Source organism: Plectropomus leopardus, chromosome 5 (assembly GCF_008729295.1).
Source record: "Plectropomus leopardus isolate mb chromosome 5, YSFRI_Pleo_2.0, whole genome shotgun sequence".
NCBI lineage: Eukaryota > Metazoa > Chordata > Actinopteri > Perciformes > Serranidae > Plectropomus > Plectropomus leopardus.
The window spans coordinates 10,007,478-10,150,841 of record NC_056467.1 but is presented as its reverse complement, the minus strand read 5'-3'; the positions used below and the strand labels follow the sequence as shown (position 1 = coordinate 10,150,841).

General features: G+C 39.3%; 12 protein-coding genes across 15 annotated transcripts in view; 2 read left to right on the top strand and 10 right to left on the bottom strand.

Annotated features, from left to right (window-relative positions):
• The window catches only part of sacs (sacsin molecular chaperone), a 28,157-nt gene extending 17,747 nt beyond the window's left edge, over positions 1-10,410 (top strand). Inside the window, exon 11 of the mRNA XM_042486348.1 lies at positions 1-10,410. This exon is cut by the window's left edge and continues 2,513 nt beyond it. Coding sequence (XP_042342282.1) covers positions 1-9,039 — 9,039 coding nt within the window. The 3' untranslated portion in view covers positions 9,040-10,410.
• Positions 10,411-11,605: 1,195 nt separating this feature from the next.
• sgcg (sarcoglycan, gamma) lies at positions 11,606-27,408 on the bottom strand. 3 transcript variants are annotated; one of them, XM_042486869.1, is made up of 8 exons: positions 27,213-27,408; positions 21,738-21,935; positions 20,324-20,428; positions 18,247-18,334; positions 16,767-16,886; positions 14,467-14,539; positions 14,108-14,231; positions 11,606-13,124 (listed from the first exon to the last, which is right to left on the bottom strand). In XM_042486869.1, the coding sequence occupies exons 2-8, from the start codon at positions 21,930-21,932 to the stop codon at positions 12,957-12,959; spliced, it is 873 nt and encodes a 290-aa protein (XP_042342803.1). In that variant the 5' UTR covers positions 21,933-21,935; positions 27,213-27,408; the 3' UTR covers positions 11,606-12,956. The 3 variants fall into 3 exon arrangements, with proteins under 3 accessions (XP_042342803.1, XP_042342804.1, XP_042342802.1); XM_042486870.1 differs by having other exon boundaries at positions 21,738-21,932; XM_042486868.1 differs by having other exon boundaries at positions 21,738-21,939; positions 27,213-27,407.
• A 5,676-nt stretch (positions 27,409-33,084) lies between these two features.
• rps25 (ribosomal protein S25) lies at positions 33,085-35,806 on the bottom strand. Its single transcript, XM_042486694.1, has 5 exons — positions 35,724-35,806; positions 35,028-35,117; positions 34,722-34,905; positions 33,235-33,333; positions 33,085-33,148 (listed from the first exon to the last, which is right to left on the bottom strand). The coding sequence occupies exons 1-4, from the start codon at positions 35,724-35,726 to the stop codon at positions 33,239-33,241; spliced, it is 372 nt and encodes a 123-aa protein (XP_042342628.1). The 5' UTR covers positions 35,727-35,806; the 3' UTR covers positions 33,085-33,148; positions 33,235-33,238.
• Positions 35,807-36,022: 216 nt separating this feature from the next.
• trappc4 (trafficking protein particle complex subunit 4) lies at positions 36,023-38,580 on the top strand. The gene is made up of 5 exons (XM_042487311.1): positions 36,023-36,233; positions 36,923-37,097; positions 37,757-37,860; positions 38,069-38,195; positions 38,320-38,580. The coding sequence occupies exons 1-5, from the start codon at positions 36,059-36,061 to the stop codon at positions 38,396-38,398; spliced, it is 660 nt and encodes a 219-aa protein (XP_042343245.1). The 5' UTR covers positions 36,023-36,058; the 3' UTR covers positions 38,399-38,580.
• An 86-nt stretch (positions 38,581-38,666) lies between these two features.
• On the bottom strand, positions 38,667-44,743 carry slc37a4a (solute carrier family 37 member 4a). The gene is made up of 9 exons (XM_042487310.1): positions 44,560-44,743; positions 43,757-44,412; positions 43,218-43,450; positions 41,430-41,670; positions 40,938-41,096; positions 40,753-40,838; positions 39,802-39,915; positions 39,560-39,698; positions 38,667-39,342 (listed from the first exon to the last, which is right to left on the bottom strand). The coding sequence occupies exons 2-9, from the start codon at positions 43,902-43,904 to the stop codon at positions 39,176-39,178; spliced, it is 1,287 nt and encodes a 428-aa protein (XP_042343244.1). The 5' UTR covers positions 43,905-44,412; positions 44,560-44,743; the 3' UTR covers positions 38,667-39,175.
• A 3,404-nt stretch (positions 44,744-48,147) lies between these two features.
• On the bottom strand, positions 48,148-74,641 carry LOC121942889 (clathrin heavy chain 1-like). Its single transcript, XM_042486184.1, has 32 exons — positions 74,266-74,641; positions 72,034-72,241; positions 68,191-68,459; positions 66,563-66,724; positions 66,274-66,387; positions 65,857-66,030; positions 64,069-64,266; positions 63,464-63,664; positions 62,318-62,470; positions 61,991-62,113; positions 61,460-61,597; positions 61,106-61,270; positions 60,794-60,974; positions 60,501-60,664; positions 60,221-60,346; positions 59,583-59,725; positions 59,235-59,469; positions 58,882-59,004; positions 58,443-58,588; positions 58,173-58,356; positions 57,801-57,993; positions 57,491-57,648; positions 57,210-57,374; positions 56,927-57,034; positions 56,015-56,182; positions 55,603-55,752; positions 55,307-55,438; positions 55,069-55,179; positions 54,166-54,336; positions 53,766-53,987; positions 48,625-48,700; positions 48,148-48,500 (listed from the first exon to the last, which is right to left on the bottom strand). Exons 1-32 carry the CDS (start codon positions 74,305-74,307, stop codon positions 48,370-48,372), a joined length of 5,034 nt encoding a protein of 1,677 aa, XP_042342118.1. The 5' UTR covers positions 74,308-74,641; the 3' UTR covers positions 48,148-48,369.
• A 1,224-nt stretch (positions 74,642-75,865) lies between these two features.
• On the bottom strand, positions 75,866-105,644 carry vaspb (vasodilator stimulated phosphoprotein b). 2 transcript variants are annotated; one of them, XM_042486677.1, is made up of 15 exons: positions 105,363-105,644; positions 105,185-105,269; positions 87,260-87,431; positions 84,677-84,857; positions 83,859-83,925; positions 82,320-82,432; positions 80,062-80,351; positions 79,675-79,796; positions 79,423-79,474; positions 79,240-79,267; positions 79,083-79,122; positions 78,793-78,849; positions 78,147-78,219; positions 77,432-77,489; positions 75,866-77,324 (listed from the first exon to the last, which is right to left on the bottom strand). In XM_042486677.1, the coding sequence occupies exons 2-15, from the start codon at positions 105,187-105,189 to the stop codon at positions 77,290-77,292; spliced, it is 1,293 nt and encodes a 430-aa protein (XP_042342611.1). In that variant the 5' UTR covers positions 105,190-105,269; positions 105,363-105,644; the 3' UTR covers positions 75,866-77,289. The 2 variants fall into 2 exon arrangements, with proteins under 2 accessions (XP_042342611.1, XP_042342612.1); XM_042486678.1 differs by lacking the exon at positions 78,793-78,849 and having other exon boundaries at positions 105,185-105,644.
• A 9,746-nt stretch (positions 105,645-115,390) lies between these two features.
• snrpd2 (small nuclear ribonucleoprotein D2 polypeptide) lies at positions 115,391-119,886 on the bottom strand. The gene is made up of 3 exons (XM_042486840.1): positions 119,782-119,886; positions 117,441-117,620; positions 115,391-115,851 (listed from the first exon to the last, which is right to left on the bottom strand). Coding segments are annotated over exons 1-3 (357 nt in total). The 5' UTR covers positions 119,784-119,886; the 3' UTR covers positions 115,391-115,676.
• A 4,347-nt stretch (positions 119,887-124,233) lies between these two features.
• Positions 124,234-125,436, bottom strand: foxg1c (forkhead box G1c). Its single transcript, XM_042486072.1, has one exon. It carries the CDS (start codon positions 125,434-125,436, stop codon positions 124,234-124,236), a length of 1,203 nt encoding a protein of 400 aa, XP_042342006.1.
• Positions 125,437-129,227: 3,791 nt separating this feature from the next.
• On the bottom strand, positions 129,228-130,735 carry pglyrp5 (peptidoglycan recognition protein 5). The gene is given in 5 exon segments (XM_042486918.1): positions 129,228-129,557; positions 129,763-129,881; positions 130,038-130,187; positions 130,189-130,231; positions 130,369-130,735. Coding segments are annotated over 5 exon segments (498 nt in total). The 5' UTR covers positions 130,382-130,735; the 3' UTR covers positions 129,228-129,384.
• Positions 130,736-130,825: 90 nt separating this feature from the next.
• Positions 130,826-135,836, bottom strand: polr2i (RNA polymerase II subunit I). Its single transcript, XM_042486920.1, has 6 exons — positions 135,162-135,836; positions 134,944-134,998; positions 133,578-133,651; positions 132,564-132,638; positions 132,245-132,296; positions 130,826-131,122 (listed from the first exon to the last, which is right to left on the bottom strand). The coding sequence occupies exons 1-6, from the start codon at positions 135,221-135,223 to the stop codon at positions 131,060-131,062; spliced, it is 381 nt and encodes a 126-aa protein (XP_042342854.1). The 5' UTR covers positions 135,224-135,836; the 3' UTR covers positions 130,826-131,059.
• Positions 135,837-135,939: 103 nt separating this feature from the next.
• On the bottom strand, positions 135,940-137,467 carry LOC121943393 (complement C1q and tumor necrosis factor-related protein 9B-like). Its single transcript, XM_042486919.1, has 3 exons — positions 137,435-137,467; positions 137,247-137,319; positions 135,940-136,408 (listed from the first exon to the last, which is right to left on the bottom strand). Exons 2-3 carry the CDS (start codon positions 137,287-137,289, stop codon positions 136,014-136,016), a joined length of 438 nt encoding a protein of 145 aa, XP_042342853.1. The 5' UTR covers positions 137,290-137,319; positions 137,435-137,467; the 3' UTR covers positions 135,940-136,013.
• Positions 137,468-143,364: the final 5,897 nt, after the last annotated feature.

The window sequence follows — 143,364 nt, the reverse complement described above, 5'->3', positions numbered from 1 at the left end:
ACTGATATCCCCATCATAATGAGCAGAGAGTTCATGATCATGTTTGATCCAAACATCAATCACATCAGCAAACATATCAGAGACAAATCTAATCCAGGGATCAAAATCAACTGGAGCAAACAACAGAAAAGGCTGAGAAAATTTCCCAACCAGTTCAAACCTTTTATCAATGTCTTCAACTGCCAGCTTCCTCTAGCTCAGGACTCACCATACAAGTACAACGGTACATTGTTCAGACTCCCATTCAGAACAGAGCAGGAAGCCTCAGTCAGTGAAATCAGTAGTCTGTACTACAACACTACTGACATATATTCCCTGGTTGATGAGTTCAGCATATGTGGCCATAGGTTCATTCTGTTTACTCAGCATGTTGGAAGTATGGTCTTAAAGTACTTGAAATATGAAGAACCAAATCCAGCAGCAGCACAAGATGTCGTCACCATCAACAAAAGTGTGTGGTCATCCAAATCCTCCTACGGACCTCTGAGTATCCTAAAATCTGCAGCAAAGGTTATGAAGAAAGTAGCAAGCACCAACAGGGTACCTGCTGATGTTCCCAAGTCTGGCTGCATCATACGTGTTTTGGTGGAGGAGTTTCATAACGTGTTCAAACGCATTGTCGATCTCCATTCGCCACTCTTCAGAGGTTCAGAGGAAGATCCTAACCAATACTTTGAGATGGCTGCTAAAGGTGTCCAGACAAGACGACTCACAGATGAAATGCCCCCGAAGGCAGTCGAGGTCACTAACTGGCTCATTTGCTCATGCATGGATGTAACTGAGGCACTCAAGTTTTCCCTCAGTGATAGTGGAAAAAGACTTGGACTGGTGCCTTGTGGAGGAGTTGCTGTCCTGCTCTCAGAAGAAGAGAATCGTAAATGGACAGTAAAGACAAATATCACACCAATTGGTGAGGTGTTTTGTTACTTACCACTCAGAATCAAAACAGGCCTACCAGTCCACATTAATGGCTGCTTTGCAGTGACTTCCAACCGCAAAGAGATCTGGAAGACAGACACCAAAGGACAATGGAATTCTGTGTTCATGAGACATGTCATTGTCCAGGCCTATTTAGCAGCACTCATAATGCTTCGCTCAATGGCTGAAAGTGGAGAACTGCTAGACTACAGCTATTATGCAGCATGGCCAGATCCAAGTCAGGTGCACGATGACTTCACACTTGTCAGCCAGGGCGTCTACCAAGAAATAGCCAAAGGAGGAGACAGTGAACATTCAAAGTTTTTCTCAGATGGAAAAACCTGGGTGTCAATCAAATACGTCAGATTCCTTGATGATGCCTTACTCTGTAGGCCAGACATTGGTTCTGCTGCTTTCAAAATCTTCTTGAAATATCTCAAGAAGAGCGGCTCACAAAACCTCTGCGCTGTTGAGCTACCTGATTGGGTGAAGGAGGGATTTGATGATGCTGGATGTAAAGGAAAGTTGATGGAAAACACACTCACAGAGAAGCAGTTCTTTTCAGAGGTCTTTTTTCCTCACATCCAGGAAATTGAAAAAGAGCTGCGAGATCCACTGATGCATTATGTCTTGAATGAGAAACTTGAAGATTTTGCATCAATCCTCAGGATTACTCCTTGTGTCCCATGTTCTGGTCCAAATAAGGAACTGGTTTTACCTTCCAGACTCATTCACCCAGAGGGAAGAGTTGCCAAACTCTACAACACTGACGATGGACGATTTCCTGAAGGGACTTCTAAAGACTACCTAAACCCTGTGTGTTTAGTGAAGCTAGTGCAGTTAGGCATGGTCAAAGATGATCTGTCATGGGAGGACCTGATTGAACGTGCTCAATCTGTTATTGATCTAAATGAAAATGATCACACAGCTGCATGCTTTCGTAGTAGTATACTACTCAGTCTCATTGATGAGAAACTGAAGATGAGTGATCCGGGAGCAGCTGAGCTCTTAGAAAAGCTACATGACACCAAGTTCCTTCCATTCCTGACAAGACCTGCAGGCTTCTCACTGCCATGGCATGGGAACAACTTTTCTCCATCAACAATGTTCTCTGCCAGAGAACTCTTCACAACTGAACATCAGGAAACAGTGTGTCTGATGAAGCCAATCCTGAATGAAAATTCTCCATCTTTCAAAGGCTGTGGTGCAATGTCATTGGCTGTGAAAGAATGCCTTGGTCTAATAAGGAAGCCCTCAGTTGAACTTGTTATCAGTCAGCTCAAGAAACTGTCTCAATCATTTGATGGTGTCACACTGTATCAGGAAAACATAACAAATGCATGTTACAAGTTTCTTCATGAGGAAATGCTACAGGATGAAAATGCAAAAGAAAAAATAACTGAGGAACTGAAAGAGTTCAACTCCATCCTGGTGGAGAACACTTATGTCAACCCCTCCAAAGTTGCATTCTACCTGAATTTTGATGCAGCTCCACATCTTTATCAGCTCCCTAACAAATACAGAAACAGCTGCCGTGAGCTCTTTGAAAATGTTGGGGCACAGCCCAGCTTCACAGTTGAGGATTTCTCGACAGTTCTTGAAACTGTTAAAGAAGAATGTGGGAGAAGGGTACTCACAGAGGAGAACTTCCAGTTGTGTCGCAGAATTATTAGTGAGGGAATATGGAGCTTGATAAGAGACAAAAACCAAGAATATTGCCAAGCAAATTATGGTGGGATTCTGTTGCCTGACTCCAATCTGACATTGCAGCCATCAAAATCACTATGCTACAATGACTGCCCTTGGATCAAAGTCAGAGACTCTACGGTGAAATACTGTCACGGTGATATTCCAAGAGAGGTTGCTGTGAAATTAGGAGCAGTTCCAAAACGTCACAAAGCCTTGGAGAGATATGCCTCAAATGTCTGCTTCAGTCCACTTGGGAGTGAGTTTGGGCAGAAAGAAAAACTCACAAGCAGAATTAAAAGCATTCTCAATGCTTATCCATCAGAAAAAGAAATGCTAAAAGAGCTGCTTCAAAATGCAGACGATGCCAAAGCCACTGAAATTTACTTTGTTTTTGATCCAAGGACACATCCTTCAGACAGAATATTTGATGATAAATGGATCCCAATGCAAGGCCCTGCCCTCTGTGTATATAACAACCAGCCCTTCACAGAAGATGATGTCAGAGGTATACAAAACCTTGGAAGAGGAACAAAAGAGGCAAATCCAGGCAAAACTGGTCAATATGGTATAGGATTTAACTCTGTCTATCACATCACCGACTGCCCATCCTTCATCTCAAACAATGACATTCTGTGCATCTTTGATCCACATGCACAGTTTGCACCTGGGGCTACATCCGTTAGTCCTGGAAGAATGTTTAGAGACTTGGACTCTGACTTCAGATCTCAGTTTTCAGATGTTCTAAGTCTTTACTTGGGAGTCCATTTTAAGTTAGAACGCAGCACAATGTTCAGATTCCCCATCCGCTCTAAGGAGATGGCAAAGACATCAGAGATCAGTTCTGTCCCTGCATCAGACAGAATGGTACAAAACCTTCTGGATAAGCTAAAAACAGACGGTGCAGAGCTTCTAATGTTCCTCAACCACATGGAGAAAATATCAATCTGTGAAATTGATAATGCATCTGGAGACCTCAAGGTGCTCTATTCTGTGACAGCCAAAATAACAGATGGTGATCGGTTAAAACGCAAACAGTTTCATGCCTCTGTTATTGATAGTGTGACCAAAAAGAAGCAGCTAACTGCTATCCCAGTCCAACAGATAACCTACACAATGGACATAGAGGACAATGATGGAAATTTGACCACATGGATGATCTGCAACCGATCTGGCTTCCCTAACATTGAAAATGTTTCAAAAAGTGTGATCTCAGCTCACAAAAATGAGGACATAACTCTATTTCCACGTGGAGGGGTAGCTGCATGTGTAAGCCACAACTACAAAAAACCCCACAGAGCCTTCTGCTTTCTGCCCCTTTCACTGGAGACTGGATTACCTTTTCACGTCAATGGGCATTTTGCCCTAGACTCTGCTAGAAGAAACCTATGGAGAGATGACAATGGAGTGGGGGTAAGGAGTGACTGGAATAACAATTTGATGACATCACTGATCGCACCTGCCTGTGTGGAACTGCTGATTCAGCTTAAGCGTCGATACTTCCCAGGTCCTGATCCCACCATGACTGTACTACAAGGAACGCCGCTTCATGTTGTTAAAGATACAATACGGAAATATCTGTTCTTCTTCCCAGTCAACAGACTTGATATACAGCCAGACTGGTACTGCCTGGTTAAAGCAGTGTACAACAGTATCCATGCTGATGCGAAGCGTCTGCTGCCTGTAGTCAGAGCAGCTCACATGGACAACTCTGACATGCACTCTGTCATTTACATTTCATGGGTGAACACATCCACTGCAAACAAAGGCAGAGCCTTTTTTGATAATCTGCTGCAAGATGAACTTCAGCACTTGAAAAACACAGAGTACAACATCACTTCAAGGAAGTCTGTGGCTGAAAATGTGTACAGGCTGAAAACTTTGCTTCTGGATATTGGTTTCAACCTGGTTCACAACTGCGATGAGACAGCAAATCTCTACTTCTGTTTGGAAGATGCAGGGATACCAGTCAGTTATGTGACACCAGAGGATGTCCGCAACTTTCTTCAAACTTTCTCATCACCTGACACATGTTGTCATGTCGGAAAACTCCCCTGCCGTCTCCAGCAGTCAAACTACAAGTTAGTTCATAACTTGAAGCTTCTAGTCGACTACTGCTTCAAAGATATAGAAGCAGATGAAGTCACAATTGAGGGTTTGCCTCTGTTGATAACAATGGACACTATGCTTCAGGTGTTTGACTCCAAGAGACCAAAGTTCCTGACAACACATCATGAACTAATCTCACCAAGAAAAGAAATGTTCATGAATACATTGTATATCAGGTACAGCAACATCCTTTTGAAGGCAGGTGCTGCAAAGATCTTTGACATCAGCTGCTTTGGTGACCTACTGGGGTCTGTTCTTCCAAGGGAGTATCGAACAAGGACCCCTGTTAAGTGGAGAGACACCTTTGCAAGTGAATCTTGGCTGAAGAATGTGTGGAACTTCATCAGTGAGAATATTGCTGTTAAGGAGGATCAGACAGACATCAAACCCAGTTTTGATACAGTGCTTGACATTCTGAAAGACTGGGCTTTGCTACCTGGAATTAAATTCATGGCAAGAGAAAAGATAGTTGTCCCTGAGCATGATGTGCTCATACCTCTGAGTTTGATGAACATAGCCATATTTCCACATGGCCAAAACGACAAAGTCTTTCATACCCTAATGAAAGCAGGGTGCATTCAGCTTGCAGTAAACAAAATCTGTGTCAAAGAGAGTCCCATCATGCCTTTCCTAGCACAACACACAGCAAACATTGAAAATCCATCAAGTGTTCTGAAAGCTGTAGAGTACATGATCCAGACATCTGCATTCAAAGCAGCAAACCTTACTGACAAGGACTTTGAGGCTCTTCTGTTGTATTTCAACTGCAACCTAGCTAACCTTACACAACAAGATGCACAGAGCCTAAAACTCCTCCCATGTTTTAAGTCAGTTAGTGGGAAATACATCAGCATTGCAAACTATGGGACAAACTATGTCCTCGCAAAAAGCATTCCTACTGCGGACATAGAGAAATGGGCCCACACAGCCTCTTTTGCTTTTCTTGCTGACAATCCCCAGCTGAAAGAACTGTACACCTTCCTTGGCTGCATGCCAATTGATGACCTAGAGATCTACCTTCAGCACCTCCTGCCAAAGTTTGAGAGTTTTTCCTATGATGCCAAAGTTGAACACATTGTCTACATGAAGGAGAGACTTTTGTCAATGGAAGAATCATTTGAGATAAAGGATCAGCTCTATGAGAAATTAGAAGGACTGTTATTCATCTATGACTACTCAAACAGACTCAGGCCAACCAAGTTTTTCTATGATGAGACAGTGAAGGTATTTGAGGTTATGCTACCTGCAAAGTCATTCATACCAAGTGACTTTTTTAAGAAAGTTGAGCAAGTGTCAAAACCCAAAAATGGGACATTGTCACTCACCTCATGGATAACCTTTCTGAGAAATATTGGTCTCAAGCACGAAATTTCCCAGCAGCAAGTTCTTCAGTTTGCAAAAGAGGTCAGCATTAAATCCCAAACAGAGAGCTGGGCCAAAGAAAAGGTGCAAACCATTGTTGATGTCCTCTTGAACCACATTTTCAAAGAGAGGACAGACCTATTCCAGGGTACTTTTCTCAAAGAGCTCTCAATGATACCATTCCTGTGTCCCGAGAGAGCTCCCAAAGAACTCATCAAGCTTCATTCACAGTACCAAGAGATGAGTGGCACACTTCCTCTGATTCGCTTCAGTGGGTCTCAGGTAAATCCAAAATTCAAGCAAACAGATATCATTCACTTGCTTTGGACATCTTGCCCAATTCTACCTGAGAAAGCTACACCATCAAGCATAAAAGACCAGGAGGGGAACACACTCACTGGACAGGAACAACTTGACCAAGTATTGAACATGTTGGGTGTTAACTTGGACCCACCATTGGAGAAAGTCATAGGCAACTGCAAAAACATCTGCAACATATCCAGTCCAGATGACGAAATGGTGAAAACAAGAAACAAAGTTTTAAGGTCCACCTACGAGTTTCTCAATGCAGACAAAAGGGATTTCCGTTACCAGCTTCGTGGAGTGGCTTTTGTCATGGTTGAAGATGGCTGGAAATTGCTGAAACCTGAAGAGGTTGTCATTAATTTGGACAATGAATCTGACTTTAAACCCTACTTGTACAAATTGCCTCTTGAACTTGGTACCTTTCATCAACTGTTCAAACTTCTTGGTACAGAAGATGTTGTGTCAACCAAACAGTATGTTGAAGTGCTGTGGCGAATTTACAGAAGTTCAGAGGGCAAGCAGCTTGACCCAAATGAAATGAGAACTGTGAAAAGAGTCATTTCAGGATTGTTCAAGTCCCTTCATAATGATCCAGTGGAAATTCGCAAAGATCTTGAGAGTCTCAGAGATTTGATATTTTATATGCCAAGTCATGATGGTAGATTAGCAAAATCCAATAGCTTGGTGTTTGATGATGCTCCACACTACAAGAGCAGAATTCAGGGTAATGTTGGAGTTCAGATGCTTGTGGACATGAGCCAGTGCTATCTGGGCAAAGATCATGCCTTCCACACAAAGCTGATCATGCTACTTCCACAGAAACTAAGGCCTAGACTGTTGAGTGGCATTCTTGAAGAGCAGCTTGATGAGGATTCCCCAAGAATGTGCCAATTTGGAGCTCTTTGCTCACTTCAAGGTCGCCTTCAGCTGTTGCTATCATCAGAGCAGTTCATCACAGGACTGATCAGAATAATGAAACATGAGAACGACAACGCATACCTTGTGAATGAGGAAAAAGCCATACGTCTCTGCAAAGCACTTTGTGAAGGACTGAAAGTTTCTTGTTTTGAGAAACTCCAGACAACATTAAGAGTAAAAGGATGTAGCCCCATTCCACACAGCCGCAGTGAAACTCTTGCCTTCCTAAAAAGATATGGGACAGCTGTGATTCACCTCTACATCCAGCATTCAGACAGTAAAGACATCAATTTTCTATTAGCACTGGCAATGACATTGAAGTCTGCTACAGACAATTTGATTTCAGACACATCCTATCTGATTGCCATGCTGGGCTGCAATGACATCTACAGAATCACAGAAAAGCTGGACAACCTTGGGGTTAAGTATGACTCAACAGAGCCTTCAAAACTTGAGCTACCCCTTCCTGGAACCCCCATACCTGCTGAGATACATCACACACTCCTAATGGACCCCATGAATGTATTTTACCCAGGAGAGTATGTGGGTTACCTTGTAGACTCTGAGGGTGGAGACATATACGGGTCCTATCAGCCTACCTATACATATGCTATCATTGTTCAAGAGGTAGAAAGAGAAGAGGAAGAAAACACAAGTTTCCTTGGAAAATGCTTCCAGATTGACATTGGTTATAGTGAGTACAAAATAGTCAGTTCCCTCGATTTGTACAAATTCTCAAGACAAGATGAAAGTGCCCATGCGCGGGACACCAGTACCCCGTCAACCCCTACCAGCCCAAACAGTCGATCCTCTGGTCCTCGATTGAGCCCTCCTGTTTTCACTGGTAAGGAAAACCTCAGACCACCCCCTCTAAAACAGTCTCCAAAAAAGATCAAACTTCATGCATTGCCGGAGATCCTGAAAGAAGTCACCTTAGTAGTTGAACAAGCTTGGAAGCTTTCTGAGACAGAGAGAAAGAAGATAATCCGCCGATTGTATCTTAAGTGGCATCCAGACAAAAATGCAGAAAATCTGGACATTGCCACAGAAGTCTTCAAGCACTTACAGAATGAAATCAACAGGATGGAGAAACAGACTTTGGCTGATCAACAAAATACAGACAGAGCTTCCAGGAGATCCTTCTCCACATCATCATCTCGTTTCCAGTCAGACAAGTTCTCATTTCAAAGGTTTTATTCATCATGGAACCAAGAAGCAACAAGCCACAAGTCAGAAAGGCAACAGTTCAGGGAAAATTTTACAAGCTATGCAGGTTCATCACATTCTCACCGTTTCTTTGTGCCCCCTACTTTCAAGACAGTTGGAAACCCTGTGGAAGCCCGCAGATGGTTGAGGCAAGCAAGAGCAAACTACTCTGCTGCTCGCAATGATCTCCATAAAAATGCCAATGAGTGGGTTTGTTTCAAATGTTACCTGGCCACAAAGCTTGCACTCATAGCTGCTGACTATGCAGTCAGAGGAAAGTCAGACAAAGATGTGAAACCAACTGCTCTGGCTCAAAAAGTGGAGGAGTACAACTCCCAGTTAACAGGCCTTTCAAATGATGTTCAGATCCTGGAAGGATATGGTGTGGACAGCCTGAGAACTCGCTATCCTGATCTCCTGCCGTTTCCACAGATTCCCAATGACAGATTCACATCTGAGGTGGCAATGAGAGTGATGGAATGTACTGCACGGATTATTATTAAGCTTGAAACCTTTGTGCAGCAAAAAATATAATACTGTTGTTAAAATTGACAATGAATCTAAAGTATGCATAGATCCTCTAGAGTATGGAGGAAACCCATGGCTGTGTGCAATACAGATCATGTGTATCACTTTTAATAAAACTGAAGTATCCAGCTGGCAGCTTATGGTACATATGCAGTTTCTACCTGTGATGGTGGTGAATAAATATACGGCTCCCATAACCTTGTAGGCTGTCTCAACATAAATTTGCTGTAATATGTGAAAAAACACACAAAAAAACTGCATATGCTGTACATATATATGCCTAAGCAATATGTTTTGTTTACCAAAGTCCCCACATTGACTATATTTGCTCTGAGTTAGATTTTAAAAAAATGCTGCTTTTTTTACTTTATCTTTTATAAAAAAAAAAATAAAAATAAATCTATATTTTCTTGCTACAGAAAACCAGTTGACTGTACCGAAAGGATGCGCTTATATCAGAAAAAATAGATAAACTCTATGTCAAATACTGCAAATACTGTCATGCAAATCAAGGAAATAACAATCATGTTTGTAAATTTTCTTTTTTGTATTTTTATGGTTGATTTCATATAATTTCTGTGAACGTTGTACATTTTCTGTAACAAAGCCAGTCACTTGTTTATGGACAAAGCACTTTTTTTAAAATTCTTCATGTACTTGCACTGTAGAGTGTTTGTGTCACCCCAGCAATGTGGGAGAATCCAACTGTGAATGGAACACTCTTTCATACTTAAAATGCTTTTTTTCCATTGGGGATATTTGTTGTTCTGTTACAGCTATGTCAGATGTTTTCTGTGCTCTATACAGTAACATTTGGTGACTGTCATTATCTGTTGAAATGAACCATGTGTACTTCAGGGCCCTACAGCAAGTCTGCTTTGATAACTGTAGTTCCGGATAGGGCAGTTATGACTGTGGCTCAGCTTTTGCTTAAACAAGTCATCAAAAAGTTGTTTCTTTTTACAGTGATGGCCATTTGAGAATACTCAGTAGGACAGAAATAAATAGCCATATATATGCTTTTATTTGGGCACAACCCTTAACAAGTTAACTTTTGCCAGCATGAAACCATGTTCATACGTTTTTAGTAATTTTAACTTTTCTGGTGTAAGGAACATAGAACAGCACCAAACTGTGGTGCTTATGTGTTTTTACTTTAATTTGAAGGACTGTACTCACACTGACCACATATTGTAAATGTCATTTTCAAACATAATTTAAAATGTGCTTCTTGGTATCTCTTGTCTTATTACACCTCAAGCTTGAGGTGACTCAGTCAAGGGTGTCCTCTGGAATAAAACTTGGAGAACCTTGTGTATCATACATGTTGATGTACACTGTGCCATAGAAAGGCCTAATAAATTCCCCTTAAATAAACTGTGCAAGTTGTTTGTTCGTAGGATTATAAAGGCACACCTTGAAAACAATACTAGTCTACGATTTAAACAATTTTGGCACTTTAAAGTGGTTATGTGTTTGTTTAGTATCCCTTTTTAAATACAGGGTTCCCACTGTCATGAAAATCATGGAATGGTGATGTCATTTTACAATACTACTTTTTAGGCCTGGAAAGGTCATGGAAATAGTAACAATCATTGGAAGTTTTGGAAAAGTCATGGAATTTTGTGTGTGTGTGTGAAGTTATTTATTACAGTAGTCTTCCATGGATAACCTTCCATATAATGTAACAAACATAACCAACTATTAGAGATTGTAAAAGGTTGCTGTTTGGTTTTCATACAATAATTTACATTTAAAGCAAAGTATACCATATTGTTCTGTTTATGTTATACTTGAATGATCATTAAATTTGTTCATGGATCCTTAATTTTTTATTTTTAAGATTGCAAGTTTCGCAATTTTGCCCAAGAAAATGTGTTGGGAACAGGTTAAAATGTAATTTTATATGTTTTAAGATTGCAAGAAAAACAGCATATTTTTCTCACAAATGGAGATATGGGATATCAGTTATAATGGGATAACCATGGGATTATCACAGCTGGCAGGAGTGGCTCTAATGGGTTTCTTTTTTAAGATTAAGGTGTTTGTTTTTAGAGCTACATTTACATGTCAAAAAACCTCACTTTCTGAAACAACATTTTTCTCTCATTTGAACAATCTCAGGCAAATATTGTATTTGAAAAATTAAAATTTGAGTCAGATGTGATGGCGAAACCATCGAAACAAAGACTAAAAATCTGTGCTGCAACAAAAAGCATGTGGAGACCTACTGAATATGAGCAGACAATTTGCTCTCTTGGCTTGCTGGTGGGAGTCCATCAGGTTTGTGCTGATGCTCAGACCGTCTGTTTTGTGCATCCTGGTGGTGCTGCAGCGCTTTTCCACTAGAGTGCATCAGAGAGCCAATAAACATAGTTAGGAAATATTAAACCTGTTCACATTAAATCTAAATGCAGCAGAACACAAGGAACAGTTGACATTAAAAAATGGTGTAATACGTTAAACAACTGCCAGTCTATTGGTGCCATTTTGTTAATAAGATCTGATTAGAAGACCTGAGACTAGTCTTCAGAAAAACAAATATCTGAGAATGAATAGCTTTGACACATCATAGAAGAATAGCACAAAGTTTATTCAACATACAAAATTAATAAATACACATTGCACACCTTATCAAAATATGCCACAACATATGTGAGAACTGCAAATGATCTATTTCAACTAATACTGGCAATGATAACATAACACCATCTTTAAAACAGTCTTGTGGATAAGTTTATGTTAAATTCAAATATACAAAATATTGCCCTTTTTGACAGAGAACTGAGAATTTTAATTTTAGAAATGCAAATGTTGGTTATGACCTGTCATACATATTGTGTAAAAAAAAAAAAAAAAAAGGCATATATGACTCAAAGCAAAACTAAAACAATCTCATTATTTTTTCCACGCAAAACTACATTACTGTTACGAGAACTGTTTTGTTTTTGATTCCATGTTGCAGTGGTCAAATGTAATGCTTTGTTATTTATAAACCCTTGGCTGTAAATGAGGTTACTAAACAAACACAGGCCAGCGTACTGCCAAGAAAAACTTGTCTTGTATAACTAATGTATAACTGCATGCTTATGCAAAGCTTAAAAATAACACAGGCCAAACATACATAATCTTATAAATGGGAAAAAAGCAACACATTATCACAATTGTGATACCACACTAGTAACACTTTATGGTACAATAACCACATTGTATTTTCATCTCAAACCTATAAAACAGCTGAAACAAAATGAGAAACAAGTCTGCTGCCTAGTGTTGTATCTGAATTTGAGTTTTAAGTAGAGATAAAATCCAGCTCTAAATCTCTGACTTGACTATGATGACAAAATATTATTCAGCATTTTCCACTTTTCTTCCCAGATTAAATAAAAACATGCTTAACACCAAGAGAAAAAAAACTACACACCAAGGGCTTGGAGGCATACGTAAACCAAAATAAATATTTTTAATAACATTCTGTCTGCATTTAAAAGATTTTTTGAGAATTCCAAGCCCTTGATATGTGTCAGTTCATTTATTGCACCACATATATTGCATAGGATGTAAGCTGTTACCAGCTCCTCATTGCCCAGCCATGACACTGTGTACTTAAAAAAAATCTCCACAAAGCTCTTATACAGATAAATTTAAAACTGTGTGCCAAATTGTTTCAGCTGAATGGTTAGAAGGTCATAAATGCAACTAAAAGGATGCATTTCATGACATCTCCAACATGTACGCCAGCAGGCAGTTGTATTTTTACAGGCCTTGATGTGCAAGTGGGATCTTAGCTCTGAGATCATCATAGACCCACTGTGGTATAAAGATAAAAAAAACTCAGGCCAGATATAAACAGTTGTGCTTGTTGCCTCCCAGAAGACACATCCACTGAGAGATGGAAAATCGATTACCTTGTCAAAGTCTTTCTAGCACTCCTGATTCTCACTGCAAGTGGAGGTGACCCCCGCCTTGGACAGGAAGAGCTTACCGCTGGGACAGACGCAGACCTCGTAGAGACCCTGAGCATTTCCAGAAACCCCTCCTTCGCTCAGGGGCAGGCTCGGCATGCGTACAGTCTCAGCATCCAGCACCAGCTGTACAGCAGACAGCGTGGAGAGCAAGGACGACACAAGGAGAACAGAGTTGCACTAAATCAGCAAGAAAATATCACTCTGCTTAATTCTTTGCACTTTAAAGCGAGTGCACATGCACACATAATGACAGTACGCTTTGAGGTAGAGGGATGTCCAGTGAGTGCCTAACCAATGCACTGATGCATAAGGAAGATATAATAAAGAGAATGTGACACAAAGTCCACATTCCTGTGGCAGAAAACCAGAGAATGTGAGCTTTCAAATAGCGTTTAGTATCACCCAGGACAAGTTCAGTGCAGATCAACACTTAGTTATCTCCCCCACAGCAAGAAAAGAGATAGTGTGATAAACCCTGCAAGTATGTTGTCATTTAAATGTGCTACTTTCCTGAGAATGCATTAACAAAGGTCAAAATAGTGTCTGACATACAAATGCTTTAATGTGGCAGTTAGCTGCACCACAACAATTTATCCAGCCCTGACTTAGCCACAACCAATCACCAAAGCTCACTCTAAATAATAACATGGAAACTGCAAACCACTACACAACAGACCTCCAAAGCCCAAATAAATGTTTTGTAAGTTAATGACCTCATTACAGTTACAGACAAGGATCTCAAGGCTGTTTTTGGCTTTATAAATTACTCCTCATGTTTAACTCTGCTAGAAGTCAATACAGCACAGTACAGTATGATGTGTAAACGTAGAACTAAAGCAGAACTGGTCTAATGAGCTCTCTCAGGGCAATCTGTAGAGTATTTTGGACAAACAACTCCAACAAATGGAAAAAGCAAACTGTCAAACTGCTCTTGAGTGAGGCTCCCCTGGATGAAAAGCTCCCAGGTGCGACTGTGAGAGATTATAGAAGCGTGAAGCAGCATGTTGTTGCAAAAGCATACTGTATATTCCCTTAATCAAAAGAAAAAAAACAGACCTGAAGTTGTTGTGTAAGAGACTTCAGGAAGTGAATATTGTTTATCTTACCAGTCCTATGCTAGAATGCAGAATAACATCCATGTTGGAAGCAGCTTCAATGTTGCCAGCCAGCGCTTTGAGATGAACTCCTTTTGGCGCATCCATACTGAGTGAGCGAGTGGGTGACTCCAACCTAGAGCAAAACAGCTCATCATAATAATCACAGCTTCCATCCACATTAAAGAGATAAAAAAAATTGGATGCTCTTAGTTTTATTCGACATAGTTTGCACATCAGTGATGACAGGGCAATGCTGAGGAAGGTAAATCTACAGACTGAAGCGTGACCTATTCTTCAGTGGATGTCATGCATTATTTCTTTTGTAATATCACGTAGTACAACCCAAACAAGATGGTTGAATTGCTCACCTCAGGTCTTTCAAAAGTTCAGATCTCAGCAACGGCACCTCCACTGAGTGCTGGAACAGCGCTCCTTCAGGACCTGATGGAAAGACACACATGTCCAGAGGCTGAATCGAGATGTGTTACAAAATCTAGCGCACTGTGAGGGTCTGATGCACACATGCAGACTGATCCTATAATAGTGTGTGTACATTGTTTACACACTGACATACACGGTTTCGGGGATTACCAAGTCATCACTTTTCTGAAATCTTGCAGTCAAACAGACTGAAACCAGGGCTAAAAATAAGACTACACTCTACTTAAAATGACCATCTAATGAGCAATTAGACATCTACAGCATTCAAGCACATTTCAGTTTTTATCCAGCAAGTCTCCAGTGATGCTGGTCTATTCTGATCTGACCAACTATTACAAAAAATGTTAAGTTTGGTAGATATTCGTGGGCCCCAGAAGATGAATATCAACTTTGATGATCCCCAAGCTGCAACCTCCGGGGCTGAAAAATGAAGCCAGAATCTGTGGTCCATCAAATGGCTATTTTAGGCTGGCTCCAGAATTTTGCAGTCGAAATAAACATGTCTACTATTATTTTGTCTCTATAGATAATTTCAGCATCCATGCTGGCTGTACAGGGATGATTTCTTTTTAAATGTATTTATTTTAATATAGCTCTTCCATAAGGGCAGGGCTGCTTGAGAGACAGGCTGTCTGCAAGATCTGAGTCAGCCACACCCTCCTGTCCAAATATGGTCTCTTCTGGCTCCAAAAAAACAATATGGCAACAGCAGAAATGCAGAGGCCTTAAGACAGCAGTCCACAAACAACAGACTGTATGCCACAAACCAGTGGGTGATGTCATGGTAGCCATGTCCATTATTTATACCGTCTATGGTCTGTTGACCTGAACAACTATTACATAAATTACTATCATGTTTTTTAGATATTCATGGTTCCCAGAAGATGAATATCACACAATATCATCATCAGATACTTTCACTTCTACAGCCACAAGCAAGCAACATTTTGGCTTTTAGTGAAATGACTAGTGTTGAATAGGCATATTTTGTGTTTTGTGCTAATTAGCAAATATATAGCATGCAAAACTAGGATAGTAAACATTGTAAGCACAACAGCATACTTGATTTACATCAGTATTTAACATCGTCATTGTGAGCATTTATATGCTGACATTTATGGGGTGCCAACTGTAAAGTTGTGCACTCTGAAACAGCAACATTTCTTCACATCTAGCCCTAAAACATAATTAAAAATGTGTGAATTTTTCAAAGTCACTTTTAAACACATTTAGGGCAATATTTGCAAACTTTATAAGATTCATTCTTTCATGAAAAAAATGTTAAAGACAATGTCACTGTCAAATAAAAATGTTTAAACTGTAAATGGTAAATGTAAGTGTTTAATGTAAAATGTTACTTCTAAAATTTAAATGTTAAATCTAAATATTAAATGTTATATCTAAATGTTAAATGTTATATCTAAATGTTAAATCAAATGTTATATTTTGCACAACTTTACAATCAGCCCCTCATAGATATTAGCATTTAGCTCAAAGCAGCGCTGTGTATATGAGCACTCAGAGCTGCAAGCATGACTGAAGGGTCCGGATCATGTTTTAACCGCGCAGCGTTTCAATTTGTGAAGCTTGTTTTTAAAAAGTGAGTTGTCTGCTCTCTGTGGATCAAAGTGACCTCGGGCATAATGAGGCTATCAGCTGACACTCCCTTCAACATTAATCAGCTATCACAGTGTGTGGGCAGTGACCCACAACACAATCAATACACAGACTGGACACAGAGAGACAGTAAAGTGAAGCAGGACAGAAAAGAGAATGGAGGATGGCTCAGTCTGAAAGCCAGCAAGACTGTTTTCTTCAGTGCTTTGTTGTGTAAATGACATATTGTGCGGTGCTGAGGTGTGATAAGCTTTTGTTAGTTCAAAATGTACATGAAAAAACGTTTGATTAGAATCTAATGTGATGGATCTCACCTACATGGCATTAATGCACGCTGCGCTTTAGATAACTGAGCTCCTGGCATTTTTTTCACTTTAGAGATATCCATGCACTCAGCTCTATGACATGAATGATTATGAAAATGACTGCATCCGTCTTTGTCCTTGGTTGCTAGATTGTTGCACAGATATCTGCCATCAAACCAAATTGCTCCTGTCGAGTTCACATCTGTTGTCAATATTATCGGTTTTCCAAATCTGGAAAAAAAAAAAATTTGCCAAGAGGTGTGCAACATTTCCATGGAAACAGCAGGTGGCAGCCGTCGGTATACCTGTGATCCGTAGTTTGTCTGGTCCAATCACAGCCTGGTCACCATCTGCAGTGAACAGCATGTTGTCATTGTGGGAGTTAATGAGCAGATTCGGAGTGTGTCCCTGAGCCTCTTTTGGGCCTGTAACAACAAAGCAACAGCAAGAATATCTGAAGGGGTTTGGCAATATTACATGGAAATAAAAGAATCAAAATCAAATCTTTCTTCTGCGGTTATAATTTTCAAATCGGCAGTGCTTTAAGACTAATCACGGTTCCTACAGTTTAAGGCAAGCGAGAATCAAGACTTTTTAAGATGTTTTTAATGACACTGAATTGAATATAACGACCAATTTTGTAACTAAGATTGAAGGGAAAAAAAACATGAAATGACAAAAAAACTCAGGGTTAGGGACAATTTTACCCAAATGTTTTTTTTTAACATGTTAGAATAAAAAGTCAGAAAATCTACTTTAAATGTTGAAAAAAAACACATTTGTTCTTCTAACCTGATCTCTGACATTAATGAAAGGGTCATTCAGTAAATTATTTAAAAATAGATATTGCCAATTATTTTGAGATATTACAATACAACATCTGAAAAAAAAGTCATAATAGCATACTTGCATATCTTAGCATTTTTAAGACTTTCTAAAGATTGATTTAAAATATTTTAATGCAAATTAAGGCTGTATTTTTAGATTAATTAATTTAACATCTTTTTAAGGATCCATGGGGAACCCTGATTATGAGGCACGTCTACCCTTTGCCTTCTGAAAATCTCAACCTCGTCACAGGAAGTGGCAAAAAATACCCCATTTTGAAAAGAAATTAAAAGAAAATGTGTTAATTCACAAGGTAAATCAGCAAATCAATAGTGCTCAAACTAACAGGTGATGTATTTGAGGTCACTTGACTTCACCCCTCACTACACTGACAGCCCTGTGAGAGGAAAATCTAAAGCAAGTAGATCAGTCATTGAGATATTTAACCCACGTCATCACCTACAACTGTGAAGCGGCATGTAATCTTCTCTAACAAGCATTTTACTTTTATTCGCGGAGGGCCAAGAGGGTGCAGGCTAGGGTTTTTACGGCTTAATGATCAAGGACACATAACGGCGCTGCAGAACACAGCAATTAGCCGGGTCATTTGTTGGCCTTTTAATTATGACAAAACACCCCAATGCAGCCATTGGTGAGCCATAAAAGACGCACAAATATGATCCTCCACATGCCTCGGGCCCTCTGTGTAATATAGAACGACCCAGAAGCAGTGGTAGAGAGAGGAATGTTGCATTTAATGGATTTTAAATGGAAAGCGAAGAGAGTATAAATGGAAAGATAGCTTCTTGTCTCTGGTAATGTTAGACGAGAAATCGCTGCAGGACAAGTGCATGAATGACTTTACTCTTGCCCTCATACATCAGTGGGATACTTTGTTATGCATGAGTGCTCTATCTGTCTCTTTGTGTGTACATGTGTCCCCTTTTGGGCCCTTACCCACAGATAACCTCCCTTTGACATCACCGCTTTCATTGCGGGCATTAAGGGAAACATTTTCCGATGAGTGCACTAGAAGTGAAGAGTCCTGTGAACAAAAAAAAAAAGAAAAGGCAATTTCACCATGCTTTGTATACAGAACTGATACACATTTGCAACAAGAAATAAGAAAATGAAACCCAGTTATATTATTTTAAAGAATATTTTTAGAGTTTCCCAGTCTAATTACAATTAATTTTGCTTAGTTTGTGACCAAATGCCTTCAAAACTGACATTCACAGCAACCTCAGCTATACTTTTTTTGTCCTATTAGCTATTGTGAGCATGCCAGCAAGTTAAACTACGACGGCGAACATAGTAAATATTAAAGCCTACCTCCTCAACATCAGCATGTTAGTATTGTCCTCGTGAGCATGTTTGCATGCTGACGTTAGCAGAACCATAACAATCAAGATTTGGGTTGGAATGAAAATTACATTATTTTTAATGTCAAACAATAAATTAGAATTACGGTGTTAACATTAACATTTTGACATTGGGTTTTATTTTCCATACCTTCCTGGCTGGCCAACAACATTGTTCTGACACTATTTTTTGGTTGAATTTAGATTGTGACATCGGACAACCAACTTTCAATGTCAGGACAACATCTCATGCCAAAGTCAATTTTACATAGAATACTGATGACAGCTGATGTTATTTGGTTGGTTTTAAAATGTGTTGTTAAAAATCCAACATCTTCTCAACGTCTCATGCCAACATCATCTTGACACAGAAAAACAACATTTAGTCATAAGGTTTTTAAAAACACAACCATTCATCTGCAAAATGTCTAAATATTCATGTCCATACAACGTGAAATTCTAATGTTTTTCGATATTTAAAATATCGTCAACCTTATTTTCGTTCCAACCAAAATAATCATCTGTCTGAAGTAATAGTCCAACTTCTGTCTGAGATCATATTGATGTTCGACGACAGCTGAGTTTGCAACTATGTGTTTTTATTCAACGTCAAGATGATGTTGGCATGAGAAGTTTGGTAGACGGTGGATTTTAGTCACTTAACAACACAACGGAAAACCTAAAAATATAAACATCATCCATCATCAATGTCGTATGTCAAATTGATGTTGGCGTTAGACATCCTGACGTAGAATATTAGACACCCAGCATCACAACTTAAATGCACACAAATATTAACATCTAATAATATTGGTGGCCAATTGAGAAGAAAGTGGCACAAATCTTTTGCACAAATATTGGCAGAAGATATGACACCAGGCGATGGACTGAAACATGACAGAAACACTCAGAAAAAGTAGACTTCTGTATGAGACAGCCTTTGAAATACATCAAAACCGTTCCTCTGCAGCTGTAAGGAAGCCCCGTTAGCAAAAATGATCTGAGAAACGAACTTTCATGTGGAAGGTGAGGTGGTGAATCACTAAATCCTGAATCTTATTAGAAGTCCATAGATTACATTAGAGAAAGTGTCCGTCCATAAATGAGGGATACATTGCCTTTTTAATTAGCCCCATAAAGAAGAAAGAATGCTAAAAAATTGCTGCTATGAGCAAGAAAAGCCATAACATGTAAACAACTGCAGCAAAGTGTTCCCATCTGCTGCTAGCAGGCGGGCCATAAACTACTTTCCACCACAAAATATCCCTGAGGTTAATGGAGAGCTTGCAGCACTACCACGTGCGCTGTGCGGGACTGCCAAATCCACTTTGTTCTGACACATCTCCCCAAAAAAGTATAGTGAGAAATATGCAGTTCACTCACTACAGCTGGATAAAAACTGCTGGAAAGTCTGCAAGGAATTAGATTTAGATGATGACAGGATGTGTCGTCTTTACAGATCCAACTCACAATCAAGTGAAGTTTTGTAAACAGTGAGATGCAATGACGGCCCTGCTGTCGGGCCACTTAACTGAGCAAAAAGAAGTTTGAGAATTATTTTGGATGGAGATAGAAAAGGGAGGAGAGCCAGATGAGGAGTAAAAGAGGGATAGCAGAGTGAAGGGGAATGTAGGAAGAAGAGCAAGAAACGTGTGTGTTCTTGATTATCTTACTTCTCTGGAGTGGATCTCCTGAGCGTATATGGGGAAAAGAAACTCTGACTCCCCCTCATCCAGCTTGACCCCATCTGAGTTTACTTGTAGGAGTCCCATTCCTTCCTATAAACAAAACCAACACACATGCATTCAGGTAAAGATGCAAAAAGGTAGGTTTAGCCAAGGAAAAAGTGAAAGAAGGAAAGGTCATTATGTCAGTGACAGCATTGGGGCAAATCACTCTCAAACCCATCATAACTTTGTTGTGTCAACTTTGACACAGATCTTTCTGCCAGATTAAAAAACACACATTGCCTGATGTTCACTGACATTTTTATCTAATTATGCACGTTCATTTTCCTGGTTATTGGTAATGGTTTTGGCAAAATTGCCACAATAAAGATATGATGATTGATATTGATATGAAGATCGCCGCACTGACTCCTGGAGCGCTGTCACTGACTCACCTTTGGGTTTTGCAGGCAAGTCACAATCTGCAAGCAAAACTGAATAATTAACTGTATTTAATCAAATGAACACCTTTATATTATGGCTGTCAGCGTAACCCATTAGTTGTGATGCAATTACGGCCTGTACATTACGCATTGTTTTTTGTTTTTTTTGTATCGGGCTGAGTTTTAAAGCTTGCTTGATGATGTATCATATGAAACTAGAGGAGCTAAGGAATCCAGTGATAGCATGTCGTGGAAGGGGGCTAAATAATGCTCCAAAGTTAGGTTAAATTTTGGCGATGGAAAAAAGATTGTCTTGACTAAGAATTGCTTACCGTGTCAGTATGGACTATATAACTATTTTGTAATGCAAAATAATGAATTGAAAACATTTAATTTTGCGTTTTATAAAAATGTATTGTTTGACAGCCTTACTTTATATGCAAGGTAAAAATTCAAAATATAGCAGGTTTGGAATTTAAATCTTAATCCAGGCACTTCATATAGGTTTCCATGTGTATAACACACCCAGCAATGTTCCCTGAAGGAAGAAACCAACCAATTGATTAAGCTGTGCAGGCACGTCACAACAATGTGTGTGTGTGTGTGTGTGTGTGTGTGAGAGAGAGAGAGAGAGAGAGAGTGTGTGTGGGCTTGTTGTGTCCCTTTTTCTGCTTCTGCATAAATCCACCGTTGCCATCTGGACTTGGGACAGAAAGCTGACAAGACTCCATGAAATGAGAAACACAAACTATCCTGTTTAGACAGCCAAGTATCCTTAATGATAGATAATATTTCTGCTTCTGCTGCTAATAATAATAAGCAGGATCACTGGGTCAGTGAGTTGGAACTTAAAAATAGGAAGTGACACCAATAAAGTATACTACAGATGTAAAGAAAAGCAAGAAAAAGGGAAGAAAAGAAATTGGTGAAAATTATTCCAGCTGAAAACACAGACTGCTAAGGCTAGTCATGCGTACCGGGTTGAACCACATCACCCTGAGGATCCAGATGGTGAGGGCGAAGTTGACCACCAGGATGACTATGAGCAGCAGGACAAACAGGTAGAGGCAGCGCTTCCTCCAGCCATAGATGCCGATCTTGTAGACGTGGTCGGGCACCTGCCTGGGCGAGCTGCTGCCCTGGGTGGTGGTGACATACTGCTCCCGCACCATCTGCTGGCTGGGCACAGTGCACCATGGAAGGTACATGGGCAACAGACACAGATGTTAAACACATGAAGACATATTGCTCTTTCATGCTGGTCAGTGAGATTGGACATGACATGATATGACATGAGTTAGTGTAGTTTGTCAGGGGTCAGAAAAAACAGGCTTTTGGTGGCAGGTGCTTTTCTCAAATTCATTTTCCAGTATGTAGTGACTGTGAGCGTGCTGCAACTACAAATGTTGTAACATCATTTTGACATCATCTTGGTTTATGCAGGATGTCCTGTGCTGCACAAGTGATAGTTTTCCCTGACCAGCCAGTGGTCTGCAGTGTTTTAACTCCGCTTTCTAATATTAGTGTTTAGGAGCTTGACTTAGGTGATACCAGCGACCATCCACAACGTTTGCCAATGAAATGACGTCTCATGCAATTTGAGGCCATTTCTTACCATACAGTATAAATGCATCACATCACCAGCTAGTTGCCAAGTATGTTTGTCTGCCGTTTGGTGCTGAGCAGGTAGTGTACAGATTGTTTTTGGAGCGTGCGTTTGGAGAAATATTGAATACAATACTGCGGTATAAAAGATGGTTAGCAACAGATCTTTTCTGTGGGTTTGGTGGATTTCTGCTCCCTGAATCATGTTATGAGGTTGATTTCCAATAAAATTTGAATCTATCATGTTCAGTTTAAGCCTTTACAGTTAATTGTATATGTCCAAGCTGCAGAATTGTGCCTCTTTACAATGCCTTGTTCACACAGTCCACAGTCTTTCATTCATGAGCCCAGAGCCTGTTCACAGACACAGTGGATATTTGGCTCATTGCGCCAGTGGAAAACTTGACGGAATTTCCAGTAGTTTTTCAAAAAGTCAAAAGCCAAAGGAAAATGCCACTTAGTAAAGAGCAGAGGCGGTACTTTCTGGCTCCACAGCAGAAGGCTATCACTAACAAAAACCAAGGAGATTAATGTCAGCATTAACCACAGCAAGTCTTATAAGTTATGGCAAAAAAACAGCAGTTTTCTGTATTCAGCTCGTGTGAGGGCAAGCGGAGCTCCAACTGCAGAACTGCAGAACCTGCAAACGAGCCCCCCAGTCAGCACATTTGGACCATCTGACAATGTGACAACAGGGAACCTCTGGGACAGATTTCACAACCACACGGAAAGTGTGTGTTTGGGCACATGGAGCCAAGAACCACGCAGCCTCACAGGGCTGCAGAGAGGGGAGCGGTGTCACTCTCTGTTGAATAATCTGCATTAATAACACACACAGGCTGCAGAAAAAAAGCTGATTTCACTGAGGACAAGGCCTGAAGAAAATGCTGTCGGCTAGAGATTATTATGAGTCAATAAAACACCAGAACAGGCAGAAATAAAGACAGACTGCAGCTTTCTCCAAGCAACAAAACACTCCAAATCTTCATCAATAGTTTAGAGCCGACACATCTAAACTTTATGGAAAAAGTTATCAGAACAAAGACATATTTACGTTGTCTCAGCAGTGTTTTCTGAACCTGAGAGGCTCAGACTCCAGTAGTCAGGCTGATTTACATATGGGACAGATGTTGCGTCTTACTGCCACAATAAAGATGTTTTCCATCATGTTAAAGGAGCTGCTTTTCAAACCAAGAGGTAATTCTTCTTTGACATTGACAGATGTTCAGCCTGGCACATCATCATGCTGTGACTCCCATGTGATACAAGCAGACAGACTCTGCAAACCGTCCCATTCTGTACGAACAAACCCAATAAGCTGTGTTTCTATAAATAATGAAGTAAATATCATCCCGCCTTCACAGCAAGGGGCAATGAATAAAAGCAAAAGTGCTCGCCATTGGGGTCTGAACTCACTGAGGTCCAGGAAATGTTAGAGAGCCGATAATAAAGGCCTATAGTCTCCATGGCTAGTTTCATGCTGTTTGCAGTAAACACAGGGAGGAGACGTGTTGGCATAAAAGGCAGAGTGTATTTCTATGACCGAACCCGCCTCTCCACAGGACCTGTCACATGGCCTGCGAGCCCAGCTGTGATGAATAGCCCTTATTTCACAACTAAACAAATGAATCGTGTCTGAAAAGAGGAAAAAAATGACTTTGAGCATTGCCACAGGGGAGAGGATATCAAAGGTTGATAAGTGTTAAGTTATGTGAAATGCTCATTTTCCCTGCATCTCACCTTGTTTTTATTTTTTAAATCTTACTTGTGAGAATGAGTCATGATGACAAATTGAATCTCAGCAATGCAGCAGAGAAACAGAAACTTACAGTGAGGGTGTGTGCCACAAACATGACATGGAGTGCTGCACGAATGAGTCAAAAAACCTGGCAATCTGTTAGCATTTCAGCACCTCTGGTTCCCTCAGCTCAAAGTCAATGGGTTTTTGGTTAGAATCCTTAAATAAGGTCAGTGGTTCACACAGGCTTAAGAGATTTTCATACATTTCAAATACTAAATTGGCAGCTGCTAACAAGTGGCTAAATGACACTACAGAATGTCGTCATGCCGAACACAGCTTTATAGCCTCGTAGTGGTGGTGGCACAACTGTAGCGTAGTACGTTTTAGCCTAACAATAGCCTTTTACTTCCGGCGATTGCATTTAGGTTTCAGAAATCCTGAAAGTGGTGCTCATTTGTGAAGATTGTCTTGCTGAGCAAAATGTCATGTGTATGCATACAATGTAAATGTGTAAGTATCATAAATGTTGTTTACCACGGAGCTTATTTTGTACAATAATCCAAGATCCAATGGAAAAATGCCATAGGCTTTTTGACGAGGGAACCAGGGCGACGTTAGCTTCTGAGCTGGCCTACAGAAAAAAATCATCCCCGGGGCACTCTGTGGGTTTTTAAAGCCTCCGCACTGGCAATAGCTGTGGCCGGAGGCAAAGGCCTATTATTTCAGGTTGTCTGTCCGTCAAGAGGGGTCAAAAGAGGAGAAGTCACGGTCCCAGTGATGTCACACCACTAAGGTACAACACAGTGAAACCTGGTCTGCAGTCATTGAAGGACTCAATAGCTGGCGCACTATCATAGGACGAAAAAGTCTGTCATAAAAAGCAATAAACATACTTTCTCTATGCAAACACTCTATTGTATATCGGCCACCATCATTTTGAGTGTACCTAAAAGTTTTCTCAGGCCGAGTTCACCCAAAAAGCACTGCAGCGGACACCGTCCCTTCATATCTAGCACCGTCTGCTGTGTGACCCTTCAACATTGCAGCTCCAGTTACATTGCACGTGTCATTCACTTGGACTCTAGAATGAACTAATTAGATTTTAGTGGTCCGAGGTCAAGGTCAGTGTGACCATTCGAGTTTGAATGTGTTTTTGTTAGATGCTTTAAATAAGGTCTCTAGTCAACACACACTTAAGAGACTTTGGTTCTAAAATATAAAATACGTCAGTAAATACCCCCCTCCTGAATTCTGAAGTTTTTCTGTGTCTTAAAAAAGACAAACAAGTGGCTGAATGAGACTACAGGACATCGCTTTACAGCCTCGTTTTGGAAGCGAGGTTAAGTCATGCGACTGTAGTGTAGTTCGCTTATAGTTTAACGCAAGCTTTTTACTTCTGACGATTACATTTAGGCTTCAAAAATGATAAAAATGGTGTTCATTGGTAAAAAATTATCTAGCTAAACAAAACATGTAAGTATCATAAATGTTTGTCACAGAACTTATTTTCTGCAATAATCCAAAAAACCCATAGGCTACCCGATGAGGAAACACAGGCGACGCTAACTTCCATGTCAGCCTACAGAAAAACATCGTCCCCGCAGCACACCATTGCTCAGCCACTTTAACGAACGTGGAATCATTTGGGGTTTATTTTTTGATGTTTTTTCCAGGACGTACTCTCAAAAGAGGACTAAGATTAATCAGTGTCTGTAAAATTGACTGATTCCAATATCCCCTGAACTATACCTATTAACAGCCACAGATCATTTGCGTGTTGATCAGCTCACTCTGGGTAAATGAGCGGTGGGGGTGGAAGCACTCTGGATTTGTTCATTATGTTGTTAATGGATTTGATCTAACCCAGTCTAATTACTTTAAATGAAGGCATTAAGAGGCCTCTGTACTTCAGCAGCAGTGGGAGGAGGAGGCAGCTTTGAGGCTGGACCTTAAAGAGGCGTCTTCCAGCTCCAGTGTGTGTTACCACCAGCCCTTCAGCCACAGACTGCTCCTTCCATAGCAACCCAAATAAACACGCCCCGAACAGCCTCGCTGCTCATGTGCCAAGAATGCTTAATATACGGGGCTTCATGATCAGAAATACAGTCTGACCTTGGACAGAAAATAGTTTTTGTCAGGTCCATGCCTTTTTAGGCTCCTGGTGATAGAAAAGTGGTTGTTTTGATTGAGATTCTCATTCTAAAACTTTAAAACTAATATGGATCCTACACCACAAGAGAGACTATAGTCAAGTTTCAAAGGCACTGTACTGCACTCTAACACAGTCCCCTGCTCCCACAGATGAAGAGTACAGGTTCAGCACTGGTACGAGGGCAATTTATAAAGGGGCACCTTCTCAATTAACCTTAAACAAGTGATGCTCCTCATCCCGGCTCCGTCTCTGACCTCTGGTTGAGAGCAAGGGCCAGGCCGGACAGGCTAACTGCTTGCCTAAAACCCACAGGGATCCAGCTGTAATTGAGAATCCAGGCTTCCCTCTGAGCTGAGGCTTGACCTGACCGAACGCCAAAAGTTTCAGCGAGTCAGGAAAGCTCAAATTGTATAGCTGGAGGACGTTCGCAAAAGGAATACTCAGAGGAGGCTGCCGTGTGGACGGATCGAAAGCTGAGCACGGGGCTGAAGTTTCTGTCTGTGTCTAGTGAGTAGCCGGCGTCATGTCTCCACTCTGCTGTTAACTTCTAAAAATAGGACATGACATTGTGAACTAAATTTAAAAAAGCACAGGACACACACACACAAAGACCGTAGGTATAACTAATGGAATGAAAAGACGCTGGAGTATTGCTCAAACACAAAACATTACAGAGGTGCGCTTTCAGTGAAGTTATTTTTGTATTCCAATACTGCTGGCCATGTATGGTCAAACTGCAGACAGCTGGCAACCCAAAACACTTTTTACAGACCCCAAACTACTTCTGCAAGACTACAAAGTATTAACAGCACAACATGAGACACAAAAGACAAAACATTCAAAAGAAATTGTCCAGTAGGTCAAAGGTTGTCATTATAAAAACATCCTCAAGAGGAGTAATGAAAGAAACAAAATGCCACAGAATATTTGTGAAAGAAAAGGCAGAGTACTCACCGTTGTGTGTTCAGGCACAGCAGTCCTCTTTCCTACGCAACAGTAAGCAGAGCTCGATCTGGTACGAGCAGCTTGAGAAGCAGCAGCGCTTGAGCCCCTCACACTTCTGTCAGCCACTCAACAGCTGCGTGCCATAAATCCAGCTCTGAGTGTGCCCCGGCTAATCGCCACGAGACGGCGCTCCCACTCCCCCGTGCAGCCACTCTGACTCCCTCTGCCTTTTGAGCCTTCCTGCACACATAAGAATATCATCAGCATGTAAAGAGAGAGAGGCAGAAACAGAGGAGGAGGAGGAGGAGGAGGAGAGGAGGGAGAGAATTAAGTGGAGAGGTTCAATCTCTCTCTCACACACAAGGAAACCATCCATAATGAGCAGAGGCAGTTGTTTATCATGCATACCAGTGAGTCACTTTCACTGCCCAACCCCAGGCTCGGTGCAGTCCGGTCTAATTTGAGACTTCAGTCATGGCTCTCAACATAAAGTTAAGCTGGTGTTTCAGATAGCTCCTCTGGGTGACAGGCAGCACGATGGGCGGACCTTGAAGAGGGCAGTCAGTAAGTCAGAGTGGCAGAGGAGACAGGCAGCAAACACAGCATATTAACAAACGTGACGGGTGAAGGTTGCAGTTGTTGAAATGGGAATTGTTTGAGTCGTGGTTTTGAATTACTACAATCACAAAATGGCAAATTTGCAAAAATTTTTGTGTTTTAGGTAAACAAATATCAATAACTCAAGGTCATCCCTTGATATTAGCAACTAATAATTAATGTTACTCATGCTGTTATTAACCCTTTGAAAGCTGGATCGACATCACGTTTCTTGTGCTGCTTTCAGTCGCCTCTCACAAGAATTTAAGCCTTTGAACCCAGAGCAAATTGGTTTCTTTCAAAGATGAGGGGAAAAGGCAATGAGCAACTTAGCAAGAAATGTCCTGCAAATTACAAAAAAATCGTACATTTATAAAATTATTTTTAAAAGGCTTAGGATCTTTAAGATTATCATAATATGTTTAAAATTATCTTATAGAGCTAGAATTTTTAAGCAGTTTCTTAAATACTGTTACTTTTTACTTTTTTTAATACTACACCTGTTTTTTGTTGTTTGTTTGGGTTTTGTTTTGGAGGGTTTTTTTTAATAGTATTGGTAATGTTCTTGCACTTTTTACTAATTTGTTGCTAATTTCAGGGTTATTTCTTCTTAAGTAGCTGATTGCCTTCCTCTTGTGTTTTTGAAAGAAATCAAGCCAATTTGCGTTTCAAAGGGTTAACTTTAACAAACTGGCTCAGGCAATGTGATGAGAGTCCATGCGAGACATTTACTTACAGGTTTAATGTGTAGGATTTAGTGGAGTCTAGCTGCGAGGTAGCAAAACTGAAATTTCTCCAGTGTGCCAAATGTGTAGGAGAGCTACTGAGGCCCATGCAAAGAAGTGAAAACACAAACGACCCCAATCTAGAGCCGGAGTTTGGTTTGCTCATTCCGGGCTACTATAGAACAACATGGCGGACTCCGCAGAAGAAGATCAATCTTATGTATACATAAACAGCTCATTCTAAGGTCACAAAAAAAGATTTTCATTTTCAGGTGATTATAGACTAATGAAAACAGAGCTGTGGATATTATATTCCATTTCTGCCAACAGATGCCCCTAAATCCTACACACTTGACCTTTGAAACATTAAACTACTGTTCATGCAAAACAAAGCATTGTGTGTGTGTGTGTGTGTGTGTGTGTGTGTGTGCGTGCGTGCACTGTGGAGGTGTTGATGGTGCAAACCAAAATTATGAGAATGCAAGGTGGATGTCAGCTGTAGGAATAGACAGTGAGCACGTGGACCAGCTTTACAGTACAAGGGCCCAGGTGAGTTGGATCAAGCTGAAAAAGCTGTGTTCACCAACCACACCTTAAAGGTCTTATATTATATAGGGTCAGACTTCCATTTCTTTTTTTTTTAAATATAAATCAAGTAAAGGGGCTATATAAATACTGTGAAATTATCAAAATAATCAACCCACAGTGAAAGGCACAGTTTCTGAACTCAGACTTGTGCCTTTAAACAAGCTGTCAGATTTGAATTTGTGATGTCACAAATATACTATACAAGCTGTTTTAAACTTGAAACAAATATTATAAATTTGTATTTCCTGTTCGAATGCTTTGCAGTTCATGTGAATGACATCAGCTGACAGGACGAAAACACGGACCCAATCTATCGCCAAGCAATACAATTTCAGTGAAAAGATGTATCTATAAATATAGAAAGTGCAGCTACAGTGCTGTTAGTCATTCCCTTGGCTGTAATGGCGGTGCAGAAACGCCAAGAGCAGAGAGGAAGACCGACCAGAGCAGAAAGGGCTTTTTTTTGGAGGGGGGGCTTGGAGATAGGCACTAAAACAGGTTTAAGACAGAGGATAAATACTGGTATATTCAGGTGGACAGTGGAAGAGAAGTTGTGTTTTTTGAACACTGAAGCATGAAACACAATCTAGCAGAAACCCAGAATTACAGTATGAACCTGAAAATGAGCACAATTTGGGACCTTTAAAGGTATATACAGTCACATTACATGTCTGAACACAGTATGATTATTCACTCCCTTTCCTGTTAACTGTGGCCAAAACAGCAGACACAGTTAGGCATGTTTCTGTAGCTTCTTCAGCCAGTGCCAGCAGACCTACAGGTCAGTGTTCATGATCATATGATTTTGACCATGCAGATATTCATGGCTAAAAAAAAACAACACAAAAAACAATAACTTCTCATTGCAAAAGTTAGAATTATGCTTTTTCCACTTTGCCTTGTGCAATATCACACTACCAGACTACAAATCCCAGCATTGTTTTCATATAATCTAAAAAGCTGTGATTGCTCTGTTCAATGTTTATCACTGTTACATCCTTTTTGGAGCAGCGTGGGGGCAACTTTGACTGAGCTGAAGGTTTATATGACTGCAAAAAGCTCCACCCATCGTCGGTTACGATAACTTAAAACAAGTGTGCAATAAAAAATATAAACAAATAACTAGAGGAATTGACAGAGCTTGCACTCTGTTCATTTTCAACGATGCAGAAGTGAAATGACTGATTATTGTAATTTCATTATATTTGGAGGAGCCAAACATGATTACAAACACTGATTTCCCTACCCAAAATTGTAGGAACGTGAGGTCCATGTTAAAACGGGCTTTCTGAGCCCAGCAGGCACCTCCATTGAGCACATACTTTATAAAGGGTTACAGAGGAAAGACAGCATTATTTGCTGTATGTAACAAATTACAAAAATCTTTAGGTGCAAGGCTTATTTGATATTGTGTAACAAACCAAACACCACTAATACAACTGGAACAGTAAACCCTGAATTTAGACTTAAGGAATTCAGTTCTGCGTGCTGTTTTGTCTGTTAAAAAGCCAGCCGTAAGGTAAATGCTGAGAAATCATCTACACTGAAACAGTGGCGGTGATGTTTGTGTTCTCACAGGCAGATGCTGGAGGAGCTGATGGGTGGTGCATGTATCAGTGGCGTGCATCCTGCAGTTTATTTTGCTGTTGCTGCTCGAGGTGGTGCTGAGCGGTGACAAAGAGACGTCTGACAGCATCCATCACGAGACTCCTGTGTCTTTCCTGCCCTGAGCAAACATCTGACAGTGGGGACAGCTTCATTTCATGCCATTTCTTATCAATATCTCATAACCTTTCACTGCCTGTGGCTTTTAGCAGACAAATGGAGGGCATGAATGATAAATCTTTTACACCACGTTGGAAATGATCCATCTTACACTGAAAACAGGATCGGATGAGTCAAGATGTCCCTTTGAATTTTTCGGATGACATCACTTGGTACATGGTTCACACGCAGAACTGAGGACTTTCATTACCAAGGATGCTGATACTAATTGAACATAACACACTAAATGGTGTGAATGGGTTCAGCAGCAAAGGCTCACTCACCCCCAGAGTGCTGGTTTGAGCAGAACGCCAGGAAGGTTTTGAATGAACCTTCACAATGTCAAAGAACATGCATGTTTTAAATATCCTAAACCCAAAGATTAACCCGCTGAAACCTGAGCAAATTCATCTGATTTCTTTCAAAAACAGAGAGGAAGCAACGAGCAACTTAAGACATGGTGCAAAACGAGCAAAAAAGTTACAAGAAAATTACCTGAAAAAAAGGAAAAAGATATATCTTTATATCTTCTGTATGTTTTTTGCTTTAGCATAAATGTACAATAAAATATAATTATGCAAAAAAGTTTGGCTGATGAGTGCTACTTCACATGTAGGTTTCAAAAACCAGTGCTCTTTCGATCCAAGTACAGATATGACAAAAAAGGAGGGAGAGGTTAGACTTATTTTTTTCTTTTGTCAATGAGTCAAAACCAAGAAATACCATTTTGCAAAAGTTAAAAAGCCTCTATTTTTTTAAAGATAATTTTATAATAATCTATAATAAACTTCTGTTTTCTAAAATCAATTTTTGCGCATTTTTCTACTAATTTCTTACAATTTGTGGGACATTTCTCACCATGTTGGCCATTGCCTTTTCCCCGTTTTAGACAAAAATCAAAGCAATTCACTCTGGTTTCTAAGGGACTTTCAAAGCTTGTGAAAAGCGTCTGAACGCACAAGAAAACAAATGGGAATCCAGATTTCAGTGGGTTAAAAATTATAATTTTCAGTATCTACAAGAGAGGGAATTCCCACCCCCATGAGCACTGCACACTGCTTTGATTCAGTAATCAGTACTTCAAATAAAAAGCCTTAACTATAGCTTAATTATTAAAAACAAGACCACAGAACACAACTAAACCACACAGATTTAACAATTTTAAAACCCTTAATTTTTGTGCATTAATGGAGCATTTGTGCTTTTACTTTAAGAGGAATGTGTTCCCTTTATTTTGGAGTTTGTCTGCACATACATCTTAAGCACCTGCTTTATGTTAGTCAGATCAATTTCAGAATTTTAAGAGCATTTTTGAACACAGCACAGGTTAGATGAGATCATTGCCACTGGCACATTAACTCTTTGCCATCAACTCAGTCTCACTTTAAAGGAAGACTACAAACACAAAATAACCATTTGTAAATCAATTAGTCGTGCTGCGTTACCTTGAATTCGTGAAGAAAACTGTTTTTCTCACATGCATCCATGGAAAATGTTTATTTATTGGGGACCACGTTTAATAACGAAACCATATCCAAAACATTCATTTACAAACTCTCACAGAACTTGAGAGCAACAGCATAATCCAAGAGTCATTTATCCAGTTGCATGCTCAGTACTTTCCAAACATGCATTTTGTAGTTGATGTAGTTTTGCAGTTGTAACTTTGTCCAGTTAATAAGTCTTTGGTCCCCATTATTAATGAAAGCATGCAAGAAAAATAATTTCTCTTTTTGAGTTTAGGTAACATGGTATGACCAATTTACCAAAGGTGGTATTTTTATTGGAATATTCTTTCAAGGAGCAATAGACAGACCAGCGACCAGCTCCAATTCTGGTAACACTTGGTCCAGTGGAAAGGCTCGAGGTATTACCTTATTTATACCAGACATACAGCTTTTCGGGTAGGACGCAGGAGTACTCTCAGGAAACCCATGTGATTATAGAGTTCGTTCATAACTTCAAACAGAAAGATCACTTCTGAAGCAGAAGACAGTGTGAACCACAAACTGTCACCCATGCAGTGCATGCTTTACTAGTGCCATCCTCTAAGCCTTACTGTCCCACAGTCTGATGCTTTATGTTCTCAACTAACCCATTTCAACGGTCAATATTTAGACCCAGTGCTTTATTTTCCCGGCTATAACATTAACTATTATATCAGTCTACCAACCAAATTATGAATGAAATGTGACAAACACCTGTGATTTTGTCTTTACATTTTATTCACCTTTTATTACAAACAGCCCATCAGAGGAAACACAGGAGAACCTGCAAGACAAAAAAAGGCTGCAGGTCAGTGGCTGCAGCTAACAAAGAAAAAGACTCGTGCAGATCTACCATTTCAATCACTGTACCTGATTATGCTTTCTCTGCTGCTGCCTCCTCATCTCCACCCTTGGTGTTACGTGTGTAAATCAGCTGCGCTCTGTGTTTGGACACCAGTTTGATCATGCCTGGAAGACAAAACAGAACCACCTTCTGTCAACCAATTCTAATTTTACATTAACATTTACTTATTTATGCTGCGCTGCAACTTGCTTGACCAGTGAATGTGTGCATCAGATCATGTTATATGTCCGACTGAAAGTGTCTCAATGCCGTAGTTACACAGAGATAACGGATCAATCGGTGGCTAAAATCGTTTATGCTTTACATGGATGAATGCAGTTTAACACAGTAGTTCAAGCCCCTACTTCAATGCAGTTTGCAATTAATTTAGAGAAAAGAAATGAACCAAACAGACAGCAGAATCATCTGTTACAGGCCGCAGGTTTCATACAGGAGACACTGAACCAAGCTCTCCACACTTTATATTTTTGTATCTTTATAGTTTGCTTGACATCTGGTGGGATGCAACAATGCATACATTATTAAAATGTTTTTGAAATAGCATTCCCCGCTGTACTTCTTACTTTCACTGAGCAATTTTAACTTTGAAAACTTTAAAGAGAATTTCAAAAGAAGTGACAAAGAAATTGTGGCTGTGATTAGTGATTGTCGCAGTACTCGTACTTCTTATCAACCATGCAAAGCTCTCTTTTCATACCTGATGAAATGGATACAAAAACATTTTGACTTGGATACTTTGTGTGTAAGCATTTATAAATGTTAGACACAGCAAGCGAGCGGTGCTGATGACTGCGGGGCACACTGATGGGATAAGCTTAATGTTGCATCACAATGTTTTACATGGCAAAATGTGTTATTGTTGCTGTAAGAACCATCTCCACCTCTGTCTCCAATGCAAAAGATGTATTCTGGCAGATGGGATTACTGAAGACGTCAAAGCAAACACAGAGCTCTAAGCTTCAACTTCTAAACAACTTTTTCCTTTATCCGCTTTTTTAAAGTCCTGACATTTTCACTGTAAACACGTGAACATGTAACTTCTACTCCTTTGGTTAAAATTCCCCTTTCCACAAAAATAATACTGACCAACAAAATTTTTTGTTCAGGACACTACCTGTAACATGAATAGCAAAAACGCTAAAATACTGCCATTAAAAGCTGCAAAATAATACTTAGATTGCAGGATCACATCACCTATTCAATGAACAGATGAAAAGGGATCTTTATTGAGTTCATCTTAATAGTAACTACTATGTATGCTGTAACAATCTTTGATTCAAATTTTAACCAACATTTAGTATATACACAACTAGAAAATGAGTGTAGGAGGGTGCAAACCAAACCTTAACCACTCTACCTTGGTGCATGCTCTACGAATACTGCACATCAAGACTATCATATAATGGGTTTTACTTTAAACAGCTGTAACTGATTTGGATGCAGGTATTTTGTCAGATCGAGTGTGCACCACTGAAGGGACACACAAATTCACCTTTGGCGAGCAGCTCCTGGAGGGCATTCCTGGCCAGGGAGCCACGGATCTTAAGCCTCTCAGACACCACAGCGGGGGTGATGAGCTTGTAGTTGGGGACTTCTTTGTACAACTTGTCGTAGGTTGCCTTGTCGAACAGGACCAGGTTGTTGAGCTTATCCCTCACTTTTCCCTTGGACCACTTCTGCTCAGAATCAGAGAAATATTGTCTTTTAGAAAAGCTCAAAGTGCACCTGGTGGAAAATTATTCAGCAGCCACATCACATGTGAAGGGCCAATTTTGGATGAATATTAACCGCTGTGTACCTTCTTTTTGGCTTTGCCTCCAGACTTGTTGACTGGGTCCTTGTCCTTCTTGGACTTCCCAGTGTCCTTCTTCTTATCTTGTTTGGGAGGCTGAAAACAAATAAGTTTATTTACTTAACAGTGGCCTACAGTTAGACTGAGACATGTGGTTCATATCAACACATGCTTCGCCGCTGGTCTACTATAAATATAAAGATGCTTTTGCAGGGGAAGCCCGGCTGACAGACGGAACCAGCAGCCGCTGGTTTAACTGTGCTGGCCGGCATGGGACGGCCTAGTCTGTGTTCTCTGGGCGCTTCATGCTGACTATTAGCATTTATTATTCTCATTGTTACAATAAGAGCGCACTGTAATAGCCTTCGGTGTTGCCGTCATGTGTTTATCGAAAGATAAAGTTGTCGTTTATGCAGAAAAATACATGAAATCGTTGCTCGGCTTATTTCCACAGCGACTGTATCACGACAGCGTGGTAAAATTAGCAAGCTAGCTGAGTAGCGAGTAGCTAGCTAGCTAACTAGCCAGCTACTAAAAGAGTCATATTTAACCGCTAGTTTCTTCATTCACAGACTTTTATCACATCGTAGGAAAGCGCAGTGCTTTAACCAGATGACCCGGACAGTTAGAACTCCACATAAATCACAGACACGTTAAAAATATCTAATTTCTTTCGACAAAACGTGTAATAGCTATCCTCACCATGTTTCCTCGTCAAGATGTCGGAGCGAAAGGAAGTTCACCCGTGCAAGCGCCCCTTAGACAACCCGTATACGCGGAAATGGACTCGGGGGTTATGGGAAATTGAGTTCTTCCGTGTTTTATCGTTTTTAGGCCGTTATATTGGGTCGCCAAATTCCTGAACATATATATACCAACACATCTGAGATTCAAACGAAGATATAAGTCACAGAAAAGATAGAAATCGCTCAAAAAAATCCAACGTGGTTAAATATCAGCTTATTTAGCTTTGTTGGTGTTTTTGACACTTTGAGGTCACGTGACACTTTTGTCAGCTGAGCAAGGACGTCGCAAAGATGGTGATCTTCAGTGTGTATGTGGTGAACAAGGCTGGAGGTTTAATTTACCAATATGACAATTATGTCCCCAGAGCGGAGGCCGAGAAAACCTTCAGCTATCCTTTAGATTTGGTGCTAAAGCATCACGATGAAAAGGTGGTCGTATCGTTTGGACAGCGGGACGGAATCAGAGGTAACATTTAAGAGCATAGCGTTAGCTCGTTTTGCTATCTGCCATTCCTACCTGTGGTTTTGGGGAAGATGCAGACAGATCATGATGGTGTTATATTTATTATCTTAGTATTATATAGTGGTCCCGTTTATGTTTTGCCATGTTATTATTTAATAAACTTGACACTTTTATCTGTTTTATATTCAAGAGTTTGTTATAACGGCATTCAACCTGTTTTATATGACATCATTTGTTTTATTAACGTCTTGTCTGCTTATACGTGTGGTTATTTATTTTAATCTTAATTTCTATCCGGTTAAATTGGGTTTTTTCTTTTTTCCACACTTTAATTACCTATTTATGAAATTGTATTTTTTAACTTGCACTCTCATACGTGTATGCATTACTATTTTATTCTTGTGCTTTAATGTGCTGGAGCTTGAGAAGTGGTATATAAATAAAGATTATTGTTATTATTTATTTTGGATAGTTTCCTATGGTAAAACATTAGCTAAAATGTTTTCTGCAGTCATTCTGCATGAGGATAAATTTTGCATTGAAAGTGGCCTCACTGTAACGTTGCAGATTTGAAAATTCAGTTGTATATGATCTGTGGTTTAAGTATTTCACAATCAGGCTGCATGTATTTTCATAGTCTAACTTTACACTGTGTTTTCTAAAATTGAAGTATCTGTGTTGTCATCCTCCAGTGGGCCATGCAGTGCTGTCCATCAATGGTGTTGATGTGCTTGGCAAGAACACAGCAGACGGAAAGGACATCCTTGAATACTTGAAGGATCCCTCTAATTACCCAGTGTCTATTCGCTTCGGACGGGCACGCCTGAGCTCCAATGAGAAGCTGATGCTGGCATCTATGTTCCACTCGTGAGTCGTACCCATGTTTCACAGAGAGCTCTGGGTCTGATGTGTTTCTTACTGGGGAAACATCTGTTTTTCTACCTTGATTCCAGTTTTGATATCCCCAGATAAATCAGGGATGCTGAGTACCAATCCAGTACCAGTGTTATTTCCCCCCTTATTAGAACTGACTAAGAGCACTCCTCTATAATGAGAAGTTTTAACTACATTTCAGTTCACAGCTTTGAGTGAAGGACGCCCATGGATGGATTAATGGACAGGCCTACTGGGAACAGGCTTAGGGGCCCAAAGTGTCAGGGGCCCTTTGGCCATCACCTGCAAAATGTCACTCAAATGAACATAAAGCAACTACAAAGTGACACTATAAGAACGCAGAGATGCAAAACAGATGGAAAGATATAAAAAACTACTGCAAGGATATGCAAAGTAACGATAAAGAAATTCAATGTGGAAAAAATTACCACAAATAGAATAAAAATAACTACATAAAGACATGAAGTGATAACAAAAAAGGGCAAAACCAGGGCATACCGTTGATTGTGATGCATTAGCCTTAAGCGGATCAAGTCACATTGGAATCTGCTCACTGAAGTTCATTTTAGCACAAATCGGTACAGAGGGATTCCTGTCTAAAGCATTAAATTGCCCATCTCTGTGTTCCCCAGCTTGTTTGCCATAGGTTCACAGTTGTCTCCTGAAGTTGGCAGTTCTGGGATTGAGATGCTAGAGACGGACGTTTTCAAACTCCACTGCTTCCAGACTCTCACAGGTCAGTAAACTAAGTGTTAATGTCAGTGAATCAAAGACTCATGCAATAATTTTGTTGTCAGACATGAGCCACTGATGTTATCTAGTCTCATTAAAAATCCACCCACTAATCCTTATAAAACAACCCCTCAGCATGACACATCTACGTATTGTATGTTTGACAGTGGTTATTTGAAAACTGACTTCTTTCTCACTGCGTTTCCTTTCAGGGATAAAGTTCATTGTTCTGGCGGACCCTCGGCAATCTGGTATTGATGCGCTATTGCGGAAGATTTATGAGATCTATTCAGATTTTGCCCTCAAGAACCCGTTTTATTCTCTGGAAATGCCAATCAGGTAATTCTCTGGGTAATGCTGTGTTTAGCACTTGGTAGATTTCAGATTAAAGTGTCTAATGTCTAACACCCACACATCCAATCCCTTGTGCCCTTTGATGTGACCTTCAGTGTTTGATTTTCAGGTGTGAACTCTTTGACCAGAATCTGAAGAGCGCGCTGGAGATTGCAGAGAAAGCCGGAAACTTTGGAGCTGGATCTTGAACCAGAGAAGACTGAAGAGAATGAGCTATAATTTCTACCAGATTCACTGACTTCGTATGAAAGTGGTTGAAGTTCAGTTGGTGAGAGAAAGTTGGTCTCCACGTTGGTATCAGACTGGCAGTTGACACATTGTAAATACGTTGTTTTGTAAATACTTGATTAAATGACATTCTGTAAAAGTTTCACATCGTATTTGTTTTTGGCTGCATTTACTTTGAATTAATGAGTGATTTAAATGTAGTCCACTTGACATTGAGGTTAAACTGTGAAAGTGACTGAAAAAACTGAAGAAATCATTTATTCAAGCCTTGACTGTTTTTCATAAGGAAGACCTCATGTTTTGCTTTATACAAAAAAAAAAACCGTAAGTGTTGTAATTTCATTAATGATTCAATATTAAAGTTAACAGATATTGTATAATATGCCAGTTTCTGAACTACATTCCAGTTGTGCTCTTATTGAAATCCGTAGTTGCCTTTGGAGGGAAAAACTTTCTCCAGTTGTGTTTTTGCCACATTAAGTGACAAACAGTCACTGACTGCAGTCATTTACATTATCTTATTGAGTCACAGATTCCAATATAGAATGTAGACAAGCTCTAAAAACTGATTTTTGAGGAAAAGGCACTCAACAGAGCTTCATTTATGTCTGTCTGCTGGAAGAGAAAATACTGTGGTATAAAAAAAAAAAAATCAAGTACGAAAAACCTGACAATACAATGATGGCTCAAAGTACCCAGTTTTCCTCTGGGTGCAGAGGATGAGGTTTAGTGATGTTTTAGTCGGCCTTCTTGGACACGTGACCCATCTTGGTGCGGATGTTGCGCAGCAGGAAGTATCCAAGAGCGGTGACACCACAGATGACCTCTGCTACCCAGAAGGCCGTTTCCCAGCCGTGGTGCTTGGCTATGGTGCTGAATGGTAGGCCCGACAGGAAGCCACCAACTGAGGAGAACACAAAAAGATAAATTTACTCCCAAGGATTAGAGAATATAAAATGTGCATCTACTGGAATAGAAGCGAAACTAAGTAAAAGGTATCCTTAAGAATCTCTATGTCTACGCTTCCATTGTCGGTGTAAAGGCATTTAGCAATAGCTGTATGTCAGGCTCCGTATGTGGAGTTGATGTATAATGTGGCTCTGAAATGAAAATCAACTTACTGTTGGCCATCAGGGCAACAATAGCATGTGATGTCCCACAGTAGTTGGATGGGGCACTCTCATTGGCTATGACTCCAAATAAAGCTATTGGTCCATAAGAGGAGAAACCAAAAGCAGCACCCAAGCTGAGGATCCACACCTGAAGGTACAAAAGAGAGGTGCAGCCATGAGGTCGACACGCATCACAGAAGCTCTCAGTGATCACTTATTGTCGAGTGGGGTGTCGGTGTTAGAGCAGATACCTTTGAGCTGTCAGGAGTCACTGTGACTCTGAACAGGTACATGGACACAAACATTCCCGCCATCATGCAGATCAGGATGAAATGCCGAGGATTGCCGTAGATTCTCATGCCTTGCTGTACCAAAAAAGGAAGACAAAGAAACATTTTTTCTGGTTTCTATTGTTGCTTATTCCAATCAGAAACCAAAAAGACCAAATGACTATTTATGCCATTTACAGGGCTGTGAGACATTTGAGACTTGGAATGTGCAAAAAGGTGGTCCTAACATTTTTACCCTCTGCGTACTGAGCAAATCTACTCATTTCTTGCAATGTGTGGGACACTTAATGCCAAGTTCCTCATTGCCTTTTTATCATGCTCCTGAAAAATTGCCCCAATTTACTCAGTGTTCAAAGGCCTAAATACCTGTCGCCAGGTAGGTGCCACCTGACCTGGTCGCCAGGTGGCAGACTGTTTATGCACACGTCCATAAACGTCCCGAACACAGAAAATATGAAGAAAATAAGAAATACAGGCAGAAAGCAAAGTCTTTGCAGATAAATACACACATTTTGATAGAGAGAGATTACTTCTGTATACGTCTATAGATAGTCTTTATTTTTAGGAAAATCCTGCATAGCAGAAAGACAAACGCAATCCAGGAATAATCAATGTGCTTGTTGATTATCATGAAGTTGCACTTTGCCAATTCTTCCCTACTTGCCCAACAAATCTTTTGAAAATGTGGCAACCATATTGTCCAAATAATATAGTTACTTTTGGTGCACATTGCTGATAGTGGAGGCAAATCGCTGCAAAAATATACCTGAATATGTGCAAAAGACTTCATGTTGCACAAGACAAAAACAACTAGGTCAGTAAGCATACCTACAGAATCCACACGGCATTTCCAAAATCAATCAAACAAAAAGCAGTTAAATGAATTCAGATGTGTACTAGACAGAAACTCACTTTGGCCACCGCCTTGTCAGAGAAGTAACCCGCGGCGAGGCTGCCCAACAGCCCTCCAACCTCCAGGGCACTCATGTATGAGCTACCTATGAAAAAGAATACATCGATTCACAAGAAATTAATAGCTGACACAACTGAACTATCACCATGTTTTTCTACAGGAATGTCTACAATCTCCTCCATACCCATAAGTGTGGACTGGCCCTTGTCCTGAATGAGAAACAGCTGGCCCCAGTCAGTGCAGACTGTCTTCACCCCGAACACCACCAGGTAGGACACAGAGAGCAGCCACAGGTAGGGTGACAGCAGGAACTCAGACAGGGTGCTTTCATCACTGGAGGATCCTGGACAGGAAGCAGGCAGAGTATTATTATGCTGAGTTGTGGACTGGGAGGATCTCTGTTTGTTATCAGATTCATGCATAAAACATCTTTTTTAACTTTGCCTTTGTGTGAACCGGACACAGCTCACACAAATGTGAGGGAAACATTGGATACAGAGTCCATCATGTAGCCGACCTTTAGTCCCAACATGCTTTGCAAAAACAGACACACACACGCACGCACGTCTGGAACATGCACAGCTATATGTTAACCGAGTATTGCACATGTTTAAACAAATATACTGTGCCTTCTTTAGCAACAATCAGAGAAAACTTTATCACCCGTCAGTCTCACCTTTACTTTTCTTGGCTCCTGTATCTACATTTGGCAACCCCACATCCTTGGGCTCATTCTTGATGAGCAGCAGGCAACAAAAGGAGGCCGCCACACAAATCATCCCAGATACCGACAGTATCGTCCTCCAACTGTAGCTCTCGGTCAGCACAGTGGCGATAATGGGGCCCAAGCTGCCAGCCAGATTCATGCTGCAGGAGAGAACGGCCCACCATGTCCCGAACTGAGAGGGCTCAAACCACTGACAGCAGAGGAGAGGAAATAATGACATGACATTGTGACAGAGTTGACAGAAAGTGTCATTATCTTGCCTTTGATATACAGGAGGGACGGAATAATTGAGGCAGTGCAGCGTTCTGAATTGACAGCAGGTGATAACTGAATGATGGTTGTTTGACAGTTGTGATACTGGATGATGTGACAGGCTTCAAATCAGCGAGGTTTAACAAGGGAAGGAGGAAGACTTCACTTGTACTGTACGTACATCATAGCAACAGTTTCATCATGTCGGCTTGCACACACTGCTAACATCCACTGGTGAATTTAGGCTGTACAGCGATATTACATCTTTATTGTGACATAAGACTAGATATCATCTTAGATTTTGGATATCTCAATGTCGGAAGTGTTGTCTTTTCCTGGTTTTAAAGGCTGCATTACAGTAAACTCATTTTCTGAACTTGCCAGACAGCTCTAGCTGCTCTGTTATTTGCCTTCACTAACTTAGTCATTAAATTCACATTACTGATGATTATTTATCAAAAATCTCATAGTGTAAATATTTTGTGAAAAAACCCTACAATATCATCACAATATTGATATTGAGGCATTTGGTGCGTAAATATCATAATATTTGCTTTTTTCCCCTAATGCCCAGCTCTAAGGTGAATACTGAGGAACACTGCAACTGTACTGAGGTAAAACTAATTATTGTTTCTTTACAAACATATTAAAGCCCCTAAAAACACATTTTCTCAAATGGCATCTTCCTTTGAGCAGTAGGGCCTTACATAAACAGCCAATTTTCTGCCAAATCCAATCAGGACTTATCAACATGAATATAAAATGGGTTTTACCGCACTCAAACAGTCCTGATGAAGGTTATGAATCTGATATGTTAAATGTAAAGGAGGAACAACACTTAATTTAAGAATTCCACATTTATTTTTTTATGGCCTAGTTGAATTAATATTTGTAAACTTGAGAGGGAAGTCTCAAACTTGTAATGTTATAGGGTATAAAGTCCGGAGCTGCTTCATGAACAGTGAATGGAAACCTGATTTTGTGGACCCAAATAATGCCTGTTTTCCTTTTTATACCCAAATGAGCTTTATTCTATAGTAGTGTTCTCAGTTTTAAAACAAAAAATATTCCCATATACTCAGAGCATCCCCCTGGGTGCGCTTAATGTCATCTAAAACACAATTCATTGTCTGTAAAGCAGCTCAACAATTTATACCATATGACATCACACATTCGTTTCTAAGCACTATACGGTTTTTTGGGATTTGTTGATGTTTATCAACAAAATAAGTAATTTGAAAACTGGGCATAGTTCCCCTTTAAATTCCCAATAAATAATACATTTAACTCCTTATTTTTTGTGTATTATATGTATCTGACTTGGATTGTGCTTCTACCTCTAAGTGAACCCAGCTCAGTTAATAACTGGTTGTATTATGGCGCCTATTTGTCTTTATACCAGCAGAGAGAAAGAAAGCTCCTGAATGTGGTGTCAGTATTTTGCAGCACTGATATATATATAAATATGGCTTGTGGCTCAGGTACCTTGCGCAGCACCCTACCGCAGGGAGGCCAGCCGAGGCCCTGGCCCAGGCCGTTGAGAAACCACAGGGCAGAGAAGACAGCGACAGTGGAGGACCAGGAGAACACCACATTGATGCCTCCCACCATGCACAGGCCAATGGAGAAGAGCCAGCGGGCGCTGATCTGGTCCGAAAGCACGCCACTGATGAACTTACTGATAGCATAGGCCAAAGACTGACTACTGGTGATCATGCCTGAAGAAAGGGAGGGCAAGAGAAGAGGGGTTTACACAGAGCAGAGGTTTTTCTGCCCGTAAATATCTCTGACACACAGTTCTCTGTAATGTACACAGGTAATATATATCATATGTATTGCATGCATTGAAGTTATTCAGCATAAATTATGCAGTTTGGGACCTTTTCAGTTTTCAAGTTTTAAAAATAAAGAATGTAAAATTCTGCCTTTGTAACAGCATTGATTGTAATTTATGTTCCTTCTGGTTAACTACATGCAAAACATGATAATCGAGCACAAAATCATGCACAAAAAGAGTCTCATACCCAGATCATCCTTATCCAGCTTAATTTCTTGCATGAGAGAAGGCATCACAAAGGAGAAAGTCTTCCTGTTGAAGTAGTAAAGTGTGTAGCCCACAAACATAGCCATAAATATAGTGGCTCGGTAGTATCCATAATTCGCTTTAGCCATGACTCCAGAGTTAGTCCTAAAAAATGGCAAAAGTGGAGGAATAGAGGACAAATCCAGAGGAGGGAGCAGGCCCCTGCTGTTTGACAGACTTCTGCCTGTGACAGTGAACTTTGCAACAGGATCCAGTACAGAATCAGCTGCTTACAAGTGGAGATTTGCTCACAATCGGCAGGGGAGGTTAATGGTCAACTTCTCTGCCCCGGGGCTGATTTAATCTGTGTTGTTACCATGTGCTGCAGAACAGCCACAGGGTTTGGAGAAGAAAATCAATCAGTTTGTGACATCCACTATTGTTTTATTTAGTCAACTATTTATATAATGGTTCCTGTACTTGGACAATGAGCAAGGTATTCTTTTGTTTTATCTGTTGTTGATGGTCCATGTGAGGATGTTATGGAAGGAGTCCTCAGACTGATGTGGTTAATGATCTACTGTGGAGTCCAATAGTTGAAGCAGACCAGGGGGAGTCTCCTCCAAGTAGGTGTGTGAACTGTGATCTTCCACAGACCTACCAAGACAAATAATAGTACGTACAAAATGTAATCAACGTTGCAAAGCGAGAGATTACACTAGCGCTGTGGGTTTTGGCAAAAAAACAATGTAAATAAGACATGAAATTAAACTTCAAACACGAACAACAAGCTTAAAAACTTACACGAAAGGTCCTGCTGCAGAGCTCCGTGCTCGGGCCCAACGCCTCCGTCTGAGACTTTCAGGTCCCGAGCCTGAAGAAGGAAAAGTTAACTGTGAAGGCCAGACACCATCATCGGGATCCGATAACAAGCCTTCTTTCGTTTGGATAACATGAGTTGCGCAAACACCTCGGCGATCACGGAGGCTGTCGTGGAAATGAATGGACTTCCGGTTTACTCGGATACGTACGCAAAGAGGTGTGGAAACACACGACCTCCACCAACAACACCGAGGTAAACCTTAACGTTTCGATGTAACTGTAACTTTTAACGTTAAGTTAGGCGACGCACCTTTTAGCAGCAAACACGTTAACCACTGCTGACCTCGAGTGTGCTGATGTTAGCCAGCTATGCTAACGTTTAGCTTCAGCAAACTCAAGGTTAGTAACGTTACGTAAGTTATTTGCTGTTTGGCGTTACGTTACCTGACTTGACACGTTACATTTCTATCGGAGTATTAAGTATTAAGGTAGCATTGTTTACCTTGGTGTTTTCGGTGGAGGTCGTGTCGAAGAGGATTTCATGTAGTTATCTGCGATAGTCCCTTAACATAAACGTGAACAGGTTTAAACTTTGCTCAATGTGGAATTTTGGGGTTCAGATTTTGGTCCAAAACTTTAAATTTAATATGCTTCCTCTCGGAATCACTACGACGGAGGATTAGGGCCACATTAAGGAAAAAAAAAAAATTATTTACGAGATTAAAGTCATTAGTTACGAGAAAAAAGTCATTATTAATGAGAAAAAAAGTCATTATTTACGAGATTAAACTCATTATTAACGAGAAAAAAGTCATTATTAACGAGAAAAAAAGTCATTATTAACGAGAAAAAAGTCATTATTTACGAGAATAAAGTCATAATATTCAAACCTGCTGCTTTTGGAAACACTTGTTAACATGAGGGCTACGGAGGATTTGGTTGAGTTGTCTTTTAGGATAGGTTTCACAAATAAGGAGATACTTAATCTTTTGGCACATCAGCATCACATTATCATAAGTATCAGGACTTTAAAAAGAATATGCAAGAAACTGCATCTTTTCCGGCGAAAGAACCAGTCGGACTTGGAGGATGTTGCTGCTTTTCTGGAGGGGGAAATGGCTGAACTGGTCAACTGCAGGGTTATCGTTGGATGCATATACAGGCTATTCAGAGGGGTTTCGTTGTGTCTCAAGAAACAAATCCTCCGTAGCCCTCATTTTGACAATGGTCTCCAAAAGCAGCAGGTTTGAATATTATGACTTTATTCTCATAAATAATTACTTTATTCTCGTTAATAATGAGTTTAATTTCGTTAATAATGACTTTTTTCTCGTTAATAATGAGTTTAATCTCGTAAATAATGACTTTTTTCTCATTAATAATGACTTTTTTTCTCGTTAATAATGATTTTTTTCTCGTTAATAATGAGTTTAATCTCGTAAATAATGACTTTTTTCTCATTAATAATAATAATGACTTTTTTTCTCGTTAATAATGAGTTTTTTCTCGTTAATAATGAGTTTTTTCTCGTAACTAATGACTTTAATCTCGTAAATAATTTTTTTTTTTCCCCTTAATGTGGCCCTAATCCTCCGTCGTAGAATCCACCCCTCTTTGGATTGTGTGTATTGTCATGCGACGGCTCTCTCTACTGGTTGATTGTTTAACTACAAAAATAGCTATTTTTAAGACAATAATAGTTTGTGCTCTTACGTTAAATTCAAGAACATTAAATTCTAGAATGTTAGTTGAGGTGAAAATCCCGCAGTGTTAGTTACAACTTTAGAATGTAAAGTTCTAGAATGTTTGGTCGACAGTTACAGAATGCAAAGTTACAAATGTAGATTGTTAAATAAACTCTGGAATGTCAAGTTACATTCTAGAGTTTGACATTTCACATCACAGTCAGAGTTCTAGAACTAGAAACTTAAAATTCTAAATGTGTACTTTTTTTTTTTTTTTTTTTTTAAAAGAATTCTAGAATTGTGAGTTCTAGAATGTTAGACCTTAAATATTACATTACAATTCCAGAATTGTCCACTTATAAAGGTTTCTATAGAACTTTCATGGCTTTTATAAAGGTTTTTTTTATCATCAGTTTGTACACATTTTAGTAGTTAACTTGTCTTAGGATGGCTCTTAAGATCACAGGCACATTTCAAATTCCATTTTTTTCTTTTTGAGGCATTACTACTTCCTCGCACACAGACTGACTCCATGAGAGACTGCGTACAATTTTTAGTTTTTATTTAGGTTAGTATTTCCCTTTCAGTTGAGTCATATTCTTCCATTTATCAATGACAGATCCCCTTTATTATTCATATGCATGACAACAGAAAGGAATTCAACTTATGTTAGGGTAAGGATGACACTTTACACACACAGCTTAAAGCATGTAAGGAAGTTAAGTACATCAAGGTAAATACAGGCTCTTATTTCAGACCATTCTTGACAAAGAACTGGATGTACTGAGACCTATTTTTCTTCATCATAACCATCTAAACACACAACCTACAGGAGTGTTTATGGATCTAATCAAGCTGTCATTAGGACACCAAAGGTTCTACCTGCCTGTCTTCTTCTGCCTCCATGTTTGTTCTTGCTGCTAAGCATTAACGGAGGAGCAAACAGGACAGGAGAGTGGGGTGGAGGACAAGATGGGTGGGGAATCCATCTAAAAGTTTTCAATTCTTCATGTTCACATCTGTACACGCAAAAAAGTACTGGTGACCGAGGGAAACACTACAACACCTGGCATACGCGGACCTCAGCACGAAGAGGGTTCCGAGTAAATACACACACACAGGTACGGTTAAGGGGTAAGGGCCCTGGGGTTTGGTAGCCGTGGTCCCGTCCTTGCACATACACAGATACAGTCTCACACAAGCACTGTACACGGCACAAGAGGTCACCTAAATACATGGAGCCGATAAAGGAGAACTAACATCTAGGAGGGTGGATTGGATAGCCCAGTACAGGCTGAGAAGGGGTTAAAATTCTTATTTAGACCATCAGGTCACACTCGCACACACACACGCACACGCACGCACACGCACGCACACACGCACACACACGCACACACACACACACACACACACACAAACACACCCTCATCCACACAGTGACATACGTCTGTATGCATTTAAAACTCCATAAAGCTACACGCCTGTGCAGAATATACTATCATTACTTAGTGTTGCTAGCTATAGCCATTGAAATGGCAATATATGTTCAAATATTATATGTAACCTTTTTTTTCCTCAGAATATACAATGATGATGAAATGCATTATACAGACAAACGAGACAATGTAAGCTGTTCACGTCCAGTACATCAAAAGTAAGAGCTCCTCTACATTAATTTCTTCACGAGTGCAAAATCCAATGCTCCTCCACCTACTTCAAAGGTTCGTTGCTGAGCTTTAGCAAGTCCACTTCTGCACAAACCAAAAACAGATTTAAAAAAAACAAACATGACGATAACATAAAGACAAAAAAATATTCTAAATAAGTAGTCATAAATATGGAATGTGAAAAAACAAACATGTGGTCCAATTTCTTTTCAAACAATACAAATAAAAGTCCTTCAATGCAGTTAAATGTTTTTTCTTATAACAAGACAACATAATAAAAAAAATAGTACTCAAAACGAGAGTGGGCTGTTGCTTGCTTGTGGCCCCTGTTGTGAGTAGAAGACCATGGGAAGCTGGTGAGGAACACAAAGAGAGTAGGACAGATGGAGGGAAAATGTTGGGTCAAGTTGTGGTGCGGGGGGGGGGGGTTTGTTGGGTGTTCACATGCCATAACCGAAGCTGGGCTGTGGGGGCTGGCCGTAGCCTGGTGCTGCTGTGTAGCCGTAGCCGTAGGGCTGCTGAGGAGGCACGGCCACGTTGGGCCCTGCTGTGAGCATGAGCTGGGGTGTGCCTGCAACACAAACATTTGTAGATCAAAGTGCATGAGTGTGGTCACATTGTCAAAAACATACTCTCTAGATTTTCTTTACAGCAACACTTGATCATCTGTGAGTGGTCTTTTCTTTTTTTTTTACCGTAAACAATGGGTTGAGACTCAGTAGCCTGCTCCTCCTGTTTCCTCAGGGACTCAGAGGCTTCGAGTTTGTCCACCTGTGGAAAACACAACAGTGACGGTGTCAGACTCCAGTTACACTGTGGCCGACGGGGCTCTTGAAGAGCAAGGGCTGAGACGCTGGGTTTGTAAAAACTGACCTCTGGGTTATTTCACTGGCTGACGGATGGGACCATTCCTGACAGGCGAAGACGAATACAGTCCAGATTTAAATACAAACAGGCTGCAGGAGGCAGGCCTTGCTAATGTGTTGGGAGGCCCTCCATAAGGCAAAAGGAGCAACTACAACTAGAGAGCTACTGGCTAATCTATGGCGCTTGGCTATTACAGTCTATTAGATAAGACATCCACTTCTTTGTGGAGAGTATTAGGGATTAGGGGGGGAGACAGAGACAAACAGCTACTGGGCAATAATGGTCCCACCATCCAGCCACCCAAATCATCTACTCTATAAACATTTGGAAATGTAGAGTATGTAGAGAACCAACCCCTCACCCGTACAAATAAATTTACCAAGATTAACATTTGTTATTCACCCCTGTTAGTTTGTCCAGATCTTAGAAACATATTTTTTGCAGTTAAATTGGTGGACAAAGACAACTTGATTAGCTTTCAGTAGGCATTTTTTTATAGAAATAATCAATACATTTTTATGCTGTATATTTGAACCTAACAGAGGTGAAGAGTTGTTTCTGAAAAACAGAGCGCTAAAAATGCCTGCATACTAATAACATACAGTAATTAAGTAAAACGTGAGAGTGGAACATGCTTCATGTGCCTGTTAGTTCACTACGTTATTTGTAGACTTGTGTGTGCCATTAACAAACAATACTGCACAGTCTACTCTCACTCTTGACCATTCATGGGACAGGCGACTCAAAGAAATGCATATTCTTTCATTTTTATAGTTCATGTTGGGGTTACAGGAATAAACATGAACTGATATCTACATGTATTTATTTGAAAATCCACAAAATTACACACATTTACCAAGTTAATGTAGTATAGTCTAAATAATAACTGTTGAAGATAAAACCGCATTTAACTATTTTTTACTATTGATTAATCTGACAATACTTTCACCAATAAATGCAGTCCTCGAAAAATGCCCATCACAATTTGCTATAGCCTGAGGTGATGTCATCAAAAGGTTCATTCTGTCAAACAGTCCAAATTTATTATCACATGTGGCACACATCTGGTTGAAAAAAAAGCATCATCAATTAATTAAGAAAATCATCAAATCAATTTATTGATATATTAAACTTCCTAATTGTTGAGTGTGTAGTAGAGACTATAAAAAAATATTTGCAGGTAAGAATAAACATTGTTCCCCAAATTTCCAGTTCTCAATATTTGCAAACAATTAAGCGCCAATAATGTGCAGACTGTCAGTGTTAAAAAGTTTTCAGATTGTGATAGGCATGCTCCCGGCCCTCATACATGGCCCAAATAAATGAATGTCTGCATTCAAACAGCTATAAGAAGCACATAGCTTTCTTGAGAACAAATTTGCTGAAACTCACTGGTTTTTCTTAAGTGTGCTTTGGTGCTTTAGTATGTGCTGAGCAGCTCAGAAGCAGACAAAGGCAGGGGAAGGACTAAAGATAGAGCTAAACAAAATAAGAATTAAGTAGCCAGCCAAAAGCTTCAAATATTACCCTCATATATGACAGTGTGCAGCTTAAATACAGATAAAACCTGCTAAGGATGGTGCTAAATGATGCAGCAGGATATCTTTCCTGTTCCAGTGGTTTTGGGTTGAGTTCTCTACATACTTTCTGGTCTACGACTACAGTCAGTCAGTCTGGTTAAGCAGGCTGTGTTCAGAAAAGACAGGCTCTTGTTTCGTTTCAGAAGAGAAGGGTTGAGAGACATGCTGAAGCGGCAGTTGAGTTATTTTCTTCTTGAAGAGTGCATGAGAGAGAAAGACAGAAGCAGACAGCATAGTGGAGGGAGTGTGAAAGAGGGTGGAGGGGATGGTTTTGTACAGCCAGTTCAAGGTTTCCAGAAGCAGGCACAGCCAACAACGATGTGTCCTAGCCTGGCCTGAGTGCTGCTGATGCTACAAAGGAAGGGGGAAATGCATGCTTGTCGCTCTACGTGTAATTTTTCCCCCTAAAAACATTCCCAAACAGATTATATGCTCTCATCAGCTCAAGTTGTTTGTTGCTTGACAAGACCACACTTTACAGTAGCAAATACCCCTATCTTCACAGTGCCTGTACTAATATTTATGGTTTTTATCATTCATATTATTGTATGGCAATTAGATAAATTCAGTAGTACAGACAAACATGGAGAAGAATCATAGAAAGGTCTCTGATAGTCACTTCAAACTAAGTCCTCACTGGCTCTTCTATTACTGAAATTAGGTCTTACACTTAGCTGCAGTCTTTGCTACTGCACCACTCTCCAAATACAGATATAAATATGCCCTCACCCCTCTCAACATAAAGATATAATCAAGACTTATTAATGTGTTAAGTCCTGAAACTCCCTTTAAAATGTCTACAAGGTGAAAACATATGTGTCCTGAAATGATCCTGGATGATGAGTAGCAGCAGACTGCAGCTGAGCGGGGTTACAAGACAGTTTAACATTAGACTTTATCTACAAGTCTGGTGAGAAAAGCACCTGACCACAGCAGGTGAGGTTGCTATCCAGAGTGGCGCTCTTCGTCCACGCCCAAAGAGAGCTGATGGGCATGCTGGCTTAAGTGGATGGCTCAGTGTGTTTGAGGGGAAAGGCTGTGATGAAGCACAGAAAATGATCATTGGACCCTGCTGTTTCCACCTCCTATGTGGGGCTTTATAGCATGTTTGAGCTCACTCTTTCAGTTTTCTGGCCAACAGGTTAGAGTTTTTTCTCACTCTCATCATTCACATATGACGCATTTCCAATGCATGGTTGGGCAAAGTCTACTCAACTTGACTCGCAGTAACTGCTGCCTTTTTGGTGCTGTCGAGGTTCCAAGCAGACTGAGCCGATAATAGAAGGTAGAGTTTAAAAAAACATTGGAGACCACTGATTGGTCAGAGCCTCAGAGGACATCCTGCACAATGCCACAATTTGTGAATAGTTAAGCTACAAACATAGTGACAGTAAACGCAGATTTTAAAAAATAGCAACCTGCAAAACTACTGTTTTACTAACTGCTTTTCTGTTTTTTATGTTTGCCTCCTGTGTCTGGTGGGCCAAAGACAAATTTCTATATTCTATTCAATTGTATTCTATTTAAAGCAGTATAGCAAAGTGCAGACAGACAGAAAGGATCCAGTTAGTAATCTCAGAACCCATCCGCTGGCGGTCTGACGACAATAAAGCCTCTGGGTGCGAGGGCAACATATTTGGGGCTGCTTCACGTGGTGCCGCTAGAGCGGTCAGCTGAGAATCCACCGACACTGATGGGGTACTATCTGTACTGGAATATGAAATAGAGAAAAGCACCTGGTACCAAACGTGAGTTTTTAGTTATTATCTGTTATCTTTAGTCATGATCAGAGCTAATAATGTCAAGACGGACTTGAATTGTCACATCTTACACACACTGAAGATATTGATTTTCACACCTCCTCTTGTGCATTTTGTGCCTAATTCAAGAACTGTTTGATGCAGAGCCATCACTGCCACCAGCAAACCCAGCAGAGCCCCGAAGGAACGTTTGTGAAGAGCCCCGCTCTGGAGTCTTGTGGGTTGGTAGGTGGTCTAGTGGAGATGTGGAGTTTACAATCAGAAGCAGCAGAGTGACATGGGGGGAGAGGAGTCATGCAGTTTCTGCTATTTTTCACTCCTCCAAACTACAGGCTACAGGACAGGGGAGAGGGGTCAAAAAGACTTTCACCTTTTCCTTTATCGCATCAACCTGGAAAGGAAATTCAGAGAGGCAACTTAAGGAGGAAAAAAAAAACAAATGGAAGTCTCCCAAGATAGAAATTGACAGAGAGAAGAGCAAACACAGCGCTTGTCACTTAAAGAAAACACAAAAATCCTGAGAGACAGATGCGGGTAATAACGCCACTTTTGATACAAATGCAGACTTGAGATCACTCTGGTACTGGAAATTTCCCCCTTGTTGCTTACAAATGTGTAAAAAATACATTACAAATGTTTACTTATTGGGTCTGCATCAAGTTTAAACAAGACGTCTTACATAATCTACAGTTTTTCATATATAATGCAAATTATCTGACATTAAATAAATGATTCCTTGTTTTAATCCGTTTTAAGTAAACAACTGGTGGGGTTTTCCACAACAAGCACCAAAAAATAGTCAGCCACAAGAAAACCAAGATATTTGTGTAACTACAGCTTAAATGAAAAAAGCAAATATTTTGATGCTGTAAAATTCACCAACTTGGCATTTCAAGTTTGGAAAAAAAAAAAAAAAGGTTTTTTTTTTTTTTTTTTTTAAACATATGCTTTACTCATATATAGCATGTTTGAAAGCAATAGGTAGGCTTTTTTAATGCCATGTAACAGAGATAAATGTCAGGACAAGCAACACAGCAATTATGAATCTCCTTTGGAACACATTTGTATGGAAAAGTAGCTCGAATGGATGGAAACTCAAATGAAAAGGAAAACACCAGTGCTGACACATGACTGACAGAAGCATAGAAAGATGAGCATGAATGAAGGAAAGAATAGGCAGTGCTGGGGGATTTATCTCCATGACTGTGTGATGGGATCTGTGAGACACTGCCTATAGCTGAATAGTATTTGCAAACACATTTCAGCAGCTGCTAGCGCTGTTTTATAACAAATAATAAATATGCAAATAATATTTCTGCAGTGCACCAATCTGACCAGGTCTAACATGGTAAACCCCCGATACATGGGTCTCTACAGAAAGGTTCAGGTTTGCAAATACTATTTTATTCTTATTAAAAACAACTGAGAGCAGAAGAAAAAACCCACAATCAACATGTAGGTATTCTTGCCCATCTACCAAATGTTCGTCTTTCACTGTTATTATCTTAAAATAGCAAAAGGTATCTATAAAATGACAAATTGTACTTTAATCTCTGAAGAAACTTTCTCGCCAAGCCATCTACCTCATCCTAATACACCACACACAGTGTTTACCTCTGGCCAACCCACCTTTGAGAGATACTCCCTCATGACCTGGATGAAGTATGGCATGGAGAAGTCCATGATGTTGTGTCGCCAGGCGGTCTCCAGCACCACATCTGGCCGAAGCAGGTCGTAGCAGGTGAATAGGCAGGCTGCAAAACACTCCTTCTTATCCTCATTCAGGAACCAAGCAAGGAGCTCCTCTGCCAGCTCGATGTCTTTGGACTCTGATGCGTACTGCATGGCATCCTGCAGAGAGGAAAGCACAATTGCAGTTCAATAAAACTGACTCTGGGGAAAGTGACCACATCTGCCATTTTACATTACATTTCAGCACAGGTGGTTCCAGAGGTAAAATGTGATTTATATTACTTAGAAGAACTGGACTATACACTGAAAGTTATTATTTGGTTTATAGGTAAGTCACCTTGTAGAGCTTGTCCTTCTTGCAGAGCTCAACACTCTGTTTCCAGCGGTTGTTGCCCTTGAAAAGGTAGGCTGCGATCCTCCTAAACTCAATCAGCTCGTGCTTTTCCAGGCCCTGGGCCAGTGAGATGTTGTCAAAGTTGTCATAGGCATCAATGGACGTACGCAGTGCCTAGGTAAGATAGAGAGGGGGGATTATAGGATACAAATGAAATACACATGGTGTTAGGTATTAGTCCAGAACCCTGCTTTTTGTTTGAACTGGCTTCTCCTCACTGGCTCCCTATACACTTCAGAATCCATCACATTACTGCTTACTTATAAAGCTCTGAATGAACTGGCTCCATCCTACCTTTCTGACCTTTTACACCGATATATTCCATCACAGTCGCTGAGGTCTGGCGACAAATTGTCCCACAAGCAAGGTTGAAACATAGTGGAGACAGAGCCTTTGCTATTGTTGCCCCCAAACTCTGGAAAGAGTTGCCACCCCCCCCTCAGATTAGACTGGCCCTCACCTCACAGGTGTTCAAATCTCATTTAAAAACCCATTCGTTCTCTTTGGCCTTCTCGGACCCTGTATGAGAGTTGCCAGTTTGTGGTTTTATTGCCTTTTTGCAAACATGTCCTGTTTATGTTTTATCTGTTTATTGATGTACAGCACATTGGTCAGCTCTGTTGTTTTTAAATGTGCTTTATAAATACATCTGGATTGGATTGGAAATGAAATTGCGACTCCGTGGAAACATTTATCCTGCAGGTAAAAAATCTGTAAACTGTACTGCGACTTATTGCGTGCACTGTGCTGTAAGTAACAAATCAAACCATCACTTCAACCAATATAAAAGCATCTAAACAGATTGCCTGTTATGATACATAATGTACAATATCAATAATATCATACCGCGTAGTCTTCCTCGATGATGAAGAGGTTGTTGAGTGCCTCATTTACTGACTTGTTGTTGTGATTTTGGACAGACCTTAGGTACGGTTTAACCAGAGGCAGCTGTTTCACCTGAATGAACAATCAGAAAAATAAATAATCAATGTCCAATTTCAGGTCATCGCTTATTTAACTGCTTCTCTAACAAAAAACAACTACTTAACACTTTGAGAATTGGTAAAGGAAAGCAAAAAAGGACCTTGCTGAAGAAGTTGACAGCACGTGTGTGGTCCAGTCTTGGAGAGAGGACGATGAGCAGGTCGTTCAGTAACAACGGTTTGTATTCCAGATAAAACTGGACGGCCTTATAGTACAACTCCACATTGGCCACCTACAATGAAAAACACATATACTCAAACTGATCATCTACAGATAATTTTTACCATAATAGGTCAGTATTGTGCTTTGGCATTGTTTTAGTAGCAGTATAAAATGTTACCATAATGACAACTAGCATTACATAATAAGTACAAATTGTTGGGTTTTTTTTCGTACCTTGGTGACAATGTCTTTGAACTGGCCCTCCTTCCAGGCATCAGCTGGGTGGTTCATCATGGTGATTATGGCATTGTCGTACTCCTCGTACTTGTCGTAAAGGAACACCAGCTCCCCCCAGAGGTGGGCCTGTTCTGCTGCCCTGAGAACCTAACACACACACACACACACAAACACAGAGACGCACATGCACACACACACATAATTAAAACTGGCCAAAAATTTTTTACAGCTTATGCAAAGAGAGGCCAGTAAGACTGTTCCAAATCTAAAACTTGTCAGACTAACTGCTACAACTGTTGCCAACCAAGCTGTGCTTTGACAAAAGAGGGTCGTGCACGCTGCATGTTTTTGTTGTAAAGATAATAATAAATCATGCTTCGTTTTAAGATGTAGCTGTTCATCGACCTACCTTTGGAATGTTGACACGAGACCAGAAGAGCTCCAGGTGCTCCCTCATCTTCTGGGGTTTGAATTTGGAGTAGAGGATGGCCAGCTCCGTGAACATACCCATGTGAGCACGCTCCAGTCCCAAGGCGGCCTCCAGCATGGTGATTAGCTCCTCAAAGTAACCGCGGTCCTGGGGGGGGGGGGTACAGACAGACTCAATAACACTAACCACAACCCTTTTAACCAATAATACTAACAAAATTGACACTGCAAAATCTTAAATTAAAAACTCGATTTCAGGGTATGGGGATTATTTCCTTGGAGGACAAGTTGAGCTTAATATCTCACTTGAGCAAAGAAAGGCAGGTTCTGCTGAACGTCACCCACTAAACTCATTTACTGCCATAGAGGTGCAACATAAAGAAATGCCATCTGTAAGCTTCAGCATTGCAGGTGCAGTGACAGTGCGAGACAAGGTCAAACGAAAACCTTACTGTCCTGTGCACTCTATGTGTGATTCAAGATAGTATCTGTGCTCAGTAATTACTCAGCATTTCCACTGCACAGTTCAGCATAGCTCTAATCAACTCAATTTGTTCCTTTTGAGTTTTGGAATATCCTGCACAAACATACCATTATTAAACAGCCAAGCTTTCATCAATAGCAACCATTTTTAAAATCATATTGACCCAGATTTTTAAAAATGGTAGGCCACGAAACTACACCGTAGAACTGACAAAGTGAAGACTTTCCTATATTTGGCTTGAGAGTCATGTTTACAGTTTCATGTAGCATTGCTGTGGTTTTGTCTGCAGTGGAAAATGAAATACAGAAAAGGATCTGGTACAAGAGTGAGTCAAGTCCAACTATGCAGTGGAAAAAAGGCATTAGCGTAACAGGTGAGTTTCACAGCAGCCCCAGTTATCCCAATTACCTGGTAGTAGTTGATGAGTTCCTCCAGCTCATCGGCGTGGACGACAATATGCAGGCCACACATTTGGGCAAGACGGAACTCTTTCCCATCTACACACGCAAAACACACCTGGAAGAGAAAAGAATAAATAAATTAGTTTGATATGGGCTTGTGGATAGCACATTGCTCAAAGCATTTTTTCTTTACTGACACTGTAGAATGGCTTAGTGTGTTATTTGAAGTAAGTCCATGCTCTTAACTCTTAAATGACATTTTCTCCACAGTCAGTCTCATCATTCCTCACCTCCTTCCAGGTGCGAGTGCTGTTGGCCTTGCGAGCTCCGTCCACAGCTGCCTGGTATTCTCCCAGGTGCACCAGAGTGGAGGCCAGACGGCCAAAGTTGGAAACGTTGTTGTAAAGCAGTTTTGCTGCCTCATACATCTTGTCGTCATAGCAACGATCACCCACCTAAAGACAGATGGACAAAGAAAGCAAGATCAGCAAAGTAGCAGCTGTAGACTGGTGAAACTGAATTAGGGTTATGTGTGTGTGTGCTGTATGTCTGAATGTTTCCTGGGACCTACTTGCTGAATGTGAGCATTATTGGGTCCGTTGATGAACTCTTCCAGCTCAGCCAGGCGGTTGGTCTTGGCCAGGGCGAAGATCAACTCTGTCTCAACGTACGACTCACGCGCCTTCTTACGGGCCATCTGCAGAAACTTCACCAAGTCCTCCCAGTTTCCTGCACATTACAATCAACTCTGATCAGTTTCATCAATTACCAAGACAGTCTCCACTAAATAACCAGAGCACAAAGTACATGGAATTTAGCATTTGTCAAAAATTCTTTCAATCAAAGCACCAAATGAGCTATAATGATAAAGTTCATCTCACCGCTTTGTGCTGCAGCTTGTCCAACCTCCATGTAAGCAGAGGGGTCATCAGCCTTGATGTAAGAGTCAATGGCTTCTTTGACCAGACCCTTCTGAAGCTGGGCCTTCGCCAGCTGACTCCACACTGGCGGCTCATTGCAACGCTCAGCAAACTCATAGGCTCTGTCCAGGTTACCAATGTGCTCAATCAGAACCTGGACAAAATGAGACAACATTTATATCAAGCTCAATCACCCCCGTGCCCATTATAATCAGGTCTTAGTTCAATTTAATTCCTAAATAACATTCCCCGTTTATATCTGTAAACAAACCATAAAAACACTTTTTGTCTTGACTTTTTAAGTCTCTAAAAGTCAATCAATGATCCACTGACCTGCACAGCAGAGGTGTTGACATCAAACTTTCTAAAAATAGCAAAGGCCTCCTCAAACAGCTCATTGCTGATGGCAATGTTTGCAATGTCTGGGGCATCGTAGTTGTCCAGACGGTTGATGTACTCCATAACGCGTGTCCGATCGGCTTTAATGGCTGTCAGGATGAGCAGATTCTGGAGGTTTCTGAAAAAGTTATGAAAGAAAGTTAAAAAAGCAAAATACATTTTCAATTGACATTTGGGCTATACAGTTAACATCAGGCCTCTCACCTGTGCTCGCTAAAGACAGAGTTATCCAAGACAATCTTCTCCAGAAGCTCGATGAGCTCATTGGGAAGGTCGGCGGTCATGAAGGCCTTGACTGTGACAGACACCTCCTCTGGATCCTGGGTCTCAGACAAGGCTGTCTGGACAACCTGGACAGAGAGAGAGGACAAAAGACCTGATGCACTACAGCTAATGTTTTAAGTTAAAATAAAAAACAATATCCTGGATTAACATTTTTGAAGTCTATAACAAAACAGGTAGATAAAAAAGAAAAAGGCAAAAGATGAAAATTATGAAATGGATCCAACATGTGCACAAACTTTGTTTTACAGGACTGATATGAAAGCCAAGTTTGAAATGTCAGCACTGTTTTTGCAGTAGCAATGCAAGTAAATCATTTCATGTGGCATGATTTAATATCTAAGACACCGAGGGGCCAGACCTGGTCAATGAGTGGTCTTCTGTAATTGTTGGTCTCCAGCAGCACGCTCGCCCACAGCTCAGGGTTCTTGCGACGGACAAGGTAGCGAGACAGACTCTTGAACAGCGAGTTCTCATTGCACACCTGAAACACAATAAACAAAAACAGACATGACATGAAAATAATGTATCCTCATTAGAACAACTGAAACAGTAGACATTAATAAACAGCAGCATGTATGGCTTATTGCATTTGTCATGAAGTATTTCTTACAACAGAGAACAGGAATCAGCACACTCATTTACAGCATAGTGGTCTCAAACTTAACCCTTTCTTACGCCTTTTCCGAAAGTCTGATTTAAGTTTAAACTCACATGAATCAGTTCCTGGTCACATTGTCCTCTTTCATAGGCCACACAGGCCAGGTGGGGGTCTCTCTTCTCACAGTACTTGCCCACCACGCGGCTGTCGTAGTAGGGGTTCTCCCTCAGGAAACGCTCAGGGTTGTTGTTGCTGTCGATGTAGATCTTGGCCAGGGCGTTGTGAGTGGCAGGCTCCTCACAACCTTCATGAATACGGGCCTCTAACCAAGGCAGCAGCAGCTTAAGTCTGGAGAAAGACACAGTGAGGATTTCACAGAACTGTAGCAAGGTTTGATGAGACAATTAACTACTGACTCAGTGATTCCACTACTGCAGTTTAATTATTCCCTCTTTTCTTACCGATTTCTTTTCTCCACTTCAGCCACCAGTTCATCTGTAGAGAACTGCCCTCTAACCACCATTATCAGGTTCTTAATCACATCCTCAGCACAATCCACATCCAGCAACCCCCCAATGACCACCGGCAGACGGCTTGGGTTAACCTGGAATAAATAATCACAATGTTAGTACATATTCAAGGACAAATGCACAAAAATAGTTATTGCAAGTGGAGTGATGCAGTATTAAATGAATAAAGCATGGAAATACAATAATAGAAAAGAGAAAATGAAATATATAAACACCCTTTCACCATTAACATATACATAATTACATGTTTCTTTTTTATTACTGAGCAATTATGAATCCTGACTACATGCAACTTATTGTCCCCCTCCCCATTTTTCACAGCCTGTGCTGAATAAGGTCATAGTCAGAGGAGGTGAGTTGCTGAACTGTTTGACCCTGATGAAGATGCAGCTGTTTGTCCTCTAATAAAGTTGGTTGCTGCAAATCTGTGAGCACCAGTATACTTGAACCAAATCTTTGAAATCTGTCCTGTTACAAAATTGCCCTACTCTGAGAGTACCCAACATTTCTGCAATTCCTTGTAAGGCAGTAAAAGCGCGTCTAATTTGTACCTTCAAGTGGTAACGTACCTTCTGCACATAGATTTCAATGTATTTCTGCAGACTGTTGCGATACAGGTACAGGACCAGATCGTGGACAAAATCAAAGCGGTCACACACAATGATCAAAGGCAGCTGGTCAGTCAGCTTGGCTTCCTGTAGTGACAAATATTGGGAAAAAAATGTATTGGCTATAAATGCTAGTTTTTATGAATATTATATATTATGATGATATTCTGGATAAATTAGTGGCAGACAGTTTAGATCATTTTATAGTAAAATGTTTAATTTCCTCTGATCCAGTTCTGACCTTAAGGAAGTTCTTCACACGTTCGGGGTCGTAACAGTTACTCTCTCTGCAGATTCTCTCCACCTCTTTAATCTGGCCTGTTTTGCAGGCAGCCTGGATGTATTTGAAGTGGACCTCTGGGTCCTGGCTGAAGTTCACAATGGAACCCAAGAAGTAGAACAAACCTAAAAGATAAAAAAAAAAGTAAAAAAAAAAAAGGCCAAATTAACAAGAAAACTAACTACAATTATCTTGTAAACTGTTTTCTCAAAATACACAGGAGAGGCAAAGTGCTGGGTATATTCCCAGCTTACCTTCAAAGCTCTTGAATGACTCAAAAAGTTCAGTGAGGGACTGAGTTGTGAGCTGCTCATGGTACTTGGAGGCGACCTGCACACAGATCTGCAGGTTCTGGCGGATGTTTGCAGACAGCATGGCCCTCAGACACTCCAGAGAGTCCTCCACTGACAAGGAGCCAAAGAAATTCACCAACCACTGCAGAGAAAAAGGATCAAGGAACAATTAGCAGTTCAAAAGCAAATACAAACAGGATTGCAGTCCTGTTTTATCATTTTTCTTTGTTACTGAAGTGAGTATTTCCTTGTGTTCCTTGATGTGTACTGTACCTCTGGGTTGAGAAGATGTGTGTGCACCACAGCGCGCTTAATATCGTACAGGTCAGTGTAATGCTCCAGCGCCCTCTGCAGGAGACCAGCCTTCTCACACAGCTGTGCCACATGAGCACGATCATAGTGGGTGAACATCTGATTGCCCAGGATGGCATCTGCAACCTGCAAGAAGTGACACAAGGGAAAAGACATTACAACATTGCTTGAAGATTTCTTAACAGAAAACTGCAAAAAGGCAACGGGAAATTTGATTTAGTTCAAAGGCAACATAGCGAGACATTTCTAAAGAAGAAAGAAACCTCATCGGTTAGTTGAGTTGTGTTCCCATTTTAGATCAGGTTTGTTTCATACCTGTGGTGCGTGCACCAAATTCATTTCCAGCAGGCGTGTCTGCAGTGGTCCCTCCATGGGTCTGTTATTCTTCAGAGCATCTAGTAGGAAGGATGTGCACTGCTGGATCAGGTTGTACTCCATGAACACATCAACAATCTGGAGACACATAAGAGAGTAAAAATAATTTATGTAAAACTCCTCTCAAAAAATGTATGATTTGATTTCCTCTTAATCAGATAACATGCTCCTTTAATTTACTGTTTGGTTCATGGGTGTAGAGCAGTAGCAATCCCATCATTCTGCCTTTGAATCTGCATTTTTCCTGTGACAAGGTCAATCTTCTATGCTTTAGGCCACCACTGCCCAAAGGAAGGGCAAGTGCAACAAAAGATGAAACACTGGTCCTGCTAAAAGCTACTTCTGTGAGCTGCACAAACCCCTTCGTAAAAAAAACACCAACGTAATGAAACCCATTTGGTTTGCTTTTTTTAACTGACATGTTGATGCCTGCAGTCCTGATAAAAGGTAAAGATGAGGACTTTTGTTTACCTGCGTAATGTCAGCAAGTGGTTCTTCATCTTGAACCAACATCTGGGAGAACTGAAGACCCTGCTCTGGACTGATCCGCATTACGTTTCTTAGCAAGAAGATCCAGTCTGGAGTGTAGCCCACCTACAGGGACAAAAGATCTTTAAGCATAATAGGCCTACATCTGGAGTGTGCCCTAGTTATGACTGAACCATATAAAACCAGAAACGTAAATACAACAGTAAAACACAGATTATAGCATAGCAAAATAGCATTTTGGGGGATCACACTAGCACTAATTTTATATAAGATGAACTTGAAATGACAAAATCAGGTGTTGTCACAAACCTTCTTGGCGTAGAGGACAATCTTCTGAAACTGTCCAGTCTCTGCAAAGCACTGAATGACTTTATTGGGGACGTTGGCTCTGAGGTAAACACTGAGGGCAAGAGTAGGATCTACAGACTTCACCAAGTCTCCAAGCTCCTCAGAGCACTCCAGCTGTAAACACACACACAGACAGCCATATAAGAGGTGCAACAATCCATTGATCTGGGTCAATATATTGATTCTATGATCAAAAATCCAATATCATCATGCAAAGTGAACAAAACAATCAATCCATATCATCTTCTTTAGAGTATGCCTTTATTTTGAAATTCTCATTGCCCATCTGTGTCACCGTCAAACAGTGCTAGCGCCAGGCAGAGAATGGCAAGCTGCCAAGAAAAAAACAATGAGGATATTTACTCGCCTCTGAGAATAAATCAGCAGTGTAGAAATATTTTGGATTTGGAAGAAAAGCCGGGTCAACAGACAAAGCAAATTCCCGATGCAAACAATGCTGTTATGAGATAAAACACTCAAATGTAGCTGGGCTTTTCACTTAGCTAACTTGTTGCTCTCACTACGGCAACATTAGCTGCTCTGTTTCAACAATGTTTGACTGACAAAACATGGAGATGGAATTCAACTGTGCTGTCCTGTCATGTGATACAGTGACTTTGTGAGATCAGCAAATATCGTATAGTTGTCCAAAGAATTTATATGTGATAACGCAATAAGACTTGTGATCTACAGCCCTATTGAAAACCAAGCTACAGTTTAGGGGAGATACAGCATGAATGCACTTATTCAAGTGTTTTCAAGCAAGCAAAATAGCTGAACTGCAAATTTAGAGAATTACTGAGTGTGAAATTATGTAGTCACACTGGATAAAAGCATCATACTGGCTTCAAATTTTGACTGCAGTGATACTATTTTACAGAAATGATCACTTATTTCAAAAACACAGATAATGAATGAAAAAAAACTAACTGTAACCATTGTAATCTGAACTATAGTATTATGGCACTTAAGTTTAGGCCAGACATTCACTGTTTCTTTCCCACCAAAGAGCAGATATGTTTCTGAATACACTTTTTAATTTCATGATTGGTAAAAAGAATTCTTAAGATAAAGCAAAGAATATAAAACCAACAACTGGAGACATACCTTGTCCTCTTTCAACCACTTCTCTAGTAGCTGTTTGCGGCCCTGCTGGAGGACAGGCCTGCACAGCTCCAGAGACTCGAACTTGTTAAGTTGGCCTTGATCCAGCAAGATGCCAAAGTATTGGAGCAAGGGAGATGTTTGGCCTGGTTGGGCTGGAACACTCTGGAACCGACGGATGGTGTCTGGAGTCCGCAGGATACCCTAGAAAAGAAAGATGGATGGATAGACTTTAGTGAGTTTATTACTTCTAAGTACTTTATTGACAGTGTGAATATTTGGTTTTAGAAAAGTCATCTTTGAGCATAAAAGAATGGTGGTGTACAGTTGCATTGGATAAACATTCGTAAATATACAATTTACATACAACATGTTCCTTTAAGAAACTTACTGAAAGACTGCCTCTCTAGTTTATCCGTCTACTTGCATTTAACAGTTTCGGTATGTGAATCTAAAACTTGTTTGACATAAAACTGGTGTTTATTGTCATGCTAAGCTACAGAAATCTGCTTAGTCTTAGCAGTCTGAGCTAGTATTAGTTGAACTGTGAATAATGTCACGTTGTTTGACCCCCTGGCTCAGAGAACACCACGACACACTGGCAGTACCTTGGGTGCGTTGGCCGCCACCTTGGCAGCTTCTGAGTAATTCCCCGCTGCAAAGAGGGTGTTGAACTTGCGGGCAAACAGCTCTTCAGCACCAGCAAGGTTGTTGCGGACAGCCATGCGAAGAGCCAGGTCTGGGTTCTGGAGCACATTGGTGATATAGGGAATGATGTTCTCCTCCTCCACGCACACTGACAATACCTGGAAAAGCACATTTGCAGGCTTTAGTTTCTGCACAACGAAACCTAATGGCTGAGATTTAAAACAATGCAGGGTCCTCATTACAATTTTAGGTATTTTATTCCTCAGTCGATTATTAATGGAGTACGAAGTCTTATCATTTATTAAATAAATGATTTAAATCTAACCATATTGCCTTCGTGTGGTACATTCCAAAAAATATGGCAGCTTTATCAGACTTGGAACTATGTAGCCTTTCTTTTTGAGAATTTGAAAATGTAAATGACAGTTGTTACAACATAAAACCAGTGATCTGTCAAGACTCTGTAGCCTAACAGTGGCATGACTGTCAGTGCCAAAAAACAGAAGCAGAAAAAATAAATCAATCGTGACCTTAAAATCTATAGCCTAATCAAACTGTGGATTTGAAGAATCTCGACACCCCTAACCACTGCAGCAAAAATGCATGTATTGATATAAGTATACATATCAATATATCAATCCCACTGTGATCGTAGACCACAGTGGATATATATATATATACCCAGAACAACTACAGTAATCCTGGATTGAGCACCAACTCAAACAAAAATGAACTAAAATACAGAAAATTATTTACAACAACATGACACCTGCATGTAGAAACAGTGCACTCTGAATAGACAGTGAAATGTTGGCTCATTCTATGTACATATGTCCTAATGCGAAAATAGTTTTAAATGAATTACTGCATGTCTTAAGACAGTTATCACATTCCTTAATTACACAGAGGGATTGTCGTGTGGAGTACTGCATTTTGTGTTTATGTGTACTTGTGTGTGTGTGTGTGCACATGTGCACGTGTGCCCAACACACAAGAGCTCTATCTGGTAGACCTGCAGGTAAGAGCCAAAAGCAATAACAGGATTAGATTGTGCAGTCTGCTTGGCCAAGCTTAGCCCTCCTGCTGTGAATGTCACATGCTGCCTGACACCAAAGATGCTGCTACAGTCTGTTATTTTCAGAGATTTCCTCAGTCAAGGTCATGCGTCAACACCCGTAGACCAAAGGGCTGGCATAACAGAGGGAAAGTGAATCATCAACAAATGTCTGCAATGACAGACCAACATAGGCAGGAATTTGCTATGCATACACACATACTGAGTGCCAAACTGGCACAGATTTAGAGATAAACACTATGGATTGCTATTGTTTTGTTTTTTTTTAAACAATTTGTATTCTACAGATATATGTAATTTTTTTTATTTCAAGAAGTGCATAAGGGTTATAAATGGTTGCATTTGTCTCCTATTTCAAACAGTCAGAAACATAATTTTGGCATAACCAACATCCAAAATCAAACATGACAGACTGTAGTGTCCTAGCAGTCAAGAAACTCAGGAGAAAAAAATTAACGAAAAGCCTGACTATTCCACAGACATCATGAGATAATTAAAATGCGGCAAAGATGGTTTATGATTCAGTTTGATCTTAATATGCAGTAACACAAATCCATGTTACTGCTGTTGTGACTTAAAGAAATGTGCCTTTACACCAATAGTTAAAAGGTACTGGGAGCATAAAGGTCAGTCAATAAACATGTCGGGGGCCTGAGTGTGTATGTTAGACTACCTGTCCTTTCCTGTTGACTCCAATGATACCCGCTGTAGGCTCATGGGGGGCAGTCACAAAAATGGTCTCCCCACTGATCCTGTTCATGTAGATACAAGTTCCAGTCTCCAGGTCATACAGGTGGATGTAGCCATACTTGGTGATGAGAAAGACGACATCTTGCTTGGAACTGATCTAGATGTACAGAAACAGAAATCTGGTTAGAAAGTGTAAATGTAAAACAAAATACAATTCAGCAAGCCATTTGACCCAAATCTAATTAAATATTACCAGGTGGTCCCAGTCTGATATCACACACTGAGGGGAAAACCTTTAAGGCAGTGATGACCAGAGGAGGGGGGAATCTTGTTAACAGAATTCTCACAAACAGGCAACAAGTACAGGCTCTACATGTCTCCTGATAGGTGTTTTTTGTACCTGCATAGCAACAGGAAAGTCATTTTGAGCTTCTGGAGGAAAGAAAACATCAACAGCTTTCTTTGGAAATGGCTGGTTCCCAGTTGGCGGAGTCCCCACTTCAATGATATGCAGCTAGAAGCAAAAAGACATTGAAATAAAAGTTGACAAAGTCAGGTTACAAGGGTCTTTGGAAAAGTTTGTTTTTAAATACATTACACTTAATTCTGCAAAGTCCCGAATGCTTATTGTGTCCCTATTTTTATATGATTCTGTCATAATCTGTTTTTGAAGTGCTGGTAAATCTTACCTTTCCTCCTGCCTGTCCTCGCACAGCAAAGCAGAACAGGGTTGACTCCTCAGTATTGCCCTCCATCTTGAACTGTGCAAAACCAGCTGCATGCCCCTCGATGGGCTGAGACACCTTCCTGTCCACTGAGTACAGCTGCATGGCTCCAACAACACGATTTTGCTGAAGAGCAGAGAAAGCCCAAAAGTAAGGCCGAAGGCATCTGTGATTTATAGTCGTTCTTTTTGGTTTTATTGATTCTTTAACACCTCTGCTGATTCTTTAACACCTCTGCTGATTCTTTAACACCTCTGCTTCCAACACTGAGACACGTGAAGTCTATGATGAAATCTGCTGTTTCTTTACACAAACGTAACATTCAATATTTAATACAAATATACAGACAGGGGACACATTAAAGGAAAAAAAAGAGAGTAGTGAAACATATCAAATGCAGATGCTCCATTCTGCAAAGTTTACTGAATGGTTTGGTGACTTTGAAAATGACATGAATAAAATGCCACAGCCTTTCCAGTCACCAGATCTAAACCCAGAGGAACTCCTGCGGAAGATTTTGAACTAACGTATGAGACAAATCTTTTCACCATCATCAACATAACGCCAACTTCTATAATATAAACTTTTATAGTCTATTAAGTGATGTCTCTGATGCTATATAACATTCTAAGCATGACTTCGATAATTTAAACAAACCTCTGAAAGACTATTTATTCATTTAATTTATGTATGTTACAAATGAAGACATTTTTAATGTGTTAGAATATCATTTGAGCCAACGTCCCCTGTACAGTAATGTACTACTACAACTTCACATTGTTTGTCACAGTCAAGGACATTTTGAGCAGAAATCCCCTGCGCTTCTCAGCAAACCTATAATGAAAACGGCTTAATCAAATCAAATCAAATAAGGAAATCCTTTCTGGTGGTTTATTTGATGTATAAAATGTGACAAATCATTGCTAAAATGCAAGTTCTGGCATTGTAACAGCACAAATACATGTGCCTCAAAATCCACGCAGTGACTGGCTCGACCCCAGTGTTTTATGGTGCTGCTGCACTGTGCACCTGTCTTGTCTGTCTGTATCCTCTGTTTCCGTGCCAAACTTGTTTTTCACTGTGTGGAAGAAATGTATGCACGTCCTGAGGTTGTGCGAAATGTGTGAATTGTGTGAGTTTCACAGTTAATGCCTGAGAGTTTGCAGCCTTTAAAAGAGCAGAGAAATTCATGCAATGCTTACATTTTAAGAGCACTACAGTGCATATGCACATGATATTTCAATCCAGGCTGACAAATCACAGTTTAAGCTTATTCAATCTAACCACTGAGTAGACTGCAGATAGCAGCAATTTAAACTTTGGAGGGTTTTTTTAATTGTTTTTTGGGGGCCAAAACTATTTAAAATGTAAATAATACATTTGTTCTCAGAATATAGCTGCCATCATCTATTCAAAAAGAAGAAAAACGTCAATATAAAAGTTGATTCCACACTCTTTATTGGTATTATAAGTAATTAATTAAAATTCTTAATTCTTCTCTATATTACTCTTCCTGTGCAATAATTATTTTCTGAAACTGAGACAAATAGTATTTAATAAATGTGTTAACAATATTTTGTGAAAGTAATTACCTGTGCCGAAATGCCAATGAGCAGCAACCACTTCTGTTTGGCGTCGGTGCGGTAGTTGATTATCTGGCAGCCTGCCAGGCTGGAGTGACGGTCAAAGACTTTGATTGGCTGAGAATCACCCTCCATGCTCCAATGGTAGACTGCGTTGTCTGTGACCAGGGCAACAGTGTTGAGGGAGATCCATTTCCAGAAGGTCACGTCATCTGTCATTGTGTGAGCCTTCATCTTGCTCTTCATCTCAATGTTGAAGATCTGCAGGGTCTTTGCCGCTGTAAATATTCAGAGCTGAGGTTAATATACAGTGACACAGATGAAGGCTGTGACCCCCCCCCCCCCACACAAAAACTTCAAAAAAAAAACAATTAAAAAAAGGAAAACCAGTTAGTGACTAAGCTACCACACACAAACACAGCAGACTTTGGGAGTAAACGTAGCCTACAATTTGGGCATACCAACTTCCAATTGCTGGAGTAATGTTGGTAGTAGTCAGGGTTTGGTTTGAGTAACACCAAGGGACCATACAAAAAGCCAGGACCAGTGTCAAAACAAGAGGCAAGACCAACAAAAGGGCAACCACTGTTGGATCTGCATTCAGTCAGTTCTGATGCAATAAACTGCTAACTTTAACCCATTCAGCTGAGGCTGAATATGCAAACCTCTTGTGATAATGTGAATTGAAAACTCATCGATAAATTGGATTTTTAATTTGAAAACCTCAAACAGATTAGACTTATCTAAGACTGAGATTAGCACCATATAAAAAAGCAGTCCACTCATACATTTCAATGAGGCCTTGGTTGACACAGTGTAGGAGGCTGAAAAAAAAGTTAACCGTGGCTCAACTATTTTCACAACACTATTTCAAGTCAGGACGCAAGGCGCTATTTTGGCTAAATCTGTGCAGGTGCACAGTCCTGCTACATTCATGTGCAATGTGAATGAATCACTATAGTTGACCTTGTAATAACTGCAATGGTTGCTAAAACAATTGTCACTGTGATTATTTTCCAAAATTATAAGGCCCTTACTCGCAGGATATAATATTCTGTGCAGTGCTCTGGTGTCGGATTAGCCTTTAAACTCTAGGATCTAACACTCAAACTCGATTTTTGGATCCAATTTCATCATCCTAGCGGTATTTGTAAAAAGACATCTGAATCAATAACACAGTGCTATTTTAAGTCTGGATGCTTGCTTAGACATATTGCTACTTCTACTACTACTACTACTACTACTACTACTACTACTACTACTGCACTTCTCCTTTTCTCAACTGGATCAACAATGACTTTCCATTATGTTTTCATAATATTGCCCAATTATCTTCTGATCTTTTCAGCCCAAACCAGATGTATTAGGAACCATTGTTTGCAGAAAAACATGGTGCCCAGTGCAAGTTAACACGAGGTTTTATGGCCTGTGTCCAGCCCTCCACCCCCACCACCTACGAGAGAAATGAAACTCCAGGCGTGTTGTTGAAGCTCTTAAGGGATTCACATTGAAATTTAATCCTAAAATGAGGGATGTGGGAATTTGGGTTGGGTCTGAATGCAGATTAGCAAAAGAAGACCACAAAGCACACAAACAGATGTGATGATGGGAAAGATGCTGGACGGATGCACTCACACCCATTCAAATTTTTTTTTCTAGTCTTACTAGAGGAAACACACAATAATTCTTTGGGTCCAAGACATATATTTAAGATTCAATCAGGCCCAAGCAAGCTCAACCAAACTAAACCCTATAATTCAGTTAATACAGCATGTGAGTGAAAATGCATACAGTGACATTTCTGAAACAACACTACATAATACTGCGTTTATAGTCCATAAAGAAATACACTGCCAACATAAAATACAGTAATTTGTAGTGAGGCAATAATCTACAATTAGTTAACTTAAAACAAAAGGTTATTTAACCCATAGTGAGCAGTTTTATAAGCCACTGAAGACATCAGTACGCCCAGATAACAGCATCATTCAAACACAGGCCAAAAGGAGAAAGGCAACCAAAGAAAGCTCCACATTTAGCTTTCATCTCTGCACTGTCCTAGGACTGGCCGTTTCAAGACTGTCCTGGCACATTCATTTGATCTATGAGACTGCCGTCACAGGGTAATCCATGATCATCATCACTCTCAAAATCCGCACACTTTAACTCCAGCTGCATACATGATCCTGGTGAACAACAGAATTATGATGCAATAAATAAGAACCAAATGAAGTTAAGTTTAAACTCAGTCTCACACTCTTGCTAGGTCATTTTCAAGGTTGCTTGTTCTCCATCTCTTACTAAAAGCTGCAATTGATCAAGTCAAGGCCAACTATTAAGATGCACCTTTCATCTTACTCTTTAATTGGTAAATTATGCATGCTTAAAATGTATTTATTTTTAATAACTGTGCCTCTCTGAGTATCATTATTCTGTGCTTTGCGACATGCCACGGCGTGGTCTTTGATTGTACCACTGGGGTACGTAACAGAAACACGCACCAGTCAATCATCTACGAATCTGAACAGATTTACTGACCTCTGCTGACTCAAACTATATAAATACTAAGAATATATTCAATTTATAACACTGCAGGCAAGTGGTGCACATTTCTAATGAGAACAACTAGTGTTGACTTTGTGCTTTGTACATCAAGAACACTAAATAAGGTCAACTTCATAGGAACATCTCCACAAGACAGCCAATACATAATGACCTACTATCTTTTCAAGACCATCCTGAATGTCATTACTTGTTTGATACTCTCGCTGTTTAAATGACCATATCATTTTTTCTGCATGTTTAAGCCCTTTTACTACATACATACGTCCCATACATTACTACCAACCATTTTCCAAGGCACACAATGATTTTTGACCGTTCAACTGATTTTCCATTAATGCCAGGGCTTGTTAGTCACTGAATTTTTTAATTCAATTTATATCATATTTTTTTACTTCAAGGACAATTTTCTGGCAGAGATTTGTGTTCTGTTATGTGGATGCCTTCGGATTGTGACTGACAGCTTAAAATTTACACAGAAACTGGATTATTGAATGCTCACATGCTTTTTCTTAATTAAGAGGCAGCCAGATTTAAGCTTTCAGGTTTGCTATTTGAGTGTCAACTTCTGGGGGGCTTTCACCTCAAAGTCAGTGTAATTATTCAACTATGTTTGAGAAAATGGTCAGCTGTAATATAAAATATATGTACAGCAAATGGGACAAACACAAAAACAAAGAAAAAAAGGATACAGTCCTTTAAGCTGCCCTATTCATTTTGCTATGCTTGCTTGTGTTACTGCAAATCCAAGCATTCATTAACATTACCAACTGTGCAAACATTTCAAGACAGTGCAAACAGGATTACACTTTGACAACTCATGATATGTAAAATTCAACTCACCGTCTGCAAACATAAGAAAGCAGTAGGAAATGAAAAAAGAGCAAAAACAAGCAAAATAGACAAAGCATTCATGACAGCATGACATTTTACTACCACTAGAACTATGGCTACCTTTCCTAAAATATCAAAGTCTTGTACATTTAAATTTGTTACACTATTCTTAAGTTACTCAGCCTTTTTTAACAAACAGAAATGAGGTGGTCTACATATGAACATCAAAATGAAAAGCAGACTGTGACAGCTACATAACTGACTGACAACACAAACAAAATTTACACAAATGACCCAATGTATTAGAAAAGCACCATAGCAAGGTATGCGACCATCCAAAACTTTAACTGTATACTTTTTTGTTTATTTGCTTTCAGAAAACTAGCGCACTCCTCTCTAGGTGGCACATAAAGCTATGTGCTAACAGCGCTAGATATGCATTCAGCTAGAGCTTACCTTTGAGGGCAATAACTTTGCTGGCAGGGTTCATGATGGCGCTGTCTGCAGAGATGGGCCTCCGGATGGGATTATTTGGGTCGGCCATATCGATAATGACAACCTGGGCCTGCTCACCCACTTTCTCTCTGATACAGATGAACTTGTCGGACTCCATGGTTAGAGTGCTGAATCCAATGTTGGCTGGGTTGATTCCCAGGTTCTGGAGCTGAGATATAAACATATAAAACATTTTTTTGAACAGCAGTTCATAGCCAGTACAGTTTCATACAAAAAACTGTCAAGGATGATACAAGTAAGTACAATATTCAGTTACATTGTAGTCCTTTATGAAAAGATAGCAAATATGCAGGGGATATATTACTAATACCTAAGGCACCATAATCCATAGAATAATTTCAAGTCACACATTAAAAAAAGTTTTTTAAAAAAACAAAATAATAATTCACACAAATCATTTATTTTTTTTATACGTTAATGATTTTACACTTTTGAGTATTGCATAAGCTACAAGCTCCTTTTTTGTATGTGTGTGTTGTTGTTTTTTAATTTGCAAAGGCAACTTCTGCAAACTCCTGGCACAACAGAACCCAAAGGAACATAAAGCAATGTTGGTATTCAACCCTGGCAAGCACCTGTCAAAAATACTATCTCTAATCTTGTTTCTTTCATTATGTTAAGTATCTGTGTGTCATGTGCTTAAAAATGAATTTGTTATTATTATCAGTCTGGTTTTCAGAAGTTTTCTCAACTCTACAATGTTGATCTTTAAGCAACATGTGGGCTCTATTGTTACAACTCTGAGCTGCACTTTAGTTGTACAATGGCAACATGCTGATTTCTGCCAATATCACAACACTCTTTTTCATTTTTTTAAATGACATTGTGGACATGTACAAACATAATAATACCTAAGTTGAAATACTTTTCTTTTATACAAAAAAATGAAAATTACATAAACTGAAAAGAAATTAATTTTATGTGTCCATCTGCTATTGGGCCCTTACAAAAAGAGTATACTAAACATCATATTATGAAAAGACTTGATGATCACTAAAATTAGGTGGGGAAAAGAAGTGAATACAACAATATCGGTATTGGTTGTCGGCCAAATGAGTTGTTACATATCGGCAAAAAATCCATTATCTTGCATCCCTAGCTAAAACCATTCTTTTTTGCGTGACACTGACGGATGTTTCTATTATTTTGTCCACCCAGTCTATACGCTGCTCTCTCTATACCAAAACATAAATATAAAAATGGCAAATAAGAGTACATTTCCAATGGCATGCATGGTCATAGTATGCAAACTGCTTTTGGTGTCATTCAACCATAGGTTCAATCTTCCACTAAACACATCTAATAATCCAACTCAAATCAGAAACTGAGATGTAACAGCTGATCTTGACTTTGATTTATCTGGCTCTAATCCGTTTTCAGTTGTTTTTATAATTTGTATGTATGACAGAGCGATGATGATGTCATTATTGGCAGACTGGGTGGACCACTTGGTTCACCAACGACAGCTGGATGAGGTAACATTTCATAGAAAAAAAACATCTTGCACACGGAACAACCTTACAGTGTCCCTACAGCTGTATAAATGGCCTGTCGTGACACAACATTAGCGTTTGGAGAGAGGCACCAGTCAGACTGCAGCTGACCACGGCCTCACAGCTACTTGCTGGCTTAAGCGCATCACTTAACACATCATCATCAGATTGTGTGATAACAGCATTACAACTGCATCAAATCAGCCATTCTAGCGATAAAATTAATGTTAACCAGGTCGACGACTGCTATGAGATGACGTGACAACATCCCTCACGACACACAAACTATAACGGTTTGCTAGCTCACGTAATAGCAATTTGCTAACCCTAACGTAGCCATGCGTAGATATATATAAACACCAAAACTGGTCATTGGAGGTCAAGAAATGTGTTTAATGTTGACTAGTTTCTCCCTCTGGTCGTCGTTGACAGCTAACGTCGGCTGGCGATGAGACGACGGGGCAACTGCACAAGTGCAATGAATGAGAGCTGCTAGCTCGGAGAGCTAGTTGTTAGCTTAGCTGCTGACTAAACGGGGGAGGGGAGGTCATTCATTTGCTGCGGGTATTGACGTTTAACGTTAGCTTAGCTAGCAAGCTGTCAAACGACTGTTATCGGGGCAAATCTACAACTAATGACAATGGTGGTAGCTAAACAGCTTTCAGGTTTGCTCACATACCTGCAGGTGCTCCTGGAAGCGGATAGGTAGTATTTGAGCCATGGTGGTTTCCTTGAGCTTCTCCGGAGTCCTGAAATCCTAGCCGTACAGCTAGCTAGCTAGGCAGTAGCACCGCGCTAGCTACGACCTCCTCACTGTAGGTGTAGGTCGGAGCCAGTCAGTTAAAACAAAAAAAAAACGATAAAGGGTAAAATGCAGTGTTGTTAATCGTGTTTCCGTAATCCGGTGTCCGTAAATATGTTGAATACGTCCCCCTTCTGAGTGTGCTTTCTGCACTGCATCGATGGATAGCAGTGGCTACGGCTGATCTTCTGTCCAAAATCCGCAATGGCGGCGGAAACGGCTCAGAGCTTTCTCAATCCGGAAGCATCTAGGGAGCTCTGGAAGGACACTGGCTCTGGACCTGTGTGAAGGATGGTATCATCAATTTTTCAATTCAGGCAAAATAACACACTTGTGTATGTGTGTCATCTCCTTCACCGATTATCTATTCTTTATAAAACTAACTCACAACTCGTCCGTGTACCGTTACGTCAGTTCCATGACAATAAGTAAACTACATTTGTTAAAATACATGGCAGCATATTGTTAAAGCTTAAATCCAACTATTAACCCTTCAGAGAAAACATTAGGGACTGTTCGTTATTTATGAGAGGGGTGGGGATGGTGTAAAAATGGGGAGGAATGTTAAATAATTTTTTAGAGGGACTTATGTTTTTTATTTTGCCCTAGAAGATGGGTATAAAATGGTTGTATTTTCTAAGAATTTTTCTGTCAATTTTTAAAGAAAACATATTGCCAAAATTACACCATTTATCATGGCCAGAAACTGTAAAAACTGAAATTACCATTGAAATTTCACATTTCTGACTTTCCTTGTACATATTAGATGGGATGAAAGCTTCCATCAGAAAAAAAAACCATGCTCAAACCTAGGCCTAAAAATAGTGATTTTTTATCGAAATCACTTAATTCTTTAAGTCTCATTTAAAATTTTGCCCCAAATAAACCGTTGACACTAACCAACCACCGTGCACTTTAAGAGTGAAAAACTGAGACTTTTTTCAAGTCCAGGATTTTGTCTTCAACTTTTCACTTTCACACATCAAAGGGCTAAGTTTTATAAACCTAACACGTAATTAATGGTAATTAATGGTGCATTTTTCACAGGTCACTCAGGGTGGGTCAACAAAAAATATTTGTAGCTTTGCAGAGGGTCACAAAAAAACTCACACCCCAGTGACGCCACTCCTTTTAAAAAAAAAAAAAAAAAAAAAAAAAAGCAGCCCCTTAATTGGGAAAATATATGCAAGGAAACTTAAAAAAATAGTAAAACCATGCCAATAAAGTGTCCAACTTATCATGGTAAAGATATAGTCAGTTTGCACATCTTTATTGTCTTAAAGCTTGAAGTCAGTCATGAACCACATAGCTGAAATTCTTCATCTAATATGGCAAAGATCTCTGAAGTTAAATATTTTATTTAAACATTTTTTAAGTGTAAGAAATTTTGCGCAATACAGACCATAGTTTATAAAATTTAGCCTAAATTCAAGGAAATCTTACAACAGGATGCAAAGAATGACTCAAGACAAAGTAATGCATTTCAAGAAGCAGCTGTATTCGACTATAAAGGCATTTCTAATCCAGTGTCTCTAAGCTGTTTTCTTAATATTTCAGTGTAAAAAGCCTAGACTCTATTAGAAAAAAGAAACAGTAAACCCAAAATAACATTTCATAAGAAAACAATCATTGAAAAAAGGAAAACAAAATCCCCATTCACCAGTCATTTCAATTAAAATAGAAACACCATTTCATTTTTGCTAACATTTTCCCTCAAAACAAATATATATTTTTCCATATATATATATATTTATATATTTATTTTCAAGGCAGTTGGTTGTGGCCAAATTAATTGACCTCATCATGGCCATTTTTCATGTTTCAAAGTTAGAAAACATAGCTAGAATGGAAGAAAAATAACTAGCGGGAGCACAGTGTAGGACCACTGCACTGGCCAACAAATATCTCATTTTGAGTGAGAGGGAATAGTCTGTCAAGGCAGTGTGGCACACAGACACACTTCCTCTGGAACAAGTGCAATGCAAAGAGAATAAACTTCTCACACGTCATAAAACTACAACACACTCCTCTTTCACAGCACTCAGGTTGTCCATCCGATTCCCTTTGCTTGTCTTCTTTTCCTCTAACTTCTCTATCTTGCAGCAGTGAAGGCTATTGTTGTGCTGTTTTTAGTTCTTAGCCGTTGCTGGGAGCTGAAAGTCCACTTGACGGAGAGACATTGCAGTAGTCAGGGAGTTGGGGTCTCTGATCCATCCTCGATTATTGTTGTTCTCCACCTCCAACTACCGTTAGAGACAATAACCTACTAGCAGATGTCTATGAACTATCTGTAGCAGTGTTTGAGGTTGAACAATTATTTGCCAACTGAAAAGGAGAGAAAAAGGATCCCAGCATGCCAGCATCTTGCTTTTACAGTAAAAATGTGACTAATACATTGTCCCTGAATACTGAAGACTGCTCCATAAGTAAATGGTGCGTCTGATAGCAGAAGGGAGAAGACACAAGTAGCAGGATTTCCACACAAAAGAGGGTTATGATGAGTGTACATGATGACAAATGGGAAGCGCAACTGTGGCTGTAGCTATGTGCTCTGAATTGGTTTAGATCAACAGAGCACACAGAGGACACAAGGGGACGGGATGAATAAACAGGGGAGAGATGGGATCACCGCCATAGTATTAGTGAGTGATCGCCAAATGTGCCGGATGGCGATGTGAGGAGGTTCCCTGGGTTACCATTTTACATGAAGTGAATATGCATGATGTACACATAAGCAAGTATGCTCACATGTTTGTGTAAGAGAGAGAATAGAGAAAAATGTGTAGGAGAAAAAGAGAAATCCCTGGGCTACATGGGAGGGCGCAGTGGAGGAGAGGTTCCGACAGTCCTCAACCACCTCCATCTATCACATCCCTCCGTTACACCTGACACTCAGTAGAACTATGTGCTTCTCTTTTGCAGCTCCTGAATAAAGGCTGTGGATGGGAAGAAGAGAAACACGCATCAAGTACCAAGGATATTGTATATTGGAGCAAAATTTAAATGTTAAAAGGTTTTTTAAGAGAGCACAAAGTAATCTCACCTCTAATAATTTCCTCCTTGACTTTTTGTAGTTCTTTCCTCACCTCCTCTAGGATCTCCTGCAGAATATTGATTGACAAACACACTGTCAGTCCTGGCATAGTAGGTAAACACTCGTTAACACTAGTAACACGGTAACTCAGAGAAACCAGATTATGCAGGTAATTGGAGAAAGGTTTGCATTCACTGTAGTCACCTGGTTACTGTAAATCCATACATACAATACATACATGCATACAGTAAGCAGAGCTCCTGTGGCTCAAGGCAAGTTAGATTAAGGACATTTTTGATGCTGCATGTAATTTAATACTTTCCCCCCAAATGTTTAATGTAACATAAAACTTGACTTGGCAACTTTTGTGTTTCTCACTGCATGTGGGATTTCACTGCTTTGATTCTTCATACGAAGAGTATGAAAGACTTTTTGCATAAAATATACACAGTATTGTATGCATTGCTTTATGCCAAGTTCAGCCATGCTGCAAAATTTTGGTTAAATCCAATTTTTGTTGAATTTGCAGTTCCCCATGGTGTCCTGGGTACAGCGACAGCTAGGTATAACAGTGGATCATCTGCTATGCATCCCAGACAAAAACTAAATATGCATGTTGTTCGGTGCAAGTTTTAAGATTTACACAATCATCTTACTGAAGAAAAAGTGCATGTAATCTCACTCATTACCATTTAGCTCCTCTGGTTAGTGATGAGAAACTCACCTGTTTCATTTTCTCTAAATCTGAGTCATCCAATCCACCTGCATCATTACTGTTGTTGCCAGCAGGCTTTGGCCTATGGGAAGACAAGAAACAGACAAATACAGACAAATGTTTACGTTTGTGTTGCAGAAAAAGGCAAAAAGGTCCATGGCACTGCATTGACAGGCCAACCGTCAATCGAGCACATCACCAGTGGGAGCACCAGAGGGATGAAGGAAGAGTAGAAAGTTGCAGGAATGTCGACACACCCAGAGATGCAATGAGGCTTAACTTATCTAAGCTCATCACCTTTAAGCACTGACACCAACCAGGATGCTAATAATTCATAAACCAACGCCACCAACATAAAGCAGATGTACGGTTTACCACAAGAGGACAACATTGACTCCAGCTCTCAGAAGTGACTTAAAAAAAGCATTTATCACACTGTCAGACTTCTATCTTATTCAGCTGTCAGAGGTAACACGCTTGGCTGGTACACCTACAAGTCCCTTGGGTGCATGCTTTTCTGTGATCCATTAGATGGTGCTATCAACTGTAAAATATGCTACCCCAGTACGTAGGTTGCAGTGGTGCTGCGCTAACCTGAGGAGGAAAGAAGAGCAAGGGGAACTAAAGTCAGGAGTGAACGGGACAGCATGTATACCTGGAACCATGGGACAATGACTGGGTGGAGTCCATGTTCTTGGGGATGGAGTTATTCCTGTTAGTGAGACAACACACACCCTCCTCTTAGAATGGAAATGGAAGACACTCACACATAAAAGAACGCTTGTCCACAGGCAAACAGAAACGCACGATGTTCACACAAACACCCTGATGGAGAACTACTCTTGGGGTGAGTTCAAAATTGAGGCACCAAACAGGGGGGGGGGGGGGGGGGGGGTCACAGATTTACTGACGATGGCAGCATGAAATAATTGAAATCTGGATTACCTGGTCATAGTCGATTTCTCCCAAGGTCTTCTCAGAGTGTCTGAGAGAGAAAATGTACAAAAACATGAGTGGCTGACATTCTCTTTTCATATTATGTAAAATTAATATCAGAATGAATGTGGGTGGTATGCAACAGATAAAAGTGTTCAGCTCTCACCGCTTTGACCTTGAGGCTCTGAATCATCCTGTATAGAAAAGACCAAAACCTTGTGTTAGGAGTGAGTCATCATCAGCCTGTGTCTATTTTATAACTATCCATCACCTACAGTGTCGGGCCACATAGAAAAACACATTTGTGTTGAAGCATTAAAAAATAATATGACAAATAGCAGACTCTTACATTATCCTGTGTCTTCACAGGTGGCTTCTCTCCAGTGTCTGCAGCTTTTCTCCTGATATAAAGAGGAGTATCTTTAAGTTGTGCACTTCGACGGACTGGGAATTTTGTGAAGAGCCATACAGTATATACTGCACTTGGAATATTATCAGTCAAAGGAGAAGGGACTAAAATGACAATAATATCTACTTCAAATATAACCTGATTGAGGGTATTGTGTATTTAATCTCTACTCAAACTTATGATGTCACCCACCTTCGTGCCAAGATGGCACTCATTTCACCCATCAGATCTCCTCCTCCTCCTCCAATAGAAGAGTTGCTGCCGCGGCTGGAGTCAGCTCTGCCCACTGGACCTGCAGAGCCTCCATCCTCCTGCTGAGGGCAGCAAATAGCAAAAAGATACACACGAGTTCAGCAGACATTTGTGCAAGCATGATGACTGCACGAACACTAACGGGTGCAGGTATCATAGCTATGCAAGCAGGAACAAATCTAAGATCGGATCAGCGCGGCAGCAGAATTCCATTTGCATTAGTGGAGAAGCAAATAATAGATCCAATAACAGTCTGTTTTACTTTGCCTTCAAAAGCAGCTATAACATAATACAACTGTCAAAATGCGCAGTTGGTTATTTACTCACCTTGGATACTTTGCGTAGTTTAGCTCCTGCTAAGGCAGCCGCCAAACCTCCTCCACCTCCTCCTCCACTACTGCCACCTCCTCCTCCTCCTCCTCCTCCTCCTCCTCCACCAGGAGCAGGCAGTGGCGGGGCAGGCGGAGGTCCTCCTAAAGATCCTCCTAAAGGTGGGGGTGGTCCTGGCGGGGGAGGGACGCCAGGGCCTGGCGGAGGAGGAGGGCCAGGGGGTGGAGGAGGGGCTGGTGGAGGAACTGGGCCTCCTGGGGCCATTGGTGGAGCTGGAGGAACATTGACTGAAAAACAGAGACGGATCATCAGTTGCCCTTCCCAAATTATTTTGAAAAAAAAAAAACAAGGTGCCAATTACACTGTCATGCATGTGCACTGTCATGTCATTCCAAGTCCAGGAGAAATCGACAGTCTTAGGAGACATCATTAGTCTAAAATCCAAAACAGTGATCCTAAATCATCATGTAAGATGACTTTGCTTTAGCCCACGAAGATTATTATTATTATCATCAAATATTTATTTATTTATTAATTTCCCCCTTAAACACAAATTTACACACTTAAACACATGTGCCACATTCAACAAATTCCCCCAAATTAAACACAACAGCAGTTATTGTTATTGGAAATATTATGAATTCAGCCTTTTCTAAAATTTATTATAATGGGTGTAATATTTCAATTTTGTGCATCATCTTGCTTTCTTTCTCTGTTTGAGATATTTCAGCAGTTCCTATCACTTATTTATCTGTAAAGTCATTACTGTTTTGTATTTTTACAAAAAATGTTTTTATCTTCTTATTTAAATCTTTTTATTATGTCTTTTTACCTCTGTATTATTATTATTATTATTATTTTACTACTGTATTTACTATATCATTATGTTTTGGGTTTTTTCCCCCCATCATCCATCTTCTTTCTTTCTGTTTTTGCATCTTATCTAATGCTTAATTTCTTGTCTGGCCTAAGCCTGGCATTACTGTTAACTTCTATTGTTATATTGTCTGGGGTATTTTCCGTCTGCTTTGCTTTGATTGTGAAAGCACCTTGTACACTCTGTTTTTAAAGCTGCTATATAAATCAAGTTATTATTATTATTATTATTGTTGTTAGAATACACTGGCCCGGTTTTGCCCTTTTCCCCCAATGAAAGCAGCTAACACTAGCTTCAAAATTCAACAGAATGATGTTGTGCGCTCATTTGCATTTTGGTGATATCATCGTGCTCTTGTTTGGGATTATGGAAGTATTTTATACATTGAATGAAAATAGATTTAATAGAAAAATGATCAAGAAAACATTTGAATGCTCAGATAAAAAAAAAAAATCCAAAAGGTGTGGGGCTCTTTTTCTCTTTTTCTTTTTCAGTTCTTGGTCAAACTGATGATTATGTGTTAACTCTTTGTTATTATTTCCTGTCAGCGTATATTCTGTTAATGTACCCCATTATTCTGAAACTGCCTTTTACATAGGCACCTCTCCTCACTTTCAACAGGAAACCTGACCGCCAGCTCATATATCATTTTTATACTACTCTGGAGACAGAGGACCACTCTATTGTTGATGCTGTGGCAGTTTTTTGGGGGTTAGTGGAATGGGGAAGATTGTAATTTGCTTTCATGCTGTGTCCCGTCTTGTATATGCTCTGTAAAGCTTTATACCTGTTGCATACAGTGTGTAAATTTGTTAAAATTTAATAAAGATATTCTTGATACAAGAAAATATTTGAATGCAATAAGCTTCTTGCGCTTCCAATTTTAATACTGAAAGCATTGTACACTTACAGACGGGCACAGGAGAGAGGGAGAGACTCAGTGGAGCCGTGGACTTAGATCACTCTGAGCAGCATGCTAAGGAAGGAATTACAATATAATGTGTCTTAATATATTTCCCACTACATGTGTTGCTAGTTGTTTTTCAGAAATTAAGTCACTAAATCTAAGGAGAAAGTCACTGTACTAGCCAATGCCACACTTTACAATAAAATGGAAATCTATTACAGCTTTTGTTGTTGTTGTTATTGCTGTTGTTGTTATGTGTCTCTATATTTTTGTACCTCACAGGACCATGCAGCACTAGACTTCCATCCAGTCTGACATGCTTCAGCCACAGATTCTCGACTTTTGATTTTGTTAGATCTTTCTTGCAAAGTCAGCAAAGGGCCTGTAACATCCCTGTTATTGCAGTGTGTAGGGGACTTGAGAAATAGTGATCATTGTGTTCATTTATGCCCAGCCCAGGTGTTTCCTGACCTGCAGCAGCTTGTCTTTCTCTCTCCAGTCTCTCTCTTTCCTGCCGCTCCCGCTCCTGTCTTTCTCTCTCCTGTCGCTCCCGTTCCTGCTGTTCCAGCCTCTGCTGCTCCAACCTACGAACAAACACATGTCAGCGACAAATCAATGCAAACATGCTCAAAATAATGAGTAAATAACCAGGACAGCTAAATGCAGCATAAAAGTAATATTTTTAGAGAGTGCAGGATCAAGATCGGCAGTGCCAGCTTTCAGCTATTCCCAATTAATGTGTAAACGGTTTGCAGATTATTTGTTTATTTATGCAACATCCATTGTTTTCTAACAACTCTGTCTAATTATAGTACTTGGCACTGGTGTAGAGAGCTATGATCGGGATTTGTATTCAATATACCGCAGTTGGTAAAAGAATGAGAGGTGGATTTTGCAGCTGCTGATTAGCCGACCACTAAAAGTCCACAGCTGGACACGGTGGCCTAATTCGAGCTGCCTAAGTTCACTACTGCCCCCTCCCATCTGCCTCATCACATCTGCCACTCACAACAGCTGTAAGCAGAACAGTACACGTACAATGTACACATACGCCCACTTAAAAACGCACAGGTCCACACACACAAGCACACACACAAAGTGAGAGTTGCTGTGATTTAAAGCACAGCTGATCCACTTAGGCAGAGTGCCAAGGAAAGGGGGAGGGGAGATGTCATCCCTATCCTTTTTCTGATTTTTATTTACAATCATTTGATGCTGGTGAGAATATGTGGCTCTATGCTAACCCTAACCCTACAAACATTCATGTAAATAGTATCCACCAATACCTACATCCATGCTGGATTTCAAAGGTTTTAAACACTCACTAAGCCACAGTGAGTCATCAGCCACTGGCACAGCTCGTAACTTGACAGACAGTCCCTATAGCCAATCACAAAGACTACCCTACTGTGCAACATATTACCTTTTAGTCTAAATAAGATTAAAAGGTTAATGCCTAGGCGTGCACGGTGTCACCACGAAGGGTCTCGCGGGAGAAACAGATAGATGGATGGAGAGATGGTGGGGCTGATGGGAGAGGTGTCCGCCTTGCTGTCTTTTTAACCTTTAACCTACAGGGGCTGACGGAGGTTTAGCACTGTCAGGCTAATGCCATCAAATCCTCTACATATGCGTGTGTGTAAACCCAAGCCAACAGGACTACGGCAAAGCCAAGACAGCTTGACTTGCTATTGATTGTTATGCAACTAAACCCAGAGGAGCGTTCACATGGCCTCACAGGGCAGGCAACTTGTCTACATTGTAAAATAACTTGATTCCAAAGAAAATCTACTTTAAACAAATATTGACATTTCTCATCTCCTGTGCTTAATCCAACCTGTAGACCAAGAAGAAACCTGGTAATGTTGTCAGAGTTATTAGCTGGATATATGACTTCTTTTTTTGCTGAATCAGGCCCACAGGACATCCAAGTGGATTTCCAATAAAATGCAGCCACTTATAGCACAGTAAAATAAAGATGGGGTCCATTTAGAGGAAGCCTGAAGGTACCTCCGCTGTTGTTCAAGCTCCTCTGGAGTAGGTCCATTTGTCACTGGGCGTGGGAGGGTTGCATAGCCTGCCAACATACAACACAGAAAACACTTAATATAAATGACAATGTTTATTGTACATGGGTTAAGAATTTGCTGTACATGGTTTATATGCTCTTGAACAATTTATGATTTGTATTTTATGACACACTGAATTTTCTTTGCATGCTGTAGAGTGTGTAAAATCTAAGGACTTTGTAGACAGTTCCAATGTGACAGAGGTAACGCAAAAGGTGGTGTACCTTTAAGGCATTTTATGATCTATAACTGAACAAGGTTTGCCACAGCATTGTTTCTATTTTGTTTGTGGTTCAACAGCGCATGATGTGCAAGGCATCAGATTTTATCTAAATACCAGCTGATGTAAATAAACAGAAATAAAGCAACCAAAACCTGAACCAAACACTGGCTTTAAATAAGGCCATTTGGGTTTTTGTGTCTGCCAGTGTAGTTAGTGACCCCTCCACATCGAGCTGATCAGTGTTGGAAAAACAGGGGTTTTTTTTAATGTGAAACAGCTTTATTTAGTACTTTTATTGGTTTAAAGCACCAGGTCTGTAGGTTTTTTCCAAACCTAGCTGTGTGTGGGTTTTTTTGCCCTTTCATGACTTTAAAGTTGCCACAAAACACAATAATTTGTTTACCTGTCAGTAAACCTGACAACAGGCATTTTGAAAATAGCAGAATATCAATTAAGTTCTTAATCTGAGGATATGATCAAATATTAAGTAACTTTTGATGCTGCCGGAACTGGGAGTCTAGTGATAACTCATGTACCTGCGTCTGCCATGGAGTTGAGCACCTCCAAAGCATGAGCCATGCCGTTGGCAAATAGAGCAGCATCCTCCTTGCTGCCAAAATTGAGCCCCCACACCTGTCGGGCATCACGCCACTGGTGGAAATTGGGTGTGGCCTGGTTATACTTGAGACCTCTCACGATTGGACAGTTTATAACCACCTGGGGAGGAAAGAGGACAGATGATCAATACAAGAAGCAATGGTGAGCCAAATTTGTACCTCTGTGGCTTTTTGTCTATAATCAAACAAATGCTGTCTAAAATTAAAACCCATAAAAAGTAAAAGGACATGAAATAAAAGGGTAGTTTCTGGGAGCTGTATCCCTCAAAAGACAACTGGAAAAACTATTAAAAGACCAACAAACCCACATGCCTTCTTCTGCTTAAAATTAAAGTGTCTGCCTTATTTTTGTTGGATTATCCTGGTTTATATTCCACCCAGCAGGTGGCGTGAAGCCTATTAACCAGGAGGGAAAAAAATGTTCTGGGTTTGAGCGTTGCCTGAATGTGCTGACGCGCCATTTCACTATTTGTTTAACAGCCACTGGATTCCACAGAGCAGAGAGGAGGAGAGGAGACCCTGTCAGGGCGAATATCATAGCAGGGCAACATGCACTAAAAAGAGAGGGTAGCAAGTTCAGCTGCAGCTGCAGACTGTGGTATTTCTAAACTGTCCACTATCCTGTCAAAAGGCAAAAGAGGCTGCCAGAGGAAACACATTACAACTTAGCATAAATGGGGGAGTTTTTTTGAATTCTTCTTTTTTAAAGTGAAAAAAAACAGCTTGTTCAAAAAGCCTGAATGCCTGTAGAAAAACCTCAATACCATTGTTTTACTTTCAATGAAGTTTAATCATACTAGCAGGCCAGGACGTCTAAAACAAAATGAAAAGACAAGCTTAACTATATGTAACTCTTCATGCACTCAGCCAGAGAAAGATCTGGAGGAAACATGATGTAGAGAGAATACAGCAACCCTATATCCTCTTTCATTAGCTCCTCTGTGCTCTTATCCAGCACCATCTTAAACCGAGTTGCATGTCTCCATCAGACACAAATATAGAGTCCTTATTGGGTATCAGGCTTCTTCCTAAATCGTCACAGGAAATGGTTGAACAGGCTAACTATCTCAGGAAACATCATCCACTTTAGGGACTGTCTCTGGGGAACATTTTGGAGTCCTGAATGTTTAAAGAAGGCGAGAGACACTGAGGCAGCAGGGAGAGCAGGGGCGTAGGCAAGAATAGACCCACCCAAACTCGGTTTACTCAGCTTTTTCTCTTGGAATCTGCCCACCTTTATCTGGTGAGTCATTATCTGGCGATAACGACAATAAAAACCCTCTTTGTTCTCCTTTTTCCAATGCGCCTGTGAATTGTCAAGTTTGAAGGACAGCCTCCCTTCCCATTATGTCAACATCATGCCCAAAATTAGCATTAAATGTTCCAAAAAAATGCTTTCAGTCTGACTGTAACGATGAGTATTTCCTGCTAGGTTACGCAGTAGTTACAAAAATAAGGCCAGAGCTTAACACATAACGTGTGTATTCTTAAGATCATTAATAATTTAAGGGCTACTAACAAACTACACCTGTGTTCTGTGGCTGGAGAATATAACTAATAATATTATCTGGATAGTTTTTAAGCTCTTGACAAAAAATTTCTAAAAACCTCCTTGATAAATCCAATTAGTTTTACACAGACCAGTACCATCATAAAACACAAGCTTAGTAAACCCGGGTGAAACCTGGTTTTGGCTTGATGGCTGCAAAGAACTTCAAAGTTACAAATGACCAACACTTGAAATAATCACAGCAACGTGTACACAATCAAAACATGAGGCTCATTTGCTAGCTTTGTATTGTTTTCTGGCTTTCTCTAAAGCAGCTGTATAACTATTCTTTATATGTTCTTTTATTCCAAAGCACAAAGCACCAACAGCAACTACGAATAAACAAAGTGAACAAAAGTGTCCTGTCAAGGTTGAGAGATGTGCACCTTAGCCTCTCTCACTCTCCTAACATTAAGGTTCACGATAAAATAAAATGAAATAAACCAGTAGAGGTGATGCACTCTTGCCTCTGCTGAAACACACAAACTGTGAACTCTGGTGGGATAGCTCAGTAGGTAGCATGTTATTTATAATGCTGAAGCGAGCAGTAAATACACTAAATGTCTTGCTGGTACATAGTCAAGGCTGTCCAATATGCAAAGTAAATAATTGATAAAAAGGAATGCATTAAAATAAGTTATAAAATCATGGAGCGACTGACAATAATAACTGCTTAGATAACCTACTGCTGTTAAATTGATCATACCATTGTGTTCTCTATAGCCACCCAGCTCTAGTTTCAAGCATCAGATAATGCTGGAAACTAGTGATAAAGTGAATGAATGGGCACATACAAAGATAGACTGTCTCGCACTTGCAGGTACTTCCTGGCCACAGACGCCCACGACACCCCCCCCCCCATACCTCCAGACGCACAGTCACATAGACACGCCCCAAACATGCAAAGTTTGTCAGATGCACAGTGAGTCCAGAAGCTAGCAGAAGCAGCATACCTGTTGGTCCGTCTGCATCTTGCGTCCGACTATCCTGAAGGCATTGGTGGAGGGGTTGTGATAGATCTGGACTCTGCTGAAGGCCTGGGGTCCAGCGCCTGCTGGCAGCCACTTCTTGTTGCCATCGTCATAGATCATCACAGTGGCCCGAGCCTGGCAAATACTCGACTCACTGGAAGACAGAGAGCAAGACAGACAAGGAACATTAATATGATTAAGAAAGAACATTTTGGAAGTATGAAGGTCACAAGCAAAAAATCTCACTTGGGATGCAGTAAAGACTGAATTTGTTATTCTTTAAAAAAAAGAAAAAGGTAATGACAACCAAGTTTCTCGTTCAAGAAAAAATCAAGACAAATTTCATTAGGGCTCAATGTGGCTAGGGAGAATATCTACAATATAGGAAAATTCTGTTTGCATTAACACAGCTAAATGTTGCATTACATGACCCGTTTCTTTTATAAAGCTTTGGCAGTTAGCATCTCTTTTTTTACTATCTTCATGCAAACCCGCCCCCACTCGATCACAAGTTATCATCCAACATGAAGGGAAACACAGTGCCGGTGCTCTTTTATTATTCAGTCTGTTATTGTTGTTCTAAACAATGTGCTACACAAATATTAGTCCATGTGATGAATGAAATTACCACAGAAGCATCTGTGTGATACAGCTCTGTGATGCCTGTGAGGCAGGGCTGCTTGTTTGTGTGTGAGGTGAATTGATAGTACATTGCTATTCTACTTGTTAAGTGTAGTCTATCCTGCAATGGTGAGATGGCATCTGAATAAGCGACAAATGTGTTTTTAAAAATGTAAAGCGACATATAAAACAATTTTTTTTCATTTAAAAGGTCATGGCAAATTACTTTAGAAATTCTCCCCAACACAGAATTTGAGTTATCTCAACTACAGTGGACTGACTTGATACTTTCAAACTCACGCCACAATGTTTTAGCCAATGCTAAACTGTCAACATCCAGCCCTGCTATTTATTTGATATAATATTTCATCTATGTACTTTTCAAACAGGGAAGGAAACCCTGTCTATAAATGTTTTTGATCACATTCTGTTTAAATAAAAATGCATGAAGAATCTCTCATGTGGCTTCAACTCATGACTTAACATTTCGCACACCAAAAAACAGACAGATTTTTATCTGGTATCACCATCCAGCCTAAAAATTCCAAGATATGATATTTGGTCTCTATCGCCTGTCTCTAGCTGAGAGGTGCATCATTTCCTTTTCTTGTCCAAGCCTAGACAACACAAAACATCATAGTGGCCATGAAGAGGAGAAAGACGCTGTGTACATCAGAGCTGAAAGTAATAGTAAATGCAAAAAAACCCAAAAAACTAAGCCACAGGGTTCTGTGGTCGTGCTAGCAAACTCAGCTGAAAAAAATAAAGTCAAGAATCTTTAAGATTGTGACCACAAACATTTCATTCTTTTTTTTTCTTGTGACAGGCTATATATGAAGAAGATCTTCAAAGCTATATCTAGAACATGCTGACATCGACATTTCTTATCTAATCTGCTTTGTGAGAGTGACAAGTGATGAACTTGATCTTCAGTTTTGGTGAATTCAACACATTACACACTTGTGGAAGAATAAAAGAGCTGAAATGATCTTTCCGTATGTCTTAACAGGTTACAGGCTAATTTAAAAGACTTGATTAGATAGATATTAATTTCTAACATGTAAAACAAACAAAAACAAAAAAAGACAAAAATAAACAAAATTGCAATAATAGAAATGAATGATAACCTAAACAGAATTTCAATTATTAGATTAGAGAACAACAAAATAAAATAAATCTTGCATGTTAAAAAAGGAGTAGGAGGAAGTATTAACTTATTCTTTCCTACCCCTTCTCAGCAATTCATCAGTTAATTTACGAATTTCATCTCCAATACACACACACACACACACACACACACACACACACCCACACCCAAATATATACATGTGTACACAAAAATACCTATACATACACTTATGTCCCTCTGAATTAACACACATACACATGCATATTAAAAACATATTATGCAAACATGCATGAATGCACCTGCACACACAATATGCAGTTTGTAATTCAAGCTGTATGTACAACATGGATACTGTGTCATAAACAAGACTAGACTGTCATCAAAGTCTACAAGACTACAAATTAATACCACTATTACCGATTTACTGATATACCTATTTGAAATGCTATTAAATTATGTAATGAGAAATGCAGCTGGAAGGGAAGAAACAAACACAAGGGGAGGTGAGGAGGAACTGGAGACACAGGACGGACAATTGCACCAAAACATGGTGTTTGAGAGGAGGGCCAGGTGTCCCAGGCTGGCCAGACATCCTCTCCTGGTCTCACACTACCACAACACAATGTTTAGGTATGTATGCAAGGATACAAACATACACCTGATGGATCATAGAGTTTAATTTGTTCACGAGTGATGCTGATGATGGAGATCCTTAAGTTCATACAGTGTGTCTGGCAAGTTACCAGTCATGGAGAACCAGACTCTCTGGACTGATCAAATATTAGGACCTCCTGCACCCTTATCCTACCATGTTTTGACATAATACAAGAGGTAGGAAGTGTTAGACTAAGAGAGGGAATGCAGAAAAGTGTTGATCTGAGAGACTGGTTTGACGCGAGACAACAATGGAGGCTGACAAAGACGGGAAGTTGTGTCGAGCTCCGCCAAAGAGACAAGGCTCTGGAATCTTCCACCTGCTCTACATCAACCTCCACCTCCATGCAATTTGCAAGAAAGCATGTGTTGTGAGATCAGTGACAAAACATGTATTTATAACTCCATGCGGGCAGGGTACACACAAGTTATAAACACACTGAGGAATGCCCGCACAAATGCAAGTTTAGGTAGCGATGTTACAAGCTGCAGAGTTACATGCATTTCAGACACTGAGAGGGAATAATAATGAGAATCTAATCGATCATTGGGGAAAAGAATACTACTATTTTATACCACAACAAATATGGCCTATACAAATTGGAACAAGTAGAAAAGGTGGACACAGACACTGAGGAACAAAGGTGGCTGACTGTCAATCCCAATTTTTTTTAACATTCCTCCCCCTCCTCTCCTTATTTACCCCTTGTGCTATCCCTATAGTCCCATAATCCATGTCTACCACCTCTCCCCCTCTCCCTCCATCTGTCCCACCCGTGATACAATCTGCTGCTTCCTGTGACACAGCACCAAAGCCACAACCCACTTCCTGCTGCCAACACTGCCTAATAAGGACAGCCTCGGCCTGAACAATCAATATGCACACACGCACATACAAACACACACACATATGGGTCCTAAAATTTCCTGCAAGTAGTTAACATTTCACTACACATCAGATTGCTCTGGTGTTGCTGTCAATCATGGAAAAGTGTGTTATATAAACTTCAAAACACCTTCCTGCTATTGTATTATTTGGCACACGCCTCATTATAACTGTGCCAACAGTGAATGTTAGTCCAAACTTTCATAACTTCCCCTCCTTGATGCTTTTTGGCAACTTGTAGCTGGTGAGATTTTTGCAGATGTCCTTCACTTAATTATACATGGCAAAATAAATCTGGACTTGTTTTTTTGTTGTTGTTTTTTTAACTATTTGTTGTAAGTCAATTGTGTGTCTGCGCTTGAATGGTCAAACTAAGTACATCCCCTTATCACGCTTCGTAACAAATACTATTAATCAAGCAGCTTGTAATGAGGTAGCATGTTATCTTGGACAATGTTTGGACAAGTGCTGAGTGAGAAAGGACTTCTAAATATAATAATAATAATAATAATAATAATAATAATAATAATACAATAATAATAATAATACAGAAAACTTACTAGCATAAACCACAAAGTTTAAATACAGATAATGACAAGATATGGGATGAAACTGGCTAAGATGGGGGCCATCAGCATTGGATAGGGTGATTTTTAAAATAATTTTTGAAATTTCCTGATGAGATTCAGTCTGTGCCCATCTAAAGTAAACTGAAAAAACCCAAAAATTGGATCTGAATGTGAAAAAAATTAAGATCTGAATCAAAAAACAATCTGCACCTAGAAAATACAAGCTCAAATAATAAAGTTTCTAAGTGAAATTAAAAATAATTTATGCAAAAGAATATCAGAATTAAATCAAAATGATACTTAAATTCAAATTAACCTTTTCCTACACTTATTTTTATTTTGAAAATGTTTTGGGGTTTTTTTTCCCATAAAAAAACGAAACAGTTTCAAGTTCAGTTTTAAAGTGTATTCATTCATTCAATTATTTTTTTTCAAATTAACAAACCTTTTGGCCTTGATCTGGCTCCACAGAGAAGACTCTCTAGAAAACACGCTTAACATTGTCTGTGGCCTTAAATCCACTCTCAGCTGCCAGCGGTCACTTCCAGCCGGTTAAAGCCACCTCGAGTTGGATGGATAAATACTGCAGCGTTCTCTGATCTCATCTGCATCAAGCATGCTGTTGATGTGGGGGGCAGAGAGGGCTTATGGGAACTGGGAGGGGACAGAGACTCCGGACTGGGAAATGGATGCATATTTAATGGCAGAGAAAGCGAGGGCTCAGGAGTGAGACTGAGAGTGCAGCTGCATTATTGATAGAACTACGGACACCGAGACGCTAAAAACGTGCGTGGCACACGCGCATAAAGACAAGGACTCGCGCACACCCTCCCAGCTGTCAACCTGCCAACACGTGTGTCCATGTGTTGACCCAGCCCGCTGAGTATAACAGGCTGCAGAAAACTCATGACTGGGTTTGACTAGACTTAGTCTTGGTACTGGAATAAACTGCGACGGGCAAAGCCATATACCATCTATTCCTGTCCTTCCTCGGAAGAAGACCACCAGTCCACTCAAGAGGACACTTACTGTGGAGCTAAGTCAACTGCTCACTTAGTTAGCTTAAGAGGGTTTTCTGCTAAGCACAAATAGGTCACTTGCTGATGCTCTGGGAGGGATCTGAGCCACCAAATACCTCAGGCAAAGGACTTGCTTAATACAACAGACAACAAGAAATGATCAACTGGTTGATATTTAAATTTCACATACAAAAACACTTGAACCAAGTGTGTCTTCACTTTATCAAAGCTACAGAGAGTTCCTCATCCCTCTGCGGTTACTCAGTCAGTTAGGGGTTAACAGGAAACCGCAGTGCACGGCCAGGGCACATGCTCTCTTGGAAATGTCTGTATAAGGCTGTGCTCTCAGAGCTTTTCCCCAAATGTGCTGGCAAGTACAGTCAGGCCCACTGGCTCTGTGTCTTCCCTCCTCCTCCTCCACTTACCTGACCCTCCCACCATGCTCCTCCACCACTCCTCCTCTCTAACTCCCTCATCATTCTCTCTGTATCTAATAAAGAAGTACCGAGATCTGTCAAGAGATGCCTCTTTGGTGGCATTCATGCACAAATGTATTACATAATGCTGCAGTTCGTATTTAAATCTGGTGCAGGAATAAGAAGGCCTAACGTACAGAGAAAGGGGTAGAAGTACATTCAGCTGATACAAGATACACTGAAGTTACACAGTTTTGTCTAGACACTAAGTAGAGTAAGACCGTTTGTCTCTGAGTCCATTCCTGCCTCACTGTCCCACCTAATTCGTGGAGCTTCTATTTCCCCCAGAGTTCATAATACCACTTTATGAAAAGGCTTTTTTGCCCTCATAACTACAGCCAAATATCATTTTTTAATGACATTCACTCAGGCTTTTTGAGTTAGTCTTGCCTCCAGGAATAAGTGTCTTTCTTTAAAGAGAGACAGAGAAGACTGAAACCTGCAGGAGTAATTCGTGCACAACATTTGCCAAATCTATCAGCTTCTTGTCTCATCAATAGAAGAATGTTCTTCCGCAGCTTTAATAATTGATTCACACACACACTCGCTGCCAGCTATGAAACATAAGATGAGAAACAGGTGTCATATCTGTATTAGTAAACTTTAAGTGGCTGTGCTGCACTGTAGATGAGTAAATAGTGATTCATGGATTATTTTCTTCTTCTTCTACAGTAAAACCACACAGTAAAACCAGACAGGAAAATGAAAAAAAGTCACTTAATAATGTGTAATGTCTGTGTTAAACCAAACCACTTCCTCCTTCTTCACAGCTGGATAAAAATAGAGACCACATTTCACACACGATAGTCACGCATGATAAATACTGATATGGAAAAAAAGGCATCCATTTAAATATCTCTGAATTATGTGTGAGAGAAAAATATTTTATACATGTTTTTCATGTAATAATTTACAGGTGAAACATCTGTGTTTTTTAATGTAATAGTCAACTGACAATTTTTATCTATAGATGTGAGAAATGAAACTAGAACTCGTAAGATTGGAATATGTTATGGTGAATATATAAATAGAAAGAACTCATTCATAAATAAAGAGTGAAATTTTCCATTTCCACCACAGCACCTGAACAGCTGACATGAGACGCACATGGGAAAGTCATGCTCGAGACAGACAAACAGACTGCAGACAGAAGTGAAAGAAGGAAGTGTTCACTGCAATAAAACACATGGGAAAACACAGCGTGTGGCAGCATGTGAATGCCCGGCTGCCCGTATACAATATTCTGAAACCTCGGGCTCCACGCATTTGCTTGTAAGTTATTTCCATATCGTAAGAGACTGAATTTTCATTTGAAGTGTTTTGCTGCCTCACTGCACAGAGTGGACTGAGGTCATGATGGTGGTCAAGTATTTGACCTCTGATGCTGAGTCGGACATGGAAAGTCCACACAATAGCCTGTTGCCGCTGGCCTGGTCATCTGACAGTACACTGTCCGCAAACCACCTTCGGGCCAAACTGCTGTGAGTGATGTTAAGCTTGGCCCACACTATCCTAAAATCATCCTCTGTGAACCACATGGACCTCATCATGAAACGTGTTTGTTTCTCATGTCGATATTTGGAGACTATCACGGACTGTAAAAGCAGGTGCAAGATAAGCTTGCAGACTGCAAAGTACAGTTCCTGTTGAGTTGTGAGAGCCGGCTGTGCTATAAATGTTAATATGTAGCCCGACGCCCAGACTTGAGAATAAACTCCCCATTGACGCAGACTTTTTTCTTCAAATATAAAACACATATATGGATTTAAACACAAATGCAAACTTCTCAGTGGAATCCTCTGTTTTTATAAGCTATGAAAAAGACATTTCACTTTTGCTGAAAAATCCAACAAAAAGAATAACCTGATAAAAAACAAAATTAAAGAACTAATGTAATTAAGTGTTATTTCATAATATCTCATTATAGGTTTAAATTACAAACATTTTAGGTTTTTGGAGAGCATATTTCCCTATCGACCAAATTACTGTGACGTTGCGATAACAACAGCAATCAATTTTGGCTGTGGCTGTAGAAATGTGTAAAATGGGCAAATGTGTTTATTTCTGTTGTCATTTTTAGCTCTAACTTAAAGACGTATATTATCATGGTGGTCCAACCTGTCTGATGTTTCTGCTGTGCTTATTTTTTGTACTTTGTTGCTTTGCGATCATCTTTGACAAACCAAAAGACCCATCTAAGAATCTACATCAGTATAAGTGTATGGTGTATTTGGGATATTTTCTCCACATTAACTTACACCTTAAACCAATTTAGACAGCCACAGACCAACAACTGCTGTATTCTGCTTGGCAATATTTCTAATTTATCAATAGAGTGGTGTCTGTGGATTTACGACTTCAGTTTGCCTTCTGACGACAAGGCACAGTGGTGAAAATATTCTAAATTCAGCTGACACTTAAACTGATATTGATTTAGGTGGGCCTTTATTATTAGGTGATGAAAAAAACCAATCAGTCGACATCATTTGCTCAGCGCCATTTCATTTTAAGTACGTGACGCTGGGGTTTTCTAACTGTTATTATAGTTATTGTAAACAAACATTGTGATTTGGTCTACAACACTATCCACTAAATGTGAAATAAATTAAAGAACCTTTAACCTCTAAAAAATGTTATTAATTAGAAAAATAATAACAGGCCTAAACGCAGCATTTTAGATAGTGTCCGCGCACTGGTCGGTGCTTGGGCCCTATAAAATTAAAAACCTTTTGACTAAGATTATGGCTGGAAAAGGAGCTCTTTATTAGTCCTGGTTTGCCTTATCCCTCTTATTTTTTTTACTCTCTTTTTCTTTGTCGTTCTCCTCATGCCTGTTTCTCCACACACAGGTCCTTGCCTGCTGCTGAAGCACATAAATAGACACAGACACACACAGATTTGCTGCAGGCTACTGCTTTCTGCCTTCAAGAGTCAGCCACACAGAAACCGGCATCCAGGATATCTCAGCTATTCTTACACTCTTCTTCTTAATATCTTTGTCTGAATGGAGTCAGACATCTACAGCATAACTCCTCTACCAAGAAAACCCTTCAGCATTCTTTGAGCGCTGACTCATCCTTTGCCTGGCATGGTTTATCCAGCATTGTGGAAAAGTTGAATAGACATTTGGCCAAGAACTTTCATTTTGTTTTGTGACCACTTCAAGAGTGGAGATGAATTCCTTCTTGCTTGTGAGGCAGTGTAGTGTGGTCGTGTGTGTGTGTGTGTGTGTGTGTGTGTGCGCAGGGGGGGTGCACTCCTGGCACACTTAATGCCCATATTTGGAACCATCTCCCCTCTGTCCTCCTCACTGAGCTCAATTCCTTTTACAGGTTGGAGCACATCCTCCCTGGCTCGGGCCAAGGAGGAGGCAGGCCTACTTCTCGGGCAAAGAACAATCAACTGCCTCTCAGCTGTCCTGACTTGTACAATCTTTCCTTTAAATTACAGACGAAATATCTTGACTCAACTCTCAGTCCAGAGAAGAAGAAAAGAATAAGCTGAAAAAACAACAGGGCAACACCTAATCATATTTCCTGCTTTTTATTGACACTGAGTGGCATGAGTGTGTAGACTCTGACCTTAAGTTAGCCTACTTTGCTACTTGGATAAAAGCCATACAAAAGTAAAACCATCGTCAGAGCACTATAAGAAAGAGTCTGGGAGCTCTTGAAGACCTTAAAGGCCCTGACACGCCAAACCAAAATCAAAGAACTAGTGGCAACAAAGGCCAACTGTTCATCTCAAATCGCCTGTGTCTCGACCAAAAATGTGCACCTGAGCACACATACATTCTGCGTCTGTGTGAGAGAAAATAACTCTCCATAGCAGTAGGCAGCAGTAGTCTGTGTTAGTGCAGCAACAATTAGTTGATTGATCAAGTGAAAGAAAATTACTCACCAATCATTTCAGTCATTTTTCATCTAGAAATGTCTAACATTTGCTTGTTCCAACTTCTGACATGTAAGAATTTGCTGCTCTTCTTTATCATTTCTGTGAGTGAATGAAGAGGTACTTGGGAACTTGTGATTGTATTATTTACATTTTTTTGGGGATTTTATAGACTAAACGATTACTTATTAAAATAATCGTCAGATTGATTGAAAATGAAAATAATCGTTACTTTCAGTCTGTTTGAGTCATTCAAAAAGGGAAACCGGGAGACTGACAGGACGGTTTCAAAAGGCTAGTTAGCTAGACGTTTAGACGAAAGAACAGGATATTTACCATGCGCTTGCAAACAGAAACAAAAACGATTACAAACCATGTCTGCTAAAGAGCTTCATGGCGAAGTTCATAATCTAACCTAATATAACATATATTATATAAGTTTGTTATAGTCGCACACCCTCTTGAATTTAGTTGTTTGTTTACTTTCCTCACTTCTGTTCCTCCTCTCATCCACTGGACTGAAACACCAAAAAGAGTGATTTCATTCATTCAAAGGCTTGGCTGTTTCCGAGCCAGTTCAACACTCCGAATCGGATGAAAAAAGGGCCTATATCACAAACACTAAGGCGAAAAACACTCGGTGATGGCCCGACACGGACCACTGGCCGACCGTCTGCTTAGTGTGTTTTTATCCTTACATGTCAAAGCTTTGGTGGTGATAAATGTATTTAATATCTGAACAACCCTCAGTTATTTCTTTAAACCACTTAATCTAAGCAAGGAATAAGATAAAACCGATACAAAACTGGTCAGTCCACATGGTGATTTCTATCCAAATACTGATGGAAAACAGCACAAGTTACATCCAGGCCACTATTCACCCCTGACTGAGCGCTGAGCATTAACTATTTTAAAAGATGACTCTTTAACAAACGTAGAGTCCTCTTTTAAACCGCAACATCACATCCCCAAATAAAACTTGTACCACTCAAATAGACCAGTTCTGCCGCTTAGACAGAACGCTTAGAAAGACAGAGCTGGAGCTTCATGCAGCATTCAGGACAGCAAAAACTGTTTCTGTAAACAACATTATGTGCATCACTAATCATGCAAAAAAAGTGTCACCCATTCATAAAGTGGTTCAGTCTTTAACTGAAGAAGACAAAAAAGGTTCTCCTTTTAAGCCTGTCCTGTTTTGTTTATTTATAAACCCTTATCTGGTCAAACTCTCCTGGGACAATATTATGTTTTCCTCACTACCAAGAGCATAAGTGCTGCCTGAAGATAATGTAAGGAAACTGCCTCGCAGCAAATCATCTGCTGGGTTTCCTCCGATGATGTTTTATCTAATGCAGCCTTTGTGTATCAGCAATCACCATTATCCCGCATAAGTGAAGTTAAGATCTGAGGGCCTGAAAGATAGGAATGTTTAAGACACCTGACAACATATAGCAGTTTTTTACACTAACTGGCATCCATTACACTCCATTAAGCAGTGGAGCCCTTATGAGCTCGATGTATCTTCGTGCCCATTAGCAGTGCTGACCATCCAATATATCACTACAGCATTTCTGCCCACAACAAGCTTTGGTTTCACTACGTTGATAGACCCAGGCTCTCCATCAGCAGGGATGATGTCACTGTCTGACTAATGCAAAACGACCACAGGGTTTGTAGATGTGTCTGTAACTTCATTCGGCCACTGCAGAGCTGTTCATTCTGCTCAATTTCCCACTGGTGATGACTAGATGATAAGTCATACAAACTAAAATACAGAAATCTATCCTGGTTTGAGATCTCTGAAACATCTCAGATTTGTTCAGCGATTCATATGTCTGACGCTGTGCCCACTGAGAGAGACAACGTACCAATCAGAGCTTTACAGACGAGATTAAGAATGCTGACGTAATCCTTCTTCATTTTTAGATAGTTACTTTTTTATAATCGTCAAAAAAACAGCATCCAAAAAATGGGCTGAAAAATCGCTACAGGCAGATGGATGAGATCAATAGAGCTGCAGATTGCTGCATGTCGACTAACGGATATTAAAACTCTTAAATCAACATATTTTCTTTGATAACAGCTCCTAGTAACCACCACTACAGCTTCCATCATATCAGAAAATGACCTTGGTGGACAAATGCATCAGTTGCTCCTGAACGAGAATACGCAAACATGAACAACAACGTCAGGCAGAATCCATAAAGACAGCGCGAGTATCAGGCCAATGTATTCTGCTTGTAATGGACAGTGAAAAACCTCTAACTTGGTTTAAAGATTGACCAAAAGAGGTAGCCTCTGCTTCAGGAAGTGATAATGTTTATCTGAACAATAGCCTTTCTCCAAACAATAGCGTTTTCCACCTTTACCAGCAACAACATTACCATCAGGACCTGAATTAGTTATTAGAGCTGAGCAAAAGAAAAATATTCTGTGATAATGTGTTAACGGTCAGAGATTTTTGCCATACTATAGAGAACAAAGCATGTATTTATTTAGTATCTCTGTGTGTATTAAGCCAATCATTTAGGACTGCTTTACAACCATACTGGATATTCACATAAATATGCCATGATATAAAGAACCGTGATTTGTCAGGTAGTCCAATCTGGTTACTTCTAGGGGTGTTTCATCAGGATACGATAGTATTTACATTCTTTGGACAAGGATAAAATATTTGCTGATATCACAAAGTCTAAGTGAGAATCAGTTGATTTTGATTGTATTCAATTCAGTTCATGTCTATGATTGATCTGGTGGGGCAATATCAGTAAATATCCCCAATGTCTTTTTCTTGGCAGCTCGCCATTTTCTGCCTGGTGCAAGCCAAGCGCTGTTTGAATGTTTAGAGATGAGGTGTGCTTGAATGAAAATGGTGACACAGACAAGTGATGGGACTGTCAAGGGCGTATCTTAAAGCCAATGCTATGTATTAGTAGGGTTGCGACAGTATGAGATTTTGATGGTATGATAACCGTCTCAGAAAATATTGCGGTTTCACAGTATTACAGAGTTATTATTATAATAAATCCGGATGACCCTTGAAGGAATGAAAGCAGAAGGGCTAGTTCTGGCTGAACAAACATTTTATTATTACTATAACTGAAACCATTGTTTAACTTATGTATTAAAAGTCTCCCTTATATAATTAACTAAAATAAAGGTGAGATTCTCCATCCAGTTGCTTTTTTCCCCCCAATATCGTAGGTAGATGAACAGGGTATGATAACTGTCAACTTTCATAACACTGTATACCTTAAAACAGGTATATCGCTCCAACCCTACGTATCAGTGTTTTCACTTTACACCAATAATATTGCATCGTTGATTACTGAATCAATATATTGATTCAGATCAATGTATCATTACTGTAGTTCCTTTTTCCATGATAGGTTTCTTATTTGAGTTTCCAGACATGTGTATCACAATAGGTTAAAGCTCAGAATTACAACCATTTTTGAACAATTTATCAATTATTTACTTTTGATCAATCAATTAATTGTTTAGTTTTAGTACAAAAAGTGAAAATACCCATCTAAATTTCCCATAGCCCATGGTGATGTCCTCAAATTGCTTATTTTGTGCAACAAACAATCCAAAACTTAAAGATAATCTATTTACAAACACATGAAAACAGAAAGGCAGCAAATCCTCACATTTGGGAGGGTAAAACCTGGGAAGAGTTGTCATTTTTGCCTGATAAATCTAATTATTCATAGATTATCAAAGCCATTGTTGATTATTTTTTTTTATCAATCAACCATCGACTGTATCTTTAATACTCACTGCAAGCAATTTACATAATTTTCACACACACTTACTCAATTTCCTGAGACAAAAGATTCAGTTTCAAAACACTAATCTCAGTCAACAGCCACTAAACATGGGTGAGGCACGACAAACAAGCTAGTTAGGGTAAAGGTCAAGTTTAAAATAAGTGATCGCAGAGGAAACAATAGCATACAGAGAGAACACAACAGCCTAATATAACTTAACAGCACAATTAAAGAAGAAAAACGCTGGCTGCCACCAAGGAAACTGGATTTGTCGCCAAGTAGACAATAGTAGGTTTTGTATGTTGAGCAACTCCTGTAGCAAAGCGTCTAATCCAAGGGCCAGGCCGGCATAATGGCCTATTTATGAGTATGAGAGGTGGGAGGACCCAGAGGGGTAAATTGGTTCAGGAGAGGGGGTTGCAGTGATTGGGTGTTGTGGGAGACAAACTCACAAGGCAAGAAGATGACAATAGTGGGGAGTGGAGTGATGATGCATACAGGCTTTTGTGATCATTTAGACACACTGTCACACCAACCGTACAATGATTCTTGTGAATCGCATATCAACACGCAACTCTTTATGATGCATTACATAAGGCCATTATTCTTAAACTATAATGGAAAAGAGTTCCCACATCTCAATTACCTTAAATTGTTATTGCCTTTGATGCGTGGAGGTGAGTGTGGATATCAGGAGGTCTTTCTGGTTGAAGTATAAATTTTAAAAAAAGCTGCTTTATGTTCAAAGTGAAATGCTGTGTTTTCACGTACGCAAAATATCTCGCAAGTACTTGGATACAGTTTGAAAATGACAATATTGGTGTCAGAAATGTGTCTGTCTGCTAAGAACAATGCAGTTTTACAAAGCTCTACATACATATTTAAGTGGAAGGTGAATAAAGTGCACAAGTATTTACTTGCATATACGTCTGTTTTTGCTCTACCACTGATATCAGATTTCGAAAATCAAAAAAAAAAATGATTGTGCAAGGGAATTAGGAGAACAAGTAGCGACATGAAAAATCAGCATCCAATACATCAGACACCCTGTAATGAAAATTACACAACATTGTGGCATGAACTCGCTGCTATCGCAACACCAATAAGTTTTATCTTGTTATCCTTACATGGAAATAAACGCAACAATTGCTAAATGCCTTAAATAACAGCTACTGGCCTCTTGGGACACAAGGTCAAGAAGTTTTGATAGAGTTAGAGGATATGACAGCAAAACTGCGAAGATTACTGTTAAAGCTGCATTCCTTTCCAGTTACTGCCAAAGCAAAAGAAAAAAGCTGGAGCCGAGACACAAAGGAGACTGAGGGGGAGGCCATTTCCCTGCTTTTAAGGCTGATCAATAAAAAGCTCATGCAAGACTGTAAGGAGACAAGCGGAGGAGCCCAGCTTGGCATCGCTTCCAGGCATGTCGAGCTTCTAAACTGAGCACAGGGAACTCGTTAGGTTGCAAACAGTGTGCTAAGCAGATGCATTACACCTGTCTGCTCACGTCACATGCGTTAATTCTTGAGCCTGAGGCAGCCATACTGTGTGTGTCAGATAGGACAGGTCTTCTACTCACAGAGAGCCAGTCAGTGAGTCACGGTGGAAGACAGGAGTCACCTCTGACAATAACAGTGAATCATTATGCAGATGGATGCACTTCCTGTGTCACATAACCAAAGGATGAGATAGTCTAAATGCTGATGCAGTGCTCTTTGCATCAATTTTCATTTGGGAGCATCTGCTTTGAACCAACAGGTGTGCACTAAAGGTAGTCAGTGGAGCTAATGCTGTATAAGTGGGATAGCAAGATGTTTTTATTGATGGCAAATGTAAAGGCAGCTTAAGTTATTATTAAAGCTGGGATGCATTAACGAACCATTTTCTTAACTGGGTCAAACTGTTGAACTTTTGACCAACTGACTGCATGTCTGTGTCAACATTCACATACCACAGAGACAAATGACAATGAGCCCGGAGTGGAGCTGCATTCCAGTCTTTACCTTTTATACAAGGTGACATCAACAGTTTACGCCACACCAGAGCGTTGCAGGAATGAGTCCCGAAACCTTGGCTTAGCATTTTAGCACTTTCAGTCCCTTTGTCTCAAAGCCAGTGGGTTTTTTTTAATGGATGTTTGGTAAGATGCTTGACATAAGGTCTGTGGTTAACACAAGCTGAAGAGATCTTTACCTTTCGTTCTACGACATAAAATACATCAGTAAATACCCACTCCTGAATTAAGTGTAGTTCGTTAACTGCCTAATGTTAGCTTGTTACTTTAACTTTGCTTTAATTTGATTTTATCTGGTTTTATTATGTTTTTACCATTTACCAACTTTTTTACCAACTTTTATCATTTAAAGAATGAATACATTTAGGCATGTCAGTGCAAGTGTTTGTATGTATGATGTCTATATGTATGTTTCTATCCGTGTATGTTTTATGATGCAGTGGCTTTGAATCCAAAACATATTTCCCTGTTGGACAATATAGTATACCTTACCCTACCTTAAGGCAACATTACGCAACCTTTAGTTACTTGTTGAGTCTCATTCCCAGTTTGTCAAATATGTCTGTATGTGACGTCTTATGATGAAACTCAACAATCAATTAAAAGTTGCATAACTTTGCTTTATGCATTTACACTCAGAAAATCCAAAGTGGTGTTCATTTGTGAAGACAATTTTGCAGAAAAGAAACTGTAAATATCATAAACATTTGTTTTTCATAGAGCTTTTTTTCTGCAATAATACAAAACCCAGTTGAAAAATCCCCCAATGATTTTGTCGAGGCGACCAGGGGACTAACTTCTGCGTTGGTCTACAAAAAAACATCATCCCGGTAGCACTCTATGGAGGGCTAGCAAGAGCAGTATCAAGAAGCACACCACCTATCAACAGTTGGGAGAGACCACCTTGAAGGGCATTATGAAACCTGAATGTATACAAAAATGCCCTAGACTTTAATATTTACATTATGTGTTTTTGGTGCAGTGTAGTGCTGCAGGAATTTATAGATGGGAAAGTACTTTGAGTGAGGCTGAGCAATACGACAATAAAGCAGTTTGCTTATCTTATTGTATGACGTGTAATAATTCAATTATGTACTACACTGGTGTAATAGTGTTATCAAATACCGTGACAAGGACAGTGAGTTGTGTTGGTGTTTGTGTCCAACAATCATTTTTACATTGCAGTTATATCAAAGACAAACATAGGTGCTTCTACGGGTCCTATTATTTGTGCTTTGTAACTGCCTTTGTATTCTGCAAAGTATGTATTTGTTGCTGATCTTTGCATTGACTTCATTAAACCTTTAATACCTGGATCCACATTAGTTTTCCTGTGCTAGGCTCTAACATCTTTTACAAGCATTTAAGCCTCTGAAACCTGAGAAAATTGGTTTGACTTCTTTTAAAAACATTGGGAAAAGTGCAATTAGCAACTTGGCAAGAAATGTCCAGCAAGTTGGGGAAAAAAAAGATTTATTTGGGGTCATTTTCTTGTTTGTTTTTTACTTTTCTATTTCATCACTTATTATCAGGTAATTTTCTTTAAGCTTTGTACTTATTTCTTGCAAATTTTTGGCCATTTCTAGTGAGGTTACTCATTGCCTTCTTCCCAAGCTTTTCAAGCCAGTTTGCTCTGGTTTCAAAGGGTTAATGGCCTCATTAGCAGGGTACTTTTAATGCATTACTGTGATTGTGGTAGGACTTAAGTCAGCTCAAGGGCCTCCTGTTCCTGCTCTAATCAAAGTTACGAAGCAGAACTATGTGCAAAACAAATACAAAACCTGGACCAACCCATGCGCCGAGCTGAGATATATTGTTACAGAAAGGGCAGCGAGTGGTTCAAGATAAAGAACTCGTCACACAGGTTATCAGCCCTGCATCACTGCTGTACACGAATTAAACTGTATCTGTCAAGCATTCAAATGACAAAAAGTTGCTCCTTGACAATAGTGGAGTGTTGTTTCAATGTAAAGGTTTGGGAAAAACGAGGGGAAAAAAAGCCCTAGCCAGGAGCGGTGGCTTCAAAGAATGTAATTGCCAACTGCACAGGCTGCAACAGGATGTGGAATTTGTGGACATGCATTTTCTTGAGAATTTTGGGTGCTGTTGCAAACCTCTGTATTCCCAGAGGGAGAAAATCGTAGAAGAGGGATAGGTTTATTGTGACGCTGTGCAATGCATGACATGATATACACTGCAAGTGGATTTGGGGTGTCACAGTGGTCATTGTGCCTCTGAAGGAGCCCTTTGCACCATGCTGAAGTGCATTTGATCAAGACACTGAATCCTTTTCACATGCTTTATAAACTATCCTGACCTCTGACATTAGTTATGAAATCATTTATTCACTTGTGAGGCTTTTAGATCATGGTTATTTTGCATGATTGTGGTGTACTTTCACGCACAATCATGCTGAAGTGCTGCAGCCACAGGAGCAAAACAAACGAGCCAACATGGAGTATTTGAAACTGTTGCAAAACTGTTTTTGTCTGACCGGCTCGACAACCCCTACTTGGCAAATTTTTACTAAAGGCAGCCACACACGAGCAGGTAGCTTTCAATGCAACACTTTTTGATACACAAACCATTAAGTTATTCACTGGCAAAGGTCACAAAAACCTACAACACCGCGTCATGTATGACCCTGCTACTTGAAACAACACCAAACCAACCAGAAGCTCGAGTTACTGACTGAGAAAAACGATTTAATATGTTGGAAATAATTGTTGTAGCGTTTAACTACAAGGCAGACTCAAATGGGAAATTATAGGGTCAGAAATGAACCGTCGCCTTTGTGAGACCAGTGGCCGAAACACGAAAATGTAGCCTGGAAACACAATGAAGATGAAGGGATTTGAGCCGCTTTACCCACCTCATTGTTCGGCCAGAGTGGAGATCTCCTCCTCTTAGACAAGTTTGGCTGACTTCAGAGCTGATGACCGGCTTTTAAAGTCAAACTAGTGGAATAAAAAAACGAGAAAAATAAGCGAAAAAAGGCGCAGCTACACCCGTAAACGGGGTAGCAACTAGCGGTAAAAAAGAAAGCACACCTCGACGATTTCCTGGTTGTATGGAGCGGGAGAGGAGGGGGAGAGGAGATACAGTAGTGGAGCGGGCTTGTCAACTCCAATCACTATCCCACATTGGTTTCCACGAGCTGAAGAGGTGAAGCCGAGAGGAAGCGGACTACACTGAAACCCGAACTTCTTTTTTCACACTTTGCGTTGGTTCACCGCTCTGTTTGTGGAGATTAAAGCCGTGTGAGTGCGCCAGACTTTTCTCCGCTCCCTTGGTCGGTCGGTAGGTCCGTGTAGATTCATTGGTGTCTGGCCCAACCCGCCAGCTTCAAAGTAGGCTACAATCCCAAGGTGCGTTCAGGGACTCCGCGTAAAATCTGAAAGTAGTCGTGTTTCCCGGACTATGGAGTAGAATTGAAATTTATTTTGAACGTGTAAGAAAAGGAAAGGAAAGAATGTAAACATACACAAACATGACTATATAATATAACAAATATAAACTATAAAGACCATATACAATTAGATGTAAACATATTTACATTGTCGTTTACAGAAAAAGAGGAAAAGATAGAGAAAGAAAATAATACAAAATTGCATAAAATATTTTTTAAAAATAACACAATAATACTTATAAACACACAGTCAAAACGCACCCATGTACCTCATGAAAATCATATCCTTCTACATAACTTTAAATTGGTTAATGTTTGAACATTGCTTCAACTTAATTTGTAAACTATTCCATAATTTTACAGCACAGATTGAAATACAAAAACTTTCCATAGTTCAAAATGTTCCCCTTAAATTATAACAGTCATCTCAATCACAGAAAACTCTTGTAATCGATATCTGTATTTAATATTCATAATTAGTTTTTCATTAGTTTATAATCATCTGAAAGTAAGAATCATTATGGGGTTTTTGTTTTGTTTTTTTAATCTTTGGATGAGCTGTTGATATCTACATATGGAGCAGGTCCTGGGCCTTTAAGTAAAAATGTGGATTCAGCACATTTACTGAATAGTTTACCATTGAGGTATTGCTACTTTTAATAACACAGTGCTCTAATACTTACACTAATATTACAAAATTCTTTAACTTTAAATCGCTTAAATCAACTATTAAAGTAAGGTAAGGGACTGTTCGATATTCATGAGAGGGATGGGTGCGGTGCAAGATGGGGGTGGCACTTCAAATTTTTTTTTTCAAGTTCTGTGAAGGGAGTAACATTTTTATTTATTTGGCTCAGGATGGGGACATTCAGCTTTAAACCATGTATTTTTCATTTATTCTAAATATCGCCAGAGCCACAAAACCCACAAGCAGGTTTTGAAAGCATTGTTTCTTTAAAAATATCTAAAATCACCCTATTTATCATGACAGGAACTGTGAGATATGGTTATTAATGGTGATGGGAGGGTCATGCATTTTTCCTCAGACACTCAGGGAGGCTCAAGGGAAAGTATTTGTAGCTCCGGGGAGGGTCACGATATAAAAAAAACTGAAAGTCACACCCCAGCCACCCCCATACTCTGATAAATAAAGTACAGCCCCAAAGGGTAATCTCTATTGCCAGCAACATTTACTCATCATGTAATTTTTCCTCTTCTTCTTGTAGTTTAGACAGTGAATTTTGTACAGTCTATTGATGTTAATATGCAATATTGCACGCTTTTAAGGCAGACGTCACAAAGTGCTTAAAATCCTACAGACATCAAATAGATACCCAGTGTATAAACTTGTTTAGTAAAACTAAAATAGATGGATTTTTTTTCAGTGTATCTAAAATATCTTTCTACCAACAAGCCAAGACCACAAGACCTACAAGTGATTTGGGTGTGCAGTATCTCAGTAATGTAGGTAATTGTGTTTATTACTTAATGGTGCACACGTGCCAGAAAGGTAACTCATACCAGCACTGTATTTTGCCCACAATGCTAAGAACACTGCAAATCAGACACAGTGGTATTAATGGGTTAATGCGACTTTTCTGGTTGGTCATTATAATTTCCAACAGCACTTGAAGGCAGCATCTCATCCATGCCAGGGGGCCTAAACCAAGCCCTCCACCTCGCCCTACAGGCTGTCTGGGTAACTTCAGGTTACTCCTGTGGCTCTAGCAGTTATTGCACGCAGACTTTCCGAAGCATTTAATTAGTCATGTTTGTGGAATAAAAACATACATAAAAAGCACCACAGCTTTGATTTTAAAAAGGACAAGAAACAACAGTACTGAACTACAGATCTTGTTTAAGTCTAAATGCTAAAGAAACACTTTCAACAATGAAAAGAACAAAGGAGTCACTGCCTGACATGCCCCAGTTTCAGCACTGAAATATTGTACACAGTAAAAGCACTCCCTCTTCCTAATGGGGACAGAAGTGGAAGAGAGGATGAGAAAGGAATGCATTACGTCTGCATGGCATGTGTAAACATCCAGAAAGCCAATATGCCTTTAGTCTCACTACACACACACTTAGACATACAAGCTGACAGCTCTGAGCAACTGTTAGTCTGGTATTTTTTTTAAAGCTATGTGTCCCCTGTTAACTCTGCTGTCTTCTAAAGCTCAAACTATCAATTAAACCCCCCTTTTCCCTCCCATGGCTGAGTGTGCAGTTTTGCAGATATTAATACCAGATTGAGAGTGAGGCTGTGCTCAAATGTGCGGAGGTGCTTGTGTGATTTGTGTTGGATCAATGTCAAAAACTTGGTCCCATTCCCAGAAAGTAGCTCGTAAAGAATTATAAACAGTCACGCAGTAGTTTTAGGTTCCTCCTGTGCTCCTCCCCTGTTACCACAGCTTTATTTCCACAGCTTGACGTCAGTCGGTCAACGGTGTTCACAGCTGGCAGCGTGACAAGAGACAGAAGCAAGGAGGCCTTCGCAACACTTTGGAGACATAATAGGTGTTAAGATGTACTGGTAATGATTTAAAATAAATGACAGTGGCGCCCCCAAGGGGAGCCCCCCCCCCCCCCCCCCAGTGTAAGGGTGGTGGCTTCTAGTGAAACTAGACAACCCAAGGCATTTTTTACTACTAACAACGTCAGCATGGCTTGTCAGGTAAGGAGCTAAATAATGCTCCAAACTGAGGCTAGATTTTGCAGAGGGAACATCTGGCATGGCCATTTTTTGGTCCCTTGAACTCTCATTTCAAAATATCTGAATGAAAATGGGTCCTATGGGTGTCCACAAATCTCCCCTCAACTTGAAAGGGTTTGTTCTGGGGCTGCCCCATGAAAGCTAAAAATTTGAGTCATCAGTCGGAAACCCATCAGATTTAGCTTCAAGTCAAAAGTCGTTTGTGTGTGTGTGTGTGTGTGTGTGTGTGTGTGTGTGGTTTTTTGTTTGTTTTTTAAAGGGGAGACAAACCATTGAAGAGGCACAGAGCAGCAAGGTTTTGACAAAGTGAATGTCCTTGGTCAACCATGCTGAATTATACCTCAATCTCTCTATCCCTCTGAGTTTAGAAAGGCTGTTACGTAAACGGACTGCACTTCTACTACATCTTACATCTAAGAGTTGAGAACTTGTTGAAGCACAGAGCCCCGAGGCAGAGTCTAAAAGCCTCGGCTTCAACTGCTGGTTGAATAGCAGACGAATAAAGAAAATAATACGAGTGAGCTTAAAATCAGGGAAACAAGGTTGGCAGTTAACCAGACAGGGATTTAACCTTAAAAACGATTCTACACGAGCTAATGTTTTCTATTAAGGAAACCCTGCTGACCCGGCGATGAATCTTACTGTTACTCAAGTATTTTCTCTGCCCATCTCTCTTTTTTTTTTTACAGGAAAAGAAACTGACCAGAGGAGAGTCAACTCTGCAAAGAGGAGCAAGACACCACTATTCACTAAGAGGTCTGGGCTCGAGGCCAGCTTAGCAAAGGGCAGCAGAAGGATTTTAGAGAGAGTCCAAATGACATGTCCTGAAATGTAGGTCCTGAACTCCTCACAGAGCAAACCAGGACTGTTACACACTGACAAACTAAATCAGGCTACGGTGACGGAGGATGTAGTGAGATTCTTTACTTAAATAAAAGCACATATAAAATAATCTGTTAAAAGTAAAGATTCTTAACTGAAAATATTACATGAGTAAAAGTACATCAGTATAATGAGGAAAATGTCCTTTAACCCTTTGATACCTGGATCGACATTATTTTGCTTGTGCTATGTTCAGACATTTTTACAGATATTTGAACCTTGATAATTTGAGCAAATTGGTTTTGGGTTCTTTTGAAAACACGAGGAAAAAAGGCAATGAGCAACTTGGCAAGAACTGTTCCACATATTGCAAGAATTTAGTAGATCTAGAAAATTATTATTAAAAGAGCTAGGGAAAATGTCCAAAAAAAACTGTATTATCATTATCATTATACTTTTAAATTTATTTTACAAAGTTATTATCATTTGTGTGTGTGTGTGTGTGTGTGTGTGTTTTTTTTTTCCATAAACTTATTTAGTTGTTGTTGTTTTTTTTTATTTTCAGTTAATTTTTTGTACTTTTTACAAATTCTGTACCAAGTTTGGGATAATTTCTTGTTATTTAATTGTTCATTTCATTTTTGCATTGTTTTCAAAAGACATCAAGCCAACTTGCTCAGGTCTCAAATGATTAAGAATTCAAAGCAAACGTTTTTTAATGCAGAAACATGCCCCTTGTGACTGTCATACTATTTCATATTGGTTCTATTAGAATATTATTACTAAGGCATTCATGTAAAAACAGGAACTGTTGTAGTTAATTGAGGTTACACACATTTTAAAGTATTTTGTATCAGACTGCAAATAATGATTATTTTTTATCTGTCTTATGGAATTATCTGCTGATTATTTAGTGATCGAACAGTCAATCAATTGATTGTTTGGTTTGTAAAAAAGAATATAGAGAGAAAAGCCATCAGTTCTCAGAGCCCAGAAGGACACTTCACAATACTTGTTTTGTCCAATCAGTTGTAAAGAATTAAAAACTATTTTTAAGAAGCAATTTAAATTGGTTAAATAATTAAAAAGCAAAAGCAGCAAATCTTCACATTTGACATGTGAAGTTGGAACTACGAAATGTTTTTGCATGGAATCTGACTTAAACAATTATCAAAAGAGTTGTAAATAAAAATTCTGTCAATCAACCTATTATTTAATCAACTAATCATTTCAGCTGTACTTTTTGGGTAGTTTAATTTATAACTAGGCATCATATTTTATAAGCACTTTATATGAATAAATCATAATTTGCAAAGTAACCACTGACTAAAGTTGTTTAACAATTGTAGTGAAGTAAAAATAAGCACATTTTTCTCTGGTATGTGGCAGAGTAGTAGTAAACTGCATAAAATGGAAATATTCAAGTGAGGTGCAATGTTTGTACTTACGCACAGTGTGCGCAGTGCAATATGAAACCATGCATTCTTCTGAAATTAAATTTAAAACTTCTGTTTAAATTTTAATATCTGTGCATTGTGCTACTTATATGAAATGCAAATCTGCATGTGAGAGTGTATGCAAATGGAGAAGGGCCCAAAAATCACTTGCATGTCATATCAGATATTTCTATCTGTATCAGATTAGATGATGCTCTCAAGATCCTGTGAATGTGTACCAATTTTCATGACACACTTTACGATCAAATTAAAATGACTTGCAAAAGCATGTTCTTCATTGGAAAGCTAGGTACGTTACTTTTCTAACCACTAGATGGCAATATCACCTCATTATAGTAAAGACAAACGTCTGTGTTTGATACTTCTGGCAGCAGTGTGTACAGTCTATGGTATATAAAATCAAATCAGGCTGAAAATAAATAAAATAAAATGTTTTAATTAACTGATTTTTTTAAAAATAAGAAAATCAGCTGTTTATGTTTTAGCATTAAAAACAACAAAGATGTCTTTGCTGTCTTTATCCTATATAAAGCTATGCAACTGCCTTAATAAAAAATACATTTACTTTATCCTAAATGCATTTTAGACATATTCATAACAAATATCACAACCATCTGTTGGTTTTGATATTATATGAACTGAACTGAAAATGGCATCTTGAAAAAAAAGATCAAAATATAGGCATAATGCCTCGGACATACAGACTGAAGACACCAAGGTAATCCCTTCCATAATGTGTCTGGGAATTTGGGGGTTTTCATGACATTTAAAGAGATTACGTTCTTCTCAAAAATACATATTCATACATTTACATATTTTGAATTGTTAAGCCTGATTCTGATATTCTTTAGTCTAAATATTTGATGAAAATTTGATATGATATGACATATGAATTGATTTCGGGCAAAATACCAAAGACATGACATAATTAAAGGGATTCAGTTTTCTTAACCTCCCATCACCAAAATGGATGTAAAGTCCTAGAAGTGCTCAGGGTAATTGAACGTGTTTTTTTTTTTTAATATAACAAATATGTAATTTAAACATATTTTAAAATAAGTTTTGAAAACACTTTTAACCATTTGTTTTAGCTTTTAGTTTTTTTGGGTAGGGTTTGCTGAGGAAATTGGGATTTGTGACCTTAGTATGGAAGTCCTGACCCTGTGGACCTGCACCACTACAGACATAACGAAAAGTCAGAGGATGGATTACTACGTATATCCTGATAATAGTACCTATTATCTCCATGCAAAAATAAAATATGAAATTGAATTTGAATTGAATCTTAAAAAACAATAAAAAAAAGAAGCCAGCGGTCCTGGTGCCTTACTTTATCTCACTTTCTTTGCCCCTCCAGCACTGCTTGTTTGTAAATAGGCGCGGCTGTACATGCAGCAGCTCGATACACCTGATCCCTCATGTTTTGGCTGTCACTGAGTGTGTCCTTGCAGTTACTGTCATTCACACTTAAAGAGAGATGAGTGAAGGCAGTGTTTGTGTGTTTATCCTCTCCTCCTCCTCCCCAGCCTCCCTCTCATCCTTTCTCTCCACCTGGCCTGGCGACTCTAACACCCGGACCGTGGCTCTGCTTGAAAACAAACTGTGGCAGCAGCTCCGGTTACCGGGCCCCGATCGATGCGCTGCACAGTGTCGTGTTGCGCGGAGGCTCGAGTATCGATGCATGGCCGATCGCTATCATAATCACACTTCCCCCCTCTTATCGCTTACCTACTGAATAAAACATCTGCCTTCCTGCTCATGGATCGCTCACCCCCCCACAAAATCTGGAGGGAAACAGACTTCTTGAAGTGTCTTTGAGATGAGTAAAGTAACATGAGAAAAGGGCACAATGATACCCAACAAACTAGGTCTGCAAAGTTGTTTTTATCTCAGGCATCTCCAAATAGACCCACCAATTATTTGACGGCGCTTTGTCCCAGGATTCTGCAACTGTGCGGAATATTAATGTCATTTCATCCAAAATAACCCACAGATACTAGAAAAACCTTACTTAAATTAAATAGCCTAAAAATGAAATGATCCTCATTTTGCTTGTGACCCATCATCCAGTAGCAAGAAAATAGTTCCTACATGAAACTGCTCACAAATAGGTCTGTGGATTTTCTTGAGTAACTGGGTCATGATTTCTGCAAAGAGACTTTGCTATTGAGTTTTTTAAATTTATTTCGTTGACGCTTTGAGCACCACAAGCCGAGGGCCATCTGGCTCCATTTTTATTGGAGAGAAGGCAGACATCTCGACAGCCGATTTCGCCAAAACTCTACAATTCATACCAAAACATTCTGGATTAAAAAGTAGCAATACAGGTAAGAGGAGAAATATGATTTTAAGATTTAAGGGTGAGCTGTTCCTTTAACATTAACTGAGTCCGCACAATTCACTGCTTTTTGTAGGTATCAGACAAAAAGCATCATACAAGTGTAAATTTCCTGTGAGATGAGGCTGCCGCTGAGACATCCAATCACATAGATCAGTTTTAGTTCTGTAACACAATCAACTTAAGTGCAAACCCTCCTGTAACTCTCATGTAAATCATTTCTTCGTGTACTTTAATTCAAAGGTATCTGATGTGTTTATCCAGCCGGCCAGAGTCCCCATGTCTCCAGTTCTTTACTCAGCTGGGTAATTGTGAGAAATGATTACAGATTACGAGTCCTGTTATTATTAATTTCATAAAACCAATCTGTAGAAACAAACTATGAAATACTAAGATATCAGAGACTACGCTGAATAAACGAGGACGTAAATAATTTGTGACTCCTCATCAAATTTCAAAATCTTACCATGTTTTCTCTTCTCTCTTCTTTCCATGTCTGAACAAATGTCGCTCATGACACAGCTGGAGAACATCTGTCAAACAGTGAGAATGAAAAAAAATGTGAATTTTATTTTAATCCAACAAGAGATCAAAGTTATATATAATGTTTCTACTGCAGCCAGCCACCCAGGGTCTGTGGAGGCTACAGCTTCAGTCAGCCTGTATATTTAGATGGAAAAGTACTTAGCTGTGTCCTGAAAAAACAAATTCAACCACACATTTTCTTGTAGCACAGAGTAAAATAAAACATATCGCACAAATAAACAGAAATGGCACTTCAAAATAAAAGCTCTGTGCTGGAAATTCACCGTATTTCAAAATAAAAAATGTGGGTTTTTTTTTTACAAACTTGACACTTTCACAAATCACTTGTGGCCCATTAAGATTTCACCTGTGACCCGCTTTTGGACTGTGACCCACCAGTTGGGAACCTCTGCTCTATATTCGGTATTTCTATTAGTTTTACCCGTTTTCCTCTTTCAGCTTTTTTGAATTGATTTTACATAAATTGGCCTATTTTCTTATCATTTCTCTTATTAGATGACCCTGGCAAACAGTATTGTCTCTTTGGTATTTTTTATTTAAAGTGCAAAAAGAATATGTACAATGAGATTTGATCAAACTTACCTCACTAGTTGACTCAGATGTGGGGCCTCCTGGTGGCCACAGGGCCCTGGCAGCTGCTGTTTCCTCACACCTCGGGATGTTTTCCGGCCCCTGCAACATGATCTTTTCAAACTTTTGGTTGAAGTCAAGATGTGCCTGGAGCAGGAGTGCAAGAAGTACTATTACATTAGTCAAAGAAGTCATAAAAGTTCACTGCTTTTCGAATTCAGGTAGATTCTCCATCTGACCCAGCAAGCTGCACCTGAGTGCTGTAAATCACACACACACACACACACACACATCGAAGTCAGGTGCTGGGCTTGGCTTATAAGATATGATCTGTTGAGCATTAAGGATATTAGGACAACAGAATACTATAACAGGAAGGACACAGTTTAATAAGGGGATATAAGATGCTTTTAGACACAAAATGTAAGACCTGCTGCTAAACCAAAGGGGATTTTAGCATTCAGTTCTTCCGAAATTGTAAAATATGCAGACAAGCTTACTCACATAATCAAAATCCCATAGTTTTGACCACTAAAAATTTGAGAGCACCAAAGAGCGAGAGGTTAGGTGCCAACTGTTAGGGAGAAGTAAGGCGAGACTAGCTGTCAAGCTATTAGGACAATTAACAAAGTGGTCAGGAGGGGCTGAGCGGCGGAGGGGAACGGCCTGAAATGGGAGCGAGATGAGGGTGTGAAGTGACAGTCAGCACATCTGGTCTCATCAATAATGCAATGGGCCTTTAAACGGCAGTTTGTCGCATATTGAGCGCTTCTGACTGAAATCAAGACCGACACCTAAGATGCTGTCAGGGGAGAGTGAAAGGGTGACAGCGGGAGGAGGAGGAGGCGGCTGGCAATGTTACCCCCCCCCCAAAAAAAAAGAGTAAAAGGAACTTTTTTCTATGGTTTTCTATGGCTTTCTCTGATGTTGATGTGTGTGCAATCAATAAGCGATCAAAGGAAAACATTATAAAGGGGTAGAAGAATGTAAATACATGACCGGTATAATACAATCTCCAACTATTCAGAAAGACTAAAAAAAACCAATAACTAAAGTCGAATTATCAACATTAGCGCTGGAGATTTGAAGGTTGAGTGAGACAAATAATACAAAATATTTTTCCTAGCACTATTCAATCAAACTAGCCTTGAATCGTGTTTTAAAAGCAGGGAGAAATGTGGATGCTTAAAGCAAAAAAAAAAAGCACCTTCACAACAGCTGGATCTATTTATCACTTTTTTTTAATAAAATGAAAAAAATACAGAGGATTTCTGTTGAAAACTCAAACCAGGTATTGTTGTTACTAAACAGCTTTCCAAAAAGTAGAAACATCACATCCACACTATGTATTTTACCCAACAGTGACTGCAGTGATCCAAAACAAAATAAGAACAAAACAGAGACATTAATGGTAATCCACTGCCACCGTCATCCAATTATTACACGAAAGAAAAACAAGAAGAAGAAAAAAAAGGCTCTGTGACGGCTTCAGCGTGATGGCTACAAAGTTCATTTTCCTGTGATTAAAGGATTTCTGAGCACGATGATGACAGAGTCCCCTCTGAGGAACATTTTAGAAATGTAGCGGTCCTTATTCACCGGCTTGGACTTCTTCTTTCCCTTCCCGCTCTTGGGAACTTCCGTCCACATCTCCTTGACATTCTCCAAAACCATGTTGCAATGCCTGAAATGACGGTAAGGATTTAAAACACTAAAATACAATATTACTTATTGTACTTATTGAAAAACAAATGGGGCTCATGCAAAAAACAGATGAAGTCTTAAATAGCACTACAGGTAGTCTGCACGGGGGAAAACACCAGTTTGACTAAAGAATCGTGAAACCATAATCCTCTGAAACCTGGGGTGACACCACTTCTCTTGTGCTGCTTTCAGATGCTTTTCACAAGTATTAGATTTTAAACCTTTGAACGCGAGCAAATCTGTGCTCTTTCTTTTAAAAAAAAAGCTTTGGAAAAAAGGCAGTGAGCAAATTGGTAATAATGTTCAAATTTTAACAAATCTGCAGATTTATTAAATAATTTAAAACATTAGGAAGAAATTCAGTATTCATAATTATTACAGTAACATTAATCAAATTATTACAATTTTTCTGATCATTTTTAAATATTTTTTTCCAAGTAATTTCCTTTTTTTGTTTTTACTTTATTTTTTACACTAATTTTTAGGTACTTTTCTTGTACTTTTTTACGAATTTCTACTATAATACTGTCATGTTAAATATCTCTGTGAATATCACAGTCCCATTGACCACCACACGTATTTGTCGTAGACCACACAACTTTAAAAAGACATTTTTAAGTGTCTTACTTCATGTCAGACTGTTCTTTCTTGTTGTCTGTCACGGTGCAGCTCTGCTCAGGTGACATGTCTAAGGCAGCTGTACTAGATTAGGTACAGGCAATTTGGCCCTAAAATAATATAATGATTTTTTTAATCATTAAAACTTATACTGGTCCTATCATGAACAATATGAAGCGGCCAACCTTTACTTTCTACCACTACTGACACTGCTACATGTTCCATGCTGGTTTCAGCAGGACCTGAAATCTGACTTCTTTCTTTAGTCTTTGGTAACATTTTTGTCAATTACACCTGACAACACAGGGAGCCAAACATGTTGTCTAACATGGCAATTTTAGGGGGCATCGATCATGTGAATGAAAAAAATCTAAGGTTCTAGTCCTCATGAAAACGTGGCGTTTATAGAGCTGAAATGGGCACTATATGACAAGGGTGTCCAGTTAAGAGATTGGTGAATCCGACTTGAAAAACTCCTGTGAGCAAGCCTTACGGAAATCTGAGGTTGCAGATAAGAATGCAAAATATAATTGGTTGAGGTGTAATGACATATACTGTACATTAAATAAAAGTTTAAAAAAGAAATGAAAAGAGATGGTATCAGTGTGACGCAATTGATAAGGACTGTACTGGTCCAACGTTAAGGACATAAAGGTTCTTATTTTTCTACTTTCACAGTAGGACTTTTTATTTGTGACAACAATTATCCAGTTGTGATATGCTAAATTCAATACTTAATTTTTGATGTTTTTTCTTATGTGACTGAAAGCATCAACTTTATCAAAATGACCACAAAGGTTTCGGATTATTGATATCAGAAAAAATACCATCCTAAATTAATTGAGACAACAAAAATCTGAATTATTACAAATATATTTTTAAGATTGAGTATAACTAGCATATCCTGCTCTCAAACCTGTTCAGTAATAAGTTAGTGACTGGTCTCAGTACCTGTCAAAAGCCTTGACTCGCCCGAGCAGCTTCTTGTTGTTGCGACAGTTAATGAGAACCTGAGTGTTGTTCTTGACGGACTGGGTGAGCACCGACAGAGGGCCAGTGTTGAACTCCTCTTCCTCTCGTTTCTGGAGCTCCTCTGGGGTCATTTCTGACTTGGGCTTTGTTAAAAGACTCCTGAAGAACAACACAAAATACAAATGCCAATTAAAATGACAAAAATAAGTATCACTAGCATGGCATGTTGGCATGAGTTTTATAGTAGTATTGTTAATGTTTCTGATACTAAACAAAATAGACTTTCTATTGTAATAATGGTGAGGTTAATATACTGTTAGATAGCTTGATGTACTTTACTGGTCCCAAACTGGGAATTTATTTAATTACAGCAGAAGTTTAAAATTAAAAGCAGTAAATAGACAGTAATCAGATTTCACAATTAAGAGAAAAATATATATCAATCAAAAAACAAACAACCAAAACAACTTAACTGTTAACTTAACTACTGTGTATGTTTAAAAAAACTTTGCAGAATACTCATGGAATGCAAAATTTAAGAATATAATTAAATACAATACAAAAATAAAAAAAACCCCTTGTATAACAAACTACTTACAGTTTATTGAAAAACAAAGGTGCAACTAAGTGAGGTGGAGTCGAAGAATCAAATATGCAAATTCATCATGTGTACAAACAAGATCTTTAAAAAAATTGTTTCTTTTTTGGTTATATTGAATTTTGTTATTTTTTGCTGTTCCATTTTGTTAGAATTAATCATGTTAAAATTCCTATCTTGTTTATTTTCCCCTATTTTGCAGTTGTGTGACTGCTTTGTGAAAGAAATAAAGTTACATTTTACAATTACATACCACAAAATATAATACACAGGATGCCAGATATCGAACACATTTTTTTGGTCGGACCAAAGACACAGGCATGCTGTACACAAGACCAAAGCATTAAATGCTTTAATAACATTAAACTGGTTCACTACTCACTACACTTGAAATCACAGTAACATATGAACGTAATTACAGCATGCACCAGAAACCATTCACACACCAAGGAAGAATTTTCAGTAACACAAAGTTAAAAGTGAACGGTGATCATTTTCAGTAGGCAGGTGATGTTTTGGTGTTGATTCTTGATGTTAACAGACTGATCGTTTCCTCTAACACAGACATAGATTTAACATGAAAAACAAAACGATAAACTACACTAGGGCTCGACAGATTATCGACTATTGGGGCCGATATTTGGCATTTTGCTGACCATCTGTAACAGCATTATATTTTAATGATTGCTGGTAAAATTGATTAATTAAAAAGTGCAAAGAAAGTGTCAGCATGGGGGAAACTTACTTTGTAAAACCTCAGGGAGCTATTCTTACTCAAATTTACATTTTCACCTGACTTTATGTTTAAAAAAACCAAAAAAAAAACAAAGTTGCTGGGAACTTGCTGTATATGATGTTGAACGTTTCGGTTTTAATAAAACATTTACTGAACGCATTTACACAAATTCTGTATTGAGTACGTTATATTCCAGATTCTAAATATTGACATAAATATTTTTAGTTTTCATAGAATAGAATAGAATAGAATAGAATATTCCTTTATTGATCCCCCATTGGGGGAAATTCCAAATCTTACAGCAGCATGAAAAAAGAAAAGTGAAATGTAACAAAGAAAATAACAATAACAAATAACAATAAATAAGTAATAAAATAAGTATGTACATAGAGGAAATAAGGTATGTACACATAATAATAAGTAAGTGATAGAATAGTATGTACACAAAAGATGGAAATGCATATTGGTATCAAATATCGGTTATAGGTCTTGTTAACTTCTAATAACTGGTATCCGTATTGGCCCCGAAAAAAAACAATATCAACCAATGTCGACCCCTAATCTACACCTTTAAAACAAACTGTTACAACTTAACTTCTCGCATGCAAGACAGCGCGATCACAGCTGTAGTGCTTGATGTTAGCATTTAGCTATATAGCCTTTATCAATGAATTTACCTTGTAACTTAGTTTCTATAGTTAGCGCAAAAGCAGTGAAGAAAGACAACTTACTATCGTTTCTGTTATAACAGCAAAGTCCTTTAAAACAGCTGGGGCTGGAAATATACAGCAGCGAAACATACAAAGCATGATACAAAAGGTTTATCGACTTCAGCTAACCGACCCTGGCTGCTACTGCTAACTCTGAAATGCTAACCAAGTTAGCATCGTCACTGTTCGCTTCTGGCTGCTGCAATTCAAAATTCAGGCGCAGAGACCGAAAGAGACCACTATCCCCAAGACCCATCGACCACCATATATACTTACATGGTTGCTGTCTTATAAAAACAGTATTCTCAGACCGTGTCCCGCTCGTCTCCACCGGGTGCCGTCGTATGCGCAACGCTTCAGCAGCAAACGCGTGGATCGAGCTACTTCCGGGTCACGTAATACGCGCTTCAAGCTTTTGTAATAACTACCGGGTTTCCTAAATAAAGAGGTTTTTTTGTACGCTTTTGAGGAAGCGTCTATATGGGACAGGCTTATAACTTATTTCACACAAAAGTGTTGCTCAGCAAAGGTTTAAATCATGGATCTAGGTGGAAATACAATCAAATTATTTATTTAACCCTTGAGACCTGGGCAAATTGGCTTTATTTTATTCAAAAACATGGTAAGAAGGTAATGAACAATAAAATAAGAAATGACCCAGAGGTGAGCAAGAAGTCTGTGAAAAGTACAAGAAAATTACCTGAAAATTTGCCAAAGAATCTAAACCAACCAACAAACAAACAAATCAAAAACGAGAGAGTACAACAAAAAAATACAAAGCAATAAATGACCTGAAAAAAACTTTGCATAAAAATTAGAGTTATTCTGTAAAATAATCTGAAATATATAATTATGGTAATTATGAGTATAGTTCACGGAACATTTTTCACTATCTTTTTTTTGAGAAAAAAAGTCTTAATTGACAAATCTATTTTTTTACATTGTAGCATGTCATTGTAACATCTCAACTTGTTCTGCCCAGGGGCCACTATTGCAAACCTCAACAGAGGTCCAGGGGATCCTCCACTGTCACTTCAACACGCTCAGTTGTCATGCCTTTCATGTTCATGCTGGCACCCTTCCCAACTAATTTACAATAAAAACAAACGGATTCAAACTGATTATATATATATATAATCAGTTTGAATCCGTTTGTTTTTATTGTAAATTAGTTGGGAAGCCACTCAGCACCCTATCTACATCAGACCTTAAGCTGAGTTTCTCTAGCCTACACAGTAATACTTACACGTAAACATGGACTAGGTCCATATCCTACACAGCACGATGTTAAGTCTTCTTTTGCATTTGGTACTTTTGATGTAGGCCAAGTCTATTCTGGTGAAAATACAGTGTAGGCTACTTAGTTTTAAATGTCGGGATCTTCTTTAAGACATGGAGTAGTCTTAGTGTCCAATTTGCAGGTAGGTTTCTGCTATTTTCATTTAAAACGATCCGAGTAACAATTTCACCACTACAGGCTGGTGATCGTGAGAGACCAAGAGATCAAAAAGAAAAGGTTGATATCCACATAGAAAAAAGATTTATTGTCACTATCATTATTGTAGTTGTTATGCTATTTAAGGTTGTGATACTCATCCAGTTACCACAAAGGCCCCTCTTGTTAAAGAAATTGTCACAGAAAAAGAGATGGCAGAGGAAGCAGTCAAAGTGATACCGCAGACCTAAACAGATAAGTCTTTGTTTTGCTCTTTAACACAACAAGGACAAGGGGAAAGTATGTGTGTGTGTGTGTGTGTGTGTGTGTGTGTGCGTGTGAAGAGAGACAGGGATGTAAGCTACATTATCTACACAGCAGCAATGAGACATTGAGAGATTGGCTTTCTGGCAAGAGACAGACAGACGCCTGGGGTTGTACAACCCACCCACCTTATTTCAAAGGGTGGCAGGTCTACCTGTGGAAGCCACTTGCTGCAGATAATGGCAGCCTGTGTGCTGTGGAGAGAGGCGAGTGTGTGGGATTGATTTCCAGAGCTATATCTTTATGAAGCACACCTAGCTCAGCCAAAAGACTTAAACTGTGGAGCGGTGTGCCTGTAAAATGAGCTCAGTGTGACATTAGCCTCCATGTGATGAGACTGCAGTAATCTTTTGCAGTTGCCCAGTTAGGACTTCAGAGATTAGCCTACACCCAATAAAACAGATAGGCAAGAAGTAAGTCATTTCATTATTCTGAAACATCTGAATAATGTTCAAGATAACATTGTTAAATAGACTTTATTCATATAATGATGGCCCAAAGTGTTTCTTTCTTTAGGGAGTGTGTGGAAATTATTGGGTTGGGAGGAACACCATGGCTCAATGATGCTAAACTTAGTAAATATGAAAGACACTCTGGCACATTTCAGTGTTCAGGTTTGGCTGATGGAGGTCCAGTTACCGAAACATTGCAACAAATTTATTTCTTTTGCAAATTATTTCTTGTGCAGTGCATGGTAGTTTTTTCTGCAAATTGTTCATGGTACCAAATAGTGAAGGTGGATTCTGCTGTCAGACATTATGAAAACACTATGAACAACACTACGTAAACATATTTGTTCTCCTATGGTGCAATCCAATAGGGAAAAAAAATCTTGACTTAAGAGACTGAACTAGTGTCCCCTGTGCACAATGGTCAAATACACCTTCATGTCACATGACACAAAGGACAGGAATATTTTATAGTGTACGTGATTTTTTTTTCTAATTAATAGGCTATTATTAATCTTTCAAAGGAAAAATAAATAATAAATATAAATATGTTATTATAAAAAAATAAAAAACTTCCCCTCCTCTCTGAAAAAATATACACTCCCCGACCTTTCACTTAAAAAAAAGAAAAATACACATCTTTCCCCATTCATTGACTCCATCTTCTCATTCCTTTAAATTTTCATACAGTCCCTTACATAATTTAACTTTCTTACTTTCGACACTTTAGCCAAACCAGAAACCACGCTGAGAAAACCATCTTATCAGCACATGATTAGCACCAAGTTGTCCCAAACCAAAGACAAAGTAAAGGCACGTGTTAATTTATCTGCATCTCAGTGATTCATAGCTCAGTGCTTATCAGTAGAGCTGTCAAAAGAAGGGGGTTATTTATTGCTAATAGCAAACTATCGTCTTACTCCTGCCTCAGGGTATAACACTTTGCACCATAAACCTGTTGATTCACAGCTCTGTCTTCTGCGACCAAAATTACTCATGCCAGTAATGAAAATATTATTATCTTTGCATCTACAGCATGAGTTTGCCAACAGTGAAGTTACCTGATCCAGTCTGCTTTAACCACAGGCGACTGTAAAGGGGCTGCGCTTGGAGAGGTGACGGGGCATGGGTTTTTTGATATAAAGATTCTTTTGTCTCACGCGGTTCTCATCTGTATCCGCATACCTTCAACTATTTTCTTGTTAATTTATATTTCATGGAGAGGTGAGGGAAAGTTTAATATGCAGGCGTCTGCGCCAGGTGAAACACGAGACCGATCAATAAGATGATCGGGACTGGAAATGAAGTTACATCACTGAGCACTGTTTCAACATGATGTCTCTTCAAAAGCCTCAGGTGCACATTTGAACTGTTGATCTTAAGAAAAAAAGTCACATGATATCTATAAAGAGACCGCCTCTTCGCGATTTCACAAATTGTATTTTAAATAATTAAATCAGTCAATCTGGCGTCCCTTTTGTGTGGGCTCAAATCTCCAGAGTGAAACATTTAATAACAGCACAAATAAGAACACTCTGCATTTAATGAGTTGAAAGGAAAACACAATTAAAATGCATTATTTAACAATTAATTACAGACCATTATACAGATATTTTTGTTGCCACATTAACGAAATCGAAGTCAGGAAATGCAGAGAATTCAACATTGTATTTTTATGGCCTATTTTAAAACGATTTCACCCTCTTGGACTAAAAAGGATTTTATTATTATTATTATTTTATTTACTTGTGCCGTTGACGCACATGAGCGTTTAGATCCAACAACAGCATTTAATGGCTTTCAAATGTCTCGGTCAACATGCTGCAAATGAATAACTCCAGATAGAGTAATAGTTTTGTTTTTATTTCATTTTTTAAATGACTTTTTTTTTTTTTTTTTTGTATTTTGAGGATAATTTCAGATGATAGCATTAGGCCTCAAACTGTGACATGCGCGCAAACTTCAATACTGGCAAGTGCATACACATATGTGGAAAATAATTCAGGAGAAAAACGAACTAAAAAGAAAGTATTGTTTGTCAACAGTTTCAGTTAACAGATGCAGAGCCCGTGTCAATGAAACACATTTAAAAACCTGATCATTTGACTCATTCCCTCTTTGATCTGATGTGCTTTGTAATAACCACTTCATATTTATGCACATTTTTTGAAAATTGTAAGTCAGAAGAAACGTTTGTTTAAATTTCGTTTTGTCTCGATTTGTTTTTTGCTCAGCTAATTGATCTCAATTTGACACAAGTTGCAAAACACGCGTTTTGATAAAATGATACGAGTCTACACATTTCCCTTTTCAATTTAAAAATTGTTCACTGTAACATAAAGAAATTATTTTTGAAATATTGCAGGATATTTTTCACAAACCAGATTTTCATAAACTCAATAAATTCCAATTTACATGCACTCTTTTTAGTAGGATGCTCTGGTCTTTTATTAAGGCCAACCAACTTTCTTAATCTAAATTTTACAGTAGTGTTTTAAATTTTACATCTTGAGTAGTACTTTATTTTTCTATATTCCAAGACGGAGGAGGGCTTGAACTGACTTGAGGGCAGTAATTTGAAAAGTCATTACAGAAACCTGCGAGGTCTGAGTGGCCGTTCTTGGAGAAAAATTGTCCCGGAGAGGTCTTGGACGTGGCGCAGTCCTCTTGGCACGGACTAAACGTTGTAGCGCATGGTATTTGGTGAGAGTAAAAGTAGCTGGCTTGTCCGGAGATCATGTTAAAAGAGTACGGATCCGATAGCGGCAGGGTGCACGCGGGGATTGATGTGGAGAAAGCGGTGCATGCTGTGCCAATCTGATGGCGTCGGGATTGCGCGCAGCTGAGTCCAATGTAAGACATCTCCTGGTGCGTCTGTACGAACCGGTCCGCGTCTGCAGCACTTGTTGCACTCAACCGGGATCTCTGTGAAACCATGGATGTAGCGTGATTTGGGAAGCGGGGGTGAGCGCTCAGATAAGTCCCTGTGCCGAGGTGGGTGCGCACTGGTGTTTGGAGAGGCAGAAACGGCGGCACCGGCCAGTAAAATGAACCCGCAGCAGCCAAGGTCACGCTGGTTGCAGTGCTGGAGGACATCAGACGACCTTCCCCTCTTTTCAGTGCAAGCTTGGTCCTGGAGCCAGCAGCGGCCCTGCGGCGGAGTTTCCCTGATGTGCCGCCTATAAAGACGTCCTCGCTGCAGGGGTCCAGCATCCAGTAGTTGCCTTTGCCCGGGTCATCATAGTGGCGCGGCACTTTAACGAAACACTTATTTAGACTCAAGTTGTGCCTGATTGAGTTTTGCCACCCCTGTCTGTTCTGTCGGTAGTATGGAAAGTTTTCCATGATGAACTCATAGATGCCGTTAAGTGTGAGCCGTCGCTCCGGACTCTGGCGGATCGCCATCATGATAAGCGCGTTATAACTGAAAGGAGGTTTCTCAGGTTTAACGCTTTCTTCTGATGCCACGCTTTTCTTCGACTCTCCCTTGTTTCCCTCTCGTTTCCCATTTGCAGTCACCGGTTTGATTTCTAACTTCAGTTTTTCGCAGTTCTTGTCATTGCCAAAGTCTTTCTCCTGACTCCCTTGACGCGCAGAGCGCAGTTTCTGGGACGCAGAAGAAGCCTCCTGTTCACCCATCACTCCCTCTCGTCTTAACAACAGGCTGCTGATGCTGAACGAGGACTTGTGGAAAAGTCGGTCCGACGTTTTCAAGTCCTCCATCCTGGAAGTTAAAGTCGCAACTACAATCCTCAAAGGCGTCCGGTGATCGGAGCAGAGCGCGTCACTGAACCCAAAGAGTGGAGATGTGCTGATTCAAAGTGACGAACAGTCAAAGATACACTGGCCAGACAGCTGACAGCAAATGCGCATGATCACCGCAGCTCAGGAAAAAAAGTAGTGCAATTACTTTGAAACTGGATCTAAAAGTGAAACATTTGGGGGCGTAATTTATGCACTCTCCAATACCTCGAGGAGATTAGGTCTCAAAGTAGAAAAAAACAACTAACTCCAATAAAAGTATTTTATCTCATTTTTTCACTACAAATCAAAGCAGTAAGAGGAACATGTGTCTTAATGTTTTATTGCGATTGGCACTGTTATACCTTTAATTGAAAAAATAATAATCAAGATATATTTAGGTATAACAGAGCTCAAATCATGCCAAGAGATGTTTGAACCTGGGATGAAATGCTGTCAATCTGTGTGACTGATCGGTGAACTCTCGGGTTCAATTAAAACACTTCCGTGACTCATGAAACTCAACCCTCTCTCACGCGCCTTGCCCTGTGGGCTGGCCTCAGCGCGCTGTATCTATCTGTCTCTGCGCACCTTTGTGACCCCGTGATTTGGCAAAATGCCTGTGAAAAGTATAAGAAGAGTGTAGCCCACACGATCTCGTCCGTAATAGGCCAAAATAAATCTAGGGTGAAAACGCACTAGACAGATGCCTCTAAGATCTTTAGAAGTAGGGCACAATTATTATTTCTTAAGATTTTAACCCTTTGAAACCTGGATCGACGTCACTTTTCTTGCGCTGCTTTCAGATGCCTTCAACAAGAATTTAAACCTTTGAACACTGAGTAAATTGGTTTGTGTTATACCATAAAAGATGGGGAAAGGCAGTGAGCAATTTAGCGAGAAATGTCCCGAAAATTGCAAGAAATTATAAGATTTAGAAAACGATAAAAAAAAAAAAAAAAAAAAGCCAGGGTAACATTTTCCAGATGACTTCATTCATTCATTTGTGTGTGTGTTTTCTTTTCTTTCTTTCTTTCTTTTTTTTTGCTCATTTTTGGGTAATTTCATTGCTTTCTTCCAATGTATTTGAAAGAAATCAGGCTATTTTGCCCAGGTTTAAAAGGGTTAAAGAAGTCTCAATATCCTCAAAAAGATGAAGGAATATGAATCTATTAGACCTTATTTTGAAATCAGTTGATTACATTCTCCAAGTCAAACGCGTTACTGACTAGACACAAATTAGACATGGGTCCAATGCCAAACTGTACATGAAGCTCTGCAGATTTTTTTAGTGTCATGTCGCTTTGTTGTGATCTGATCAAAATTTAGTTTGTTTGAAAACGTTATTTAACATCAAGTGCTTCAGGCGTGCTCACAACCCTATATATGTTCGAGTGTAATCAAAATGGTTAAAAGCTAAAGTGGATTCATGACTTCTGAGTGTGTGCAGGGGCGTAGCATAGAATTCTGTGCCCTACATGCATAAGCAGTCTCTGTGAGGCCCCCTGACCTTTTCCTCTTGATCCATGTCTCTCTCACGAGCCATCTTAATTATTTTTTTACAATGTCAGTTGCCTTTCCTTCCCTTTTCTTTCCTCCCTTTTTTGGAACCCTGTTTTCCCTTTCTTGGTGAAAAACATGACAGTCTAAACTGGTGCTACAGCTGCATTTAGAGGGGCAGACTAAACCATTTTTCGCTTTCGAGGGTGAGAGGGGCCTCAGAGAGCTTCCACTATTTTTTAATACAAAGTTTAATCTTTCAACTGGATTATTAAGATTTAAGATTGAGATTATTAAGATTTTAATTCAGTTATGGCACTAATAACTTGGGACCCTAATTAGTCCCCCCACCAACTACAACACCCCTAAGTGTGTCTGTGAGGTTGATTATGCTAAAACACACACACACACACACACACACACACACACACACACACAAAGACAGTGATGATTCATCCCATTAGATATGCATAAGGCATGTTACAACAGCATGCTGGACAGTTTTTTTACCGTCTTCCTGAAGACGCAATAAATAAAATAATATATAAAAGCAGTTCATGGCACATTCAGTGGTACTACAGTACAAACTTTACCCCCAAGTAGTGAGTATTAAGACTACAACACCCCTGCCTGGCTGTAAGGTTTTTCTCATAAGCCCGACCCAGTCAGGACAGAGTGAAACAAGGCCTGGGGTGGGGCTGAGGCAGGGTTTTGTGTTATATAATATTCTGTGTGAAAGCATTGGTTTAAGCTAACCACACTCAGTACTTATATTTGTATAATTTAGTGAATAGCTTGTAAAACCATGTGGATCTGTTTTGCATTTCCACATATAACCTTAGTTAGGCAGTCCTCCTACAAAGACAGAAAAAAAGCAAAAACATATGCCAAAAACCCTTAGAGGTAATTTTTTTTCAGCAGCTTGCTATATTCAAAAGTGTCTGTCAAGTCTAGTGTGTATATATCAGAACACATGGAAGCAGCAAACAGTGCAGTTATATTCTTTCTAAAACCAAAAGACAAAAAGGAAATGGAAGTCAGTACAGTGATATATTTTCTGATGTTCAAACTGATGAGAGAAAAGTTCAAAAACACCTTTTCATTAATTTAACCTGAAATAATGTGCTATCGTTAAAGGGCAGTACAAGCTCTAAAAGTTTGAAACGTTTTAAACAAATGTAAAAACAAGGCATAAACTGAGTCTAGGGGCATGATAAACATTTTTTTTTAAACTTCCTTTGATTGAAAAAACAAATAAAAACAAAACAATTTAGATTCTATTTCTGAATGCCCACTGACAAAGTAGTCCATATAATCAAATATAAAAATTACAGCAGCAATGTCAGCATATTGACACGTGCCTGCGGATTGCTACATACGGCCGCTATTATCAAGATCATAACTAATTAAATACAATGTTAATCACTTCAACTGTAATGCTGGGTCTTTAAAGTTCATATTCCAGACATCAGACCGGAACTCCACATATATCTGTCACCATTATACCTTCTCTTAGTCAATTTGATAGGGACCTCCCTCCATAATCCCTTTGCTGCACAAGTGAGCACTTGTTGGGAATGTTTCAGGCACAGCAGAAAGCACCCATTGTTGTCTCAACACTTGTAATCCTCTTGGATCTTTGTCTCTGTTCAATATTTGATTTAATGTCTTGAATTGTGAGCAGTGATTTTTGCAGTGACACCCTAAAGACATATGCATGAAATCATCTTCCTTGCAAAGACAATTTGTAGGTCTTTATGCAGTATATTTTTAGCTAGTTTTTGCATGAACTCTAAATGGATGACTGTTTGACCCAAAAAGAGTGACAATGTTACACTGTGGCTAACCCTGTCCTCTGTGGGGGGAGGATGATATCTCACATAAGAGAAAAATTTTAAAAAGAATCAAAATCATTATATTGCGGATAACTGGTATTTATTACCAAAAGACCTGAAGCATAACATCAGAACAGGTTAAATGAATTTAAACATTTAGCTTACACCACAGCTCACCCATAACAACATTAATAATAATAGCTAACTAAAAGCAGCATGACAAATCAAAAGAATGTAAATCATAAAGTAAGAGCTGACTTTTATTTAGCGTATTAACATTAAGATATTTTGCAGTAGAGCACACTGGTCTCATCTAATGCTATGGCTCCCTCTGCTGTAAGAGAAAGGCAGGCTGTGAAATCTGCAGGACACAAATCATCCCTTTGCTCAGACAGAAGCTGTGCTAACATTTTTCTTAAAAAATGAAAACAAATTAACTACAAGAGAGTAAGTGTTTAATCTATAATGTTCAACCCATCACCCTGTTTACTGCATATTTGACATTAACAAAGAGCTGGTGAAGGTTTGTGTGTGAAACTGCTGTTGAAACTGCGGAAAGAATTTTCAACCAAAACAATCATAATCTGCATGCGTTTCATGTACTCTTCAGCTGAGATAGTGCAGCGTACAGTTTTTTTCCTGGACATGATGTGTCACCCAGATCTTTGTGGCCATACAGAGCAAACGTTGGCTCTAAAAAACCCTGAGAAACTCCATTTTGCAGCAGCTGTTTGACTGACAACATTGCCTCAGTGCTTGGTGTTTCATCTGAAATCAAAATTAGTCACATTAATATTATATTTAGTAAGTTTATCAAGTAAATAAAAATGTATCTAGAATGGAACATTGCGAACTTAATGAAATCATCTGAAAAGCTTGAGGAAAAGGCAGCTTTTTACCCCTCTCATAATTTATGCTCTATCTTAAATATTTACTCTTATTGTTGCATTATGCTGTTAATAAGTGCACTTACTTTCAAAAGTTCCCATGAAGGCAATCCCAAGTGAGTCATGATTGTAGCCTCTGGCATGTGCCCCGACCACACCCCAGCCACGGCCCTCGTACACTGTACCGTCTCCTCCAACAAGGAAACTGAAATATACGGAAGGAATGGTTGACGAGAAATGAACAGATGTAATACCTAATTAATTTTCCTCCAATAAAGCCACATTGTAAATACATAAACATCACTCAAGTATAGCATTTCCCTGGACTGTTTGAGCAGTGAAGACAACAAAAGCTACTCACTTATATCCAATGTCATCAAACTCTCTTTCAGTTATATGCACCCTCTGAATGCTGACAAGACGGTCCATACACGCTTTCTGGTCTTTGCAGCTTGGGTTGGCAGTGTGGTGTATGACAACTTTCTTTGCAGAGTCTTTCAAAGACTCTCTGTTTAGGCACAGCTGCTCCCCACTGCTGCCTTGAAACAATGTTCACTGAAAAGAGGTTTAAAGACAATTAAAAGCATATTCAAAATAAAACAGTGCCATAACTGACAATGTCTTAAGCTGTGGTAATTGTGACAAGACTTCTAAGTGCATCATCTGTAGTGTGAGGCTGTTAATTTTCGTACCTTTTTGAGCCATACCTCCGCATACAGGTGCCTCTGGTTGTAGATGGCTGCAGCACTGTGCAGCTGCTTTTTTAGCAAGGAACCGGTTTCAGGAGGTGTGTTCAGGGGAAGTACACCTTTTTTGTTCTTTTGCGTTCCACGTAGATGCGCACATTAGAACAAAAGTTCTATTCCAACAGGTCACACTGGCTAAATAATTGTCTACAGCTCCACAACAGCAATGTAATTGAAAAGGAGGAAATTGAATCGGCACTGATTATTCCATACAGCGACATAAAGAGAAACAGTGGTATTATTTTAACCACACGTTTAGCATGACCTCTCAAAATGATGTTTAGTCATGGGGGTTTTATGAGAAAATAATATTGGTTTTGCAATCTCAAGTAGTATGTATGCATTTACAGTAACAGAAATACGAGAAGTCATTGTGAATAAGCACTCTGAAAATACTCACACGTTAAACAATTGATTCTTTTAATCTAACAAAACACACTTGAAAGTGACAACAGCTATAAAAAAGACTATTAATACATTATATTCACAGAATGGTGTCTGACAAACTGCAAGATGATTTCAGTCTACAAACATCAGCAGTGCTGTTGCAAACTGCACAGAACTCTATTTGATCCACAGCTTATTGTGAACGGCAATATTGTAAATGAAAAGGTTAGAGCTTTTCATTATCGCAGCTTTACTCTGTCCATCTGTGTCCACAGTGAGGGGCCGTGCAGACGTAGTACAGTCTCATAGCATCCTGTCAGGAAAAACAGAACATAAGTGTAAAGATTTCTCGAAAAATCAATGGCTATATTTATCTGCACACTAATACTTCACTATTATTCCAAATATTACAATATTCTGAATTTGATGCGGGTCATGTAAACAGCATATTCTGTTTAGATATTCTAAATTAGGTTTTTTTCTGAATGTAGCATTTTCTGATTAAGACATACGGGATATACCAGTATTATTCAGGTTTTAATAGCAATATTTGGGCTTGTATACAGCCCATTCTTAATACAAGTCTGGGTCGGATTTTTAACCAGTTTGCAACACACGGACTCTTGTCAATTTACAGGCAGCTCTTAGTGTCGTCATGGATACATTGTATACAAACAAATTAGTCAACAATTTGCAAAGCTAGTGTGAAAATGCATGCATAAAAGAAAAGCCAGCTTTTCTTGTGGAAGAAAAAAATGAAACACTATGAAAGACTTGGATATCTGTAGATTTAAACTTAAAAAATAATTTGATTCAAAAAAGCAAAATGGCAAGTGCCTCTAGCCGTTCCAGTGTTCTATATTTTGAAGTGACTGACAACATGTTAGGGCACTTCAATTGGAGTATGCACAGCTGCATGTTACCAGGAATATTCTGTTTGTCGGAATAAGGGCAGAAAACTATTTTGTGCACGTAAACATAGTCAAAAGCATACATTCATACAGAAACAGTCCCTCTCAATAATCACTTATGACCAACTAAAAATGTGTATAGCGCTGGATTTTTCTACAGAGACTCTGCTTTCTGCCTCTGCTCATTTTCTTCTAATTTTCTGTGTTTAGAACATTTATGGGCATGTACCCAACAGCCCTCTGATGAGGTCAGGGCTTTAGGTGCTGGTATGCAAGCACTGAAAAAATATTGTGATGTGAAATGCCAAATGAGAGTAAATCTGGTTTGGTTTATACTTTCACCTTTGCTGGCAACATGCATTTACAAACGGTAACTGACAATCCTGCAACTACAACTTTCCCACAACTTCCTAACAGATTTATCATCCACAGGAAAAGGGGTTCCCTCGTGGACCAAAAAAAAACTTTTTCCAAGGCAAGAGATATTAAGACTACAGATCATGTATAATAGATTTCATTATTACCTCAGCCCTCATACTGTGAGACTGGAAGAACACTGCCTCCTTGTGACCACACCTGAGAAGAGACATGATGTGGGCACAATGTTAGAAACTATTACAAACACAGCAGCTCAGTGTTATGTCTCATTTCCCAAACAGTTAAAGTCCTAAAGGATTGTTCTGTGCCCCAAGGATGCATATGCTGGTGCTCTTGCAGATGAAAAAAAAAAAAGAAAACAAAATGTTGCACCAAACTTACATCACAAGAAATGTTACCTTTAAAAACAGAACAGTTAGGGGTCTCCACGGAGAGTTAGTGGAGCTGATTTATGGTAAACCTTACTTGGGACAAGGGTGGTCCTCTGTCCTTGGTAGAGTTGGATCTTGAGATACATCAGCGATGATTTGTGTCAATTCACTGGAGAAAGACAGAAGCAAAATAACTTAAAATAATGTATATAAAATATACAATGTTATAATTGAATACTATTGGCAATACAACCTGTGCCCTGCTACAAATGTTTAGCCAAATGTGTCTTTACATGCATTTACACAGAAAATGTGTTCTCCCTGCAGTCTGAGTTTGCACAATTAAAATCAAGGGATTTTCTTTTAATACATTTTGGAAGATCCTGATCATTGCCAGGACTGCTGTGCTTAAAAATGTCTGGATGGATAATGCATTTAATTTGATTTGTCGGTGACTATTTTTGGTGTTGGTAAAGTGATGTGGGTTGCACAACAAGCAGTAAATAACTTAACACAAAAAAGAAAAGTTTCAAGCTGTTTGTCAGAGACAGACAGAAATGTGCTTTGTAGCACCTGTCAGCAACCAGCAGTGATGTCACGGAGAACTTTGTGCAGATACATCACTACGACAAGGTGAGAAGGTAAACAACTGTAGGTCAACAAAAATAAGATTTTCAGGAGGTGTTAACTCTTTAAAGCAGAGATGAAACTGCAGTGAGCACCTAATCTGGGAATGTCCCATGATCCATAACTACTGGATAAAGGTTCATGAAAGCATTAGAAACATACAGAATTCTTCCTGAGGCTGTATGTTCTGAGTGACCCCCAAAATGCTGTACTGTGTGTGTTTTTTTAGAACTAGTTATGTATTTTTATTTGTATAATTTTTTATTATTATTATTTTACTTAATGTTTTTTTTGTTATATATACACATACCTATATGAGACATTTGATTGATGACCATGGGTGACATTTTAAGTGGAAAAATGTTCAATAAAATATTAATGAAAAAAAAAAGAAACTGCAGCGAGAACAGAAGTGTGACAAATAATTTCAAGCAAACCATGATCCTGGTCATGTGTCTTTCCTGTAGTTTCTTTTACTTACTCAACCTCGTGGGTGATCTTGTTAACATAGATGCAGCTGTTGTCTGCTTCTTGTTGGTAGTCACAGTTCCTGCACTGTGGGATGAGTACAATAAAAAGCATTCAGCAACTTATTACAGGCACACAATGGACATTAATTGCTTTCCTGTATCACAACAAGCCATCCCTACAGACTTTTTCTTTCTGTAGCTCTATTAAGTTTACAACAATAAAAACCACCTGTTACATGACAAAAGTTTTACTCTGTACATACATCAATTAGCCAAAACATTAAAACCACTGACAGGTGAAGTGAACAACATTGATCATTTTGGTACAATACAATGCTCTGCAGGGAAACCTTGGATCCTGGTATTCATAACCAGCATGTTTGGATTAATGCCTGCTTTTATCCCTCATGCATTGCACTTCACAGACAATAAATCTGATTGACTCAAATACAGGAACAAACTTGGACAGCCAGGGTGTACTGTAACTTTAAATGGGTTTCTTTGTTGTTCGCACCTTTATGGTCTTTGAATGTCATTTGGTCATTTTAGCACTCCCTTCACCCTTACATCGTTTTAGTTGTTAAAAATGACCCGCCACTATGTTTAACAGCATAGAAAACCCCATAAAATTATCTTTTTTTCAAGTTGAAATTCAATGACGTTTCCTTGAATGAGCCCAACAAACGTGTAATATTGCCTTTGTTCATATTTCCATGAAAGCTGTAAACCAACAGGCTAAAAATCTTGTCTTAGAGGTCATTTTTGACCTGGCAGTTCATACCACAAAAAGTCCACGCAACCAAACGTGCATACTGTCCTCATTGAACAGCGCAATATACTATGTTGCTAAAGTCTATTATTGTTTCCCTATAATAAATATAAATGCATAATAAAATGCATTAAAACCTACTTTTCGCACATTTTTTCCTACTTTCTCAAGCTAAACAAGTGATATATCTTGCAAAAAAAGTTTACACCGACGCAGTACCTTTGGCAATACTTATATACACAATAAACGTCCACTTTAGTGAAGAAAACAATTATGACAGGTGTGTCGTGATAAAAACGAGTGGATCCCCCTGGTTAAATTCGTTTTTCTGCACTGTGAAGATGAGAAACTTGATGAATGGCAGGTTGTTTCTTCATGCAAAATAGTGAGGTTTAAAATCCAATTAAATTGCTTTATGTTAAGGGTTCAGGTAAAAATTTTTTTTTTTGACCCTCGGTACAGATAGTGTATACAGTTTTATACAGTTAAGACAACAACATAGGGGTTAAAAAGTTGTCCTCTTCCTCCTTTGTTTTCTTCTATCCAGGTGAAGTAAACCACTGCTTTAGGCTTTACTATATTAGCTTAACTTCGACCCAAATACTCACCGCATAAAGCAGGATACGGTTCTCCTTGTCTTCTTTTGGGTATAACATGTTGTTACTGTAAGACAAAGTCAGAGCGTGTTCTGATAGTTTAAAAGGTTTTATCTTGTTTTATAAAATAAAGACATTCATTAAGACAGCGTTAGGTTAGCATGTGGTTAGCTTTAACACGTAGCTAGTGAGGCTAAGTAATCTAAACCTCTATTCGACCACAAGCTCACCATTCTTGACAAAACCGTATCCCAACAAATCCTGGTTCGTATGTCCCGGTGTCTAAATCCATTGTAAAAACTAAAAGTTGAAGCTAGAAATGACAAATTACAAATCAATAACAAGACTCCTTCACGTCTTCCTCTGCCGCCTGAAAACAGACCGTCTGCGCATGCGTGTCATACTGAAAATATAATGAATTCTGAGACAGCGCCTCCAGCGGCAGGAGGACTGAGATCTTATTTCTGCTCATGTAACAGGGCCGTCACTATAATACATCCCTGGCGGAGACCAATAGAAGGACAGGTGCTCGAATTTGTCTTCTAAGCCTTTTCATGTGCAGCACTTGGTGCATGTGTTTGTCTTTATCGTAAAGCACGCTGGGCTGCATTTCTTGTAAGAAAGGTGCTATACAAATAAAGTTTATGATTATTATTATTATTCCTTTTTTTTATTTTTCCTCTTTGTTTTTGGTGATTGTAAGTGTAAAGCTCTTTGTAACATTAACATTTAATCACTGTTTGCCTGCCACAGATGAAAAGTTATCATATGACAGAAAATGACTGACAGCAACCAGTCATTTTATGGCTAAATTATTATTAATAGTTGTATGTTGACGAAAAGGCACTTTGGGCATCAACGGGCAAAGCGTAACATGCTCGAACAGGCAACACCCCCGCATGTGCCTGCCATACAGTATTATATTATTATTGATATGAAGTAAAAGCAAACCAAAGCTAATTTCAGAAAAAAACACCGAGATTATTAATGCAAAAGCACAAGGTAACATTTGTGTAACACATTTTAATCAATAATGAATACACAATGGTACTGGCTTTATTGACGTTTTGATCCTAAAGTCATCAGCCCAAACGAACTCCAGTAAACACAGTGTCATTATCTTCAGTTGCAAAGATATCACTTCTGCCTGGCCCCCAGATTTTCACAAACACAGTGTCATATTTAGACAGTCTGATCACACAGCTCGTACTGGCCACTTGGCTTAACTTTTCAGGCAGAGTGGTGTGATACAGAGACACTACTTTCTCTCCATTTTTGATTATACCACACTGTCCACGCCCATACACAGACACATGTACAGTGAAGTGATAGAAGCCATCCAAGGGGCAGGTGAAGACACCAGTGTCACGACTGTAGCCTCCTCCCTCATTGACCAGCACGGTGGCAAACTTCAGGGGTCCACAGTGGTCTGGGTAGCTGTCATCGACATTTAGCTTGGCTGTAAAAGCCACAGTGCCTAGAGTGGGCGACATCATGATTATTAGAGCAACCAGGACGTTACAAAGTTGTACAACTTAGCTTGTGTCTGGCACAACAAAACACAAAAAATGTGCATTCAACCTTACACTCAATCAGTCCTGAATGAGCAAACATTCTTTACAACCAAGACAGAATCAGTAAGGGACTGTATGAAAATGATCTCTTGATTCATGTCTCTGTCATGTAACTTAATAAATTCTTTCTTTAAAAAACCCCAATAAAGTCAGTTTTCTTTCTTTGCTTTTTTTGGAGCACCAATATCCCAGTGTTTGTTGGTGCTTCAGTGTAAGCTGTAACTCAAACGGCTCTAGCTGCATTCAGAGACAAATCATGGTGCAGGGGCAGTCTAAACTTTTTTTTAAAATGAAAAGCTCAGTCTTTCAACTGCTTTATTCAGCCAGTTTTAATTCAGTTATGACACTTTTTATTTATAGAACAAAAAATGGAAAAAAAAAAAATCCTTCCAGGCTTTTCATGAGCCCCTTCCCATTGGGCCCCCAGATAATTGGTCCCAACTTTCTCCCCAGTATGACATCTAATAATGAACAAATAATTTAAGGTGGTATACTCCATTTTAGAGCTTAATATGATAATGAAATAATACTTTTACATAAAAGCAAGAAGAAGAAAATATGAGCTGCTGACTAACGATGTTCTGGCTTGAGGAATAACATTCATATGAAGACCATCCCCCTTTACATAACCCCCTATGTCCTAAAATTTGCATTGAAATAGTGGTTTTAATATATCTCAGCACATGTTTCACAACACCCTTCAGGGTGTGTCACTGCTGTTAGCACTGGCGCAGTTGTTACCTGTTGAGGAGCTGCTGTCTCCTCGGCGTGGTTCAGAAGCCATGACAAAAACGTCTGATGATGCTGTAGTGCACTGTTAAAAACAATAATTAAATAAGTGCAATACCTGAAGTTTACAGCCTAATACCATTAATTTAATAGTCTGCCTTGATAAAACAAATCTAGCTCGGTAGAAAAGAGCAGCTTACCTGTTTCTGCCTTGCAGGGGAATGATGCAAATGTTATAAAACCCAGCCAAGACACAGGCTGAAGTTGTTCATCTGGTTTCATGTTGCAACCTGTTACACTGGCTCGAAAGCTTTTTGTTTTTTTGTTTTTTTAATAAAAAGCATTGAAAAAAGAAGGGAGATTTTACTTTACCTATTGTGTAAATGTTTGTTTGTATTTTTATATGAAGGGTAATTCCTGAAATTTGAGGTAACTAGTGGGCATCTACATATAACGATAATAGTTTAAGTACAAGAACTTATCCAACTAATATATTGGGTAAGTATACATACAAGACAAACTGACTGGAAAGTAAAACGGCATAATGGTGACAAATCTATGTAAATATCAGAGATTTGGGTTGTTTCTTTGACTTCCTGTTCCAATAAACCAACAGTCTTGTCACTGTTTCAGATTTTTCAAATTATTGTGGGATAATTGCATAACTGGTGAGTCAGACAATAAAAAAATAGCTGAATTTAGGTCTATGTAATTTTAAAAGATGAATAACTTTTGGTCCTTGCCCAGCTTTCATGTGTGCATTAGGGGGTGATAGTATTGGTACCAGTTCTATGATTTTGGTATTGTAGCTGCTTTGTTATTCACATTTTGATGACAAGTTGTTTTTTAAATACATTTTCACCACACTTAAACAGCAAAATGAGAAAACACTAAGTGACTGATTTAATGTGAAACTAACTAAAACAATGAAGTACAATGGTTTTATAGTGTATTGCATAAACACAATGCTAAAACAGTTAAGTGCACAAGTTTTGAATCAATTCATGACATTTTATTTATTTTTGGACTAGCAGTACTTGGGATTTTAAATAATATACAAGTCATACAATTACCAAGACACTGTAGAAGGAGAACATGAATGTAACATGTGACAGTGACAGCTTTACCTTAAATAAAACCCAGTAAAGATAGTATCATTATCCTCGGTTGCAAAGATGTCTTGTCGACCCTGACCCCATAAATTAATCCACACCTCGTCTCTCTTATTCAGTTTGACCACGCTGCTCATACTGGCCACTTGACTACTGTTAAAACTGAGTGTATCAGGCTCATTGGTGTGATACAGTGACACTACTTTCTCTCCATTTTTGTATATAGCACACTGTCCGCATCCATACACTGTCATGTGCACCATGAAGTGATACAGGCCATCCAAGGGGCAGGTGAAGATGCCTGTATCAGGACTGTAGCCTCCTCCCTTATTGACCAGCACGGTGGCAAACTTCAGGATACCTGAGTGTTTTGGGTAGCTGTCATCAATATTCAGCTTGGCTGTGAAGGCTACAGGTCTGCCTGAAGAGGGCAGAGTCAGTCATGGTGATTAGATTAAGCGGTAGTATACATATGTTATGCTACGATATAGTTTGTGATAAAGCTAAATATTTTAAAAATAAAAGTTTTTGTGTCCTTTCAATTGCATGTGCAAGACACAAAATGTGATTTTATCATGACTGCTGTATGATGTATACATATTTATGCATTTTTAAAAACATTTACCATGTGTAGAGGAGATGTCATATGCCATGACTGAAGATTGAGGATGCTGTGACACAACTGTTAAAAAATAAACAAATGGCAGAAAATGTAGATATAAAAAAACATGTAAATATACTTTGAGTTAAAGTTGCTCTAATATATCCATTGCAGAATCAAAAGTCATGGTCTGAAAAGTATTTCCAGATTCTTTCAATAAGGTTTGATTGCAAATTTGGATACAAATACAACAAATCGTCATAAACAAAAAAGAGATCTGTACCTGTTGCTGCCTTGCAGACGAGTGTTGTGCTTTTTAATCATCACCTGAAAAAAAAAGGTTGACACAAGTGAGGCTGTTTTTCTGGTTTGCAAAGTCTGGTGTGCTAAGGCAACATGCAGACAAGTTATGGAGAGATTCTTTCAACAAGTTATGATAATTGCATTTTTTTAGAGCGTGACGAACATTTTCCATTGTGTTTACATGACAGTTGCTGTAATCATAGAGTAAGAACATAGAATTTGTGTGGCGGGTTTGACAATCAAGACAGAGGAAAGCAACACTGGTGCAGAGATTGCCTCACAATTTAACAGACAGAATAACAGTGCAGCTATGATACAACAACATAAGGATCTCACATGCAGTTTCAAGTGATTTGTGCAGGGATAATGAATGAGAGATACATAAATACTGTCCAGTGAATAATTATTTTGTGTAGTTAATCCAGACTCAGGTAGTTTGGTAAGAGGTTAATACTGAAATACACTTTGCACTGACAGATAGGTGAGAGAGCCTCATTGTTTGTCAAATTTTTCAAATTTTTGTAACTCACTAATAACAGTTGCTTGTCTGCACTATATACAGACTTCCTGTTTGCAAAAGTGGAGTCTAGTGATGCTTTTTTTAGAATATTACGTTTCACATACCTGTATTTGTCACGAGTTTGGTATTTTCTGACGTTTATGATGTTTTGAAAGCGCATCTAGATATGCTGTTATTGCATGATTTAGGCAATAGTAAATATCTAAATTGGATTTTGATCACATTTCTTTAAATTGATATTAATCTTGCGTAACACTGCTACAACAAGTGGCAGGATTAGTGAGAATTCGTGAGTAAACCAAAGCCAGAGGGGAGATTAAGAGTATCAGCCACAGCCTCATAAACTGATAATCAGTTGTAGTGCCTCTGCCTCTGGCTTTTACGTGTTGTCCTGGTTCAACCTTTAGAAAAACAAATGCTTTAAAATGTTGGCAGGTAAGCTACTGTTTAAAAAACAGCTATTGTTGGTTGTCTCTAATAACAAGCATAAAGGGATGCTTAAAAGGTCATGCATTATGCTTATATTGTATACATGATGACAGCAAAATCAGATATATGGTGACAAATTCTGCATGAATGCACTTGTCTTTACCTTTGGTTTGTGCATGCCTGAGGCAAAGGAAGCTCCCATGAATAACATACTCTTTAGACACCTTTAAAGGTTACACAAGGTTGCTGTCAGGTGCAACGTGCACCTTGTCAACTTTGTCATAACGCTGGCCCAGATATGTGAGGGGGAAATTGTTAAAGGTTCAAGTCTTGGTAAGACAATTGTAAGTGCTATTATAAGGCATTGACACAGACCAAATTGATGTGCATAAACTCTTTTATATAAAATGTTTGAATTACAAAACAGACACTAGAAAATGTCATTAAAAACAGACACAACAAAATATTTATAGCCAAAAACATACTGCATAGTGAAAAACATTTTTCACATTGAGGTAATGCTCACTGTTAATTTCTGATTTCACACAACATAACACATTTCAAACTCCTTCTCATGACTCCATTAGCCTAAATAAAACCCAACAAACACAGTATCATTATCCTCTGTTGCGATGATCTCATGTCGACCATGACCCCATAAATTCACCCACACCATGTCTGCCACAGACAGCTGCACTGTGCTGCTGACAGTCGCCACTTGGCTGCATCCATTTGGAAGACTAGTGTGATACACTGACGCAAAACTCTCTCCATTCTTAAATAAGGCACACTGAGCCCGTCCACACACAGACATGTGCACGGTGAAGTGATAGAGTCCCTCCAGAGGGCAGGTGAAGATTCCCGTGTCTGGGCTGTAGCCGTCTCCCTCGTTGACCAGCACATCAACGAGCTTCAGGACACCAGAGTGGTACGGCGTGCTGTGAGCAATGTTCAGCTTGGCTGTGAAGGCGACTACCTTTACTGTGGTAGTGACAACAAAGCACAATAACCATTTTAACATATAGATTTGTTGCTGAGTTCCTTGCAGTGACATGTGGACTGTTTTACTCAGGTAAACAGGCTTACTTGGTGGTGCAATGTCAGGAATAACAACTGTTCCTCTCTTTGGTTCTCCTGGAATGGATTTACCTAAAAAAGTGACATACTTTTCAGTGAAAATCAGCATACCTGTTACTTACTTTGGTCCAGTATATTTTTGCAATTAATAATCTAATTATTGTTTTCAACAAAATGGTCTATGTCATCAACATGCCAGACAATTGTCTATGACATGATGGTATTGTTACTTGAGCATCATTTATCTGCAATGACACTGACAAACTGTCTTGGCTTGTTGCACTGATTTTACACATGAACGGTGGAATAAAACAAGACATTGAATAGAATTGAAATGTTTGGTATTTTTGCATATAATAATAAAAGATGCATTTACCTGCTTCACCAGAGTTGTCCATATGATTGCACAATGAACCGCACAATCCTCCCATGACTATAAGCAAATGATGATCTGATGAGGATGTGTTGAAAAGATAAGAAAATTAGGTGAAATGTCTGGATAAATGTTTTTTTGTTTTTCTCTCTGATGTAACATTCTTGTACACTGTAGGAGACATTTTTACATACTCAGTGTTAATAAAATGCATACACACTGTACACATAAATGCAAAGAAAAATTCCTGTTTAAGAGACTTTCCACAAAGTAAAATACTATAGGTACAATTTCACAATCATAGATAGAAAAAGCGAATAACATAGCTGACAGAAGATACTCACAGTTTTTACTATTAAATCACCCTTTGAATCAATAGATCTATACTGACCATTTATATTCACACAAGGAATGACTTGTGAGCGACACATTTAAGATGAGGTAGTAAAGAGTTCCTTACCTGCCACAGCTTTTGAAATGAGTGGTTGCTGCATATCTTTATCAGCATGACTGCAGCGAAGGCAGGTGTGGTTTTTCTGGTTTGCAAATTGTTGCCCTTTCAAAAAACATGTGGAGGCATTTGGAAATCCTTTTTTGTATCTATATAATTATGTCTAACAGGTTTTATTTATCTGGTACTGTGAAATAGTCAGTCAGTGAATCAACCAATAAATAAATCACTGGTTTCAGACTTTTTGAGAATCTGAGACTTTCTGAATGAGTAGTGGGATCGCTGACTGTCTGGTATACAATGCTGCTCTCATGTGAAAATATAAACTGCAATGGGGCAACCTCTAGCTCCTAGCTCACCTGCTAGAGTGTGTGCACCATAGGCCTGAGGCCTTGCCAAAGGTGTAATTCCAGCCTGTTGCCCTTCGCTGCGTGCCATTCCCCCTCTCTCTCCCACATTTCCTGTTAATCTACAACTGTCCAATAAAAAATATAAAATAATCTTACAAAAACCAAAACATAAACTGCAGTTACAGCAAAAATATCAGTTACGTATTATCTTTATACTTGCGCATAGACGGAGTGAAAACTTTCTTCAATGGCATTCCCATGTACATGGTGAGAGATTACACAGTTTTAACCCCTGCATACACATGCTAACCTTTCTTGTAAGATCTGCCTTTCCTCACCTGCCCGCTAGCTGCTGCCACCGTTCCTGCTTCTCACCTGAACAAGTCACAGGTATCTGCAACTAATCTGCAGTGAGTTTATAATATAATGTATGTAGATAGCACCTCACAGTTACTTTAGACTCTGCAAGGAAAAATAAGACAAGACATCATTTCTATCTCCTGAAACAGATTTTCAGAAGAAAAAAAGAGAGCAATTTTCAGGGGTGTAGCACCAAATTCTAGGCCCTATGCATTAGCAGCCTCTGTGGGCCACCTGCCCTCCCTCTGTTTTATCCATGTCTTTCTCACACACCTTTTGAATTCATTAATTTTTTAATTTTTTTGGACAAAGTTAGTTTGCTTTCTTTCCTTTTCCATTCTTCTGTTTTCTTTTTTGGAATGCCAATTTCTCTTTCTTGGGGCAAGATATGAGCAGCATAAGCAATTACTTACTCGATGCAGAGGCAGACTAATTTTGCACCTTTAAGGGAGGAGAGGGGCCTCAGAGAGCTTTTTAATGCGAAGTTCAGTCATTTAATCAATTTTTCAGCCATTTTTAATTTATTTATGGCACAAATGATTCATTAATTTATT

Coding starts and splice junctions, on each gene's coding strand:
- sgcg (XM_042486869.1), bottom strand. CDS start 21,932: ATGGTGCGGGAGCAGTATGTCACCACCACCCAGGGCAGCAGCTCGCCC. Junction 14,540..16,766: donor AGACAAACTACGGATCACAG/GTATACCGACGG, acceptor TCTTTCCATCAG/GTCCTGAAGGAGCGCTGTTC. Junction 13,125..14,107: donor TGCATTCTAGCATAGGACTG/GTAAGATAAACA, acceptor TCTGCTGTACAG/CTGGTGCTGGATGCTGAGAC.
- rps25 (XM_042486694.1), bottom strand. Junction 34,906..35,027: donor GAGGCAAAGCCAAAAAGAAG/GTACACAGCGGT, acceptor GATTCTGAGCAG/AAGTGGTCCAAGGGAAAAGT. Junction 33,334..34,721: donor CCAGGAGCTGCTCGCCAAAG/GTGAATTTGTGT, acceptor TTTGTCTTCCAG/GCATGATCAAACTGGTGTCC.
- trappc4 (XM_042487311.1), top strand. CDS start 36,059: ATGGTGATCTTCAGTGTGTATGTGGTGAACAAGGCTGGAGGTTTAATT. Junction 36,234..36,922: donor ACAGCGGGACGGAATCAGAG/GTAACATTTAAG, acceptor GTCATCCTCCAG/TGGGCCATGCAGTGCTGTCC. Junction 37,098..37,756: donor CTGGCATCTATGTTCCACTC/GTGAGTCGTACC, acceptor TGTGTTCCCCAG/CTTGTTTGCCATAGGTTCAC.
- slc37a4a (XM_042487310.1), bottom strand. CDS start 43,904: ATGGCTAAAGCGAATTATGGATACTACCGAGCCACTATATTTATGGCT. Junction 41,671..43,217: donor GCGGTAGGGTGCTGCGCAAG/GTACCTGAGCCA, acceptor CTCTGCTGTCAG/TGGTTTGAGCCCTCTCAGTT. Junction 40,839..40,937: donor GGGCCAGTCCACACTTATGG/GTATGGAGGAGA, acceptor TCTTTTTCATAG/GTAGCTCATACATGAGTGCC.
- LOC121942889 (XM_042486184.1), bottom strand. CDS start 74,307: ATGGCTCAAATACTACCTATCCGCTTCCAGGAGCACCTGCAG. Junction 66,388..66,562: donor GAGGACAGGCAGGAGGAAAG/GTAAGATTTACC, acceptor TTTTGCTTCTAG/CTGCATATCATTGAAGTGGG. Junction 64,267..65,856: donor GAGTCAACAGGAAAGGACAG/GTAGTCTAACAT, acceptor GTGCTTTTCCAG/GTATTGTCAGTGTGCGTGGA.
- vaspb (XM_042486677.1), bottom strand. Junction 84,858..87,259: donor AGATGCAGACGGACCAACAG/GTATGCTGCTTC, acceptor TTTCCTCCCCAG/GTGGTTATAAACTGTCCAAT. Junction 80,352..82,319: donor AGAAAGACAAGCTGCTGCAG/GTCAGGAAACAC, acceptor TCTGTTTTTCAG/TCAATGTTCCTCCAGCTCCA.
- snrpd2 (XM_042486840.1), bottom strand. Junction 115,852..117,440: donor CGAGTCAAGGCTTTTGACAG/GTACTGAGACCA, acceptor CCGTCATTTCAG/GCATTGCAACATGGTTTTGG.
- foxg1c (XM_042486072.1), bottom strand. CDS start 125,436: ATGGAGGACTTGAAAACGTCGGACCGACTTTTCCACAAGTCCTCGTTC.
- polr2i (XM_042486920.1), bottom strand. CDS start 135,223: ATGGATTTAGACACCGGGACATACGAACCAGGATTTGTTGGGATACGG. Junction 134,999..135,161: donor ATACGGTTTTGTCAAGAATG/GTGAGCTTGTGG, acceptor TTTGTCTTACAG/TAACAACATGTTATACCCAA. Junction 132,639..133,577: donor AAGATCACCCACGAGGTTGA/GTAAGTAAAAGA, acceptor GTCTTTCTCCAG/TGAATTGACACAAATCATCG.
- LOC121943393 (XM_042486919.1), bottom strand. CDS start 137,289: ATGGCTTCTGAACCACGCCGAGGAGACAGCAGCTCCTCAACAG. Junction 136,409..137,246: donor AGACAGCAGCTCCTCAACAG/GTAACAACTGCG, acceptor CGCCCACTCTAG/GCACTGTGGCTTTTACAGCC.